The sequence below is a fragment of the Nicotiana tomentosiformis genome, chromosome 2 (genome assembly GCF_000390325.3).
Source record: "Nicotiana tomentosiformis chromosome 2, ASM39032v3, whole genome shotgun sequence".
In the NCBI taxonomy this organism is placed as follows: domain Eukaryota; kingdom Viridiplantae; phylum Streptophyta; class Magnoliopsida; order Solanales; family Solanaceae; genus Nicotiana; species Nicotiana tomentosiformis.
In genome coordinates, this window is record NC_090813.1 from 72137206 (window position 1) to 72279642 (window position 142437).

At 39.2% G+C, this 142437-nt stretch overlaps 3 protein-coding genes and 1 long non-coding RNA gene across 6 annotated transcripts; all 4 read right to left on the reverse strand.

The window, feature by feature from the left end:
* Positions 1 to 24702: 24702 nt before the first annotated feature.
* Positions 24703 to 83104, reverse strand: LOC108947660 (uncharacterized). Of its 2 annotated transcripts, XM_070195543.1 has the most exons (7): positions 82835 to 83104; positions 58121 to 58264; positions 57820 to 58042; positions 57713 to 57769; positions 57484 to 57571; positions 25608 to 25692; positions 25374 to 25497 (listed from the first exon to the last, which is right to left on the reverse strand). In XM_070195543.1, exons 1-6 carry the CDS (start codon positions 82841 to 82843, stop codon positions 25638 to 25640), a joined length of 576 nt encoding a protein of 191 aa, XP_070051644.1. In that variant the 5' UTR covers positions 82844 to 83104; the 3' UTR covers positions 25374 to 25497; positions 25608 to 25637. The 2 variants fall into 2 exon arrangements, 1 of the variants encoding a protein (XP_070051644.1); XR_011413963.1 differs by lacking the exons at positions 57484 to 57571; positions 57713 to 57769; positions 57820 to 58042; positions 58121 to 58264; positions 82835 to 83104 and adding exons at positions 24703 to 24876; positions 24965 to 25282 and having other exon boundaries at positions 25608 to 25788.
* On the reverse strand, positions 25876 to 26387 carry LOC108947659 (uncharacterized). Of its 2 annotated transcripts, XR_001972184.3 has the most exons (3): positions 26240 to 26387; positions 26087 to 26159; positions 25876 to 25992 (listed from the first exon to the last, which is right to left on the reverse strand). It is a non-coding gene; the product is annotated as an uncharacterized lncRNA (long non-coding RNA). The 2 variants fall into 2 exon arrangements; XR_011413478.1 differs by lacking the exon at positions 26240 to 26387 and having other exon boundaries at positions 26087 to 26233.
* Positions 83105 to 127087: 43983 nt separating the features above from the next.
* Positions 127088 to 127616, reverse strand: LOC138905031 (uncharacterized). The gene is made up of 2 exons (XM_070193535.1): positions 127603 to 127616; positions 127088 to 127541 (listed from the first exon to the last, which is right to left on the reverse strand). The coding sequence occupies exons 1-2, from the start codon at positions 127614 to 127616 to the stop codon at positions 127088 to 127090; spliced, it is 468 nt and encodes a 155-aa protein (XP_070049636.1).
* A 7699-nt stretch (positions 127617 to 135315) lies between these two features.
* Positions 135316 to 136948, reverse strand: LOC138905032 (uncharacterized). The gene is made up of 2 exons (XM_070193536.1): positions 136793 to 136948; positions 135316 to 135762 (listed from the first exon to the last, which is right to left on the reverse strand). Exons 1-2 carry the CDS (start codon positions 136946 to 136948, stop codon positions 135316 to 135318), a joined length of 603 nt encoding a protein of 200 aa, XP_070049637.1.
* Positions 136949 to 142437: the final 5489 nt, after the last annotated feature.

The window sequence follows — 142437 nt, forward strand, 5'->3', positions numbered from 1 at the left end:
AACACGCTGAAGAAGCTGATCATTGCCATCATCATGCTAATTCAACCCTTGTTAACCGAACCCGACTTCTTCTAATTTACTCTGGGTCTTTCTTAGAAATAACAACAGCTCCTTTATCAATATAGCAAACTCAATCCGCACTCGTCCCGAGTGACCCCATTTCACGAGACCACCTTATCCCCAAAACCCACGAACCATTTCAGACCCTCCTTGTGCGCATAATCGCGTCTTCAACTGATACACCCATTCTGATGATTCTTCTATAAATCCAAAGTTACATGCTCCCCTTCCTCTCATGATACCCCGTAGACCAAAGATTACACGAAACACTCCAAGCTCCTTTATTATAATCCGCTGCAGAAGCTCGATATTCAACCATATTATGGACTCGAAATCCTTAGACACTACACTTTAACTTTTGAATTTACTAGGACCGTTGTTGAGAGTCACCCACTCTGACTTGGTTCCGAATATAATCAACTCTAAGGCTCTGCTAGCACATGAGCACCCTCTCAAAGAAGCACCTAGCTGAATCATCTTCCTTCTCACTCGCCTCTACACGAAGCATAAATTGTAAGTCTTTCCAAAGCGTGAGCATGAATCAATAAGGCCAACTATAGCACACATTCCTTAAATTGCTTGCTCAAATTACCACTGATGTTCTCTTTCCTTAGTCGTAATAACCTATGAATATGCCGATAACCAAAAATCTTACAAATAGACGACCATGAAATCCAAGTGTAGGTGATGGGACTCTCCCACTTAGCTTGAAGCTACTATTGCATAAACTTGGAACCCGCCAAGATTCTTTCTTCATCGACATGATCTAGCAGAATCAATCCGCCAAATTCCTCAAAATCCTTCTATCAACCTTTAATAGACACTCCGAACCACTAGCCGCATTTACATATTCAATATCTTACTAGGTAGCCAGTAGAATTCTTCACAGAAGCGTCGTCAACACCACGCGATCGCTAACCTACTCACAGGAGATAACCCACCTGTGAAAATTACATGCTGGCATATTCCAATGTCGATGCACTGGGTATAATTACTACAAAACCAGCAGACCATCCTGAGTCCGAGCTCATTCACCAGCTGCACTAGTCCGTTCACTCCTCATGAACGTCAACTAAAGGTGCGATAATACATTCCAATCCAAAGTCATGTTGTATCCTTCTTCATATCAAGCAACTCCTTTCTGTTGTATCCAATCTCCCGCCGTATAATAGCCAATATTTAAAATTAAGTTTGTATCCTTCAACAAAGCGACAACAATAGCCCAACCAACTACGCAGGGAGAAATATCCCGCACCACATCTGTAGTACCATTACAATTCCTCAATTCCCGATTTATAACCAGCGCTTCACGTCGCATAAGATTGAATGGGAAAGAAATGAAGGCATAAGCCTCAAAGGAATCAAACTGCACGATGAGAAATCAAGAAGGGAAGTGCTCCTAACAGCCCTATAGCTTCTTGAAGATAAGTACAAACGTCTCCGTACCGATCCGCAAGACTCTACTAGACTCGCTCATGACTCGTGAGACCTAAGTGAACCTAGTGCTCTGATACCATGTTGTCACGGCCCAATATCCGTTAAAGGCCGTGATGGCGTAGGACACCACTGTCAGGCAAGCCAACACTAAATAGTTAATTAAATTCTCATTTTAATATTTTTTTGAAATCGTAAATTTACTTTAATTTATCTAGTAAAAGATGAATTTACAGAATAAATAACAATATTTTTCCAATTTCAATATTGAACATCCCAAAATCATCCCAGAACCCGGTGTCACACAAAATAGAATATAGGGGACTGTACTCAACATCACACTGTTGCGGCGTGCAACCCGATCTAAACAACATACCCGTGGCGGCATGCCACCCGATCCGTACAAAACAAAAAAAAACTATAAGGAAATACTTACCGAGCTAGAATTCTCGTTATTACAAAAATACCCGAATATCGGCCACAAGCACGCTAAGTGCATAATATCATCCCTGGAAAGACAGATAGCGCCATATGCTATAAAACTCAGGCACGACTACGGTGCGATATATGATCTGCATCTCGAGAGCCATCCTGGTCACATAACACCACCGTTGTGCGTGAACTCAACACATTGTACAAATAATCAAGCCGTCTCATAGTCCACATGGCACAATAAATATAACACACGAAATTAACATCCCATGCCCGAATGTTCTTCCATAAGGAATGTTATACCACACGAACACACCCAGGCCGGTGTAGAGTACACATCCACATTTGGACCCATCAATGGACCTCAAACTGATTTTGATCATACCACGCTTGGGTATATAATCCCTCAAGTATCCACAATTACCCATTTTCCTATGACACACAAGAACAACCATCGACTTCGAAACAAACTTTCAAAATTCTCAACCAAATGAATAGAGCGCCATTCAGGCATAATTTCTCAAATTAGCGGGAGTACCATAATTTTCATACTTGGTCTCAATATTTGATCAATTAAGTGACTACAAGTCATACTTATACAATTTTCCCGTGGAATACGCTCTCACGACCTTCCGCACCAGATAACAAGTCTGCACATCCATTCCACCGGCCATACTAATGCTATAAAGCGAATCAAGGACCCGCAAATCAATACACAAAGCCTCTTACACATGCCACTGATCTCAGGTGACGCTGATTACACTACCAGCTTGCTTTAAACCTCTAATCTTTTCTGCTCGTCTGAGCCGGTGACATTCTTGTCAACACCGAAACGCAACCTCGATCCTCAACTTCTAATTTCAATGCTATTTGACGCACTTAATCACGACAATGCGCAAGAGTACAAGAATTTCATCATAACTCCTGAACCACTAAATAGGGTAAACACTTAATCACATAGAAACCTTCTACTTAACTCATTTCAAGAGAACCATTGCAACACGTGACTGAATTCTCATATCCGCAGAAAATGCCCCCAAATAAAATCGATTACGGCGTCATCAAGCCTCGCACAAATCCCATGCACAACTCAACACGCTGAAGAAATAAAGGCATACGCCTCAAAGGAATCAAATCGTACGATGAGGAATCAAGAAGGGAAGTGCTCCTAGTAGTCCTGTAGCCTCTCGAAGATAAGTACAGACGTCTCCGTACCGATCCGCAAGACTCTACTACACTCGCTCATGACTCGTGAGACCTAAGTGAACCTAGTGCTCTGATACCATGTTGTCACGACCCAATATCCGTTAAAGGTCGTGATGGCGCCGGACATCACTGTCAGGCAAGCCAACATTAAATAGTTAATTAAATTCTCATTTTAATATTTTTTTTAAAATCGTAAATTTACTTCAATTTATCTAATAAAATATGAATTTACAGAATAAATAACAATATTTTTCCAATTTCAATACTGAACATCTTATAATCATCCCAGAACCCGATGTCACAAGTGCATGAGCCTTTTCTAGAAATTTAAAATAAAATATAATAACTGTCCGGAATACAATTTGGACAGGAAAGAAAATACAATACTTTGAAGGAGACTCTGTTCGCTACGGTGCGTCGTATAGAATGCATCTCACCTAAGTCCCCGCCATAATCGTACCTCTGCGCCCACAAGGCCATTAAACATATGTGTACCTGCACAAAAATATGCAGCAAGTGTAGTATGAGTACGTAAATCAACGCGCACCCATTAAGTATCCCGCCTAACCACAAAGAAGTAGTGATGAGGGGTCGACTCGTTCACTTACTATGGGCTATAATTATTATACCAATGATATGATTAAGCATGGATCACGTAGAATGGCTGTAAGCTCATTATTTTGAAGTAAGTAAGCAATTCTTTTAAAATTAAGGAATCTCCAAATTTATTTTCATCTTTTAATAATTTACATCTCCGGCCAGTGAGGCCATATCAATTGTCATAAATTTCAGGGCAAGCAATACAAGCATGCACAAATCATGCCGAGGTCGTACGGCCGATCCAACATAATATTTAAACTGTGCACTACCAGAGGGTCGAATGGCACGAATCATAGATACATCTATTTAATCTACCAAGGCGTTCAGCCCGTTCCACAAAAAATAACACATTCAAATAATCAATCAAGAATTCATCAAGGGGAAATTATCCAAGAAAAAGGCAATTTCTCTTTTAAAAGTCAAGAAAACGATGTCTAGCCTTTTAGTAATTTAATAACACAGTTCGATATGATTTAAGCATTTGAAATTGACAACAGATCTCAAATATTACAAGTAAAGCATGCTTTTGGGTCCTAGACTACCCGAACTTAGGCATAATAGTAGCTACGCATGGACTCTCATCACCCCGTGCGTACGTAGCCTCCACAAATAGGAGCACACAGTGATTTATTTCACCTATGGGGTAAATTTCCTCTTACAAGGTTAGAAAGGAGACTTACCTTGCTCCGAAATTCCATAACCGGCTCCAAGGCTGCTCCGACAATTTAAACTGATTCTTGTCATTCCAAAACTAGTCAAATATGATGCAACCGAATCAAAATATACTTTAATACTCATAATTAATCATTTTATAAAAATTTCCAACTCCGTTCGAAAAGTTGATAAAATCACCCTCGGGCCCACGTGCCCGGATTCCAAACATTTTCGAAGATAACCATTACCAATAGCCTCACAAACTCAAATATATAATTTATTCTCAATTTCATGCCCCAATTCGTGATCAAAATCCAAGAACACCAATTTCTAGATTTTCTTTGAAATCCCAAATTTCTACAAATTTTCATGTCTAAATCCATATATAAACCTTGTATTTAACTCACAACTAGAAGACATCATTTACCTCTTAATGATGATGGAACCCCCTCTCAAAAAGGCTCTCAAAAATCGACTAAGTCCAAGTGTGAAATGAGGGAAATGGGCTAAGCGTCGGAATAAAAGCCCTTGGCTCCAGTCGCAGAAGTCACATTTGCGACATCTGAATGCGAAGCCAAGATGCCCTTACCCAAGTCACAATTGCGACCAAGATCTTCGCAAATGCAAAGGGGACAAGTCCGTAAAAGCGACGAATTGTTCGCAAATGCGAACCCCTCAGAAAATTCCCGTCCTCCACAAATGCGAACCCCTTCTCGCAATTGCGATGTTCGCATTTGCGATCATTACATCGCAAATGCGATCACACCAGAACCAGCAATCCAACTTCTTAACAAAAAACTCTGAAGCCACTCCGAAACTCACCCGAGGCTGCGGGGACCCCGTCCAATCACACCAACCAGTCTAATAATATAACACGGACCTTCTCGAGGCCTCAAATCGCATCAAACAACATTAAAATCACGAATCACCCTCCAATTCGAACTTAATGAACTTTGAAATTCCAAACTTCTACAATCGATGCCGAGACCTATCAAATCACGTCTGAGTGACCTCAAATTTTGCACACAAGTCACATTTGACATTACGGACCTACTCCAACTTTCGGAATTAGATTCTAACCCCGATATCAAAAAGTCCACTTCCGGTCAAACTTCTCAAAAATATTGAAATTTCTAGCTTTAGCCAAATGACTCCAAAATGACCTACGAACCTCCGAATCCACTTCCTGACGTGCTCCCAATACCAGAATCACCATACAGAGCTATTTCCAGACTCGAAATCCCAAACGGACATTGATAACACTGAAATGCTGTAATGACCCAACTAACCATTTTTACTTTAAGAATCCCGTTCCCCTAAATAAAATTCCCTGTATGTTCTTTTATAAATTATGACTTGCGGGGATAGTTGGTTCGGGATTTGGAAGTATTCGGGTTAAAATCAGAACATTTGGTTCCTTAAGTTGGCCTTAAAATGCTAAGTTTGACTTCTCCCGAATAGAATTTTGATGATTCCAACAGCTCCGTATGGTGATTTTGGACTTAGGAGCATGTTCGGAATTTTATTTGGAAGTCCGTAGTTAAATTAGGCTTGAAATAGCTAAAATAGGAATTTAAGTCTGAAAGTTTGACCGGGGAGTTGACATTTTGAGATCGGGGTAGGAATCCAGTTCCGAAAATTTTTATAGCTCCGTTATGTCATTTATGCTTTAATGCAAAATTTGAGGTCAATCGAACTTGATTTGATAGGTTCGGGCGTCGTTTGTAGAAATTGAAAGTTTCAAAGTTCATTAGGCTTGAATTTATGTGTGATTCGTGCTTTTAGTGCTATTGGATGTGATTTGAAAACTCGACTAAGTTCGTATGATCTTTTAGGACTTGTTGGTATATTTGATTGAGGTCCTGAGGGGCTCAGGTGAGTTTCGGATGCCTAACGGATCATTTTTGGATTTGGCTTGATAGCTGAAGTTCTGGTTTCCTTCTACGCGATCGCGTAAGAAGGTATGCGATCACGCAGGGTTAATTGCACAGATAACATTTTGTGCTATGCAATCGTGTGGGCAAGTCCGCGATCGCGTAGGTTTAGCATACTGTGTTATGCGAACGCGTGGCTAAGACCGCGTTCGCGAAGAGGAAACGAAGCAGAACCTGTCCATGCGCTTAACCCTTCGCGATTGCGTGGATGAGTATGCGATACCGTAGGTCTAGGAAGGCTGTGTTTTGTGATCGTGTGGAGTTATCCGCGATCGCATAAGCTTAATTCTAGGCAACCTTATTTTGTTCTTCGCGATCGCCTGCCTTTAGCCGCGATCGCATAGAAGAAATCACTAGATAAACTGCTTAAGTTCTGAAAATGGGACTTCGTCCCATTTTCCAATTTTAACGAATTGGAGCTCGGATTGAGGCGATTTTTAGGAGATTTTCAGAGAAAACATTGGGTTAAGTTTTCTTAACTCAATCTTGGTTAGATTACCCAAATCTATCATTGTTTTTAACATTTAGTTGGTGATTTAAGTTGGAAAAAAATTGAAAACCCTCTTGGATAGAATTAAGGATTTGAGCGTCAAATTGATATTGGAATTTGGTCATTTTGGTATGGTTAGACTCGTGGTTGAATGGGCGTTCATATTTCGTACCTTTCGCTGGATTCCGAGACATGCATCCCACGGACGAATTTTGAGCTAATTTCGGATTTTATTAAAAAAATATAGTATTTTCTTATGGAATTGATTCTAATTTTTGTTGACTGTATCAAATTAATTATGACTAGATACGAGTTGATCGGAGTCGGAAAGGCGAGGAAAGGCATACTACGTGATTAAATTGGAGCAAGTCGAGGTAAGTGGCTTGTCTAACCTTGTGTGAGAGAAATTTCCCCTAGGGTTGGTATTGAAGTGATAAATTTTAATGTGTTGAAGGTCGTGTCTACGAGGTGACGAGTGTGTGCACGGGCTAAATGTGAAAGATTTTGTCTTTAAATTGTGTAGATCATTGTTGCATATTAATTAAATAATTCTACCTTGTTATATTCTTCATCATTTATTTAAATGTTTATAATTTAAATTGCTTGACCTTTTCCTGCTAATTGTTACATGTTTAGTTGGAACTTGATTTCTTTTATTTGTGCATTATTTGAAGGTTGGTTTTCTTTAAATTAAATATTATTAATATGAAGTATTTGACATTTTAAATTTGGTATTTAAGCAACATATTAAAGATTTTGAAATATTGTTTTGTTGAATTATTTATTCCTGAATATTTTTGTAAGATTTTCGTACTCATTGTGATGGAGCCGTGAGCTCTTATTTGTGGAAAAATATTATTGTTGATTTATTTGGCATGAGCCGTGAGCTCTTTATTATGGAAAATATAGTTGTTAAATTATTTTGGCAAGTTGAATTATTTGGGCACTTGAGGTGCAAATTGTGATATATTGAGATATTGATACGCATGCGGTGGTATAAGGTTTGGGTGTTGAAATGCATGCTGTGAGATAAGGGGGCTTCATACGCGTGGCTAGTAGGGGGAACTACTAGAAGTCATGCAGTGTGATAAGGATGGCTAAAACGCGGGATGCTATTTCGAAAAAAATATTTTCTTTAAAATAAATTGTGAAGGCTCCCGCGGTGAGATAAGAAAAATGAGATATTGTGAATTTATTTATGATTTGGGACTACGAGGCAGTACCTCGGGAGTGCCCTTGTTGATATTGATTTATGGCTGCAGTTGACTTTGATTATTGTTGTGATTTTCTTAAAGTTGAAAAGAATTCTATTTTGTTTTCACGAGGTATTAATTTCCATTATTTGGTATAATTAAATGATGACATACTACTTGACTCATTTTTATTGTCATTTTATCTTATTATATTGATAAAAATTTTACCATGTTATTATTTATTTTCCATTAGGGCCTGACCTGACCTCGTCACTACTCTACCGAGGTTAGGCTTGGCACTTACTGGGTACAGCTGTGGTGTACTCATACAATGCTTCTACTCATCTTTTTGTGCAGATCCAGGTACATCTTATCAGACCAGGCACTAGTAAACTAGTTGTATGAGGAGACTTAGAGGTATATCTACCAGCGCCCGCAGACTCCGGAGTCCCTTTCTATCTTACTATGTTGTCTTCCTTATTTACTTTAGACTCTGATACATAGAGAATAAATTCTTAGAAGCTTATGACTTATTTCTACCGGATTTTGGGAGTTGTAATTAAGTGAAATTTCGGATTTACTTATTTAATATTTGTATTATTATTCCGCATTGATAGGCTTACCTAATCTTAGAGATTAGGTGCCATCACAATATCCTGCGGGGGGAATTTGGTGTCGTGATAAGTTGGTATCAGAGCTCTAGGTTCATAGGTATTATGAGTTACAAGCAGGTTTAATAGAGTCTTGCGGATCGGTACGGAGATGTCTGTACTTATCTTCGGGAGGCTATGGAACTGTTAGGAAAATATTCACTTCTTTGATTCCTTATCGTGCACACTGTTGACTTCAAAGTTCTAAACCATTATCTTTCTATTCTCTCACATATGATGAGGACATGGACAACTAGATCTGATGATCAGACACTCGCGCCCCCTGTTGGAGCCGCAAGAGGCCGGGGTCAGGGCAGAGGCCGAAGAAGACCACGTGGTGCAGCCAGAGCACCTGCACAAGCTGTTGCACCAGAGCCACCAGTAGCTCTAGTTAGAGAGTAGGCACCTGAGATGCCTGTTACTACTCCTACACTTCAGGAGACTCTTGCCCAGATTTTGAGCATGTTTGGCACTCTAGCTCAGGCAGGGTTAATTCCACTTGCTCTTGCCACATATTTAGGCCGGGAGAGGAGCACAGACTCCCGCTGCCCATACTCCAGAGCCACTATCCCAAGTTGACCATGCCTTAGAGGTTATACTAGTGCAGCCAGTTGTCCCAGTTCGACCTAAGATTAGGACAGCAGTTTCAGAGGGGGATCAGCTCAGGCTCGAGAGGTACAAGAAGTACCACCCTCCCACTTTCAGCGGTTTTGTTTCAGAGGATGCTCAGGAGTTTCTGGAGGAATGTCACCATATCCTCTGTACTATGGGTATTGTGGATTCCAGTGGGATTTCTTTCATGGCATTTCAGCTTAGAGGAGCAGCCTACCAGTGGTGGCGGGCATATGAGTTGGATAGTCCGGCTGAGGCACCTTCACTTACTTGGACTTAATTTTCAAATATGTTCTTAAGGGAGTATGTTCCTCAGAGTCTTAGAGATGCATGGCGCGCAGAGTTGGAGCAGTTGCGCCAGGGTTCTATATGACGAGTGTCACCACACTCAAAATAAGCCCTCGGAGGACGTGGTTGCTGGGACTGGTTCGTGCCTGATTGACTAGACTGTCCGTTGAAAGCACCCTGTACAGGAGGTACAATAGACACTGGCGGTGCATAATATGGAACCTGAGGTCTGGGAGTAGCTGGAACACCACTGGAAGCTAGAAGTGATGAATGAATAGGACGGCTCACATAACCTCTACCATGATGGGCTGCAATTAGGGCACGAGAATTATTATATGTGCCAGAATCTCGGGGTCTCTTAGTTTCCCTCTCTTCCCTCTCCCGAATCTGCATACCTTCCAATCTCCTAGCAATTGACACCACCTGTTGGTATGTGATGTTCATCTCTATCTCTCGGGCCATACTGAATTTGATACTAGGGTGGAGACCCTCAATAAATCTATGAACCCGCTCTTGAACAGTAGCAACTAAGGCTGGTGCATGCCTAGCCAACTCACTAAATCGGACCGCATACTCTGACACGGTAGATGGATTTCCCTAGATTTAGGAGGGGTGCACCTCCACAGATTTCTCAGGCCTTACCCATTCCACAGGGCCCTCAGGTTTCTCAGGTCATGATTACTGCACCAGTTGCCACTCCACCTGCACAGCCAGCCAGAGGTGGACGTCGGGTAGGTACAGGTCGCCCTAGAGGGGGAGGCCAGGCCAGATATTATGCCCTTCCTGCTAGGACAGATTCTGTTGCATCCGATTCTGTTATCACAAGTATTAGTCTGGTCTGTCATAGAGATGCATCAGTCTTATTTGATCCATGCTCCACTTATTCTTATGTGTCATCTTATTTTGCCCCGTATTTGGGCGTATCACGTGATTCCTTGAGTTCTTCTATGTATGTATCTACACCCGTGGGTGAATCTATTATTGTGGACCGTGTGTATCGGTCTTGTTTAATTGTTATCAGTGGTTTTGAGACAAGAGTTGATTTATTATTGCTCAGTATGGTGGATTTCGAAATTATTTTGGGCATGGACTAGTTGTCGCCCTATCATGCTATTCTTGATTATTACGCCAAGATGGTGGCATTGGCTATGCCAGGTCTACCGCGGCTATAGTGGAGAGGTACCTCAAATCATGTTCCTAGTAGGGTTGTTTCATTTCTTAAAGCTTAGCGAATGGTTGAGAAGGGGTGTAATGCGTATCTGGCCTATATAAGAGATGTTAGTATTGATACTCCTACCATGGAGTCAGTTCCTATAGTAAGGAATTTTTGTGATGTATTTCCAGCGGATCTTTCGGGTATGCCACCCGACAGGGATATTGATTTTGGCATTGATTTGTTACCGAGCACTCTGCCCATTTCCATTCCACCATATCGTATGGCCCCAGTAGAGCAAAAGAATTAAAAGAACAGTTACAAGAGTTGTTTGATAAGGGCTTCATTCGGCCCAGTGTATCGCCTTGGGGTACTCCTGTTTTATTTGTAAAGAAGAAGGATGGTTCTATGCGGATGTGTATTGATTACCGCCAGCTGAACAAAGTCACAGTGAAGAAAAAGTATCCATTGCCTCGTATTGATGGCTTATTTGATCAATTACAGGGTGCAAGAGTGTTTTCCAAGATTGACTTACATTCAGTATATCATCAGTTAAAGATTCAGGAGCTAGATATCCCGAAGACTACTTTCAAGTCCAGATATGGTCATTATGAGTTTCTTGTTATGTCTTTCGGGCTGACCAATGCCCTAGCAGCTTTTATACACTTGATGCACAGTGTGTTCCGGCCTTATCTTGATTCTTTCGTCATTGTATTCATTTACGACATTCTAGTGTATTCTCGGAGTCGGGAAGATCATGAACAACACCTGAGAACTGTGCTTCAGACTTTGAGAAAAAAGAAGTTATATGCAAAATTTTCAAAGTGTGAATTTTGGCTTGATTCAGTAGGATTTTTGGGTCATATAGTTTCGTGTGAGGGGATCAATATAGATCCAAAGAAGATTGAGGCAGTGCAGGATATTATCGCCGATTTGTAGAGGGTTTTTCTTTTATTGCTTCACCTATGACCAGATTGACCCAGAAGGGTGGTCCATTCAAGTGGACCGAGGAATGTGAGGAGAGCTTCCAAAAGCTCAAGACAATTTTGACTACAACCCTAGTGTTGGTATTACCTATAGGTTCAGGGTCTTATACTGTGTATTGTGATGCGTCGCGTATTGGTCTCGACACAGTGTTGATGTACGACGGTAGGGTGATCGCCTACGTGTCCAGACAGTTAAAGGTACATTAGAAGAATTATCCGGTCCACGAACTTAAGTTAGTAGCTATTGTTCATGCCTTAAAGATTTGGCGGCATTACTAATACGGTGTCTATTGTGATCTCTACACCGATTATCGAAGCCTACAACATCTGTTTAAACAAAAGGATCTTAATTTGCGGCAGCGGAGATGGTTGGAGCTGCTTAAGGATTATGATATCACCATTCTCTATCATCCCGGGAAGGCCAATGTAATGGCTGATGCCTTGATTCGTAAGGCGGAGAGTTTGGGCAGCTTAGTATATTTACCGATAGCAGAGAGGCCTTTAGCCTTGGATGTTCATGCCTTGGCCAACCAGTTTGTCAGGTTGGATATTTCCGAGCCAAGACGAGTTTTGGCTTGTATGGTTTCTCAATCTTCTCTTTATGATCGTATTAGAGAGCGTCAGTACGATGACCCCCATCTGCTTGTCCTTAAGGATACAGTTCAGCATGGTGATACCAAGGAAGTCACTATTGGAGATGACAGTGTATTACAGATGTAGGGAAGGCTATATGTGCCTAATGTAGATGGTTTGCATGAGTTGATTCTCCAAGAGGCTCACAGTTCGCGGTACTCCATTCATCCGGGTGCTGCAAAGATGTATCAGGACTTGAGACAGCACTATTGGTGGAGGCGGATGAAGAAAGACATAGTGGAGTATGTAGCTCGGTGCCTAAATTGTCAACAGGTGAAATATAAGCATCAAAGACCGGGTGGATTGCTTCAGAAGTTAGAGATTCCAGAATGGAAATGGGAGCGGATCACCATGGATTTCGTTGTTGGGCTCCCACGGACTTAGAGGAAGTTCGATGCAGTTTGGGTGATTGTGGATAGGCTGACCAAGTCAACTCATTTCATTCCTGTGATGACTACCTATTCTTCCGAGTAGTTGGCTCAAGTCTATATTCACGAGATTGTCAGACTTCATGGCGTACCGGTATCTACCATCTCTGACCGGGGTACACTGTTTACATCACGGTTTTGGAGGGTTGTACAACGAGAGTTGGGTACTCGTGTGGAGTTGAGTACAGCATTTCACCCTCAGACAGATGGGCAGTCCGAACGCACTATTCAGATATTGGAGGATATGCTTCGTGCGTGTGTGATATATTTTGGGGGTGCTTGGGATCAGTTCTTACCACTTGCGGAGTTTTCTTACAACAACAGCTACCAGTCGAGCATTCAGATGGCTCCGTATGAGGCCTTGTATGGTAGGCGGTGTCGATCTCCAGTGGGTTGGTTCGAACCAGGCGAGGCTAGACTATTGGGTACAGACTTGGTTCAGGATGCCTTGAAAAAGGTTAAATTGATTCAGGATCGACTTCATACCGCCCAATCTAGACAGAAGAGTTATGCGGATCGGAAGGTTCGTGATGTTGCATTCATGGTTGGTAAGCGGGTCTTGCTCCGGGTTTCTCCTATGAAGGATATGATGAGGTTCGGGAAGAAGGGCAAGTTGAGCCCTAGGTATATTGGGCCTTTTGAGATTCTTGAAAGAGTTGGAGAGGTGGCTTACAAACTTGCACTACCACCTAGTCTCTCTGTAGTTCATCCGGTATTCCATGTTTCTATGCTCCGGAAGTATCACGGCGATCCGTCTCATGTGCTAGACTTCATTTCAGTTCATTTAGATAAGGATCTATCTTATATTGAGGAACCAGTGGCTATTTTAGATAGGCGGGTTTGAAAGTTGAGGTCAAAGAACATTGCTTCCGTGAAGATTCAGTGGAGGGGTCATCCGGTCGAGGAGGGGACTTGGGAAACCGAGCATGACATGCGCAGCTGTTATCCTCATTTTTTCACCACTCCAGTTATAATTCTAAACCCGTTCGAGGATTTAAGAGGTGAAGAATATAATGACCCAACCAGTCATTTTTACTTTTAGAACCCCGTTCCCCTAAATAAAACTCCTCATATGTGCTTTTATAAATTATGACTTGCGGGGATGGTTGGTTCTTGATTTGGAAGTGTTCGGGTTGAAATCGGAATACTTGGTTCCTTAAGTTGGCCTTAAAATGCTAAGTTTGACTTCGGTCAACATTTTGAGAAAACAACCCCGGAATAGAATTTTGATGATTCCAACATCTCCGTATGGTGATTTTGGACTTAGGAGCGAGTTAGGAATTTTATTTGGAAGTCTTTAGTTAAATTAGGCTTGAAATGGCTAAAATAGGAATTTAAGTTTGAAAATTTGACCAGGGAGTTGACTTTTTGATATCGGGGTCAGAATCCCGTTTCGAAAATTTTCTTAGCTCTGTTTTTTCATTTATGACTTGCGTGCAAAATTTGAGGTCAATCGGACTTGATTTGATAGGTTCCGTTGTCGTTTGTAGAAATTGAAAGTTTCAAAGTTCATTAGGCTTGAATCTATGTCTGATTCGTGTTTTTAGTGTTTTTGAATGTGATTTGAAAAGTCGACTAAGTTCGTATGATCTTTTAGGACTTATTGGTATATTTGGTTGAGGTCCCGAGGGGCTCAGGTAAGTTTCGGATGCCTAACAGATCATTTTTGGACTTGGCTTGATAGCTGTTTCTGCAGGTTCTGGTTTCCTCCTACGCGATCGCGTGAGAAGGTATGCGATCTCGTAGGGTTAATTGGGCAGATGAAATTTTGTGCTATGCGATCGCGTGGGCAAGTCCGCGATAGCGTAGGTTTGGCAGACTGTGTTATGCGAACGCGTGGCTAAGACGGCATTCGCGAAGAGGAAACGAAGCAGAACCTATCCACACGCTTAACCCTTCGCGATCGCGTGGATGAGTATTCGATCATGTAGGTATAGGAAGGCTATGTTTCGCGATCGCGTTGAGTTATCCGCGGTCGCATAAGCTTAATTCTGGGCAACCTTATTTTGTTCTTCACGATCGCCTGCCTTTGGCCGCGATCGCATAGAAGAAATCCCTGGACAGAATGCTTAAGTTCTGAAAATGGGACTTCGTCTCATTTTCCATTTTTAACGAATTGGAGCTCGGATTGAGGTGATTTTTGGGAGATCTTCAGAGAAAACATTGGGGTAAGTGTTCTTAACTCAATCTTGGTTAGATTACCCGAATCTATCACTGTTTTTAATATTTAATTGGTGATTTAAGTTGGAAATAAATTGAAAACCCTCTTGGATAGAATTAAGGATTTGAGGGTCGAATTATTATTGGAATTTGGTCATTTTGGTATGGTTAGACTCGTGGTTGAATGGGCGTTCATATTTCGTACCTTTCGCTGGAATCCGAGACGTGGCCCCACAGACGAATTTTGAGCTAATTTCGGATTTTATTGAAAAAATATAGTATTTTCTTATGGAATTGATTCTATAATTTTTGTTGACTGTATCGAATTAATTATGACTAGATGCGAGTCGATCGGAGTCGAAAAGTCGAGGAAAAGGCATACTACGTGATTAAATTGGAGCAAGTCGAGGTAAGTGACTTGTCTAACCTTGTGTGGGGGAAATTTCCCCTAGGATTGGTATTGAAGTGATAAATTTTAATGTGTTGAAGGTTGTGTCCACGAGGTGACGAGTGTGTACACGGGCTAAATGTGGAAAATTTTGTCTTTAAATTGTATAGATCATTGTTGCATATTAATTAAATAATTCTACCTTGTTATATTCTTCATCATTTATTTAAATGTTTATAATTTAAATTGCTTGACCTTTTCCTGCTAATTGTTACATGTTTAGTTGGAACTTGGTTTGTAATGACCCGACTTGTCGTTTTAAGAATTTAAGCCCCGTCTAGCGGCATAAGGCCCTGAGCAACTTTTTATTATGTGTATTGACTTGCGTGCGTGGTTGAATTCAGTTACCGTATGATTCGGAGTGATTTGGGACACTTGGTCCCCAAAACGGAAGCTTAAGTCTTAGGATTTTTACCATATTCGGAACTGTGTGAAGACGACTCCGGAATGAAATTTTGATGATGTCAATAGCTCTGTATGGTGATTATGGACTTAGGATCGTGTCTGGAAATTTATTTGGAGGTATGTAGAGGAATTTGGCTTGAAATGGCGAAAGATGAATTTTCGGGAAGTTTGATCGGGGGGTTACCTTTTTGATATCGGGGACGGAATCCGATTCTGGAAATTAGAATAGCTTCGTTATGTCAATTATGACTTGTGTGCAAAATTTGAAGTCATTCCAGATTGATTTGATGTGTTTAGGCACAAGATATAGAATTTGAAATTTTAAAGTTCATTAGGCTTGAATTGGGTTATGATTCGTGGCTCTGATGTTGTTTGATGTGATTTGAGGCCTCAAGTAGGTTCGTGTTATGTATTGTGACTGGTTGGTATGATTGGACGGGGTCCCGGGGCCTCGGGTTTGATTCGGGGTGGTTCCGGACCAAGTTTGGGTGTTTTGATGCTGTTGGTTGCTGGTTCTTGTGTTGTTCTTCGCGGTCGCGAGGAGCCTCTCGCGTTCCCGAAGAAGGATTTTGCTGTTGGAACTTTGTTCTTTGCGTTTGCGAAGACGTTCTTGTGTTCGCGAAGAAAGAACTTTTGCTGCGACCTCAGAGCAACCGTGACCTTAGAGGGGTTGTTATGAGTGTAGTGATGCTAGGCACATTATGAGAGATTGTCCTAGACTTGGGAGGGGTGGATTTCATCAGAGCACTCAAGCTACAAGCTTTATTCCAGTTAATACTCCACGTGCACAGTTAGCTAGAGGTGGAGGACAGGCGGGTAGTGGGCGCCTAAGAGGCGGAAGCCCGAACCGTTCATTTAATCACTATGATTTGGCTGAGGCCAATACATTAGATGGTGGCGTTATAGGTATGATCCTGATTTTTATTATAAAAGGATATTTTCCTTAATTTGATTCGGTTTTGAATATTGAGGTGAGTCCTCCTATTATACTCCACTTATGGGTGAGCTTCGTAAATTTGTGACCCACTTATATGTTTATCCCTGTTGGGAGATTTAAAGATGTGAAACCGTGTCTGTCATTTTATTTTTGTACACCATTGAGGGCTATAAGTGCAAAAGTAATTTTTATTATTCATGACAGTGGGTTTAATATGTTTCGGAATAATTGATTCCAATTTTTATGAATTATATGCCCTACCAGTATGAGGGTTCATTATGTGTTGTGAAAACTGTCTACGAAATTTATTGAAAAGAAGAAAGAAAGGAAATTGAAATTTCAGTTGGCACAATGTGCAAAATACTTGTGATTCGGAGCTGAGGACGAGATCCTCACATTTTTATATGATGTGAAATATTTAAACCGGGTTGCAAGCCGCAATGGAAGTTAGAGAAGGACGAGGTCCTTGTGGTGAAATATTTATGAGTTTAAAATTCTCCCTTTGTGAATTTTAATTTGTACAATAATATTAATAGGGAGTCATGCATGTTAGGCTTATTTGATAATTCTTGTATATTTTATGTGCATATTCAGCCATTTTCGTGCTGTAAACATTGAGTTTTAACCTATAAGATGAGTACCCAGGTGGCGTTAATGTGACTCATTAAATTGGTCAAATAGTTATGAGATCTTCATGTCTCACATTATGTTGTCAGTGTTATGAAAAATTTGAAATGAGGTACTGGTTAATATAAGATTAATTAGTGATGCTGGAATTAATTATGAACAGCTTTTAAGACCTGAGATGTGGTGATGAGCATACATATGATGTACTTCATGTCCTGATATCATAATGATAATGCAATGCTTGTAATGCTGAGAGCAGTGTTATTAATATATACCTTGTAGATGTGTTGTTAGGAGTCGTTTTGGTGTTACTCTGGCAGGTGGATAGGCCCATTTACAGGGGAGACTCTGCCGAAATTTTCTAAAACATTTGGGAGTTAGAAAAACTTGGGAGATTGATATGTGTGAAAGAAGAGATAAATAATGTTATATGTTTGAGGACGAATGATCCTAAGCGGTGAAGAATGTAACACCCTAGAAAAATTTTGAATTACTTCAACACTATCAAGAAAGTTGATGTGCGTAGGCATGAGTTGCTACATCCAGTTGAGACTAATACCGTGCGTTGATGAAAAATCGAACTTTCTGAAAATGTTTGGAGTGTAAGAAATTGGTATTAAGGTTCACAAATATGGATAAAAGAAATAATCTCAAATGAGATGGTGTTGCCGGACTTATCTCTAATGCAGTAATGTGGGACCAACCGTGAGTATATGTGTAAAAGTAAAAATTATCAATTCGGTAAACTTAGAATAATTATTAGCACGTTCGAGGATGAACGTTTGTTTAAGAGTTGGAGAATGTAACGACCCGACTTGTCGTTTGAAGAATTTAAGCCCCGTCTGGCGGCATAAGGCCCTGAGCAGCTTCTTATTATGTGTATTGACTTGCGTGCGTGGTTGAATTTAGTTACCGGATGATTCGGAGTGATTTGGGACACTTGGTCCCCAAAACAGAAGCTTAAGTCTTAGGATTTTTACCGTAGTCGGAATTGTGTGAAGACGACTCCGGAATGGAATTTTGATAATGTCAATAGCTCCGTATGGTGATTATGGACTTATGAGCGTGTCCGGAAAATTATTTGGAGGTCTGTAGAGGAATTTAGCTTGAAATGGCGAAAGATGAATTTTTGGGAAGTTTGACCGGGGGTTGACTTTTTGATATCGGAGCCAAAAATCCGATTCTGGAAATTGGAATAGCTTCGTTATGTCAATTATGACTTGTGTGCAAAATTTGAAGTCATTCCAGATTGATTTGATGTGTTTAGGCACAAGATATAGAATTTAAAATTTCAAAGTTCATTAGGCTTGAATTGGGGTATGATTCGCGATTTTGATGTTGTTTGATGTGATTTGAGGCCTCGAGCAAGTTCGTGTTATGTATTGGGACTGGTTGGTAAGATTGGACGAGGTCCCGGGGACCTCGGGTTTGATTCGGGGTGGTTCCGGACCAAGTTTGGGTGTTTTGATGTTGTTGGTTGCTGATTCTGGTGTTGTTCTTCGCGTTCGCGAGGAGCCTCTCGCGTTCACAAAGAAGGATTTTGCTGTTGGGACTTTGTTCTTCGCGTTTGCGAAGAGCTTCTCGCGTTCGCGAAGAAGGAAATGTTATTGTTCGTTATCTGACTTTAGAGGCTCATATCTCGGAATCTATAAGGAATTTAGAGATGATCCAAAAATGAGAGTTGTAGATCTTTGTATCTCGTTTTCAGAAAGGTAAACCATTTATCATTTGAAGTTGTGTACAAAACGTTATGGTGGATAAACTATAGACTGTCCGGGAAGAGTTTGGAAATCTCTGTTGCATAAGACTGACTTTGGAAGCTTATATCTTGTAATCTATAAGGAATTGGGAGATAAGCAACAAATGAAAGTTATATTCCTTGGAGTCTAGTTTCCATAAAGTCAAACCATTCAGCATTTGGAGCTTTGTACAAAAAGTTATAACCATTATACTAGAGGTTGTTTGAGAAGAGTTTGAAAATGACTTTTGAAGAATTTGTTCATCGCGAACGCGAGGGGGGTGTCGCGAACACGAAGAACAAACCCCTGGGCAGCAGAATAAAGTCCAAATTCGTGTCATTCTTCCATTTTTGGACCAAGGAAGCTCGGGTGAGGTGATTTTTCGAGAGGTTTTCAAGGAAAACATTGGGGGTAAGAATTCCTAACTTGATTTTGGTTAAATTACATGAATCTATTGTTGTTTTATCACTAAATTAGTGAATTGGGTTGAAAAATTTAGAAAACTCTTTTGGTTTAAATTTAAGATTTGGAGGTCGATTTGTTATTGAAATTCGATAAAATTGGTATGGTTGAACTCGTATCGGAATGGGTATTCGGATTTCATGAAAATTATGTCGGGTTCCGAGAGGCGGGTCCCGCGTTGACTTTTCTTGACTTTTTGGAATAAAATTTTAAGTCGACGTATTATTATCCGAAATTATTTTCGATGAATTTTAATGAAGTTGTACAATTAATTTGGATAGATTTGTGCTGTCCGGAGGTCAATTCAAGCAAGAAGGCTATTTTGGAATATTGGCCTAACTTCAAAAAGGTAAGTATCTTGCCTAACCTCGAATGGGGGAATTGCCCCTTAGGCATCGAGTCTTATGTGCCGTTTGTGAAATATGAAAATCCGTGTACGCGAGGTGATGAGTACGGACTCGGGCTTGTATGTGCAAAATATATTGGGTTTAAGTCTTAGGCATATTGTATAGTAAATTGAATAATTGTTGGCATTTATTTAATCATCTATTTGCCATGTCTAAATCCTTGTTGGTTGAACTTGTTTTTATATAACAATTTGATGTGATTGTTATTTGAATATTTATGTAATTCCGTGAGTTTGTTGGTTTGATAATTCTGGGAATTTAATTTCATTTTGAATTTTTCCTATGCAAATAATTATTTAAGCAAGTTTAAGAAGAAGCGTTAATATAATTATCTAAATTTTGATTAATGAAGGCTTTGATTTATGCTGAATAATTTCTATCTATGTTGATTGTTTTTGTGGTGTTATACATGTTGTGTGGAGCCTTCGGCTATTTGTTGTAAAATTTATTGATTTGATTGTTTCTTTGGAATTTGGTTGTGGCCATTGGGCAAATTGTGATATGAATTGATTTTGTTATGTTGTCGTGATAAATTCCCATATAAATTGTTGTACTGTGTGAGTTGTTATTTTGAGGATATAAGGATGGCATTTCACCGTTGTTATTTTGAGGATATAAGGGTGGCATTTCACTGTTGATATTATATGGGTATAAGGGTAGCATTTCACTGTCATTGTGTTTGTTGGAATATTGTCTGGGCGGAGCGATAAGGGTGGCTATAGGAGCGATAAGGGTGGAAATAAGAGCGATAAGGGTGGTTATTGATATTATCTGGGTGGAGCGATAAGGGTGGCTATAGGAGTGATAAGGGTGACAATAGGAGCGATAATGGTGGCTATTGTCAGGGACGATATGTGATGATGTGGGGTTGTGGTGTTGATAATTTTCATGTGATGTTGTGATTTTCTTGTGTTTATTTTTATACATTGTGCAGTTTGTCTTGTTGTTGGTAAATTGATAACAATCTGATTTATGTTGAAATTGAGAGCCTGTGGCCATTGCCAGGCGGATTATAAAAATGAAATGTGGGCACGAGGTGCTGTGAGTAAATAATGAGGATATTTGGCACGTAAATTTTTCGTGCAGTTGTGATATGAAATGAGGACACGAGGTGCCAGAAAAATATGTGATTTAATTATGGGCACGAGGTGCCGTGAAAATATGAAAGTGGGCTGAGACCCGTGTTTACGAAAAATATGAAAATGGGTTGAGACCCGTGTTTATGAAAAATATAAAAATGGGTTGAGACCCGTATTTTTATGATTATGAAATGAGGTGTCACATGGTGACTTTTTAATTGGAAGAATTATATTCAAAATATTTATTTGGGAGGATTTTTATTCAAAAAGAATTATATTTGAAAAATAATTATTTGAAAGAGAGTTATTTGGAAGAATTATATGTGAAGGACATTTATTTGAAAAACTTGAATTAATTGGGCATACATGTATTTATTAATTGTTGAGTGATATTTATGGTATTCTTGTTGTCTTGCTGCGCATACCACTGGTTGTTTTATCCTGCCCTTGTTGCTATTTGTTTCCTAGTATTTTGTATATTATATTGCACAGGTTATTAGACTAGTGAGTGTCTTGACTGTACATCGTCTCAACTCCATTGAGGTTAGTCTTGATACTTACTGGGTATCGACCGTGGTGTACTAATACTACACTTCTGTATATTTTTGTACAGAGCCAAGTATTGAAGATATCGGACTTGAGCAGAGTTAAAGCGGGATCGTAAGGATTCAAAGTAGAGATGCTTGGTCGTCGCAGTCCCTTGGAGTCTTTTCATTTCATTGTATTGTTAATTTGAAATCAAACAGTATTGTATATTCGGTCGTCGTGATCATTCCATGTATTCAGTTAGAGTTTGTGACTCAGTACTATCAGTCTTGGGAAGTTGCATATTCATATTTGTTCCGCTGTCAGTTTTGATTATTTATTTAATTAAAAAAAAATGGTTTCAAAATATAATTGAAATCGGCTTACCTAGTCGTAGAGATTAGATGCCATCATGACACCTGTGGTGGAATTTTGGGTCGTGACATGGTTTCTTTTATTTGTGTATTATTTGAAGGTTTATTTTTTTAAAATTAAATATTATTAATACGAAATATTTGACATTTAAATTTGGTATTTAAGCAACATATTAAAGATTTTAAAATATTATTTTGTTGAATTATTTATTCCTGAATATTTTTGTAAGATTTTCATACCCATTGTGATGGATCCGTGAGCTCTTATTGGTAGAAAAATATTATTGTTGATTTATTTGGCATGAGCCGTGAGCTCTTTATTTTGAAAAATATTGTTGTTGAATTATTTTGGCAAGTTGAATTATTTGGGCACTTGAGGGGAAAATTGTGATATATTGAGATATTAATACGCATGCGGTGGTATAAGGTTTGGGTGTTGAAACGCATGCGGTGAGATAAGGGGGCTTGATATGCGTGGCTAGTAGGAGAAACTACTAGAAGTCATGCAGTGTGATAAGGATGGCTAAAACGCGGAATGCTATTTCGAGAAAAATATTTTCTTTAAAATAAATTGTGAAGGCTCCCGCGGTGATATAAGAAAAATGAGATATTGTGAATTTATTTATGATTTGGGACTACGAGGCGGTACCTCGGGAGTGCCCTTGTTGATATTGATTTATGGCCGCAGTTGCCTTTGATTATTGTTGTGATTTTCTTAAAGTTGAAAAGAATTATATTTTGTTTCCACGGGGTATTAATTTCTATTATTTGATGTAATTAAATGGTGACATACTACTTGACTCATTTCCATTGTTATTTTATCTTATTATATTGATAAATATTTTACTATGCTATTATTTATTTTCCAGTAGGGCCTGACCTGACCTCGTCACTACTCTAACGAGGTTAGGCTTGATACTTATTGCGTACCGCTGTGGTGTACTCATACTACGCTTCTACTCATCTTTTTGTGCAGATCCAAGTACATCTTATCAGACCAGGCACCAGTAAACTAGCTGTACGAGAAGACTTAGAGGTATATCTGCCAGCGTCCGTAGACTCCGGAGTCCACTTCTATCTTACTATGTTGTCTTCCTTATTTGCTTTAGACTCTGATGTATAGAGACAGAGAATAAATTCTTAGAAGATTGTGATTTATTTCTACCGGATTTTGGGAGTTGTAATTAAGCGAAATTTCGGATTTATTTATTTTATATTTCTATTATTATTCCGCATTGATAGGTTTACCTAATCTTAGAGATTAGGTGCCATCACGACATCCTACGGAGGGAATTTGGGGTCGTGACGAATGCACTTCAATCCAAATTTATGAAATTCTTCCAAAATGCTAACTTCCACAATATGCGCTGAAACGCTCCCGGTCATCCAAAACCCGATCCGGACATACGCCCAAGTTCGAATTTATCATACGAACTTGTTGGAACCTTCAAATCCCGATTCCGAGATCGTTTACTCAAAAATCTAACCTTTGTCAATTCTTTCAACTTAAAGCTTCCGAAATGAGAATTTTCTTTTCAAATCAACTCTGAACTTCCGAATTTTAATTCCGACCACGTGTACAAGTCATAATACCTGAAGTAAAATTGCTCATGGCCTCAAACTGTTGAACGACACGCTAGAACTCAAAATGACCGGTCGGGTTGCTACATTCTATTTCTCTGCTGATTGATAAACAAAATTAAATGCAAGAATCTTTAAAAAGCCAACTAAAGCATAAATCAAATGTAAACTTTCCAAAAAATAGAAATGGTTCAATAGGAAAGCAAGAGAAGAAGAGTATAAGCACAAGAATTAAGAGGGATTTAGTTAGAAATCACTAAAGCACAAGAATTAAGAGGGATTTAGTTAGAAATCACTAAAGCTGAAACTTGTAACATCATTTTTACAAAAATTGCACCAATTACGGATAAAGCTCTTATTGGAGATATTTGGACAAATACACTAAGTAAACTAAAATTCTGAATGGTCATGAAAACAAAGAAAAATAGAAAAAATGCCGGAATCAAAAGGGAACGCAGTGGTATTAAGTGTCAATAGAGCTAAATATGCTCAGCTAGAACTTCCTTTTTGTTCAGCGGTTTATGGAGTCCAAATTTTCAACAAACTACGCTTCAATCCCAACATATTGAGGTTGTTGGAGTCTATACCTTAATAGTACGATTAAAATAACAGAGAACAAAATGCATATACTACTCAAACTTTTGTGTCAAACAAAACTTCTTCTTTTTCCTCTCAAGGAAATAAATTTAAGAAGCATCAGGACCATACCAAGATTTCCATATAATTAAACCAGTTAGTCATACATTAGTAGAAATAATTATATACGAAATAGATATCTATAATCAAAGTTTTTAGCTTCTTTTTTTTATTCCAGGTGCTACTTCTTTTGTGTTCTTCTTGCTCTTAGGAGTTCTCTCAGCAAAGAAACAACACAAGAGCAACATATGAATTGGCTATTTTTAGCAAGTATTCTTGTCAGAGATAGCGAGCGAACTAGTAATTAACGTCTCTCTAACAAATCATCTATCTGATGCGAACCAAAGCTTCTTTACTTAGAATCTAATAAGTGTTGTAAGTCTTAGTCTGGTTTTAAATTCATAGTTCGAGCACCTACTCCACTTCATAGCACGAAAAACACTCTAAAGAAGATTAAATTTCAAAATAATCATTTCCGAGCATAAATGGTTTTTTTCTTTTTTTCTCCCAAACTAATAGGAAAAAATTGCAGTAGCTTTATGCTGGTTGGTATCAAAGATTTTGAAACAATCTAGATTTGTAATCAAGTACACTAACCTTGTGTCGCCGCGACATATTTCGAGTAGAGGAGCATCCAGAAAGCAGTCGCAAAAGTGAGCTTAATCGCATTCAGAAACAACACCAAGATGTGGCTTCACTTGCATCCCAAAATAGTAGCAAACGATGTTTCACTTGCAAAAGTGCTAACAAATGATAGTTGTTCAACTTGCTTGTCTTTTCTACAAAGTTGAATCTTATATTAAATTTAGAAGGAACGAAAATTTCAAATACCTCTCAGCAGTTTTTCGGAGGGGAAATTTTCATTTCCGCCTTATATTTGTTGTAGGAACCATTGCCTTTGCTTGTTGTGTGTGGGTGCTCTTGTTTCTCTGTGGCAAGATGTTTAATTTTTCGTTTACTTACTTCCGCAATATCCTTGATGGTGGCTGGCATTTGTGAGACGACCAAATTAGTTTTGTCCATGAAAGACAAAATAACTAACTTTCCTGGCACTGCCTCATTGTTTCTTGTAAACAGTTTTTTTATTTGAATGTTGAAGGTCTTGCCAGTCAGTAGCTTTTGCGCGTTCACAAGAGGCGGCAATTCGTTCTGGAAAGATAAAAATTGGTTATTTATGTGTGAGAGGAGGCTCAACCTGCAGAAGATACTTGTTTGTAGTTTTTTGAAGTTAATAATGTACCTTGACATTACATATATCATAAATCTCTTCTGAAGTGAGAAGCAATATTTTTTCTACATGCTCGTCGGAAATAGTTGCTGTTGTAGAACCGCTCTGGTCTGTAAGCGTCACTTCAAATTGGCATCTAGTTGTAAGATAAAATGATTGCTTAGTTAAAAAGATGGTGAATATCTAATCATTAAAAATAAACAGTTATGTGGAAAATTATGTGGAAGAATGTTGTTGCATAAATACGTGGGAACTAACTGGGTAGATCGACGTCAATTAGTACATTAGAATTTTCTCCGTGAGATAGCTCGTGTGAAGTGTTGTTTGCAGTCTGAACAAGCTAGAATACAGAATCGTTGGCTCTCATTTTGTAGTGCGACTTCAGCCTGTATGTAGAATATTTGGCCTTAGAAAATGTAAGAATGCCGCATATTAATTTTTTGTTATTAGAGAATGAAGGTAAAAGTTCGTAACGGTATATAGATGAATATTTAGTATACATACTGGAGCTTCCTGTTGGATTTCTGCAATTGGTACTATCTCTTCTTCGAAAGGAACAAATAAAAAAGAGCCTGTTGGACTTGTGCTCTTTATTGTGTACGCTATAAGCATCTGTTCATTTTTTTGGGCCCTTCAAGTATGTTAAAATATCAAAATTAGTTCTTGTATATGTCCAAGCATTGCATGACCAAAAATTTATTTATAGAGAAGCAAATTTGTAATACCATGTTCTCAGCGCTTTTGCTTGCGGGTATGGAGGATTGATTTCGATTGTTGTACTGAATCTGTTAGTCAATCCTGCATGCAATTGAACATTTAGTTCTAATTTGATCGCCTGGTATATGAAAAAGTAAAATATAATTGCGTATATACATTACATGTACTGGATTTGTTATTACATCCTGCATGCATTTGAGTTGGTTTACCAACGACGACTTTGGTCTTCCAATTTTTCTAGCAAGGATGATTGGATATTCTTTAAGCTGTTTGAGTTGTTTGTTCCCATCACGATCAATAAAATCTTCCCAAATGTGAGCTTTGTTGGTTTTTTCTTGTATAAAATAGAAAGAAATTGTAAAATAATTATGTTAAATCGATACAGGAATCTCAATGCTTAAGTAGTACAAATGAGCACCAATTGGAACATTTAAGTGTTAGACATGATTAAAAAATGAACACATATTGGTATGTTAATGTGCAGAAATTTCAATAATGTAATTAGTTTCGAAGAAAACAGATATTCCTTAAGGTCTTCACTAGTGATTCCTAACAAAAGCTTCAAAAGCAAAATAGTTTGAAATATCAGATGTTTTCGAAAAGCCGATAAGTCTCAGATCTTAAATAGATGGTAGAATTGTTTCATCATACTCTAAAAATATTCATGCTTACTAAAAGATAAATAGATATAATTCACAACTTACTGTAGCAATGATCCAATTAGTTCCAACATAAAGATGTTTTGAATAAGTTCTGATATTGCATTGGTAATATCTGCACCTTTGAAATACAATAGTTTGTAAGCACATTTGTGATATACAAAGTTTTAGCATTCAGCGATCCATGGTCGGATGAATGCTTTGAATAGAATTTCTATAATCTACTTATTAGCTCTTCTTCAAAGCCATTCAAAGGTTTGTTTTCTACCAAACTTAAAGCATCTTGATTGAAGGTAAAGACATCAAAGGATATTATTTTTATAGCAAGAAAGTGAAAATACTTGTATATACAACTACACAAGGTTCTACCTCTATATAACACAAGATCATGTTTCCCTGCAATACTGTTTTACAGTACAATATACCTTATGTAACGACCCGGCCGGTCGTTTTGAGAATTTAAGTCCCGTCCGGTGGCATAAGGCCCTGAGCAGCTTCATATTATGTGTATTGACTTGCGTGCATGGTTGAATTTGGTTACCAGATGTTTCAGAGTGATTTGGGACACTTAGTCCCTAAAACGGAAGCTTAAATCTTAGAATTTCGACCATAGTCGGAACTATATGAAGACGACTCCGGAATGGAGTTCCGTCGGTTGCATTAGCTCCGTTGGGTGATTTTGGACTTAGAAGCGTGTCCGGACTGTAAATCCGAGGTTTGTAGCTGATTTAGGCTTGAAATGGCGAAAGTCGAATTTTTGGAGATTTGGACCGGAAGTGGACTTTTTGATATCGGGGTCGGAATGCGATTTCGAGAGTTGGAGCAGCTCCGTTATGTTATTTGAGACTTGCCTGCAAAATTTGACGTCATTCCGGGTTGATTTGATAGGTTTCGGCACGGGTTTTAGAAGTTGAAAGATTTGAAAATTTATAAGTTCGATTCATGGTGCAATTCGTAATTTCAACGTTGTTTGATGTGATTTGAGACCTCGATCGGGTCCGTGTTAGGGTATAGAACTTGTTGGTATATTTGGACGGGGGTCCCGAGGGCCTCGGGTGTTTTTCGGACGAGTTGCAGATGATTTCCATGGTTTTGGGGAGGTCTGAGTTCTGGTGTAATCGCACCTGCGGACCTTGGGCGCAGGTGCGATGGTCGCAGGTGTGAAGATGGAGGCGCAAGTGCGAGAAAAACTGAACTTGGCAGTCTTCGCAGGTGCACATGCGGAGATGGAAGCGTAGATGCGAGAATTGAGAGTTGGCATGGGGTCGCAGGTGCGAGAAAGTTCCGCATCTGCAATGCCCGCGGATGCGCAGAAGGCTCGCAGGTGCGGAGGCTGTGGGAGTTAGTGACTTCTGCAGGTGCGACTGGTTAGACCGCAGGTGCGAAAAATGATCGCATTTGCGAGGATCACTGGGTAGAAAGGGGTTGGAATCGAGGGTTAGTTCATTTTTCACTCCATTTTTGATTTTTAGCTCGGGAGAAGGCGATTCTTTGAGGAATTTTCAGTGAAATCTTATGGTTAACGATTTCTTACTCGAATTTGGTTTTATTGCATTAATCTATAGTTGTTTCTCCATTTAATTTCAGATTTTTGGGGTTGAAATGGGAAAAAAAAAATGGAAGAACCTCTTCTATAAAGATTTTGAGTTTTGAAGGGGGATTTGTGGTCGCATTTGAGTAATTCTTATATGGTTGGACTCGTGCGTGAATGGGTGTTCGTATTTTGTGATTGTTACCCGATTCTGAGATGTGGGCCCGGGTCGACTTTTTAGGGCAAATTTCAGAATTTTTGTTAAAATATTGATTTCATTGATTAGATGAGCCTATTATTGTTGTATTCATGTTATGCAATTGTGTTTGGCTAGATTTGGGCTATTCGGAGTTGGATATTCGTAGAAAAGGCATTGTGACCGATTGTTTGAGCTTGACTCGAGGTAAGTACCTTGCCTAACCTTGTGTGGGGGAACTACCCCTTAGGATTCGAGTCATCTATGTTGATTGTAGTCTGTGTACGCGAGGTGACGAGTGCGTGCTCGGGCTTATTTGTGGAAAGTTGGCCTTTTATGGTTCTTATGTCCTTATATTCACCGTGTATGATGTTGTTTTTGATACGTTTGATTTCATATTTGTTAGTTTCACCTCTACATGCTTTGATTAGAGATAATTATTTTAGGATTCACTCTTAATGTCTATTTGACTCTTATTCGCCTTAACCAAAGATTTTTCCTCTTCTATCGTCGTGCTATATTTTTCATAACTCCTTATCTTTAATTGAAATTATTATTTTCTCATCCTATAATTGTTTAGTCTTAATTGGAATTATGATTACCTTCCGCTGCTTATCCTTACTTGAATTGTTGAATATTCCTCGTAATTACTCAACCTCAAAAAGAGTTTAGATAACCTATATCTTAGTTGACTTGCCATTATTTGGAACTATTTGACTCGTGTTGACTTCTTATTGTTGACTTGAATATTGTGGAATCGTTACTACATTTTTGTTTCATTTTCCCTTGTTAAGTTGTTCTCCTTGTGCATAGCATTCTTTATTGTGGTTATTCCTTGTGAATGAGTTCTACCGTTCTTGTGATTTAAATTCTTGAGTTAATTTGCTCGCCGTACTTTGCATTTCTGTCATTGTTGCTTTTGTACTCGTTGTGGTGATCTACAAGATTTCTGTCGTGTTATAGTTGTTACCTCTGTTGTTTGCGCTGCATATTTAAATTGGGACTACGGACATATTCCAGGAGATCCCCCAACACTGCATATTTATTTTGGGACTACGGACGTATTCCGGGAGATCCCCCAGCACTGCATATTTAAATTGGGACTACGAACGTATTTCGGGAGATCCCCCTGTCTTACATATTTACTTTGGGACTACGGACGTATTCCGGGAGATCCCCCAGCACTGCATATTTATTTTGGGACTACGGACGTATTCCGTGAGATCCCCCTCCCCCTTCCCCGTACTGCGTAATTAATTCGGGACTACGGGACGGTATCCCAGTAGATTTCTTCTGTGGTTATATCCGTGTTCGGAGCTGCTAATCTTCCATGCTTAGGTGTCACAGGGTGACTTATACTCGAAGGATATTACTTGAAAAGTTTATATTTGAAAAGTATTTATCTTGAAGGAACTATGTTTGAAGATATTTATTTGAAAGGGTTATACTTGAAAAGTATTTATCTTGAAAGAACTATGTTTGAAGGCTAATTATTTGAAAAGTTTATATTTGAAAGGTTTTATCTTGAAAGAACTATGTTTGAAAGATATTTATTTGAAGGAAGTATATTTCAAAAATAATTTCTTATTGGAAAGGATTATATTCTAAAGACCTCAATTTAAAAAAAAAATTACGGGTGAAAGTTTACACTTGAAGGATTTGACTAATTTATTGGGATTGTTGGCTGAGACTTGATGTGAAAATTATTATAGCTGCTGAGTTACTACTTGCCTTTACTGTATTGTGATTTTTGGATTTGGGTTGTGTTTTCGTTCATTCTTCTGTGTCTTATTCTGGTGTTCCGCTGTTACTTGTTGTTTTTCCTTCCTTATTGGAGTTGCTATGTCGTTAGCCATATCGCGGGGTCCTTAGATAGATGTCATGTTCTGTCATCCCTATACTTATGCTTGTTCAGTTTATTAGACCAGTGGGTGTCTTAACTAGTGCTCGTCACTACTTCACTGAGGTTAGTCTTGATACTTACTGGGCACCGATGTGGTGTGCTCATGCTAATCTTCTGCACAATTTTATTTTTGTGTAGACCCAGATATTTGTTCATTAACTAGCTGTGTGGACTGTCGCTGCGGAGACTCAAGGTAAACTTGCCGCTGCATTCGCAGGTTTCAGAGTCACCTTCAAGTTTTTGTTTTGCACTGTTTATTCTTATTTCTGGACAATTGTATTTAGAAGTTTTCTAGCAAACACTCTGTAGAGCTTATGACTTGTACTACCGGTTTTGGAAATTGTAAGAAATTCTATTTAAATAATATTGTTGTTTTAATTATTGTTAGGCTTACCTAGTGCTTAAGCCTTGGTGCTATCACGATATCCAAACGGAAGGGAAATTGGGTCGTGAAACCTTATTGGTTAAATAACTTCATTTATCAAAAGCTAATACATATAAGATTCATCCATCTTATGCAATTTATGCAAGAACTAATATATCTCAAATTCCTAATAAGAGTGAGATTATGTCGGCTACAATTTGAGATAAGTTATTTATTCGTTCGGAAACATACAGGATTAGAGGAGACAAAGTCTCAGCTTTCTAATCACATGAATATTCTGGCCAATCTTAATCCAAAGTACTGAATGAAAACAACATATTTTTGAAATATAATTTGATTTAAAATCCAACAACTAAACATGACATCGAAAGGATCGAATTTCTTAGCAAACCTGGATGAGTCAATAGTAGGTAAAAAATATTAAGTATAATCATAATTATTGAGAAACTACCTTTATTAAAGAACAACTACAGATAAATCAGAAAGTCATTGTTAAAAAGAAAAATAAGCAACTACAAACTTAATTATGTTATATTTCTATATTTGAAGGCAATATGTTTTTCTCTGAATAACTCTTAGCAACAATCTAATTCTTTGGCGCATATAACTGTAAATAACGAAACATATTTTTAAGTTAGCTTTTAATAGTTTCTTCCTAATTTGTTGTCTTGCCATAACTAAAATTTGCTTTTCTGGATCATTGCTTCTAACTTTATTGAAGTACAACTAAAGATTTTTAAAATCTTAAGGGGCAGTGATATGCTTTTTAGACTCTTGGATTGGTGTGTACTTTTAGCAACCACACACCGTCACTCCATGCAGCTATCCCAAAAATTATGTTTATAAATAAAGAAATAAATTGAAAGTTTAAAGTCAGTCCTGAAAAAGCATAAATTAGTTGCAAAAAAACCGAGACAAATTAAAACTTACAAAATCAAAAGAACAATATGATATTAGCCTAATTTTACTTAGATTCTTATACTAAGGGAAACAATAAGAGAGGGACTTTTCATTGTTGAGAATATATTTAAAGATATGATCAAATATTATAGTGATGTATAAATATTGGTAGTAAAAAGTTAATCCATAATAATTCCAGTAATGTGTAGTGGACCTAAGTATGCTTTGAAAGATCATAATTGCAGCAAAACCAAAGGTGAATTGAAGCATGAAAAGTAGCCTTTTAAAGGGTACTATCTCGACCCAAAATCCGTAAAGATAGTGATGGAACCGGACTCCACTGTCAGGTAAGCCAACAATAAAAACTTAATTAGGTCATCATCTTTAATGTTTTTTTTTAAATCATATTTTCCTTCAAATTGAATAGTAAAGGATGAGATTTTTCAGAATAAATAATAATATTTTTATCAATTTCAATACTGAACGCCCATAATCAATCTCAAAACCCGGTGTCACAAGTGCATGAGCATTTACTAGGGGATAAAATAGAATACAATAACTGTCCGAAATACAAATTTGGACAGAAAAGAAAAACACAAATACTCTGAATGAGACTCTGCTGGCTGCGAATCGTCTCATAAAATGTAGCTCACCTAAGTCCCCGTATCAACCATGCCTGTAACGACCCGACTTGTCGTTTTAAGAATTAACGCCCCGTTAAGTGACTTAAGATCTCGAGCAGCTTCGTAATATGTATTATGACCCACGGGTGTGGTCGAGTTTGATTTTCGGAAGATTCGAAAATAAATTGAAAGAACAATTCTTATTTAGAAGCTTAAATGGAAAGAGTTTATCGGAGAGTTACTTTTGAGCAAACGACCCCGGAATAGAATTTTGATAATGTCAATAGCTTCGTATGGTGATTTCGGACTTAGGCGTATGTCCGGATTTGGATTTGAAAATCCGTAGGACAATTCGACTCATTTTGGCGAAAGTTGAAAAAATAGACGATTTTCGGAAAGTTCGATCGAAGGTTGAATTTTTGATAACGAGGTCGGAATCCGATTCTGAAAATTAGAATAGGTCTATTATATCATTTATGACTTGTGTGCAATTTGAGGTTAATCGGATGTGATACGATAGGATTCGGCATCGAATGTAGAAGTAGAAAATTTCATAATAGACTAAAGTTTCAAGTGAGTTCGCATAAGACCTAACTTCAAATGAGCATAACTCTCACTTCAAATGAGCATAACTCTCATGATATGAAGTGTTATATAGTGTATTACCTATCAAATGAAAATCTTTTAGTCTAGTTTCTAACACTTCAAACCGTTTGTCATTTGGACATACCTACAAGAAGTTATGACCAAATTACCAAAGGCTGGAAAAATGCGATTCTGCCGACCAATTCTGCGATCGCAAAATCGTTATGCGATCGCGAAACTACTTCTACGACCACAAAACTGGTTGCAGAATGGACCAGAATAGCCTAGTTCTGGGCACTGGTTTTGCGATCAATTGTGCGGCCTGCATACCTATTCTGCGGTCCATTATGTGACCGCAAACCTGCTTTCAGAGGGTTAATTTTTTTATTTTCATAACCCGACCCCATTTTGATAAATAGGCTTTGGGGCTTATTTTGGGATATTTTCTGAGGGTTTTAGAGAAAGGTAATGTCACGACCCAAACTAACCCCTGTTGTGATGACGCCTATCGTGGAACTAGGCAAGCCGACTCATTTCCAAAACAAACCGATATTTTCATTTCAAAGATAATTTCAGTGCTATTTAACATAAAAATTTTCATAAAGGAGTTTAAATCAAAACAAAAGTGCAGAAAAGAAAAGACCGACATCGAGGTGTCACTAGTCATGAGCATCTACTACCATTTGTCTGACAATATCAAGACTAACATAGTCTTGAAAAATTGCTAAATACAACTAAAGGAAGATAAGAGGGAGAAGATCAGGGGATGCGATCGCCAAGCAGCTACCTTGCTATCCCCGAGAAAATCTGCAACCAGAATAATCAACAACCGTTACCGTGCCCAGCTACACCTGGATCTGCACACAAGGTGCAGGGAGTAACATGAGTACGCCAACTCAGTCAGTAACAACAATAAATAAAGACTGAGCAGTAGTGACGAGTAATAAAGTATATCAAGTTCATATCACAAAAATTCAGTAAAGTACAACATGCTTTAAAAATTAGTGTTTGAATCAAATCATGTCGTTTAAACCCGGTTCCAGTAAAAATCATTTAAAGATACTTTCCAACAGTTTTTTTCAAACAAAGGCTCAATGCAAAAGTGAGCAAAAATGATGAAATCATAAACAGCTGTCACGACCCAAAATCTCACCCGTCGTGATGGCGCATATCTCAATACTAGGCAAGCCGAAAATCTTAATAAACCATAATTTCTCTCAAGATTGAAAATATAATATTTAAATACAATACAAACACTCCCCAAAATCTGGTGTCACTGAGTACATGAGCATCTAATATGAATACAAGTCTGGAAAATATAGTTTATAATAGTCTAAGACCAAATACGGTAAACAAAGAGATAGAGAGGGAGAGACAAGGTCTGCAGAATATGACAACTACCTCAAAATCTCCTGAAAATCAATCGTGCGAAAGGATCAACACCCGCTATGTCCGGGAACACCTGGATATGCACACGAAGTGCAGGGTGTAGTATGAGTACAACCAACTCAGCAAGTAACAATAATAAATAAGGAATTGAAGATAGTAACGAGCTACACAGTTATGGTTCATTTCGAGTAAATCCAGCCAAGAATAGACATGCTATCAAATCTGGCAGATTAATGTCAAATCAATTTTTATATAGTTCCTGTTCATGTAATCCGTATATCAACAATCTTTCGGAGATTTCCCAACAATGACAGATAGCAACTAAGTACAACAACAAATGGAAATCAGGTACAACCTCTTAGGTCAACAATCACTCACTGGGCTCCCAGCCCTCATCACTCCCTGGGCTCCCAGCCCTCATCACTCTCTCAATGGGTAATCGCGCTCACTGGGGGTGTACAGACTCCGGAGGGGCTTCTACAGCCCAAGCACTATAATCTGCACGGACGACTCACGTGCTGCGCGAACAACTCACATGCCATAATATAAATATCTGGATCTGTACGGCCAACTCACGTGCTATAGTATAATATAAGGATCCACACGGCCAACTCACATGCTGCACGGACAACTCACGTGCCATAGTATCAATATCTCACAATCAGGCCCTCGGCCTCACTCAGTCATAAATCTCTCCAGTCTCTCGGGCTCTAAATAATCATGAAATCAGCCCAAACAATAATGATATGATGTATCAATAATAATAACAGAGACTGAGATAAAATGTACAAGTAAAAACTGAGAGTAAGCAAATATAGCATTTCACAGGCAATTCAACAAGTACACGACCGTTGTTGGTCCCAACAGTACTATTACATAGCCTAAGCATGATTTCTAACATGACTTACAGTCAAATTTTATCAACACATAGAGAGCATATAGCTAACAATAAATTATTCAACTTTACGGTTTCCCTGGACGGACCAAGTCACAATCCCCTCGGCGCACGCCCACACGCCCGTCACCTAGCACGTGCGTCACCTTTAAAATAATCACATGATACCAAAATCCGGGGTTTAATACCCTCAGGATCAGATTTAAAACTGTTACTTACTTCAAACCGTGAAATTCTTATTCTGCAATGTCCTTTCCTCGTGAATTAGTCTCCAAACGCCTCGAATTTGGTCATAAATAATTCATTTCAGTCAATAAAATTTATTGAAATTAATTCCATAAGTAAATAATAATTTTCCATAAAAATCCGAAAATTAGCTCAAAAATCGCCATCTCGGAACCCGACAAAACTTACAAAATCCGAAAGCTCATTCCACCACGAGTCTAACCATACTAATTTTACCAAAATCTGACATCAACTCGACCTCCAAATCATCAAATCTTATTTCAAATCCCTAAGTTCAAAACCCCCGATTTACACTTCAAAAACATGTAATCTAGTCAGATTATTCGATGATAATTCAATATTATGAAGTAGAAATGATCACAAGGGACTTACCTCAAGTTTTCTCGTGAAAACCTTGCTCAAAATCGCACAACCCGAGCTTGAAATGCCCAAAAATAGCAAAAGCTCAGAACCCCTCTGTTTTTGTACTGCCCAGAGGTTTTCGCACCTGCGGCAACTTGGTCGCTTCTGCGCCAACCGCATGTGCGGAAAAAGTCTCTCATCTGCGCCTTTGCCCGCATCTGCCCGCCTATTTGCGCTCCTGTGCAAGCCGCTTCTGCACGTGTCCCTCCGCATCTGCACTCACGCAGGTGCGAAATTTCCCTCGCACCTGCGACCACTGCCCCACAGTCCATTTGCGCATCTGCGTTTGCCAGACTCGCTTCTGCGAGCTCACACCTGCGATGGAATTTCCGTAGGTGCGATTGCAGGAGAGGGCAGAAACTTCAGCTATTTCTTCTAAGCCCGAATTTGATCCGTTAACCATCCGAAACTCACCCGAGGCCCCCGGGACCTCAACCAAATGTACCAACAAGTCCTAAAACATCATACAAACTTACTTGAGCCTTCAAATCACATCCAACAACACTAAAACACGAATCACACATAGATTCAAGCCTAATGAACTTTGAAATTTCTAATTTCTACAAACAACTTCGGAACCTATCAAATCACGTCCGATTGACCTCAAATTTTGCACACAAGTCATAACTGACATAACGGAGGTATTCTATTTTTTAGAATTGGATTTCGACCCCGATATCAAAAAGTCAACCCCCCGGTCAAACTTCCCAAAAATTCAACTTTCGACATTTCAAGCCTAATTCCACTATGGACCTCCAAATAATATTCCAAACACGCTCCGAAGCCCAAATTCACCATACGGAGCTATTTGAATCATCAAAATTCAAATCCGAGGTCGTTTACACATAGGTCCATATCCGGTCCATTTTTCTAACTTAAATTTTCAATTATAAGACTAAGTGTCTTATTTCATTCCGAATTCCTTCCGGACCTGAACCAACTAACCCGATAAGTCATAAATCAATTGCAAGACATAATTTGAGCAGTAAATGGGGGAATGGGGTTATAATATTCAAAACGACCGGCCGAGTCGTTACATTCTCCCCCTCTTAAACAAACGTTCATCCTCGAACGAGTTTAGAATAATACCTGGAGTCTCAAATAAGTGTGGATATTTGTTTTGCATCTCCTGCTCAATCTCCCAAGTAGCTTCTTCGACCGGTTGGCCTCTCCACTGCACCTTCACTGATGCTATGTTCTTTGACCTCAGCTTTCGAACCTGCCGGTCTAAAATAGCCACCGGGTCCACATCATAAGTCAAATTACCGTCCAAATGTACTGTACTGAAATCCAGAATGTGAGATGGATCCCTGACATACTTTCGGAGCATGGATACATGGAACACTGGATGAACACCTGATAGACTAGGTGGCAAAGCAAGTTCATAAGCCACTTCCCAAATTTTCTTAAGTATCTCAAAAGGCCCAATATACCGAGGGCTCAACTTACCCTTTTTCCAGAACCTCAACACACCTTTCATGGGTGAAATCTTGAGCAGAACCTTCTCCCCAGCCATGTGAACAACATCACGAACCTTCCTATCGGCATAACTCTTTTGTCTAAACTGTGCCGTGCAAAGCCGTTCTTGAATCACTTTGACCTTCTCTAAAGCATCCTGAACCAAGTTAGTACCCAATAGCCTAACCTCACCCGGCTCAAACCAACCCACCGGAGACCAACACCGTCTCCCATATAAAGCTTCATATGGAGCCATCTGAATGCTTGACTGGTAGTTATTATTGTAAGCAAACTCTGCGAGTGGCAGAAATTGATCCCATGAACCCCCAAAGTCAATGACACAAGCGCGTAGCATATCCTCCAATATATGAATAGTGCGCTCGGACTGTCCGTCCGTCTGAGGGTGAAATGCTGTACTCAACTGAACCTGTGTGCCCAATTCTTGCTGCACTGCCCTCCAAAACTGTGAGGTAAACTACGTACCCCGATCTGAAATAATGGACATCGGAACACCGTGTAGGCGAACAATCTAGCGAATATAAATCCCAGCCAACCGCTCCGAAGAATAATTAGTACCGGCTGGAATAAAATGTGCGGACTTGGTCAACCGATCTAATATCACTCAAGCAACATCAAACTTTATCAAAGTCCGTGGGAGTCCAACTACGAAGTCCATGGTAATATGCTCCCACTTTCACTCCGGAATTTCAAGTCTCTGTAGCAATCCGCCCGGTCTCTGGTGCTCGTACTTTGCCTGTTGACAATTTAAACACCGAGATACAAACCCAATTATATCTTTCTTCATCCGCCTCCACCAATAGTGCTATCTCAAATCATTATACATCTTAGCGGCGCCTGGATGAATAGATTACCGTGAACTGTGAGCTTCCTGGAGAATCAGCTTACGCAACCATCTAAATTAGGTACACATAGCCTGCCCTGCATTCGTAATACACCATCATCTCCAATAATGACTTCCTTAGCATCACCATGTTGAACCGTATCCTTAAGGACAAGCAGATGTGGATCATCATACTGCGCTCTTTGATGCGATCATATAATGAAGATCGAGAAACCACACAGGCCAAAATTCGATTCGGCTCGGAAACATCCAATCTAACAAACTGATTAGCCAAGGACTAAACCTCCAAGGCTAAAGGCCTCTCTTCTACCGGTAAGTATGTTAAGCTACCCAAACTCTCTGCCTTATGACTCAAGGCATCGGCCACCACATTGGCCTTTCCGGGATGATAGAGAATGGTGATATCATAGTCCTTAAGCAACTCCAACCACCTTCGCTGCGACAAGTTAAGATCCTTCTGTTTAAACAAATATTGTAGACTCCGATGATCGGTATATACCTCACACTGGACACCGTACAAATAATACCGCCAAATTTTCAAGGCATGAACAATAGCTGCTAACTCAAGATCGTGGACTGGATAATTCTTCTCGTGTACCTTTAACTGTCTCGACGCATAGGCAATCACCCTACCGTCTTGCATAAGTACTGCGCCGAGACCAATCCGCGATGCGTCACAATACACAGTATAAGACTCTGAACCTGTAGGTAACACCAATACTGGAGCTGTAGTCAAAGCTATCTTAAGCTTCTGAAAGCTCTCTTCACATTCATCCGACCACCTGAACGGAGCACCTTTCTGGGTCAATTTAGTTATAGGTGATGCAATAGATGAGAAACCCTCCACAAAACGATGATAATAATCGGCCAAGCCGAGAAAACTCCGAATCTTAGTAAGTGACGATTGTCTGGGCCAATTCTGAACTGCCTCTATTTTCTTCGGATCCACCTTAATATCTTCACTGGACACTATATGTCCCAAGAATGCCGCCGAACTAAGCCAGAACTCACACTTAGAGAATTTGGCATAATGTTTCTCCTCTCTCAGCCCCTGTAATACAATACCCAAGTGTTGTGCATGATCCTCCTGGCTACGTGAGTACACCAGAATATCATGAATGAATACCACGATAAATAAATCAAGATATGGCTGAAATACACTATTCATCAAATTCATAAATGTTGTTGGGACATTAGTTAGCCCAAAAGACATTACAAGAAATTCATAGTGGCCATAACGAGTCCTGAATGCCGTCTTTAGAATATCCGAATCCCGAATTTTTAATTGGTGATACCCAGACCTCAAATCAATTTTGGAGAACACCCTCACTCCTTGAAACTGGTTAAGTAAATCATCAATACGCGACAATGGATATTTATTCTTGATTGTAACTTTGTTCAACTGCCTATAATCAATGCACATCTGCATAGTACCATCTTTCTTTTAACTCAGCTGGCGCCATACGATACGGAGAATAGAAATGGGCTGAGTGCCTTGCACCAAGTCAATACCTAAATCAATATCCCTGTCGGGTGGCATACTTGGCAGGTTTGCAGGAAATACATCCGGAAAGTCTCGCACGACCGGTACTGAATCAATAATAGGAGCATATGCATCAACATCTCTCACAAAGGCCAAATATGACAAGCATCCCTTTCCAACCATACGTTGGGCCTTCAAATAAGAAATTACTCTGCTAGGAACAAGATCTAGAGAACCCTTCCATTCAACCTTTGGCAACCCCGGCATCGTCAACGTCACGATTTTTGCGTGACAGTACAGAATAGCATGACATGGAGACAACCAATCCATACCCAGAATTACATCGAAATCAACCATACCGAGTAATAAGAGATTAACTCTAGTCTCCAGTTCCCCAATAGTTACCATACACGACCGATACACACAATCCACAGTAATAATATCGCCCACCGGTGTAGATACACAAACAGGTGAAACTAAGGACTCACAGGGTATATCCAAATAATGAGCAAAATATGATGATACATATGAATAAGTGGAACCAGGGTCAAATAATATAGAAGCCTCCCTGTGGCACACTGAAACATCACATGTGATCACTACGTCTGAGGCAACAGCATCTGGCCTAGCAGGAAAAGCATAGAATCTAGCCTGCCCGCCACCTGATCGGCCTCCCCCTCTTGGGCGAACCCTAGCTACCTGACCCCCACCCCGAGATGGCAGGACGGGTGGTACAACTGCTGGTGCTGGTTCATCGGTTGAGAACTCTGCTATGAAACCCCACTCAACAGCCTAGGACACTCTCTCTTGAAATATCCAAATTCTCCACACTCGAAACAACCCCTCCTCTGACGGAACTGCTGCTCCTGATAACCCGAGGAATGACCTGCATAAGCTTATGCGGACGAGGCATGATGAGAACTCTGCGCTCATAGTGCACTGAATGAAGACTAGCCTGAGTGAGCACTGTAAGAACCATGGCTAGCTGATGCACCACGATGAGCTGGACGACCCGTCTGAGCGTGTCTGTAAGAACGACCCCTACCTCGGTGAAACCGACCCCCTGAAGGAACACCGCTGTAATCACCCAGACCATGAGGCCTCTTAGCCTCTCTCTCCACATTCCTGGCTACGAACCATCTCTATCTACCGAGCAATGTCCACTACCTCATCGAAAGTAACACCAGATACTCTCTCCCTAGTCATAAGTAATCGCAGCTGATATGTGAGGCAATCAATGAACCTCCTAATCCTCTCCCTATCAGTGGGAACCAACCAGAATGCATGACGAGCCAACTCAGAAAATCTCATCTTGTACCGCGTCACGGACATATCACCCTGGCAAAGCTGCTCAAACTGTCTGCGCAGCTCTTCTCTGCGGGACTGAGGTACGAACTTCTCCAAAAAGACCACAGAGGATTGATGCCAATTAAGGGGTGTTGCGCCAACAGGTCTACGTCTCTCGTAAGTCTCCCACTATCTGAGTGCAGACCCAGAAAACTGAAAAGTAGTGAATGAGACCCCACTGGTCTCCAGAATACCCGCTGTCTGAAGTATCCGTTGACACCTATCCAGAAAATCGTGAGCATCCTATGACTTAGTACTGCTAAATGGTGGAGGTCGAAGTCTCTCAAATCTCTCAAGCCTCCTCTGCTCATCATCTTCCATAACAGGAACTATCAGGGCTTGAGCAGCTACAGCGGCTGGGCTGGTAGCGCTCCCGATATCTGAAGTCCTTGTACTACCTGGTCTGGAGTACGGGCAACAGGGGTGTAAGTACCTCCCCCAGCCTGAGAAGTGACAGGTGCGGCCTGAGCCGAAACCACCTGAGCAAGACCAGTGCAGGCTGCCAATATCTAGGCCAAAGTCTCCTGAATGCCTGCAATCTCAATGGGCACAGCTAGTGCCTGAGCTGATCTTGTCGGCTCAACTATATTTGGAATCTGCTCCTGAGCTGGAATAACTGGTGGTACAACAGGTGTTGTTCTAACTGTGGTACGAACTACACCTCGACCTCTACCTCAGCCCCGGCCTCTACCACGACCCCGACCTCTCGCAGCCCTAACTGGTGGCACTGGTGGCATTGGTGGCTGACCGTCGGATCCGGTAGTACGTGTCCTCACCATCTGTGAGAGAATAGAATAGCAAAAATTTAGTTTCCAAAATCAACAAATTCGCACGACAGAATACAAGAAAGTGAAATTTTCCTAAGGGTTCTGCAGCCTCTCGAAGATAAGTACAGACGTCTCTGTACCGATCCGCAAGACTCTACTAAACCTGCTCATGACTCGTGAGACCTATGTAACCTAGGCTCTGATACCAACTTGTCACGACCCAAAATCTCACCCGTGGTGATGGCGCCTATCTCAATACTAGACAAGCCGAAAATCTCAATAAACTACAATTTCTCTCAAGATTGAAAATATAATATTTAAATACAATACAAACACTCCCCAAAACCTGATGTCACTGAGTACATGAGCGTCTAATATGAATACAAGTCTGGAAAATATAGTCTATAATAGTCTGAGACCAAATACGGTAAACAAAGAGATTTTGGGTCGTGACAACAGCCCCTCGGGCAAAACATCACTCATATACAGCCCCTCGGGCATACCTCTCAATCACTCTTGCCACTCGGGCATACCTCACAATCACTCATGCCTCCCAGTTACTCAACACTCAGCACTCGGCACTCGCACTCAGTAGGTACCTTCGCTCACTGGGGGTGTGTACAGACTTCAGAGGGGCTCCTTCAGCCCAAGCGTTATATCAAGTCAAATCATGACATAAATCACTTAGGCCCTCGGCCTATATCAAACATGTTGTGGCGTGCATCCCGATCCGATAAATATCCTCACAAATCAGGCCCTCGACCTCACTCAGTCATAAACTTCTCAAGCCACTAGGGCATTTCAGTAAAAATAGGGCATTCGGCCCAAAACAACATTTATATGCATCAAAATAGAGTCTTAAAACTGAGTTATGCAGTAAACAAGTATAACCATGACTGAGTATAGATTTTCATTCGAAAATAGTGAGAGGATAGTAAGAAAAGGCCCCTAAGGGTCCAAACAGCACTGGCACAAGGCCCAAAACATGGCATTCAGCCCAATTTATAGAAACTCTTTCTAAAACATATAAGTATCATATAGTTTCAACAAAATATACAACTTCACAGTTGCTACGGGACGGACGAAGTCACAATCCCCAATAGTGCACGCCCACATGCCCATCATCTAGCATGTGCGTCACTTCAAAATAGTAAAATGATACGAAATTCGGGGTTTCATACCCTCAGGACTAGATTTACAATCGTTACTTACCTCAAACCGGTCAAATCTCTACCCCGTAATGCTATTGCCTCTTGACTCGGCCTCCAAATGCTCTGAATCTATTCACAATCAGTACAATACCATCAATATACGCTAATGGAATGAATTCCATAAGAAAACTATCAAATTAGCCCAAAACCCAAATTTGGCTTAACCCGGCCCCCGGGCCCATGTCTCAAAATCCAACAAAATTTGCAAAACTAGGAATCTCATCCACTCACGAGTCCATACATACGAAATTTAACAAAATACGACGCCGTTTGGCCCCTCAATTCCTTAAATTAAACTCTCCAAAATCCTAAGCCCTAACCCCTTCATTTTCACTAATTACATGATTAAACAACGGGAAATTACCATAGATACGAGTATTAGGGCTCAAGAAACTTACCTCACTGATAGCCCTTGAATCAGCCTTCAAAATCACTCCAAAAGCTCCAAAAACCGACTTGAAAATACTGGAAATGAACCAAATTCGCGAAGGGTTCTATTTATGGTTTGTGCCCAGGTTTTTCGCACCTGCGGACAAATTTCACGCTTCTGCGCCACCGCACCGGCTGAAAATCCATCGCAGGTGCGGAACTCACTTAGGAGCCCAGATTCTGCATCTATGGCCCAAATTCCCGCGCCTGCGAAGGTTTACCTGCGCGTTTCCTCCGCTTCTGTGAAGCCTGCCCAGCATTCCCCTTTTCCACATCTGCGCCCCAGGTTTCGCACCTGCGGGCTCGCAGATGGGACCTTCAACTCGCACCTGTGCATCCTGCCTAGCCCAGCATTGCCCGCTCCTACGGACTTCCCATGCGCACCAGCAGCCTCGCACCTGCGAGTCTTCCTCCCGCAGGTGCGGAAATAGCAGAAGCAGCAGCTTCGGCTGTATTTTCCAACTTTGACAAATCCGTTAACCACCCGGAACCACCTCGAGGCCCTCGGGACCTCAATAAAAAATGCCAACAAGTCATATATCAACATACAAACTTAGTCGAACCTTCGAATCAGTCAAAACAACATCCAAATATCAAATTACCCTCGGATTCAAGCATAAGAACTTCTAAATTTTTAAATTCGGCAACCGATGCCAAAACTAACCAAACCATGTCTGAATGACCTCAAATTTTGCACACACATCACAAATGACACTACGAACCTATTCCAACTTCCGAAATTCCATTCTGACCCCGATATAAAATTTTTCACTGCCGACCAAAAATCGCCAAATTTCCAATTTCGCCAATTCAAGCCTAATTCTACCACGGACCTCCAAATCATATTCCGAATGCACTCCTAAGTCCAAAATCACCTAATAGAGCTAACAGAATCATCAGAATTCAAATATGAGATCGTTTACGTATAGGTTAACATCTAGTTGACCTTTTCTAACTTAAGCTTCTACTTTAGAGACTAAGTGTCTCATTCCACTCCGAAACCACTCCGGACCCGAACCAACTAACCCGGTATATCATAATATAGCTTAAGAGAATAAAGGAAATGGAAATGGGAAAACATGGCTATAACTCCCGAAACGACTGGCCGGGTCGTTACAGGTAAGGGCACTTTAGAGAGATAAGGAGGCAACCTAACATTCTAATCATCCAATCTTCAAGAATCAAGGAAGCTAATCACAAGATCTTCATTTAAGAGGTAAGATTCAACCTCTAGTCTTCAATTTCGAGTTTGGGGTAAAATATTGGTGATTGGGAGTATGATTCTTGGGTGTAAGAGTATTATGTATACATTCTTGTACCAAAAAGGTTTGTATGAAGATTGTTGAGATCAAATAAGTAAAGATTGGATTGTGCAATGAAGGAAATCTTGTAGAAGAACCTTGTAACCAAATTTGCACACCTAGTGTTTGATAAAATGCTCAAATGAGCTGAAACCATGAAAATCTTCCTAATTATGGTTCAGTTTTGTTATGTTTCTAAATAGATTGAAGTTTCTAGAATTTTTGGAACCTCGTAGTAATGTAAGTAAGGCTCAAGAAAGATTGGAGCCGTCCGGAGGTCAATTCACGTGAGAAACCTATTTTGGAATATTGGCCTAACTTCAAAAAGGTAAGTGTCTTGCCTAACCTCGAGTGGGGGAATGTTTCCTTAGGCATTGAGTCTTATGTGCAATTTGTATAATTGAAAACCATGTACGCGAGGTCACGAGTACGTACTTGGTTTATATGTGCAAATTGCATTGATTAAAAATCCTTAAATGCCCTTATGTATTAAATTAAAAATAATTGGCACTTATTAAATCCTCTATTTGTCATGCCTAGATCCTTGTTTGTTGAAATTGTTTTTACATGATGATTTGGTGTGATTGCCACCTTTATTTTTATGTGAAATATTATTTTGTTGAGTTGTTTACTTTCAGATATTTTGTTAAGATTTTTGTGCACATTATGGTCGAGCCATGGTCTCCTTATTGTGAAAAATAAGGTATTATTGATATTTGTGGCAAGTTGTTATATTTGAGCACTTGATGTACAATCTATTATAAGTTGTAATATTTGAGCACTTGACGTGCAATCTGTGATAATTTATAATATTTGAGTACTTGATGTGCAATTTGTGATAAGTTATAATATTTGAGCACTTGATGTGAAATCTGTGATATATTGTAATAATTGAGCATTTGATGTGCAATCTATGCTATGTTGTAATATTTGAGCACTTGAGGTGAAGTTTATGAGATGTGATATTGGCACATTATATTATGGGTGTTATGTTCGGGTGTTTGCACGAGGTTTCTACCGTGCTATTATTACTATTGATCTATGCACATGCGGCATGACAAGGCGGGATATTTATACATATTTGTGGGTTTGCGCATGTGGCGAGACAAGGTGGGAATATTGTTATGCGTGTGCGGCGAGACAAGGTGGGTAATACTTATTTATTGTGCACGTAGCGAGACAAGGTGGGCTATGTCGGGGATTGATTTGTGATGACTTGTGATGGCCTGGGGGCATTGTTGTTGTTGAAATTTATTTATGATTTGGGCTACGAGGCGGTACCTCGGGAGTACCCTTTGTTGATACTTTTCTATGGTTGCACTTGCCATTGGTTATGTTCCGTGATATGTAAATTCTTGTGTTCTTCCGTGATGCATTATTTGATTTTATTATGTGTTTTGTATTTCTTGTTGTATTGTGTTGGCTTTGGCTCTTTGTACAAGACTCTGCGGATTTGTGTTTATGGTTTTTACTGATTTTCGGGATTTGAGTTGTTTCGAATAAAAGAAATTTCTATTATGTTTTAATTTAATAAATTTTACATCCAAATTAGTAGTCATCGGATGCTTCATTTTAATTGAAATGTCATTTTCTTCATCCAAACGAGTTCAAAAAAAATAAACTCATTTCTTTGATGATTTCTTACTTGGTTTAAAAATTGTAAACTTACTTTATTGAAAATAAATTGATCCTGCGGATCTTATATACATTGATATATTGGTACGTGAATTGTCCGTGCAGTTGTGATATGAAATGTGGGCACGAGGTGTCGTGGTTAAATGATGATGACATTTGGCACGTGAGTTGTCCGTGCAGTTGTGATAGAGAAATTGGCACGAGGTGCCGTGAAAATATGAAAGTGATCTGAGACCTGCATTTTTTATTTTTGAAATGCTGTGTCACAGGGTGACTTTTATTCGAAAGAGATTTATTTGAAAGGATTATATCCTGAAGATTTCTACTTGAAAAGCATATAGGCGAAAGATTTATATTGGAAGGACTTGATTAATTGGTTGTACTTGTATTCATTATTTATTGCGCAATATTTATGGTGTTCTTGTCACCCTGCTGTGTATATCACTGGTTGATTATTATTGTAATCATTGTTACTTGTTTTCTATTATTTTATATATCATATTGCACAGGTTATTAGACTAGTGAGTGTCTTGACTGTACCTCGTCTCTACTCCATTGAGGTTAGTCTTAATACTTACTGGGTACCGACCTTGGTATACTCATACTGTACTTCTACATATTTTTGTGCATAGCCAGGTATTGGAGATATCGAACTTGGGCAGAGTTTATGCTGGATCGTAAGAATTCATGGTATAGCTACTTGGTCGTCGCAGTCCCTTGGAGTCTTTTCATTTCATTGTACTGTTAATTTTTAATCAAATAGTATTGTATATTCGGTCCTCGTGATCAACCCATATATTCAGTTAGAGTTCGTGACTCAGTACTACCAATCTTGGGAGGTTGTTATATTCATATTTGTTCCGCTGTTGGTTTTGATTATCTATTAAATTCAGTTTCTATAAAAAAAATGGCTTCAAAATGTAATAAAAATCGGCTTACCTAGTCTTAGAGACTAGGTGCCATCACGACGCCTGTGGTGGGATTTTGGGTCGTGACAACGCTGCTGCGCCCAAAAGGCCAATAATATATATATGCCTGCACACCAAAATGTGCAGCAAGTGTAGTATGAGTACGTAAATCAACGTGTACCTAGTAAGGTCCAATAATATCTGGTATAGTAAAGAAGTGAATGAATATGAGACAGAGAAAATATAGGAAACAAACAAGTATAAAATACATAGTACAATTTTCCTCTTACAATTTACTCAAGCTCTCAACTAGCAAGTTCCCTCCGTAACCGGAGCATATAAATAGATATAGTGGATTTCATCAAAGAGGTTGTCATAATACAAATCAGGGAAAAAATCTCAGATACACTGGCTTCTTGCCAAACGTTACGCACGCTTCCATGAGGATAACATATATATAGGAAATGCCGAGGCGCACGACCCGATCCAACATAAAAGTAAATTGTGCACTGCCGAGGGTCGAACGGCGTGAACCACAAATGCATCTATTAACCTGCCGAGGCGAACGGCCCGCTCCCATGAGAGTGTGGTACATAAATCCTGCCGAGGCAAACGGCCCGATCCCATAAGAGTGATAGAAGGAAATACCCCGCTCGCGAATCATACGTGCAACGCGGTCAAATAAAAATTTAAGGAATCTCCCCGCTCGCGGATCATACTTGCAACGCGGTCAAATATAAATTTAACATTAAAATCATATCTCTTTCTTGATTCTTTTCAAAATAAGGGAAATTCACCTTGTAGCTTTTTAAGAAAATTACCCCGCTCGCGAAACATACATGCGACACGGTTACACATAGATTTCTTAAGCTATTATAGCATTACTCAATCCTTTTCGCAATTATGAAGTTCAAATGAAACCTTTTAAATCTTAAGTTCTTTAATTTCAATTTCTTTCAAAACATTTAATAAGCAGACTCAATCTCGCTCCCTCTCAAGGCAAACAATATATATAAGTCAGTAACAATATCAACAAGGCATGATGTGAGCCTAAAACTACCCGGACGTAGGCATATCTAGTAGCTACGTTTGAACTCTCGTCACCTCGTACGTACGTAACCCTCCACAAATATAAGCACACAATAATTTAGTTCACCAATGGGGTTAATTCCCCCTTACAAGGTTAAAAAGAAGACTTATATCACTCTGAAGTTCCATCACTGGTTTCCGAGCCCTTCAACAACTCGACTCGATGCACAAAGCCCCAAAACTAGCCAATAATTATGCAAACCTATTAATATATACTCAATATATTCCAATTTATAACAATTTCTAACCCCGATCGAAAAGTCGATAAAAATCACCCTCGAGCCCACGTGCCCGGATCCCAAAAATATTCAAAAATAAACTTTACCCATAATTCGTGGTCGAAATTCAAAAATATAAATTTCTAGGTTTTCTTCCAAATCCCAAAATTTCCTACAAATTTTCAAGTCTAAATCCATATATAGACCATGTATTTAACTCACAATGAGAAGAAATCACTTACCCCATAGTAGATGAAAATAACACTCCAAAATTGCTCCAAAATCGTCTCCTATGGAAGAAATGAAGTGAAAAGGAGCCAAATCCCCGGTTTTAAAAGAACACTGGCCAGCTCTTCCACTTCGCGATCGCGGAAATCACCTTGCGGTCGCAAAGGCCAACAACCAGCTGCCCAAAAGCTTCTTCTTCGTGAACGCGAACTTACCCACGCGATATACAACAATCAAGAACAACGCGATCGCAGACCAAACATCGCGAATGCATAGACGTGATTTCCCGGCTCAGAACTCCCTCTAACGCGATCGCGAGTCCACTTCCGCGATCGCATAGAACATCTGACCCTCCAGTCCAATTTGCTCTTCGCGATCACGTCCTCTATTCCGCGATCGCGATGCATAGCCGATACACCAGAAACCAGCAATCATAAAACTAAGGAAAATGGTTTGAGACCATCCCGAAACACACCCGAGGCCCCCAGGACCCTGTCTAATCACACCAACCTATCCCATAACATAACACGGACCTGATCGAGGCCTCAAATCACATCAAACAACATCGAATTCATGAATCGCACCCCATTCCAAGCTTAATGAACTTTAAAATTTCAAACTTCTACATTTGATGTCGAAACCTATCAAATCACATCCGATTGACCTCAAATATTGCACACAAGTCACATTTGACATTACGGACCTACTCCAACTTCCAGAATCAGATTCCGACCCCGATATCAAAAAGTCCACTTTCGATCAAACTTCTCAAAAACCTTCAAATTTCTAGCTTTAGCCAAATGACTCCAAAATGACCTATGGACCTCTGAATCCACCTCCGGATGTGACCCAATTCCAAAATCATCATACGGAGCTATTCCTAGACTCGGAATCCCAAACGGACATCGATAACATTGAAATACACCTCAACCCAAATTTATGAAAATTCTTCCAAAATGCCAATTTGCACAATAGGCATTGAAACGCTTTCGGGTCATCCAAAACCCGATCCGAACATACGCCCTAGTCCGAAATCATCATACGAACCTGTTGGAACCTTCAAATCCCTATTCCGAGATCGTTTACTCAAAAATCTAACCTTAGTCAATTCTTCCAACTTAAAGCTTCCGAAATGAGGATTTTCTTTCCAAATCAACTCTGAACTCCCTGAATCTCAATTCCGACTATGCATACTAGTCATAATACTTGAAGTGAAATTGCTCATGGCCTCAAACTGCCGAACAATGCGCTAGGGCTCAAAACGATCGGTTGGGTCGTTAAATTCTCTCCCACTTAAACACACGTTCATCCTCGAACGTGCTAAGAACTGCGTTGGAGTTGTCCAAAATGACTGTTTAGCACCTCGTCACCTACCCGTGCTACCACAACTCAGTTGAGCACACTGGCTCGAGTGAATCTGAAGAATTCCCCTTTTGTTTAGTCAAATTAGCCTTAGAGCCTAGTTCCAACATCCGGAATTCTCTGTCAGGCCTGCTTCTAACATACGAACACCGTATCAATCACCACACGATGTACCAGAACATGACTGCACCTTTGCTGAATTCGCACCATGCACCGCAACATTCGCATAACCATAATAATATTCTCTGATCATAATAGCCGACATTCCCCGAATCTGATGTTCACCATGTACCTCATGACATATATAAGTCTGGTTCCAACTCTTGCAATACCGCCATGACAGAGAAGACGTGTAGAACTCATAGCCACCTGCCAAATTACAATTTATGGAGTCTCTCCTCCCGACAAGAACCATTACTTCACTCTGGACTGGATAACAATATTTACTATTTAATGTGCTTCCTATAAATCTGATCGCACTGATCCCAGATCCAATAATCCAGTCGTACAAGCTGCTCAGTCAATAAGCCACCTCAGACACTGCCAAAAGTTTCATATGATGCCACAACGTGCCAACAAGCTACAAACTCAAATGTGATACATAAGGAATCGAACTTTGGAAGGAACCACTCAACCCACGTAACTAATTTAAACAGCCATAAGGATGTTATGAATCTTCCTCAGAAAATAAGAAGCAAAACAAACAATAATAGATAGGGGAAACTGTACTCAGTAACACACTGTTATGACGTGCAACCCGATCCAAACAACATACCCATGGTGGCGTCCCACCCGATCCACACATAAAATCTGTATAAGGAGATACTTATTGAGCTAGAATGCTCATTATTACAAAATACCCGAATATCGGCCACAAGCATGCTAAGTGCATAATACCTTCCCTAGGGAGACAGACAGCGCCATACGCTACCAAACTCGAGCACAATTAAGGTGCGATATATGATCCAACTCGCGAGAGCCATCCTGCTCACATAACACCATCGTTACGCGGAACCTCAACACATATGAAATCACCAAGCTGTTTCACAACTCACACGGCACAATATAGTATTACATGAAATAGTCGGCGGTGAAATAACATTCAACGTCCGAATACTCCTCCATAAGGAGCGCTATGCTGAAATGTACACATCCGGCCTGACATAGAGCCCATATTCACACTTAAATCCATCCACAGACCTCAAACCGATTCTGATCGCACCGTACTAGGCTAATAACCTTTCAAGGATCCATAATAACCCTTTTTACCATAACACATGAGAACATCCATCATAACCGGAACAAACTTCCACAGTCCACAACCAAATGAACCGAGCGTCCACCAGCATAAATTCCCAATCAATGATATTACCACAATCTTCATACTTGGTTTCCGTTCTTAAATCAATCAAGTGACTACGTGTCACACTTATACAATCTTCCCGTGGAATATGCTCCCAAGACCTTCCGCATCAGGTAACAAGTCTGTACATTCATACTACCGGCAACACCAACGCTGTAAAGCAATTCAAGAATCCGCATTCAGTATGCAAAGCCTCTTTACACCAGGCACCGATCTCAGGTGACGCCAAAGACAATACTAGCTTACTCTAACCATCTGAATCCTTTCCTACTCATCCGAGCTCTTGACATTCTTGTCGACACCAAACTGCAACTTTTATCCTCAACTTTCGAATCCCATGCCGATCACTGCACTTAGTTATGCCAATTCACAAGAAAATAAGAATTTCATCTTAACTTCCGAACTACTAATAGGGTAAACACTTCACCACATAAAAACCTTTTACTTAACTCGTTCCAAGAGAACAATCTCAACACGCGACTGAATCCTCATATCTGCAGAAAATACCAACCTCGAGTAGTGGTCTAAACCACCATAACCCTTCCGGGATCCATCTGCACATAACAAGCCATAATACTCAAAAACTTCCAAATAAGATCAATTACGGCGACCGTCAAACCTCGCACGTACCGTCACAAATCACATGAATAACCCAACATACCGGAGGAACCGATCATTGCCACCATCATGACAATTCAACCATTGCTAACCGATCCGACTTCTTCTAATTTACGTCCGGACCTGCCTTAGGAATAGTAATGACTCCATTCAAAACATAATGAATCCCAATTCCGCACTTGCCGTAAGTGACCTCATTCCACGAGACCGCGTTGTCTCAAACGAATCATCTCAAACCCCTCCTTGCGCGCACTTTTACATCTTCAAGTGGTACACCCATTCTGATACTTCTTTTATGAATCCAAAGTTATTTTCTTCCATTTCTCCAATGCTACACCACAACCCGAAGGTAACGCAAAATACTCCAAGCCCCCTTTCCATAGACTGCTGCAAAAGCTCGATACTCAACCATACTACGGACTCAAAATCCTTAGGCACCGCACTTTAAATTTTGAATCCACTAAGACCGTTAACGAGAGTCACTTACTCTAACTTGGTCCCGAATATAATCAACTCCAAGGCTCTGCTAGCACATGAGCATCCTCTCAAAGAAGCATCTGGCCGAATTATCTTCCTTATATCTCGCCTCTACACGAAGCATAAATCCTGAGTCTTCCCAAAGTCTGAGCATGAATCAATAAGGCCAACTATAGCGCACATTCCTCAGATTCTTTGCCCAAATCACCACTGATGGCCCTCTTCCTTAGTCCTAATATCCCACCAATACGCCGATAATCAAAAAAATCACAATTAACCGACCATGCAATCCAACCGTAGGCAATGGTACTCTCCCACTTAGCTTGAAGCTACCATTGCATAAATCTAGAACCCGCCAAGATTTTTTCTTCATCGTTGAACTGATCTTGCACAACCAACTCGCCAAATTCCTCAAAATCCTTCCATTTGACCTTTCATGAACACTTTGAATCACTAACCACATCCATATATTCGACCTCTTGCTGGATAACCAGTAGAATTCTTTTGTGACAGCCCCATCAAAACCACACAACCGCTAACCTGCTCACAGGAGATAACCCACCTGTGGAAATTTCATGCCGACATCATCCAATGACGCTACACCAGGTACAATAACTACGAACACATCCTGAGCCCGTGCTCATTCATCAGTTGTACAGGTCTGTTCACTCCTCATGGACATCAGCTAAAGGTATGACAATACATTCCAATCCAAAGTTATGTTGTATCCTTCTTCATATGAAGAAACTCCCTCCTGTCACACCCAATCTTCCTCAATATAGCAGCTAATATTCCAAATTAAGTCCGTAGACCTAGTCACGATCCACCATGAATCCAAAATCACTCTAAACTTTCTCAAGGCGTGTAGTCATCCTACCACAGAACCCATATGCTACCCTGCCCTAAAGGCGAATCGAAGAAAATCCTAACACCGACGAACTTAACACATTCAATCAAGGATGATGACACCACACCTCGGATGAAGATTCTATCATACTAGATAATACCAAGCCTCGTTACTCCATCAACCCAAATCTGGACATTCATAGGCCAATTGCTTTTCCTCAGCCGAAATAAGATACTGAATCTCGTAACCATGCACTAAGTAAACCTCTTTCTAAGTTATTCACTGCCCCGACACATAGGCAAGCATCCTACCATCATATCAATATTGTGCGACAACAACTCCTGAGCATCATAGCAACCTGTGCATAGCCTCGAAGCTCTCAGAAGTACAATTACTGAGCTGAAATGACAGAATATCCTTCCGCAAGGCGACGACAATAGCCCAAACAACTACGCAGGGAGAAACATTCCGCACCACATATGTAGTTCCATTAAAATTCCTCAATTCCCGATTTGTAACCAGCATTTCACGTCGCACAAGATTGAATAGGAAGGAAAGGAAGGCATAAGCCTCAAAGGAATCAAATTGCACGATGAGGAATCAAGAAGGGAAGTGCTCCTAACAGCCCTGTAGCCCCTCGAAGATAAGTACAAATGTCTCCATACCGATCCGCAAGACTCTACTAGACTTGCTCATGACTCGTGAGACCTTAGTGAACCTCGTCCTCTAATACCATGTTATCACGACCCAAAATCTATAAAGGTCGTGATAGCGCCGGAATCCACTGTCAGGCAAGCCAACAATAAATACTTAATTAGGTCATCATCTTTAATGTTTTTTTTTTTGAAATCATATTTTCCTTCAAATTGAATAGTAAAGGATGAGATTTTTCAGAATAAATAATAATAGTTTTATCAATCTCAATACTGAACTCCCATAATCAATCCCAAAACCCGGTGTCACAAATGCATGAGTATTTACTAGGGGATAAAATAAAATACAATAACTATCCGAAATACAAATTTGGACAGAAAAGAAAAATACAAATACTCTGAAGGAGACTCTGCTGGCTACGAATCGTCTCACAAAATGCAGCTCACCTAAGTTCCTATATCAACCATGCTGCTGCGCCCACAAGGCAAATAATATATATGTGCCTGCACAACAAAATGTGCAGTAAGTGTAGTATGAGTACGTAAATCAACGTGTACCCAGTAAATATCCCGCCTAACCCCGAAGAAGTAGTGATGAGGGGTCGACTTTGACACTTACTAGTGGTCCAATAATATCAGGTACAGTAAAGAAATAAATGAATATGAGACAGAGAAAATATAGGAAACAAACAAGTATAAAATACGTAGTACAATTTTCCTCTTTACAATTTACTCAAGCTCTCAACTAGCAAGTTCCCTCCGTAACCGGAGCATATATATAGATATAGTGGATTTCATCAAAGAGGTTGTCATAATCCAAATCAGGGAAAAACCCTCAGATACACTGGCTTCTTGCCAAACGTTACGCACGATTCCATAAGAGTAACATATATATAGGAAATGCTGAGGTGTACGGCCCGATCCAACATAAAAGTAAATTGTACACTACCGAGGGTCGAACGGCACGAACCATAGATGCATCTATTAACCTATCGAGGCGAACGACCGCTCTCATGAGAGTGTGGTACATATATTCTGCCGAGGCGTACGGCCCGATCCCATAAGAGTGGTAGAAGAAAATAGCCCGCTCGCGAATCATACGTGCGACGCGGTCAAATGTAAATTTAAGGAATCTCCCCGCTCGCGGATCATACTTGCAACGCGGTCAAATATAAATTCAACATTAAAATCATATCTCTTTCTTGATTCTTTTCAAAATAAGGGAAATTTAGCTTGTAGCTTTTTAAGGAAATTACCCCGCTTGTGAAACATGCATGCGACACGGTAACATATAGATTTCTTAAGCTATTATAGCATTACTCAATCCTTTTCGCAATTAGGAAGTTCAAATGAAACCTTTTAAATCATAAGTTCTTTAATTTAAACTTCTTTCAAAACATTTAATAAGCAGACTCAATCTCGCTCCCTCTCAAGGCAAACAATAAACATAAGTCAGTAACAATATCAACAAGGCATGATGTGAGCCTAAAACTACCCGGACGTATGCATAGCTAGTAGCTACGTACGGACTCTCATCACCTCGTGTGTACGTAGCCCCTCACAAATAGAAGCACATAATAATTTAGTTCACCTATGGGGTTAATTCCTCCTTACAAGGTTGGAAAGGAGACTTACATCGCTTTGAAATTCCATAACCGGCTTCCGAGCCTTTCAACAACTCGACTCGATGCATAAAGCCCCAAAACTAGCCAATATTTATGCAAACCCATTAATATATACTCAACATATTCCAATTTATAACAATTTCTAACCCCGATCAAAAAGTCGATAAAAATTACCCTCGGGCCCACGTGCCCGGATCCCAAAAGTTTTCGAAGATAAAATTTACCCATAACATCACGAACTCAAATATATAATTTATTCTTAATTCCATGCCCAAATTCGTGGTCGAAATCCAAAAACATAAATATCTAGGTTTTCTTCCAAATCCCAAATTTTCTTACAAATGTTCATATCTAAATCCATATATAGACCAAGTATTTAACTCACAGTGAGAAAATATCACTTATCCCATAGTAGATGATGAAAATGACACTCCAAAATCGCCTCCTATGGAAGAAATGAAGTGAAAAGGAGCCAAATCCCCGATTTTAAAAGAACACTGCCCAGGCCGTTCCACTTCGCGATCGCGGAAATCACCTCGCGATCGTGAAGGCCAACAACCAGCTGCTCAAAAGCTTCTTCTTCGCGAACGCGAACTTTCCCATGCGTTTGCGATATACAACAATCCAAAACAACGCGATCGTAGACCAAGCTTCGTGAACGCGAAGACGTGATTTCCCAGCTCAGAACTGCCTCTTACACGATCGTGAGTCCACTTCCGCGATCGCATAGAACATATGACCCCTCCAGTCCAATTTGCTCTTTGCAATCGCGTCCTCCATTTCGCGATCGCGATGCATACCCGATACACCAAAAACTTGCAATCATAAAACTAAGGAAAATGGTCCGAGACCATCCCGAAATACACCCGAGGCCCCCAGGACCCTGTCTAATCACACCAACCTATCCCATAACATAATACGGACCTGATCGAGGCCTCAAATCACATCAAACAACGTCGAATTTATGAATCGCACCTCATTCCAAGCTTAATAAACTTTAAAATTTCAAACTTCTACATTCGATGTCGAAACCTATCAAATCACGTCCGATAGCTCTCATATTTTGCACACAAGTAATATTTGACATTACAGACCTACTCCAACTTTCGAAATCGAACTTCAACCCCGATATCAAAAAGTCCACTTACAGTCAAACTTCTCAAAAAACTTCAAATTTCTAGCTTTAGCCAAATGACTCCAAAATGACCTACGGACCTTCGAATCCATTTACGGATGCTCTCCCAATTCCAAAATTATCATACTGAGCTATTACCAGACTCGGAATCCCAAACGGACATCGATAACATTGAAATACACCTCAACCCAACTTTATGAAATTCTTCCAAAATGCCAATTTTCACAATAGGCGCCGAAACGCTCCCGGGTCATCCAAAACATGATCTGGACATGCGCCCATGTCCGAAATCATCATACAAACCTGTTAGAAGCTTCAAATCCCTATTTCGAGATCGTTTACTCAAAAATTCAACCTTAGTAAATTCTTTTAACTTAAAGCTTCCGAAATGAGGATTTTCTTTCCAAATCAACTCTGAACTCCCTGAATCTCAATTCCGACTATGAGTACTAGTCATAATACCTGAAGTGAAGTTGCTCATGGCCTCAAATCGCCGAACGACACTCTAGGGCTCAAAACGACCGATCGGGTCGTTACAGGTACAACCTCAACTTGAATCTCAGTTTCATTTATTGTGTGCTATTGCTAGACAACATACGAAAAGTGAGACACTATATCATACTTGAATCATCAGTTGCTATTTGGACCCAATAAAACAGGTTCATGTATACTTACTGATCATCCATGATGATAAAATATTGAATTCTCCTCCCATTTGAGGCATATGTTGAGGGGTTAGCGTTGAGCACAATGGCGAGCACATCTTGCGTTTAAAAAGAATGATGAATAAGTTAATAGATAATGAAAATTATTATAGACAATAATAGTAATAATAACAATAATAATACTAATAAATGTGAATTTTAGGTGAACAAACAACATAGATAGTTAAATATTCAATTACCGAATTCAGATCCCTCGGGTTGATATTCAAAGTTGGCAAATGGTGTAAGATTTAGACGTGTTGGCGGCGGTAGTGGATCTTCTGGAGGATTAACAGTTTCTGTTGAGCCGTTGGCGGCGGTAGTGGATCTTCTGGAGGATTAACAGTTTCTATTGGCTCAACAATGGTACACCTATCAATTGTCCATGTAAATTTTTTAAGTGGATTTCCATACATATAGTTTGATTCTTTGACTTGTGCAACTGACACCAAGTAAGTATGGGAAGGGCGAAACAGATCTTCAAAATGCATTATCTCAGCATTGAATATAATGCATTCGACTTGATTTTCCTGTAACAAAATAAGACACAATTAGGATAATATTAATTTAATTACTATTGTCAGAGCTATGAATCCTCTAAAGATCACCTCTTCATCTTGCAAAATCATCCGTTGATATTTTTTCATTTTCTCTTTGTTGTCTCTAGGTCTGCCTTTATCAAAAACTTGAACCTTGCAGGTCCATTCTTCTGTTTCTAGAGTAATTGCATTGATGTTGAACCTTTTTGCCATCTAGATGTAATCTGCAAGTATAACACGTCATAATATCATAATGAGCATATGTTACATTGCTAGAATGACAATAATACAAAATGGAAGAATACAAACAATGAACAAGGTGTACGTCAAACTTACTGTTAAGAATGATGGTATAAGTTAAAGAAAGAGCTTTCTCGATAACTTCATCATAAACTACATTATATGTGGAGTGATCATCATTATCGTCAGTTATAGCTGGTCTAATTAATACCTTGACACAGTTAGAGCCTTTAGTGTAACGACCCGACTTATCGTTTTAAGAATTAACGCCTCATTCAGTGACTTAAGGTCTCGAGCAGCCTCGCAATATATATTATGACCCGCTGGTGTGGTCGCGTTTGATTTACGGATGATTCGGAGTGATTTGGGACAATTAATCCCTAAAACGGAAGCTTAAGTCTTAGAATTTTAACTGTAGTCGGAACTGTGTGAAGATGACTCCGGAATGGAGTTCTGTCGGTTCCGTTAGCTCCGTTGGGTGATTTTAGACTTATGAGCATGTTCAGACTGTGAATCTAAGGTCTGTAGCTGATTTAGGCTTGAAATGGCGAAAGTCAAATTTTTGGAGTTTTGGACCGGAAGTTGAATTTTTGATATCAGGGTCGGAATGCAATTCCGAGAGTTGGAACAGCTCAGTTATGTTATTTGGGACTCACCAACAAAATTTGACGTCATTCCGGGTTGGTTTGATAAGTTTCGGCACGAGTTTTAGAAGTTGAAAGTTTTGGAAGTTCATAAGTTCGATTCGTGGTGTGATTCATATTTCCGGCATTATTTGATGTGATTTGAGACCTCGAGCGAGTCCGTGTTAGGTTATGAAACTTGTTGGTATGTTTAGACAGGGTTCCAGGGGCTTCGGGTGTGTTTCAAATGGGCCACGGACCATTTTCTTCTATTTTTGAACTGTTGGTTCTGGTGTCTGATGTCCTTCTTCGCAACCGCGAAGATCCTTTCGCATTCGCGAAGTGTCTCTGCTGATCGCCTCAATTTCCTTCTTCGCGTTCGCGTAATATGCCTCGCGATCGCGTAGCTCTGCACATTCGTTCACCGTATTCGCGTCCCCCAGTTCGCGTTTGCGTAGTGTTATTTTGGAAGGAGGATTATTTGTCCTTCGCGTTCGTGAGCTTACTTCCGCGATTGCATACTTCTGCCTTTCCTTTCTTCACGTTCGCAGCTCTCTCTTCGCGTTCGCGTAGAAGAAATTAGGAGCTGGGGGCTGTTGGCTATTTCTTCTTCGCGTTCGCATCAATTGCCCCGCGTTCGCGTAAGCTCCTGCCCATTGTTCATCGTGTTAACGTCCCTTCACTCGCGATCGCGAAGGGTCTTTCTTGGCAGCCTCAATTCTCTTCTCCGCGATCGCGACCCAATCTCCGCGATCGCGATGTATAGTCATCTGGGCAGAGTTAAAAGTCTCCAAAATGGGGGTTTGAGTTCATAACACAAAATCAAATTGGGAGCTCGGTAGAAGGCGATTTTTGGAGAGATTCTTGCGTGGATTTTTGGGATTAATTTTCATGATTATGCATTTGAATCCATTATTTAATTCGGATTTAAATGGAGGAAAATCAAGATTTTTGTAAAATCTTCCAAAAACGAAAATTTAAGATTTTGAGGTCGAGCTGTTATTAGAATTCAATAAAATTGGTATTGTTGAACTTGTATCAGAATGGGTATTCGAATTTCATTAAAATTATATTGGGTTTCGAGGGCGGGTTCCGCGTTGACTTTTCTTGACTTTTTGGAATAAATTTTTAAGTCAACGTATTATTATCCGGAATTATTTCTGATGAATTTTAATGAAGTTATACAATTAATTTGGATAGATTTGAGCTGTCTAGAGGTCAATTCAAGCAAGAAGGCAATTATGAAATGAAAATATGAGAAATGGGCTGAGACCCGTATTTATGAAAAATATGAAAATGGGCTAAGACCCGTAGTTGATTGATTATGAAATGAAGTGTCACATGGTGACTTTTTAATTGAAAGAATTATATTCAAAATGTGTAATTGGAAGGATTTTTATGCAAAAAAGATTTGTTCGAAAGGATTACATTCGAAAGATATTTATTTAAAGAATTTATATTTGAGAGAAATTTATTTAAAGGAAGTATATTTGAAAAATATTTATTTGAAGAAATTATATTTGAAAGAGAATTATTTGGAAGAATTATATGTGAAAGACATTTATTTGAAGGATTTGATTCAATTGGGTGTAATTATATTTATTAATTGTTGAGCGTTATTAAGGGTGTTCTTGTTGTCTGCTGTGCAGATCACTGGTTGTTTTATGTTGCCCTTATTGTTATTTTTCTCCTATTATTTTGTATATTATATTGCACAGGCTATTAGACTAGTGAGTGTCTTGACTCTACCTCATCTCTACTCCACTGAGGTTAGTCTTGATACTTACCGGGTACCGACTGTGGTGTACTCATACTACACTTCTGCACATTTTTGTGCAGAACCAGGTATTGGAGATATCAGACTTGAGCAGAGTTAAAGCGGGATCGTAAGGATTCAAGGTATAGTTGCCTGGTCGTCGTAGTCCCTTGGAGTCTTTTCATTTTATTGTACTGTTAATTTTTAATCAAACAGTATTGTATATTCGGTCCTCGTGATCATTCCATATATTCAGTTAGAGTTCGTGACTCAGTACTACCAGTCTTGGGAGGTTGTATATTATTATTTGTTCCGCTGTTAGTTTTGATTATTTATTTATTTAAAAAAAATGGCTTCAAAATTGTAATTGAAATCGGCTTACCTAGTCTTAGAGACTAGGTGTCATCATGACGCCTGTGGTGGGATTTTTGGTTGTGACAAGTTGGTATCAGAGTTCTAGGTTCATAGGTTCTATGAGTCACGAACAAGTCTAGTAGAGTCTTGCGGATCGCTACGGAGACGTCTGTACTTATCTTTGATAGGCTATAGAACTGTTAGGAAATTTCCGTTTCTTTCATTCCTGTCATGCGGATTTGTTGTTTTTGGAATTTGAGCCTTTGTATCTCTATTCTCTCATAGATGGTGAGGACACATGCTACCGGGTTAGCTGAGCAGGCATCCGCACATACTGCTAGGGATGCAAGAGGTCGGGGCCGAGGTAGAGGCCGAGAAAGAGGTCGAGGAAGGGCACGTGCTACGACTAGAGCACCTGTCAGAACAGCAGTTGAGGAGCCACCAGTAGCTCCAGTTGGGGGACAGGTACCAGAAACACCTGTTGTTACTCCCGGACTTCAAGAGACCTTAGCAAAGTTCTTGAGTATGTTTGGTACATTAACTCAGGCAGGATTGATCTCTATTGCACCAAATATTTCGCAGATTGGGGGAGTAGCTCAGACTCCTACCACAACTCTAGAGTAGCAGGTTCATGTTGGTCAGGTTTGGGTACAATACCGGTACAACCTGTTATTCCGGTTCGGCCTGAGGTCATGCCAGAGGCATCAGAAGAAGAACAAAAGAGGCTTGAAAGGTTTAAGAGGTATAGTCCACCTACTTTCAGTGGCACAACTATAGAGGATGCCCAAGGATTTCTAGAAAATTGTCACTGTATTCTCCGCACCATGGGTATTGTGGAAGTGAGTGGAGTTGCCTTTACTATATTTCAACTGGCAAGCGCAGCGTATCGGTGGTGGCAAATATATGAAGAAGGTAGACCATCCCATGCAACACCACCAACTTGGGCTTAATATTCAAAAATGTTCTTGAAAGAGTTTGTTCCCCAGACTCTCCGAGATGCGTGGTGCACAGAGTTTGAATGGTTGCGTCAGGGCACTATAACGGTGTCAGAATATGCTATCAGGTTCAGTGAGTTAGCCCGTCATGCACCTATCTTGGTTCCTACAGTCAGAGAACGGGTCTGCAAATTCATTGAGGGTCTCGATTATGATATTAAAATATGCATGGCTCGAGAGTTTCAAACTGATACTCCATTTCAGCAAGTAGTGGAGATTACAAGGAAGATTGAGGGTGTTTTAGGCGAGGAGAGGGAGTTTAAGGAGGCTAAAAGGTCTCAAAGATCTGGAGGGTTCAGTGGAATTTACTCTTCATCTAGGACCCATTATAGCAGAGGCTCGAGCAGTCAGCCAACTCAGTCCGCACATCAGATTACTCAGAGTGCTCCAGTAAGTTCTTACGATGTACCACCAGCACGGGATTCCTATAATGGTTATTAAAGTTATCCGGCATAGACTCAGTACGAGCAATTGCGACCTCAAAGGGGTTGTTATGAATATAGTGATACTAGGCACATCATGAGAGATTGTCCCAGACTTGGGAGGGGTGGATTTTTTCATTAGAGCACTCAAGCTACAAGATTTATTCAAGTTAATACTCCAAGTACACAGTCAACTATACGTGGAGGACAGGCGGGTAGAGGGCGCCTAAGAGGTGGAGGCCTGACCCGTTGATATGATTGCTATGATTTGGCTGAGGCCGATACACCAGATGGTGTCATTACATGTACAATCCTGATTCTGTGATAAAAGGATATTTTCCTTTAATTTGATTCGGTTCTGAATATTGAGGTGAGTCCTCCTATTATGTTCCGCTTATGGGTGAGCTTCGTAATTTTTGTAACCCACTTATATGTTTATCCCTGTTGGGAGACTTGAAGATGTGAGCCCGTGTCTATCATTTTATTTTTGTACACCATTGAGGGCTATAAGTCCAAAACTAATTTTTATTATTCATTACAGTGGGTTTAATGTGCTTCGGAATAATTGATTCCAATTTTTATGAATTATATGACCTACCGGTATCGGGGTTCATTATGTGTTGTGAAAACTGTTTATGAAATATATTGAAAGGAAGAAAGAAAGGAAATTGAAAATTTCAGTTGGCACAATATGCAAGATACTTGTGATACGGAGTTGAGGATGAGATCTTCGCATTTTTTTTAATGATGTGAAATATTTAAACCGGGCTACAAGCCACGGTGGAAGTTATATAAGGACCAGGTCCTTGTGGTGAAATATTTATGAGTTTAAAATTCTCCCTTTGTGAAATTTAATTTGTTCAATAATATTAATCGGGAGTCATGCCTGATAAGCTTATTTGATAATTCTTTTATATTTTCTATGCATATTCAGCCATTTTCGTGCTGTAAATATTGAGTTTTAGCCTACGAGGTGAGTGCCCAGGTGGTGTTAAATGTGACTCATTAATCCGAGTAAGTAATCATGAGGTCTCCATGCCTTACATTCTGTTGTCAGTGTTTTAAAAATTCGAAATGAGGTGGTGGTTAATATGAGATTAATTGATGATGCTGGAATTAATTATGAACGGCTTTTAAGACCCGAGATGTGCTGATGGGCCTACATATGATGTGCTTCATGTCCTGATATCATTATGATAATGCAGTGCTTGTAATGCTGAGATTAGTGTTATTGATAAATACATTGTGGTGTTTTGTTGGATTGTGGATGTGTTGTTAGGAGTTGTTTTGGTGTTACTCTGGCAGGTGGTTAGACCCAATTACAGGGGAGACTCTACTGAAATTTGTGAAAAATTTGGTAGTTAGAAAAATTTGGGAGATTGATATGTGCGAAAGAAGAGATAAATTATGTTATGTGTTGGAGGGCGAGTGATCCTAAGTGGGGAAAAACGTAACACCCCAAAACAATTTTGAAGTGCTTCAACACTATCAAGAAAGTTGATGTGTGCGTAGGCACGAGTTGCTATAGCCAGTTGGGACTAATACCGTGCGTTGTTGTGAAAATCAAGCCTTTTGAAAAGGTTTAGAGTGTAAGAAATTAGTCTTAAAGTTTACAAATATGGATAAAAGAAATAATCTCAAATGAGATGATGTTGTCGGGCTTATCTCAAATGCGGTAACGTGGGATCAACCGCGAGTATATGTGTAAAAGTAAAAATCATCAATTTGTTAACCTCAAAATAATTCTTAGCACGTTCGAGGACGAACGTTTGTTTAAGAAGTGGAGAATGTAATGACCCGACTTGCCGTTTTAAGAATTAATGCCTCGTTGAGTGACTTAAGTTCTCGAGCAGCCTCGCTATATGTATTATGACCTGCGGGTGTGGTCGAGCTTGATTTACAGATGATTCGGAGTGATTTGGGACACTTAGTCCCTAAAACGGAAGCTTAAGTCTTAGAAATTTAACCGTAGTTGGAACTATGTGAAGACGACTCCGGAATTTAGTTTCGTCGGTTCCTTTAGCTCCGTTGGGTTATTTTGGACTTAGGAGCGTGTTCGGACTGTGAATCTGAGGTATGTAGTTGATTTAGGCTTGAAATGGCGAAAGTCAAATTTTTGGAGTTTTGGACCGGAAGTTGAACTTTTGATATCGGGGATGAAATGCGATTCCGAGAGTTGAAACAGCTCCGTTATGTTATTTTGGACTCGCCTGCAAAATTTGACTTCATTCCGGGTTGGTTTGATAAATTTCGACATGAGTTTTAGAAGTTTGAAGTTTTGGAAGTTCATAAGTTCGATTCGTGGTGCGATTTGTATTTTTGTCATTATTTGATATGATTTGAGACCTCGAGTGAGTCCGTGTTAGGTTATGGAACTTGTTGGTATGTTTGGATGAGGTCCTGGGGGCCTCGGGTGTGTTTCAGATGGGCTACATACCATTTCCTTCTATTTTTGAACTGCTAGTTCTGGTGTCTGATGTCCTTCTTCGCAATCGCGAAGATCCTTTTGCGTTCGCGAAGTGTCTCTGCTGATCGCCTCAATTTCCTTCTTTGCATTCGCGTTTACGTTTCAATATTGCATACCTCTGCATATTCCTTCATCGCGCTCGTGTCCCACATTTCACGTAGTGTTATTTTGGAAGGGGAATTATTTGTCCTTCGCGTTCGCGAGTTTATTTCTGCGATCGCGTACTTCTGCCTTTCCCTTCTTCGCGTTCGCAGCTCTCTCTTCGTGTTCGCGTAGAAGAAATTAGGAGCTGGGGCTGTTGTCTATTTCTTCTTCGCCTTCGCATCAATTGCCCCGCGTTCGCGTAAGCTCCTGCCCATTGTTCATCGCGTTCGCGTCTTGTCACTCGCGATCGCGAAGGGTCTTTCTTGGCAACCTCAATTCTCTTCTCAGCGATCGCGACCCAATCTCCGCAATCGCGATGCATAGTCATCTGGGCAGAATTAAAAGTCTCAAAAAATGGGGGTTTGAGTTCATAACACAAAATCAAATTGGGAGCTCGGTAGAAGGCGATTTTTGGAGAGATTCTTGCGTGGGTGTTTGGGGTAAATGATTCTTATCCAGTTTTGATTAATTTCCATGATTATGTCTTTGAATCCATCATAAAATTTGGATTTAAATGGAGAAAAATTAAGATTTTTGTAAAATCTTCCAAAAATAAAAATTTAAGATTTTGAGGTCGAGTTGTTATTGGAATTCGATAAAATTGGTATGGTTGAACTTGTATCATAATGGGTGTTCGAATTTCATGAATATTATGTCGGGTTTCGAGGGGCGAGCCCCGCGTTGACTTTTGTTGACTTTTTGCGATAAATTTTAAGTCGGCGTATTATTATCCAAAATTGTTTTTGATGAATTTTAATGAAGTTATACAATTAATTTGGATAGATTTGAGCTGTCCAGATGTCAATTCAAGCAAGAAGGCGATTTTTGGAATATCGGCATAACTTCAAAAAGGTAAGTGTCTTGCTTAACCTCGAGTGGGGGAAATACCCCTTAGGCATCGAGTCTTATGTGCCATTTGTGAAATGTGAATGGCCGTGTATGCGAGGTGACGAGTACGTACTCGGGCTTATATGTGCAAAATTTATTGAAATAAAGTCTTAGGCTTATTGTGTAGTAAATAGGATAATTGTTGCCATATATTTAATCATCTATTTGTCATGCCTAAATCCTTGTTGTTGAATCGGTTGTTATATGACAATTTGATGTGATTGTTACTTGATTATTTATATAACTCTGTGAATTTGTTGGTTGATAAATCTTGGAATTTAACTTTTTTTATTATGAATTTTACTTATACAAATAATTAATTAAGCAAGCTTAAAAGATGTGCTAACATAATCACCTAAATTTGGATTATTGAAGGCTTTGTTTTATGCTGAATAATTTCTATCTCTGTAGATTATTTTTGTCACGACCCAATTTCACCTATAGGTCGTGATGGCGCCCAACACTGCAGCTAGGCAAGCCAACTAATAAGTCAAACATACATTGGTTAAACTTTTATTCCAAGAAGATAATAAAATACCAATTTCTACCAATGTGTGTGTGCCAAGACCCGGTGTCACAAGTGCATGAGCATCTAGTAGATTATACAAAACTCCAAATACTGTCTGAAATGAAATAGACAGAATATAAATATCAAAAGAGACACTGGTAGCTGCAGAACGACGCAGAAAGGCAGCTCACCACTATGCCTCGGGATGATGTGGGTATGTGATGATAGGTCCTCCACCAGTACCTGTGTCAGATCCTGCACAAAAAGTGCAGCAAGTGTAGTATGAGTACGTAAACAATGTGTACCCAGTAAGTATCAAGCCTAATCTCGAAGTGGTAGAGACGAGATGGCCGACCTTGACACTCACTATAGGTCAATAATAATTAAAATAAAACTAGGATATTTAAATCAGCATGATTTACAATAATTTATTTAATCAACGGAAATAATCAAATTCGTTCAAATGTATTAATTCTCAATATATTAATTAAATTCCTTCAATTCAAATAAATTCCAATTTATCAATAAACTCTCATTTACAGGAGTAACAATTAATTCCTTAACAAGAAAGAATAATAATTCATTAACTTCCAAAGATTTTCCAATTTACTAATTAGCTTCACAAGCTGAAATAAATTATTAAAGCATCGTGTAATTATTATTATTATTAAGCACGATTTCTGCCGAGGACGTATGGCCCGATCCAGAGTGTCGTGTACATTGCCGAGGGACGTGCGGCGCGATCCATAGATGCATCTATCCTGCCGAGGCGTTCGGTCCGCTCCACAAGAAAGGAGGACATTTTCTTATGTGCCTCCGGAAGGAGAGTATATTCATTACAAGATGAATTTGGGAGGAGAACAATTTCTTTTAACAATTAATTGATTTAAACAGACAATCAAGCCTATGAGATTTTCATCCTTTAATATCTTTATCTAACAATTCACAATATATTCATATAGATATCAATTAATATAAATAAATCAAAGAATATAATTTACACAAGTATGGCATGCTTTGAGTCCTAAACTACCCGGACTTTAGCATTAATAGTAGCTACGCACGAACTCTCGTCACCACGTGCATGCGTAGCCCCCCACAATTAGCAACAATTATTTAATTTTAATCACCTATGAGGTAATTTTTCCCTCACAAGATTAGACAAGAGACTTACCTCGTCTTGCTCCAATTTAATCCACAATTTTGCCTTTTCCACGATTATCCAACTCTGTCTGGCTCGAATCTAGCCAAAATAATTCGATACAATCACTAAAAATTATAGGAAATAAATTCTATAAGGAAATACTACATTTTTAATAAAAATCCCGAAATTAATTAAAAATTCGCCCGCGGGGACCACATCTCGGAATCTGGCGAAAGTTATGAAATCCGACAACCCATTCAATTACGAGTCCAACCATACCAGTTTCACTCAATTCCGACTCTGAATCGATACCGAAATCTCAAATTTTCGTTTCTATGAGATTTCTAAACTTTTCCAAATCTCAAATCTCAAAACACTAATTAAATTGTGAAAAACAATGATACACTTGTATATGTAGACCAAATCCGAGTTAGAATCACTTACCCCAATATTTTTCCCTTGAAAATCTGCCAAAAGTCGTATCTGCTCAAGCTCAAGTTCGTCAAAAATGGCAAATGGGACGAATGCCCTCTTTTTATAAAACTGCCCACCAGCCTTCGGAACTGGTCCTCGAACTGGGCCTCGATCGCGACATCGAACATGTGCCCCCGATCAGGGCATCGAGGTTGTACCTTCGATCAGGGCATCGAGCTTGGGTCTCGATCCTAGCCCTCGAGCCATACCTCCGATCATGCCCTCGAGCCTTGCCTTCGATCGCGGCTTCGATCACAGGCTCGAGCCTGGACCTCGGTCATGGCCTCGATCAGGGTATCAAGGTTGGGCCTTCGATCATAGCCTCAATCATGGCATCGAGCTTGAGCCTTCGATTGTGTCCCTCGATCTTGGGTCTCGATCCTGGCCCTCGAGCCTTGCCTTCGATCATGGCCCTCGAGCTGTACCTTCGATCATGGCCCTCGAGTTGGACCTTCGATCATGGCTTCGATACACTAGCTCGAGCCTGTACCTCATCAACCCTGGGCTCGATACCTGGGCTCGATATCTGGGCTCGATCACAGCCCAGAATGTCCAACAGAAGAGGAAAAATTGCAGCAGCTTTTTAACTCAAATATTTGATCCGTTAACCATCCGAAACTCACCCGAGGCCCTCGGGACCTCAACCAAATATACCAACAAGTCCTAAAACATCATACGGACTTAGTGGAACCTCTAAATCACATCAAACAACGCTAAAACCATGAATCATACCCCAATTCAAGCTTAATGAAACTAAGAGTTTTCAACTTCTACATTCAATGCCGGAACCTATCAAATCAACTCCGATTGACCTCAAATTTTACACACAAGTCATAAATTACATAACGGAGCTATGAAAATTTTCGGAACTGGATTCCGACTGCGTTATCAAAAAGTCAACTCATCGGTCAAACTTCCAAACTTAAGTTCTTATTTTTAGCCATTTCATGCCTAATTTAACTACGGACTTCCAAATAAAATTTCGAACACGCTCCTAAGTCCAAAATCATCATACGGAGCTGTTGGAATCATCAAAATTCTATTTCGGGGTCGTTTTCATAAAAAGTTGACCGAAGTCAAACTAAGCACTTTAAGGCCAACTTAAGGAACCAAGTGTTCCGGTTTCACCTCAAACACTTCCAAATCCCGAACCAACCATCTCCGCAAGTCATAAATCATTACAAGCACCTACGGGAAGTTTTATTTTAGGGAACAGGGTTCTAAAAGTCAAAAATGACCGGTTGGGTCATTACATTCTCCACCTCTTAAACAAACGTTCGTCCTCGAACGGGTTTAGAATTGTACCTAGAGTGTTGAATAAGTGTGGATATCTGCTCTGCATGTCTTCCTCGGCCTCCCAAGTCGCTTCCCCGATAGGTTGGCCGCTCCACTGGACTTTTACTGCAGAAATCCTCTTGGATCTCAACTGGCGAACCTGTTTATCAACAATGGCAATTGGCTCCTCTTCATAACCCAAGGTATTATCTAGTTGAACTGTGCTGAAGTCTAACACATGTGATAGGTCGGCATGATACTTCCGGAGCATAGATACGTGAAAAATCGGATGAACTCCCGATAGGCTGGGAGGCAATGCAAGCTCATAAGCAACCTCCCCAACTCGTTTCAACACCTCAAATGGGCCTATAAACCTTGGGCTCAACTTGCCCTTCTTCCCGAATCTCAAAATTTCCTTCATCGGCGAAACCTTCAAGAGAACTTTTTCACCTACCATAAATGATATATCACGCGCTTTTTGATCCGCGTAACTCTTTTGTTTGGACTGTGCTGTACGAAGTCGCTCCTGAATCAACTTTACCTTTTCCAAGGCATCCCTTACCAAATCAGTACCATATAACTTAGCCTCACCTAGCTCAAACCATCCGATAGGTGAACGACATCGCCGACCATATAAAGCCTCAAATGGAGCCATCTCGATGCTGGATTGGTAACTGTTATTATAAGCAATCTCGGCCAAAGGCAGGAAACGATCCCACTGACCTCCAAAGTCACTCACACATGCCTTGAGCATATCCTCCAAAATCAGAATTGTCCTCTCTGACTGTCCATCGGTCTGCGGATGAAAGGCTGTGCTGAGCTCTACACGGGTCCCCAACTCACTCTGTACTGCTCTCCAAAAATGTGAGGTAAACTGAGGACCTCTATCTGATATGATGGAAATTGGCACACCGTGCAACTGAAGTATCTCCTGAATATAAATCTGGGCCAACCTCTCTGAAGTATACGTAGTCACAATAGAAATAAAATGTGCCGACTTAGTCAACCTGTCAACAATCACCCAAACTTCATCAAACTTCCTCAAGTCTGCGGCAACCCAACTACAAAATCCATAGTAATTCGTTCCCATTTCCACTCTGGTATGGTCATCTGCTGGAGTAGGCCACCTGGCCTCTGGTGCTCATATTTAACTTGCTGGCAATTTAGACACTGAGCTACATACTCAACTATGTCCTTTTTCATTTGTCGCCACCAATAATGCTTCCTCAAGTCACGATACATCTTCGTAGCACCTAGATGAATAGAATATCGAGAACTGTGTGCCTCTTCCAGGATCTTTTTCCTCAGTCCATCCACATTAGGAACACATAGATGATCCCGGAGTCGCAGAACACCATCCGCTCTAATAGTAACTTCCTTGGCATCACCTCGTAGTACCGTTTCACGAAGAACCACCAGTGTGGGTCATTATACTGGCGAGCCTTGATCTGCTCAAATAGTGAAGATTGGGCCACAACACATGCAAGAACTCGGCTAGGCTCTGAAATATCCAGCCTCACAAGTCTGTTAGCCAAGGATTGAATATCTGAGGCTAATGGCTTTTTCTCTGCTAAAATGAAAGCCAAACTACCCATACTCTCCGCTTTTCTGCTCAAGGCATCTGCAACCACATTTGCTTTGCCCGGATGATACAAGATAGTAATATCATAATCTTTTAGTAACTCCAGCCATCTGCGCTGCCTCAAATTTAGATCCCTCTACTTGAACAAATGCTGCAAATTGCGATGATCAGTGTAAACTTCACAAGACACCCCATAAAGATAATGCCTCCAAATCTTAAGAGCGTGAACAATCGCAGCTAACTCTAAATCATGTACCGGATAATTCTCTTCATGGGGCTTCAGCTGACGTGAAGCATATGTAATAACTTGCCCTTCCTGCATCAATACACAACCCAAGCCTACGCGCGAAGTGTCGCAATACACTGTATACATCCCCGAACCATAAGGCAACACTAACACTGGTGCTGTAGTCAATAATGTCTTGAGCTTCTGAAAGCTCACCTCACAATCATCGGACCATCGGAATGGAGCACCCTTCTGGGTTAATTTGGTCAAAGGTGCTGCAATAGATGAAAAACCTTCCACGAACCGACGATAATAACCTGCCAAACCCAGAAAACTCCTGATCTCCGTCGCCGAAGTGGGACGATGCCAATTCTAAACTGCCTCAATCTTTTTGGGATCAACTTTAATACCTTCGCCTGATACGATATGTCCCAATAATGCTACAGACTCTAGCCAAAACTCACATTTAAAGAACTTAGCATATAGCTTTTGTTCCCACAATGTCTGAAGCACTACTCTCATATGCTGCTCATGCTCCTCCTTACTACGTGAGTAGATCAAAATGTCATCAATGAAGACAATGACAAATGAGTCAATATATGGCCTGAATACCCTGTTCATCAGATCCATAAATGCTGCCAGGGCATTAGTTAAACCAAAAGACATTACCAGAAACTCATAATGACCATATCTAGTACGGAAAGCAATCTTCGAAACATCCGAATCCCGAATCTTCATCTGATGGTACCCCGACCTCAAATCAATCTTAGAGAATACCCTAGCACCCTGCAACTGGTCAAATAGATCATCAATACACAGCAACGGGTACTTGTTCTTAATAGTGACTTTGTTCAATTGGCGATAATCAATACACATCCGCATTGTTCCATCCTTCTTTTTCACAAATAATACTGGTGCACCCCAAGGCAATACACTCGGTCTGACAAAACCTTTGGCTAGTAACTCTTCAAGCTGTTCTTTCAATTTTTTCAATTCTTTCGGAGCCATGCGATACGGTGGGATAGATATAGGCTGGGTTTCTGAAGCCAAGTCAATACAGAAATCAATATCATGATCAGGTGACATACCTGGAAGATCTGACGGAAATACATCGGGGAACTCCCGAACTACAGGCACTGAATCAATAGCAAGAGTCTCTGCAGTAGTATCCCGAACATAGGCTAGATAAGCCAAACAACCCTTCTCAATCATGTGTTGAGTCTTTATAAGAGAAATAACTCTATTAAATGAACTAACAGGCGAACCCTTCCACTCCAGCTTAGGAAATGCTGGAATAGCCAAGGTAATAGTCTTGGCATGACAATCTAGGATTGCATGATATGGAGATAACCAGTCCATACCCAGAATAATTTCAAAATCGGTCATCTCAAGCAATAGGATATCTGCTCTAGTTTCATAACCACATATTGTAATAATACAGGACCGGTAAATCCGGTTCACAACAATAGAATCTCCCACAGGAGTGGACACATAAACAGGAGTACTCAAGGACTCACGAGAAACACCCAGGAATAGAGCAAATAGAGATGACACATATGAATATATGGATCCTGGATCAAATAATACTGAGGCATCTTTGCCACAAACAGAAATAATACCTGTAATCACGGCATCTAAGGCCTCTGCATCTGGTCTAGCCAGAAAAGCATAGAACCGAGCTGGAGCGCCAACTGGCTAGCCTCCGCCTGGCTGATCTCCACCCCTAGGACGGCCCCTACCCACCTGTCCTCCACCTCTGGGTGGTCGGACTACTGGTGGAGCAACTGGTCTGGTAAGCATAGGCTGTTGACCCTGCTGTACTGGTCTACCCCGAAGTCTGGGGAAAAACCTCTGTATGTGACTAGGATCCCCGTACTCGTAATAACTCTTCGGTGCGATGGGCTGCTGACTAAGTGTCTGGCCCTGGGGACCTGAATACCCACTGAAAAAAACCTGAATAGCTGGTGGGCGATAAGAACTCTCTGGCATAGCACTGAAATAAGGTCGTACTGGAGCACCTCGAGGAGGTGGTAGTGCTGGATATGGGGGTCTGCTGGACTGTCCCCTCACGAACTGACCTCTGCCCCCGGACGGAGCACCTCTGAACTCTCCAGAGTACCTGAACCGCTTATCTCTCATAATCTGCTCTTGGCTCCGCTGACATACACCCTCAATCCTCCGGCTATCTCCACAACTCGCTCATAAGAAGTACCCATCTCAACCTCTCGAGCCATAGTAGCCTGAATACCAGTATGTAAACCGGCTACAAACCTTCGCACTCTCTCCACCTCAGTAGGGAGTATCATTAGTGTATGGTGAGATAATTCAGAAAACTTCGCCTCATAATCAGTCACTGACATCTGACCCTGCTGGAGCTGCTCAAACTGAAACCGCAACTCTTCCCTCTGGGAGGGTGGAATATACTAGTCCAAGAAGATACAGGTGAACCTGTCCCAAGTCATGGGAGGAGAATCTGCTGGTCTGCCAAGAGCATAAGACTGCCGCCATCTACGGGCTCTACCCTCTAGCTGAAAAGTAGCGAAATCAACCCCATGAGATTCCAATATCCTCATGTTGTACAGTCTATCCTTGCAACGATCAATGAAATCTTGTGGATCCTCATGTCGCTCACCCCCGAAGACAGGAGGATGTAGTCTAGTCCATCTGTCCAATAGTTTCTGAGGATCGGCGGCTACAGCTGGCTTGGGCTTAGGTGTAGCTGCTGCCATTGGCTGAACTCCACCCACGGGTAGTGCACCCTGGGTCTGATATACAGTAGCTGCCTGTCTATGAGCCTGCTCAGTAGGTGTATGTGCTCCCCCGCCCGCCTGAGATGTGGCTGGGTCTGCCGGAAATAAACCGGCCTGAGTCATATTGTCCATGAATCGCAGCATACGACCCATGACATCCTGAAATCCCGGTGCAGATGTGAAGTCCACCGGAGCTGGCTCTACCACAGGCACCTCACCCTCCTCCTCAATAATGGGATTTTCTGCTGGATTCACTAGCGGCATAATCGGAATAGTCCTAGGACGTCCTCGCCCTCTACCACGGGCTGGAGCCCTCCCTCGGCCTCTGCCTCGGCCTCTAGCAACTGGGGAGAGTAGCTCTTCCCTGGTCTGGAATCTCATTAGAGCGTGTTCTCACCATATGTGAGAGAATAAGAGAATGATATTTTGTACTACATCAATTGCACGATGGAATATGAAGAAAGGTAGTTTCCTAACACCATATAGCCTCTCGAAGATAAGTACAGACGTCTCCGTACCGATCCGCAAGACTCTATTAGGTCTGCTCATAACTTGTAAGACCTACGTGAACCTAGTGCTCTGATAACATGTTATCACGACCCAATTTCACATATAGGTCATGATGGCGCCCAACACTACAGCTAGGCAAGCCAACTAATAAGTCAAACATACATTGGTTAAACTTTTATTCCAAGAAGATAATAAAATACTAATTTCTACCAATGTGTGTGTGTCAAGACCCGGTGTCACAAGTGCATGAGCATCTAGTAGATTATACAAAACTCCAAATACTGTCTGAAATGAAATAGACAGAATATAAATATCAGAAGCGACACTGGTAGCTGCAGAACGGTGTAGAAAGGCAGCTCACCACTATGCCTCGGGATGACGTGGGTATGTAATGATAGGTCCTCCACCAGTACCTGTCTCAGATCCTACACAAAAAGTGCAGCAAGTGTAGTATGAGTACGTAAACAACGTATACCCAGTAAGTATCAAGCCTAATCTCGAAGTGGTAGAGACGAGATGGCCGACCTTGACACTCACTATAGATCAATAATAATTAAAATAAAACTAGGATATTTAAATCAGCATGATTTACAGAATTTACAATAATTTATTTAATCAGCGGAAATAATCAAATTCCTTCAAATGTATCAATTCTCAATATATTAATTAAATTCTCTCAATTCAAATAAATTCTAATTTATCAATTAAATCTCATTTACAGGAGTAACAATTAATTCCTTAATAAGCAAGAATAATAATTCATTAAATTCCAAAGATTTTCCAATTTACTAATTAGCTTCACAAGCTGAAATAAATTATTAAAGCATCGTATAATAATTATTATTATTAAGCATGATTTCTGCCGAGGACGTACGGCCCGATCCAGAGTGTCGTGTACACTGCCGAGGGACGTGCGGCGCGATCCATAGATGCATCTATCCTGCCGAGGCGTTCGGCCTGCTCCACAAGAAAGGAGTACATTTTCTTATGTGCCTCCGGAAGGAGAGTATATTCATTATAAGATGAATTTGGGAGGAGAAAAACTTTTTTAACAATTAATTGATTTAAACAGACAATCAAGCCTATGAGATTTCCATCCTTTAATATCTTTATCTAACAATTCACAATATATTCATATATATATCAATTAATATAAATAAATCAAAGAATACAATTTATACAAGTAAGGCATGCTTTGAGTCCTAAACTACCCGCACTTTAGCATTATTAGTAGCTACGCACGGACTCTCGTCACCACGTGGTTACGTAGCCCCCCACAATTAGCAACAATTATTTAATTTTAATCACCTATGAGGTAATTTTCCTCTCACAAGATTAGACAAGAGACTTACCTCGTCTTGCTCCAATTTAATCCACAATTTTGCCTTTTCCACGATTATCCAACTCTGTCTGGCTCGAATCTAGCCAAAATAATTCGATACAATCACTAAAAATTATAGGAAATAAATTCTATAAGGAAATACTACATTTTAAATAAAAATCTCGAATTAATTAAAAATTTGCCTGCAGGGTCCACATCTCAGAATCCAGCGAAAGTTATAAAATCCGATAACCCATTCAATTACGAGTCCAACCATACCAGTTTCACTCAATTCCGACTCCGAATTGATACCGAAATCTCAAAATTTTGTTTCTATGAGATTTCTAAACTTTTCCAAATCTCAAATCTCAAAACACTAATTAAATTGTGAAAAACAATGATACACTTGTACCTTCGATCATGGCCCTCGAGCTGGACCTTCGATCATGGCCCTCGAGTTGGACCTTCGATCATGGCTTTGATACACTAGCTCGAGCCTGTACCTCGTCAACCCTAGGCTCAATACCTGGGCTCGATATCTGGGCTCGATCACAGCCCAGAATGTCCAACAGAAAAGGAAAAATTGCAGCAGCTTTTTAACTCAAATTTTTGATCCGTTAACCATCCGAAACTCACCCGAGGCCCTCGGGACCTCAACCAAATATACCAACAAATCCTAAAACATCATACGAACTTTGTCGAACTTCTAAATCACATCAAACAACGCTAAAACCATGAATCATACCCCAATTCAAGCTTAATGAAACTAAGAGTTTTCAACTTCTACATTCAATGCCGGAACCTATCAAATCAACTCCGATTGACCTCAAATTTTACACACAAGTCATAAATTACATAACGGAGCTATGAAAATTTTGGGAACTGGATTCCGACTGCGATATCAAAAAGTCAACTCATCGGTTAAACTTCCAAACTTAAGTTCTTCTTTTTAGCCGTTTCATGCCTAATTTAACTACGGACTTCCAAATAAAATTCCGAACACGCTCCTAAGTCCAAAATCACCATACGGAGCTGTTGGAATCATCAAAATTCTATTCCGGATTCGTTTTCACAAAAAGTTGACCGAAGTCAAACTTAGCACTTTAAGGCCAACTTAAGGAACCAAGTGTTCCGGTTTCACATCAAACACCTCCAAATCCCAAACCAACCATCCCCGCAAGTCATAAATCATTACAAGAACCTACGGGAAGTTTTATTTTAGGGAACGGGGTTCTAAAACTTAAAAATGACCAGTTAGGTCATTATAATTTTTGTGGTATTATACACATTGTGTGGAGCCTTCGGCTATTTGTTGTGAAAGTAATTGATTTGATTGTATCTTTATAATTTTGGTTGTTGCCATTGGGCAAATTGTGATATGAATTAATTTTGTTATATTGTCGTGATAATTTTCCGTATAAATTGTTGTGTTGTGTGAGTTATTATTTTGAGGAGATAAGGGTGGCATTTCACCGTTGATATTATGTGGGTATAAGGGTGACATTTCACTGTTATTGTATTTGTTAGTATTGTCTGGGCGGCGCGATAAGGGCGGCTATAGGAGCGATAAGGGTGGCTATAGGAGCGATAAGGGTGGCTATTGGTATTGTCAAGGCGGAGGGATAAGGGTAGCTATAGGAGAGATAAGGGTGGCTATTGTCAGGGGTGGTATGTGATGATGAGGAATGGTTGCATTGGTGATTTTATGTGATGTTTTGATTTTCCTTATGTTTATTTTTATAATTTGTGCAATTTGTCTTGTTGTTGGTAAATTGATAATAATCTGATTTATGCTGAAATTGGGAGCCTGTGGCTATTGCTAGGCAGATTATAAAATAAAATGTGGGCACGAGGTGCCGTGAGCAGATAATGAGGATATTGGCACGTGAATTATCCGTGCAGTTGTGATATGAAATGAGGGCACGAGGTGCAGAAAAAATATAATAATTTAATTAAGGGCACAAAGTACCGTAGAAATATGAGAAATGGGTTGAGACCCGTATTTATGAAAAATATGAAAATGGGCTGAGACTCGTGGTTGATTGATTATGAAATGAAGTGTCACATGGTGACTTTTTAATTGAAAGAATTATATTCAAAATATGTAATTGGAAGGATTTTTATGCAAAAAAGATTTGTTGGAAAGGATTACATTCGAAAGATATTTATTTAAAGAATTTATATTTGAGAGAAATTTATTTAAAGGAAGTATATTTGAAAAATATTTATTTGAAGAAATTATATTTGAAAGAGAATTATTTGGAAGAATTATATGTGAAAGACATTTATTTGAAGGATTTGATTTAATTGGGGTGTAATTGTATTTATTAATTGTTGAGCGTTATTAAGGGTGTTCTTGTTGTCTGCTGTACAGATCACTGGTTGTTTTATGTTGTCTTTATTGTTATTTGTCTCCTATTATTTTGTATATTATATTGCACAGGCTATTAGATTAGTGAGTGTCTTGACTGTACCTTGTCTCTACTCCACTGAGGTTAGTCTTGATACTTACTGAGTACTGACCGTGGTATACGCATACTACACTTCTGCACATTTTTGTGTAGAGTCGGGTATTGAAGATATCGGACTTGAGCAGAGTTAAAGTGGGATCGTAAGGATTCAAGGTAGTGCTATTTGGTCGTCGCAGTCCCTTGGAGTCTTTTCATTTCATTGTACTGTTAATTTTTAATCAAACAGTTAGAGTTCGTGAATCAGTACTACCAGTCTTGGGAGGTTGTATATTATTATATGTTCCGCTGTTAGTTTTGATTACTTATTTAATTCAAAAAAAATAGCTTCAAAAATATAATTGAAATCGTCTTACCTAGTCTTAGAGACTAGGTGTCATCACGACGCCTGTGGTGGAATTTTGGGTTGTGACATTTAGCTCTTGATAAAGCAATGTATAGTTGACCATGAGAAAATACAGGTTCTCGCAAATAAATGCCAACAAAATCTAATGTTTGGTCCTGAGCTTTATTTATAGTCATAGCGAAACATAACCGTATTGAAAATTGTGTTCTTTTAAATAGAAGGGGTAGTTTTTCGTCTTTCTAATGTTAATAGTGGTACTCGGGGAATGAATACATGTGTATTTTTAAAATTATCACCGGATATTGTAGCACTAATAACATGAGCTTTGAAATTATTACATATTAATCGTGTCCTATTGCATAAACCTTCGCTGAGATTCAAATTTCTTTATAATATAATTGGACAATTTTTTTTTAAACACAATTTATAAGGAGGTAAAGTAGGAGGATTTAAAGTGTGCAAAGAATCTTCATATTTACTTTGATCTTTTGGATTAATTGTTTCATCAGTAGCTAAATAGACTTTTTCATCGGTTGGGAATTGAGCAATTAGCATGTCATTTATTTCATCAACGAAGTCATTCTTTGTAGTTAGAATTGCACGAGAAGTAATAAAGAAAATATTTGAATGAGTTAAATATAAATCAGGATAAGTAACTTTAAATAGATGATTCAAGGAATCTTTTTCAGTGGTGAAAGGTATGATCAGAGGACGGGGAATTTTTATTTTGCTCTTATCATTTTTTCTTTCTTTTCCATTACCAATTCTCATTAAATATTCACAAAAAGCTGGGTCTGTTTTTGCACGCATATTTTCGGACAATTGTAATTTTTTAAGTTGATGCCAAATTTCAAAACGTAGTAAGCTTTCACGAACAAAATTTTTCCTTTGTCCACCACGAACAACGGGAAGAGTTTATCTAAAATCGCCACTGAATACAACAACCTTTCCACCGAACAGCATAGTTCTTTCCATTAAATCTCTAAGGAGCAAATCTAGTACTTCAATCATTTCCTTTTTTGCCATTGAAATTTTGTCCCATACTATTAGTTTTGCATCTCGAATCAATGATGCCAGTGAACTTTGTTTACTAATATTGCAACTAAAATTTCCATCAACATCAATAGGTATTTTAAATCGGGAATAAGTAGTTCGGCCTCAGGAAGAAGTGAAGCAGCAACACCTGAACTCGCAGTCGCTAATGCTATAAATCCTCTATGTCTCATTGTACCTAATAAGGGACGATATAAAAAGCTTTTTCCAGTTCCGCTCGGACCATCAATGAAGAATTCTCCTGGTTTATTTGAGAATATTCTATCAAGGATTATATTGTAAGCTCTTCTTTGTTCAATGTTTAGTTTATATGGTAACAGTAGATCTTGTTCATTAACGATAATATTTCTTTCAAAATGTACATATTTAGCTTCTTTGGCTATTGCAAATGGTTAAATTTTGCCCTGAGTTAGTTCAAATTCATTGATATCACGACCCATTGAATGAAGAATATCATTAATATAGTTTAGCACTTTGTAACGAATTTCTCTTGTATGCATGTCTTCTGACATCGGAATTTCAAATTTTTCCCACAACTCTCTTGGATTAGCGGGATTACAATAAACTAATAGTACAACAAATAAGTGTCTTAAACAGTGTGGCCTTTTGGTAACTTACTGCTTTTGACATGCATTCTATTAAATTATTATCGCAAAGTAATAATCCTCTTTAATCTGCAGCTTCTCTAAATGTGTCACAAGTTATTCCGTTTACAGTTCGCAAATCTTTATACGATTTTGGTCCTCTTACGTTCATGAAGAGTAATCTAAGATAGTATCTTTCTCCTTCGGTTGGATGTCATGTTACAACTCTACCAATAGCATATCCTTGTTGGCGACGTGACCACATTTTGTATGTTGCGGACCATACAAAAATATTCTGGAAATTTTCGGTATAATAAATTCAAATTCATAGCATTTTCCTTTTCGCTATTCATTGTAAAAAATTCAGTTAACACTATTTTTTTATCATAGGATTATTTACAATTCTACTAATATTGTCTGTATTTTTGAAGAAAATAATTTGTTGTCCCTCGAGATGGAGTTAAAGATGGTATACATTTGGAATCATTTCACTGATAGGAAAAGCAAATATGCGCCACGCAGCCTCAGTGGTGTCACCCACCTAGCAGATTGATATTCCTTTATTTTATTTTCTTCTATATTCATATCATTATAATGTATATGAAATGCAATTTTATCATGTCCTTTATAAATATATTTGTAAATGTACTTAACAACTTTAATATCCGAGCAAATCTTCACATTTATGTGGCAATTAACTTTTCTAAGTAAGAATGGATTGTAGGAAACAACCTATGAATAATCAAAAAGTTGTCCTCTAATTTCCACACATTTTCCTGTATTTCGTCTTCTATAAATACTTTAGTTGTCTATTCAGCAAACGTTTTTGGAAACTTGAATTTACAATGACTGTTTGTTTCTTCATACATGGACTTGTTGGATTTAACTGACCGCAAGGACCATGTAGCATGTGTTGTGTAACAAGCTTAAATAAATCATAGTTTCTTTTAGGATCCGGTAATTCAACACAAACAAATTTATCATATGCCTCAGGAGACAGTAGTTTTTATTTTTCATCGAGTATAATAAGAAAATGAGCATGCGGAAGTACCTGTTTTTGGAATTCTACCGTGTATATAAATTCTACAACTTTACTAAATATTTGTCTTTTTAGTATATCCTTTTTAAGATCTTCTAGTTTTGCTCGAAATATTCGGCTAACTAAATCGGATCTATTTTGGGCATCATCTGTCGACAACAAGTTTTCTTGAATTTCAGGCCAAGAAGGGTTGCATGTCATAGTTAGAAATATATCGGGTATTCTAAAACATTGCACTAATGCAATAGCATCCATATATCGGCGGCGCATATCTCTTGGTCCTCCTGTGAAGCTAAGTGAAAGTATTCTGTTTTTACCTACCTGTGAGCCTTCTCTCTCACCACGGCATAAAAGATCTAAAAGTCCCGCTAACACGTCCATCCTGAATAAATCTTGATTGAAAAAAGTGAAATCCAATCTTTGAGTTTCAACTTTTATCCATTCGTCTACAACATATTGTTGTAATAATCTTCCTGAATGTAAGATTATATTTTTATCATCTCTACTTTGGAGTTGATAACAATAGTATTCACGACAAGAAACAGTTTCTCATTTTCTTTTGCCCTTTTGCATTACTTCAGCTTCCACGTCAAGGAATCCATCAATTGAAGTCATATTGGTTTAACATGGCAATTGTTCGTACTGACAATATGGATGTATTCTAGAAGGGGTAGCTGAAAGCTTAAGTTTTTGAATACCACAATGCCAACTATTTTGACCGTAAGGAAACAGTAATGGATATTGCAAGGGATCATAACATTCGTAATAATAGTTTACCAGCTAGCTTTTATCACTTTTTGTATATATTCGGATATGTGGTGTAGGGATACAATTATCGGTATCTTGTTCTACCCATATCCCTTCCACTTCTGACGTAGTTGATAGATTGTATATTCGTTGATCTAGACCAGCATCACACTTAAGTGCAATGTAGAAATCTGATAATTGTGGGATATTTATTAAGGATTTCAAAAACGTAGAGTAAGGATTGGTTTTTAATATTTCCATTAAATTTTTCACAGTGCACTCATTCAATTTATTGGAACATGCCATTCGATTGCTCACTTCATTTTTATTATCATAGAAATATAATTGTAGATTTTTTCCTTTTTCATTACTTGGTATCAAGTCATTTATGAAATGATACATTTGTCCCTGAACTCAAAACGTATAAATACCTTTATTCCTTTTTGCCAGTTCTTTGTCATAGCTTACTCTTAGGGATGTGAATGCAAATATATTATTGTATGTTCCTATGTAGGTTCGAAAATGCTTTGATTCTTCAGTATTTCCTAGATACAGATTTCTTAACTCTTGTGGTACTTGATGTGAAATTAGCTTAACAGTGCATTTGCGACAACAGAATGCGGATGGTTCGTATTCAATTTTTTTGGCTTCACAAAATTTGCATTTGGGAACAGTCTTTAACATAACATAATCAGTTGATATTTGGATTGTTATTGACTCTTCAGTATATTGTTCATGATTTGTGTTAGATGTAGATCCTAGGATACAACAATAACAAATGTAAGTATATAATTTTTATAGTTATAAATGCATATATGTATTTATAATTGCGTTTACCATCAAGAAATGACAGTCTAGCTCTCTAACATGTTTCATATATTGAATGTCCCACAAAAAGAAGATATTGCTCGCTTGAAATATTAGCACTCATAGAGGATGATGCGTTAGCGGAGCTCTTAATTAGCGAGCAGGCAGGACGTTGCCGGCCACTTGTTTCAGGTTTATTTGCTCATGCTCGTGCTAGGAGAGCCTCCTTTTTATCGTCCTGCATCATTTTGTATAATTCGCGTTGCCTAGTCTTCTTGTCAGCATGTATTCTTTCGTAGTTTTCAATTTTATGATTTTTATTCAACATTTCACTCGTTTACTTCCTGAATGGTAAATGTCAACCCACGTAAAAACGTACAATACCTATAAATAAATGATGAGAGATTAGAAAATTTATCTTCTGGTTCAAGTGCTACTGCATAACAGAAGTAGAAAACAATCACAACGGATCACAAGAGCTGCGATGACAAAGAGAGTAAATTGTGTCATGCATAACAGAGGCAAAAAAGCAAAGAACAAATAAAGGCCTCATATTAAACTTTGACTTTAGCCCCTGCATATGCTTGAAATTGAATTGCATCTGCCATAGACTTATCAAAAAAATTTGAAACAAAAAACTATTTATTTTTCTACAAGAAACATGCATTAAATTCATCAATAAGAAAGGGACCAATTTCTTCATACTCATTCCTAAGCACTTCTCCAAAAAAACGTTTAAGATAATATTTTTATAAATATTTCCTATTCTGATTATTATGCATGTGATGATTGTTGGTTAGTGTGTGGTTCCTTCATGTGAAAATAGAAAAAGTAAAGGGAGAAGGAACAACTGCACAGCAGCTTGACTTAAAAAGGGGGGAGGGATCTGAGAGCTTAAAAAAAGAGCCAAAAAAGGCAATCGGCCTTCTTCTTCCCTAGGAGTCAATCCCAATATAGTCTCATGGTAGCCATAGAAACCACCACATAAAGGTCATTTTGCTTTTCTTCTCTTAACATTTATATACAGTAGCTAAAGACAAAGGAATAATACTAATTACTTCATCAAAAAATCCAGCAAATTGAGCCATTTTCCCCATTAAAACAGCCCTTCAATCACCCAAAATCATCCAAAAAGTCACCCATCAACAACCAAGAATCAGAAATAAATCACTGCCAAACTTGCCCCAAAAACAACCCAAAAAGTGCCCAAAAAAACCCAAAATCACTCCAAAAACGGCTGAAAAAAAATACCTGAAAATCCAATCTAAAACCAACCTGCTTCACCCTTAAATAGACCACCAACCCAGCTTTAAAATAGTCCAAAAAAAGGCAATAAAAATGCAGCTGCCTCACGCGACCAAAAACGCAACAGTTGTTGTTGTCTTCTTCCTCTAAAAAACGATCTCAAATCACATGTAAACTAACTGAAAATACAAACCCAACAGCTGGCTTCTATCTCCATATGAGTTCGTCGATTCTGGTTCAAGGTTCTGATCGGTAAGCTCATTTGAGAGAATTTCCTCCCAATCCCTAAATATTCAATCCAAGGCAATAAAGAATATAATTTCATAGCTTTCAACACCCAAATTAAATGAAGGCCGATAATTTTAAATTCTAAATAAATGGCATTCCAATGACAAAAACGTATAAAAACTTAACCACACACTGAAACATAATCGAAAAATCTATACCAGTCGTAACAATCACATAAATATTAGACCAAAAACTACCTGGAGTCGCCTTGGGTAAAAGAAGAGCAAAAAGAAGGGATGGGGTAAAAACTCTAATTTTGGATGATGAGGCTATTTTAGGGGTTCAGAGAAATTTACCAAATATTAAATTCTTCAAATTCTTTTGGTAAGAAAATGGCTAAGTCTATCTGTAACGACCCGGCCGGTCGTTTCGAGAGTTATAACCCTATTTTCCTATTCCTTCTTCTTTATGTGTTGTTCAGCGGTGTTGAGTTGTATCGAGTTGGTAGGTTTGGGTCCAGAGTAGTTTTAGAGTGAAATGAATATTTAGTCTCTTAGTTAGAAAGTTAAGTTAGAAAGGTCTACCGGATGTTGACCTATGTGTAAACAAATTCAGATTTGGATTTTTATGATTCGGTTAGCTTCGTTGGGTGATTTTAGACTTAGGAGTGTGTCCAAAATATAATTTGGAGGTCCGTGGTAGAATTAGGCTTGAATTGGCGAAATTGAAAATTTGGCGATTTCAGTTGGCAGTGGAAAAATTTAATATCGGGGTCGGAATGGAATACTGGAAGCTGGAGTAGGTTCGTAGTGTCACTTGTGATGTGTGTGAAAGTTTTGAGGTCATTCGGACGTGGTTTGGTTAGTTTCGGCATCAGTTGCCGAATTTGGGAATTTAGAAGTTCTTAGGCTTGAATCTGAGGGTAATTTGATGATTTGATATTGTTTTGAGTGATTCGAAGGTTTGACTAAGTTGGTATGTTGATATATGATTTGTTGGTATTTTTTATTGAGGTCCCGAGGGCCTCTGGGTGATTCCGGGTGGTTAACGGATTTGTCGAAGTTGAGAAATGCAGCTGGAAGCTTGTGTAAGGCTACTGGTGTGGCCGCACCTGCGGATGGTGAGACGTAGGTGTGATGATCGCAGGTGCAGATGGCATGTTGCAAATGCGAGAAATGGAGGCCTGGCATTAAGCGCAGGTGCGGAAGAGAGGATCGCACCTGCGAGGCCGTAGGTGCGAAGGGGCAGCCGTAGGTGCTAAGCTTGGCGTCTAAGTGACTTTCGCATGTGCGCACCTGGGACCGCAGATGTGAGTTAGCAGGGGCGAGAAAGGTGTCCGTAGGTACGAAAGCTGGGGAATTAAGTAAGTTGCACAGGTGCGGCTTCTTGGACCGCAGGTGCGGTCGCACGGGTGCGAGAAAATGGCCGCAGGTGCAAGAAGCCTGGGCAGAGGGTACATATTGCACACTTCGCGAATTTTGGTGCATTCTTCACCATTTCTATTCGGTTTTGGAGCTTTTGGGAGAGATTTGAAGAGGGAATCAAGGGGGTTTCATAGAGGTAAGTTACTTGAGCCCTAATACTTGTATATATGGTGATTCTCCGTTGTTTAATCATTGTAATTAGTGGAAATAAGGGGTTAGGGCTTGAAATTTTTAAGAGTTTAATTTAAGGATTTGAGGGACCAAACGGAGTCCGATTTTGACGAATTTTATATGGTTAGACTCGGGTGAGGACGAGGTTTCTTATTCTGCTATTTTTGACTAGTTTCGAGATGTGGGCCTGGGGGCCGGGTTTTGGCCGATTTTGGATTTTTGGCATATTTTGTAGTTTTTATTGTGGAATTCGATTCGTTAGCCTATGTTGATGGTATTAATCTGATTATGGTTAGATTTGGAGCTTTTGGAGACCGAGTCCAGAGACAAGGGCATCCCGGAGTTGGATTTTTACGTTGCTAAGGTAATTAACAGTTTTAACTCTAGATTTGAGGTATAAACCCGGAGATTTGACATCACGTGATTGTTTGGAAATGATACCCACACTAGGTGACGAGCGTGTGGGTGTGCACCATGAGGGATTGAAACTTGGTTTGTCCCGTGAGACTGTAAGGCCTAATGGCTATTATCTGTGATTATGTGTTTATTTGTTGTTGAACTTGTTTGCCTTCATGATAGAGATCATGCTTAGGCTTTATTCATGCTCACATTATTTGTACTCAGTCATAAAAATTATTGTACATGTTTACCTCAGTCTCTATTATTTGCTAATATGCGGTGATATTTGATGTGGGTTATGTTTCCGTATTTGTTGATGATGGTGAGGCTAGTGAGGTACATGATTGAGTGAGGCCGAGGGCCTGGTTGTGAGGATATTAATACCATAGCGCGTGAGTTGTCTGCATAACATGTGAGTTGACCATGCGGGTCCAGGTATTGATACCATAGTGTGTGAGTTGTCCGCGTAGCACGTGAGTTGACTGTGCGGATCCACGTATTGATATGATGGTACGTGAGTTGTCCGTGCTTAGAGCTTGGGCTTTGGGAGCCCGTCCGGAGTTTGTACACACCCCAAGTGAGCGCAAAGTGTTGAGTGTTTTGAGTATTGAGTGCGAGTGATGAGTGATGGAGTGACACTGCTGTGAGGTTGTATTTATTTGTGTTGTTGCTGCATTTATCTATTAAACTTCTTTGTGGCATTTGCTGAGTTATGGAATTTACCTGTTTATTTCTGTTTATATTTTAAATTGTGAAAATAAATAATTGGACTATTTTACTTAGCTCGTCACTATTGCTCAGTTCCTTAGTTATTTCTGTCACTTGCTGAAGTAGTTGTACTCATGTTATACCCTGCACCTTATGTGAGTTACAGCGTGGCGATTGTTGACTTCAGGCCGGCTATCTGTGGAGATAGCAAGGTAGGTGCTAGCGTCCGCAGGACCTTGTCACTCTTTTTATCATTTCTTCTTTTGGATTGTATTGACAATTAGACAGTTTCATTTCTTAGTTTATAGATTTAGACGCTCATGACTTAGTGACACTCCGATGTTTGGGGCTCGTTTCCGTATTTCTAAAATTATATTTAGAGTTGATTTAGTTTATGTGAAATTCAAATATTGAAATGTTTTATTAAATTCTTATAATCGGTTTAGTAGTAATATTTTGGGAAGTAGGCTTGCCTTGTAACACGATAGGCGCCATCACGACCATGGTCAGATTTTGGGTCGTGACAAGTTGGTATTAGAGTCTAGGTTACATCAGTCTCACGAGTCATGAGCGGGTTTAGTAGAGTCTTGCGGATCGGTACGGAGATGTCTATACTTATCTTCGAGAGGCTGCAGAACCTTTAGGAAAATTTCACATTCTTGGATTATTATCGTGCGTTCTGTGTATTGTAGTAACTAAACATCTGTATTTCATTCTCTCACAGATGGTGAGGACTCGTGCTATCGGTCAAGAGGGTCCGCCACCAGTTCAGGCCGCGAGAGGTCGAGGCCGCGGTAGAGGCCATGGTAGGGGTAGAGGTGCAGCCCGTACATCAGCTGGGGCAGTACTTGCAGATCCACCGATTGTCCCAGATTGGGACCATGTTCCAGTTCTTGATGCACCAGCTCAGGCACCACCTGTGCCTATTGTGATTCTAGGCCTTCAGGAGGCCCTAGCTCAGATTCTGATAGCGTGTATCGGTCTTGCTCAGGCCGTCTCTATTTCGACAGCCACAGCCACTTCTCAGGCTAGGGGAGGCACTCAAACTCCCGTCGCTCGCACACCCGAGCAGGTTATTCAGGGACTTCAGACACCAGAGGCACCACTAGCCCAGCCGGTTGCAGCTGCACAGGATTATGTGGTTCCTGCTATGCCTGAGGATGATCAACGTAGGTTAGAGAGGTTTGGGAGACTCCAACTGCCACCTTTCAGTGGGATAGAGAGAGAGGACGCTCGGGACTTCTTGGATAGGTGTCGGAGGATACTCCGTATTGCTGGTATTTTGGAGACTTGTGGGGTCTCATTCACTACCTTTCAGTTTTCTGGGGCTACAGTCAGATGGTGGGAGACTTACGAAAGGCGTAGGCTTGTTGGCGCAGCACCCCTTACTTGGCAGCAGTTCTCCATTCTCTTTCTGGAGAAGTTTGTACCTGAGTCTCGCAGAGAGGAGCTGCGCGGGCAGTTTGAGCAGCTTCGCCAGAGTGAGATGTCTGTTACACAGTATGAGATGCGGTTCTCCGAGTTAGCTCGTCATGCAGTTTGGTTGGTTCCCACAGACCGAGAGAGGATCAGGAGGTTTAGAGATGGCCTCGATTTTTCAGCTTCGATTGCTTATGACCAGGGAGAGAGTATCCGGGGTTACCTTTGATGAGGTTGTCGACATTGCTCGACAGATTGAGATGGTTCGAGGTCAGGAGAGGACTGAGAGGGAGGCTAAGAGGCCTCGTGGTCAGGATGGTTTCAGTAGTGCTCCTTAGGGAGGTCAGTTTCAGCAGGACCAGTTTCAGCAGAGTCAGTCATCATTCAGTGCATTGCTAGCGCAGGGTTCTCATTATGCCCTGCCCGCTTAGGTATCATCGGGTAATTCTTTTGGGCATCAGGAGCAGCAGTTTTGTCAGAGGAGGGGTTGTTTCAAGTGCAGGGATTTTGGTCAAATTGCGAGATATTTCCCTAGGCTGTTGGGTGGGACTCCACAGCGGAGTACTCGGCCAACGGCACCAGCACCAGTTCCTCCACCACCCGCCCAGCCAGCTAGGGGTGGAGTTCAACCAGCTAGGGGCGGAGCCCAATCAGCTATGGGTCGCCCGAGAGGGGAAGGCATATCGGGGGTGGTCAGGCCCGTTTCTATGCCCTCCCAGCCAGGCTAGACGCTATTTCTTCAAAAGAAGTGATTTCAGGTATGTTCTCCTGTTAGACTCGTTTGAGGACGAACGTATGTCTAAGAGGGGCAGGATGTAACGACCCGGCCAGTCGTTTCGAGAGTTATACCCCTATTTTCCCGTTCCTGCTTATTTATGTGTTGTTCAGCAGTGTTGAGTTGTATCGAGTTGGTAGGTTTGGGTCGGGAGTAGTTTTGGAGTGAAATGAACATTTAGTCTCTTAGTTAGAAAGTTAAATTAGAAAAGTCAACCGAATATTAACCTATGTGTAAACGAATTCGAATTTGAATTTTTATGATTCGGTTAGCTTCTTTGGGTGATTTTAGACTTAGAAGTGTGTCCGAAATGTGATTTGGAGGTCCGTGGTAGAATTAGGCTTGAATTGACGAAATTGGAAATTTGGCGATTTCGGTCGGCAATGGAAAAATTTGATATCGGGGTCGGAATGGAATTTCGGAAGCTGGAGTAGGTTTGTAGTGTCATTTGTGATGTGTGTGCAAAATTTGAGGTCATTTGGACGTGGTTTTGTAGGTTTCGGCATCGGTTTGCCTAATTTGGGAATTTAGAAGTTCTTAGGCTTGAATCCGAGGGTAATATGATGATTTGATGTTGTTTTGAGTGATTCAAAGGTTCGACTAAGTTGGTATGCTGTTATATGATTTGTTGCTATTTTTGGTTGAGGTCCCGAGGGCCTCGGGGTAATTCCGGGTGGTTAACGGATTTGTCGAAGTTGAGAAATGCAGCTGGAAGCTGCTGATGTAAGGCTACTGGTGTGGCCGCTCCTGTGGATGCTGAGCCGCAGGTGTGATAATCGCAGGTGCGGATGGCATGTCGCAGATGCGAGAAATGGAAACCTGGCATTGAGCGGAGGTACGGAAGAGAGGATCGCACCTGCGAGCCCACAGGTGCGAAGGGGCAGCCGCAGGTGCGAAGCTTGGCATCTAAGTGACTTTCGCAGGTGCGCACCTGGGACCGTAGATGCGAGTCCGCAGGTGCGAGAAAGGTGTCTGTAGGTGTGGAAGCTAGAGAACTAAGTGAGTTGCGCAGGTGCGGCTCCTTGGACCGCAGGTGCGATCGCGCGGGTGCGAAAAAATGCCTGCAGGTGTGAGAAGCCTGGGCAGAGGGTACATATTGCACACTTCGTGAATTTTGGTGCATTCTTCACCATTTTTATTCGGTTTTGGAGCTTTGGGGAGAGATTTGAAGAGGGAATCAAGGGGGTTTCGTAGAGGTAAGTTACTTGAGCCCTAATACTTGTATATATGGTAATTCTCCGTTGTTTAATCATTGTAATTAGTGAAAATGAGGGGTTAGGGCTTGAAATTTTTAAGAGTTTAATTTAAGGATTTGAGGGACCAAACGGAGTCCGATTTTGACGAATTTTATATGGTTAGACTCGAGTGATGACGAGGTTTCTTATTCTGCTATTTTTGACTGGTTTTGAGATGTGGGCCTGGAGGCCGGGTTTTGGCCGATTTCGGGTTTTTGGCATATTTTATAGTTTTTATTGTGGAATTCGATTCGTTAGCCTATGTTGATGGTATTAATCTGATTATGGTTAGATTTGGAGCTTTTGGAAACTGAGTCCAGAGACGAGGGCATCCCGGAGTAGGATTTTTACGCTGCTAAGGTAAGTAACAGTTTTAACTCTGGCTTTGAGGGTATAAACCCGGAGATTTGACATCACGTAATTGTTTGGAAGTGATAACCACAGTAGGCGACGAGCGTGTGGGTGTGCACCGCAAGGGATTGAGATTTGGTCCGTCCCGTGAGACTGTAAGGCCTAATGGCTATTATCTGTGGTTATGTGTTTATTTGTTGTTGAACTTGTTTGCCTTCATGATAGAGATCATGCTTAGGCTTTATTCATGCCCACATTATTTGTACTCAGTCATAGAAATTATTGTACATATTTACCTCAGTCTCTATTATTTGCTAATATGCGGTGATACTTGATGTGGGCTGTGTTCCTTTATTTGTTGATGATGGTGAGGCTAGTGAGGTACATGATTGAGTGAGGCTGAGGGCCTGGTTGTGAGGATATTAATACCATAGCGCGTGAGTTGTCCGCGTAGCACGTGAGTTGACTGTGCGGGTCCGGGTATTGATACCATAGCGTGTGAGTTGTCCGCGTAGCACGTGAGTTGACCGTGCGGATCCAGGTATTGATATGATGGCACGTGAGTTGTCCGTGTTTAGAGCTTGGGCTTTGGGAGCCCCTCCGGAGTCCGTACACACCCACAGTGAGCGCAGAGTGTTGAGTGTTTTGAGTATTGAGTGTTGAGTGTTTTGAGTATTGAGTGCTGAGTGCGAGTGATGAGTGATAGAGTGACACTACTGTGAGGTTGTATTTATTTGTGTTGTTGCTGCATTTATCTATTAACTTCTTTGTGGCATTTGCTGAGTTATGGAATTTACCTGTTTATTTCTGTTTATATTTTAAATTGTGAAAATAAATAATTGGACTATTTTACTTAGCTCGTCATTATTGCTCAGTTTCATAGTTATTTATGTTACTTGCTGAGTTGGTTGTACTCATGCTACACCCTGCACTTTATGTGCAGATCCAGGTGAGTTACAGCGCGGCGATTGTTGAGTTCAGGCCGGCTATCTGTGGAGATTGCAAGGTAGTTGCTAGCGTCCGCAAGACCTTGTCACTCCTTTTATCGTTTCTTCTTTTGGATTGTATTGACAGTTAGACAGTTTCATTTCTTAGTTCATAGATTTAGACGCTCATGACTTAGTGACACCCCGATGTTTGGGGCTCGTTTCCGTATTTCTAAAATTATATTTAGAGTTGATTTAGTTTATGAGAAATTCAAATGTTGAAATATTTTATTAAATTTTTATAATCGGTTTAGTAGTAATATTTTGGGAAGTAGGCTTGCCTTGTAACACGATAGGTGTCATCACGACCATGGTCAGATTTTGGGTCGTGACACTGTCTCCAACCTAAAACTAAATATTACACCAAATCCTATGTTGGTTTAATATTTGGTGTTTTGGTGCTCCAATCCAACACCATTTTTCTCTTTTAATTACTACACCATTCACTTTTTCTCTCCTTTGATTCCATCACCATGGCCACAATTTCTTTTCTTTTTTTGCAACTTTTTTGGAGGACAATCTAATCTTAAACTTGATGACTGAGTTGTCACAAAGCCGAGTTTAGGTTACTTTGTCCACACATCTCAGGTATCTCATTTTTCAATTTGCTAGTGTTGTGTTCCATTTTTTGGTGCAATGTTTTGCTTTCTAATGTTGTTGTTGCTATAATCTTTGTTATTTTTTTAGTTGACTTTGTTTCTGATGTCAAAGAAAGTACAACAAAAGAAAAGCAACCCAAAAGAACGCAATTACAAACAAATAAAGTACATCAACGGACTGCAGAAAAAGCTCACAAACACAAACAGCTCAGATAAACACAAGAAGAAGAAGCTGGTGAAATTTGAGACTCACAAAAGGAAAATTGTAGAAATGAAATTGAGAAAGAGAAGAGATTCCAGAAAAGCATTAAACACTGCTCTTCAGTGCCACCATGCCGACAGAAATTGAACCAAGCAAAAAAAATGGATTTATTTTCTTGATTTCAATTCATCTCCGCAATAACAAAAAAAAATAAAAAATTCCCCAATTTCAGCCATCAAAACCCTAACTCGAAAATCCGTAATTAATTCAATCTATTTTCATGGATTTGAAACAAAAAAGAAGGAGAAACAAATAGAAAGCAATAAAACTGATTTTAAAGAATAAGAAACGCACATGTAAGTTGAAGAGGTGAGCAAGACGGAAGATAATCTGAGAAGCTCTGTAAATTATGATGTAAAAAATTAGATAAAAACCCACATCTGGAATAACCTAAAAGCTACACGTAGTAGTTGTGTAGGTACAGAAAAGCTACGTATAGAGATAAGCTCAAAAACACATCGTTCCATTTTTGACATTAGATTAGATTTTGTTGGGAGCTTGGAGCAACAGCTGAAGCTCCAAGATCTGTCGTAATTGCACCTGCGCTTGGTCAGCCGCAGGTACGGGCTCGCAGGTGCGAGCCACGAGCCGCAGAAGCGAGAAATGGAGGGCAGCCCAGAATCCGCAGATGCAGAAGATTGGACGCACCTGCGTGAGTGCAGGTGCGAGAGGCATGGTCGCAGGTGCGTCTTGGCTAGCAGAAGCGACCCTTCTTGTCCGCAAATGCGGAGCCTGACCAGATGAGAGATAATTGCACCTACGAGGCATTTTCCCAGGTGCAGGACCGCAGGTGCGGCCCAATGCACCGCAGGTGCGAAAGTCGTTGGGCAGTGAGGGCTCATTTAATACGGACTTAGGCCATTTTTATCATATTTTCTCTAACTCTTGGGCAATTTGAGAGCTTTGAAGGAGGGGATTTCGACCTAGCTTTATAAGGTAAGTAATTTCTACCTAATATGAGTTTAATACATAGTTTATGGGTAGATTATAATATATAAATTAGTGAAAATCATGGGTTTAGAGGAAAACCTAGGTTTTTGACAAAAATGAGATTTAACCACGAAATTCGTTATGGAATTTAGTAAAAATCATATACTTATGTTCCTAAGGTTATGGGTCACAACTTTCTTTAAAACTTCCCAAAATCCGGGCATGTGGGCCCGGGGGACGAATTTTAAAAATCTTGTATTTAGAGTTGAGAAGTTACTTAAATAGCAGGGATGTGAACTTTTAAGCTTATATTGATTAGTTTCTACACTATTTGGATAGTTTTGAATTGTTCGGCACCAAATTGAGGGTTGGGCATAAGCTTGGACCGGAAAGTAGGTCTTAAAGCGAGGTAAGTCTCTTTTCTAACCTTGTAAGAGAGAAATTTTTTCATAGGTGAATGTAATTAATATATGATTATTTGTGGGGGACTACGTACGCACGAAGTGACGAGAGTCCATGCGTATCTACTATTCTGGTTATGTCCGGGCAGTTCTAGTCTTACACCATGCCTTGTGGGTACCGTTATCTGAACATAATTATTTATTTGCATTGAATGAAACTAAGTTGAGGATTTCAAGATTTCAAAAGTTTCAAGCAAATTAATATTTTGAAAAGAATTGAGAAAAATTTCGTTATATTTATATTTAACCACGTCGCAAGAATATTCCGCGAGCGAGGTGACTATTTCTACTACTCTCATGAGAGCGGGACATTCGCCTCGGCAGGTTAATAAATGCATTTATGGTTCGCGCCGTTCGACCCTCGGTAGTGCACAGTTTATATTTTTATGTTGGATTGGGCCGAACGTCCTCAGTAGAATTGTGTGTGATAATAGAAGTGAAAGCCCTCTTTTTATAATTGTTATAAATTTATTGTTTTAGAGATCATTTGTTTAAAATGAAGGAAGTATTTTGGTTTCTTAGATATGATGGAAGAACTGTACAGTTATTTTCTTGTTCTGCGTTTATTGCTAGTTCTGTATATCATGCTTATTTAGAATCACATATTATTATATTGTTAGACCTAGTGAGTGTCGAAGTCGAACCCTCGTCACTACTTCTTCGAGGTTAGATTAGATACTTACTGGGTATATATTTATATGTACTCACGCTACACTTCTGTACTTGACTGTACAGGATTTGAGGTAGGTGCATCTGGCCACCAGTACGGCGCATAGACTGATTTCCCAGCTCGAGACTTTCCAGTGAGCTGCCCTCTTGAGCCGTTCTGCAGCAGCTGGAGTCTCCCTTATGTTCTTTTATTTTTTGTCTATTTCTTTTTAGACAGTAGGCTAGCATTGTTTTATATATTCTACTAGATTGCCCACATACTTATGACACCAGGTCTTGGCACACACACTAGTGGACTTATGATTTTGGTTTGCTCATATGATTACGATTAGTACTAATTGCTTCTATTTATTTATATTAAAAATTACAAACTCCTAAATCTATTTTTCTTTTTTTAAAAAAAATAAGGAAAAGCTATCGTTTTCAAATTTATCTAAGCAGGAAGTCACTAGTCGATCAGTGTTGGCTTGCCTAACAACGGTGTTGGGCGCCATCACAACCTATAATAGAATTGGGTCGTGACATCTAATATGCCCTCAAACAAAACTTAAAAGACACATAAGCAACCATGTAGAAACTCATGCTCTTCTAATACATAGAAAAAGAAAAAGATATTGTCATAGAAAATTAAGGTAGAAAATTAATGTTTATTATTATTATTATTATTATTATTATTATTATTATTATTATTATTATTGTTGTTGTTGTTGTTGTTGTTGTTGTTATTATTATTATTATTAAAAGTCTTTTAGAATTCATGTAAATTTAATATGCATTCATATAATCATTACAACGGCATTAAAATTAATTATCTTATCTACAATATATATTTTAAGATATTCTTTTAGTTATAAAGCATAATTCAAATTAGATAATTAAAAGTTATCCGTTAATAGAATTTTAGTGATACAGTACTTGAGTTTACTGATTAGATGTTATTCACTTAATTAACGAACAATATTATTGATATAAGTTTTCTTTTATCATTTGGATGATTTTGTCGTAAGACAAATCTTAATATTGATATATGTCACGAATTTTATAGTTCCATTATACTTAAAAGAAATAATTCAATAAGATAAAATTTTAATGAATTTAAAGTTTTAAATATTGGGATTTCATACATAGTTCAAGTAAAAAACTTATAATAATTTTTTTATTTATTTAAAAGTCTTGAAAATTACGAAAACAAGCAAATGACCCCATTTTATCTGATCTTTTATCACGTTGGACTATTCGGCTTTATCTAGCTAGCCTCTGATTAGTATGGAAATAATACTCGTGATACCAATGGTCCAACAAGTCATTATATTCGGAAAATATAATTTAGACATTTATACATACTATTCATATATATCATTAAAAACTTGTAGTCTTTATGTAATAATTATATTATTACAACATATTCATATATGTTCTTTATGACAAATAAAATACTTGGCATGTAGACGATAATCTAATTTTGTTTTATTCAAGTGTTTGAGTTTTCTAATCTCATTATCTTATACAAATAAATTTTAAATTAGATAAAAATATTTATGTAATTATTTTTTTATTATTATATTTACGTGTTTTTACTAAAATTCTGATTATTAAATCTTTCATTCTTTAAATTATGTAGCAATGCCTAATATTTAGGAATTTAATAGTATTATCTACACCCGAAATAAAACTAACATCTAGTAATTTAATATTATTTAAACCCTAAATAAAAAATATTACATTACTTATCATTAGGATATGACGTTAGCTTTGTGACACAACATAATTATTATGATTTTTAAATTAAATTTCAAAATACATAAAATATGAAAATAAGTAAGAACAAATTAATCTTGTCCGATATTTCTGTTCTTCCATTTTTCATGATTAATTAAATAAGTCTCTGAAATCATGCTATGAGATTTAACATACAAGTTTCAAATAACATTTGCTTGGCTATCGAAAACAAACAGATATTTAGTGTAAATTAGATAAAGTTTTGGGAATCTTGCCGATTAAGGTTGAGAATGTTCTAGAGAAGGATTTGTGGATATTCCATAGTTAGATTACATAGTTCAAATAGGAAAGAATTTTTAAAAGGTAAAAACTTAATTGACTTTAATGTCTTAAATATTAGAAACCTTCAAATAAGGAATAATATAATTATAAAAAATTTAGTTATTTCAAATTCTTAAATAGAAAAATAATTAAATGACTATTTTATCTAATGTGAACTCTATTTTAAAAGGGTAAAAAAGATGAACGATATTTCGCTAAGGGCCTTCGTGCTTTTAATATAATATAGATATCATCATATATATATATATATATATATATATATATATATATATATATATATATATATATATATATATATATACTATATTATAAGTATGAAGAGTTTTAGGTTAAGTTGTTTTACTAAAATGTCCTTCAAAAATTGAATGACCAAATTACCCTCTACTTAATGATTTATTTATTATTATATATGCAATATTATTATGAAGAACTCAACGGTCACTTTCTTTTCTTCTTTGTGATGCCTAATATATCAACAGTTACTTCTTTAATACTATCTCTTAATTAGCCCACTCTTCCTCCTCCTTAATTTTCTTAATTAGCTTCCATAACCCATCAAATTCATGCTTTGAGTTATTATCCACTGTACTCTAACATTTGCAAGTGGCAACAAATGTGTATGTAAGGAACAAAGGTAAAATTACGAAAGTGTGAAAAATTGAACTATCAACAATATTATTCTTGTAACGACCCGACCGGTCATTTTGAGCATTTACGCTCCTTTCAACTATTTGAAGGCTTGAATAACTTCCTACGAGGTATTATGACTTGTGTGAATTGTCGGTTTTGGTTTTAACGTATTTTGGAGTTAGCTTAGAAGAATGAATTTTCATGTTGGAAGCTTAAGTTGAAATAGTTGATCGGATATTGACTTATGTGTAAACGACCTCGAAATTTAATTTTGATGATTTCAATAGTTCTGTATGGTGATTTTGGACTTAGGAGTGTGTCCGAAAAATTATTTGGAGGTCCGTAGTAGAATTAGGCTTAAAATGCCGAAAGTTAAATTTTTGGGAAGTTTGACCGGGGGTTGACTTTTTGATATCGGGGTCGAAATCTGATTCTGAAAATTTTAATATACCCGTTATGTCATTTATGACTTGTGTGCAAAATTTGAGGTCAATCGGACGTGATTTGATAGGTTTCGGCATTATTTGTAGAAATGGAAAGTTTCAAAGTTCCTTAAGCTTGAATTGGGGTATGATTCGTGGTTTTAGCATTGTTTTGTATGATTTGAGGTTTCAACTAATTTCGTATGATATTTTAGGACTTGTTGGTATGATTTTACGGGTCCCGAGGGGCTTTGTTGTATTTTTGGATCATTGGTTGAGAGACTAGTAAGGTTAAAAAATTTGGGAGTTTGACCATGGTCAGTATCGGGTCAAGACGATCTCTTTTCAATATTTTAAGTGTGCGAGCAGGTCCGTAGCATGTTTTATGATTGAAATTCATATATGGTTTGTGTCCGGGAGGTTCTGGATATATTTCAGGGTGGTTTCGGATCATTTCGGAGAAGTTTGAGTTTGCTGGTTTCTGGTGTGGTACTGTTCATTCACAATTGCGAACCATTTATGGCAATTACGAAAATATTGTTCATTCGCAATTGCGAACCATTTATGGCAATTGCGAAAATACTATTCATTCACAATTACAAATTATTTATGGAAATTGCGAAAACACTATTCATTCGCAATTGCAAACCAGTTATGGAAATTGCGAAAACACTGTTCATGGGAGCTACTGTTCATTCGCAAATGCGATATTTTTGTCCACAAATACGAACCTGGACAGAATGTTTAAGCTCTGAAAGTGGGACTTCGTCCCATTTTTTATTTTTACGATTTGGAGCTAGGATTGAGGCAATTTTTGGGAGATTTTCAGAGAAAACATCGGGGTAAGTGTTCTTAACTCAATTTTGGTTAGATTACCCGAGTCCATCACAGTTTTTATTATTTAATTGGTGAATTAAGTTGGAAAAGTTTGAAAACCCTCTTGGATAAATTTGAGGATTTGAAGGCCAAATTGTTATCGGAATTTAGTAATTTTGATATGATCAGACTCGTGGTTGAATGGGCGTTCATATTTCGTAACTTTCGCCGGATTCCGAGATGTGGGCCCCATGGGCAATTGTTTAGCTAAATTTCGGATTTTTTAATAAAAAATTAACAATTTCTTATAGAATTAATTCCAATAAATTTTATTGACTGAATCGAATTATTTGTGGCTAGATTCGAGGCGTTTGGAGGCCAATTCACAAGGCAAAGGCTTAGCGGAATAAGAATTTCACGGTTTGAGGTAAGTAACAGTTATAAATATGGTCCTGAGGGTATGAAACCCCGGATATTGTATCATGTGATTATTTTGGAGGTGATACACATGCTAGGTGACTGGCTTGTGGGCGTGCACCGAGAGGATTGTGACTTGGTCCATCCCGTGATACTATAAAGTTGAATAACTTGTTGTTAGATATATGCTCTCTATGTGTTATAGAAATTTAACTGTAAGTCATGTTAGAAACCATGTTTAGGCTATATGTTGGTACTGTTGGGACCCACAGAGGTCGTGTACATGTTAAACTATCTGCTTAATTGTTATTTTATACTCAGTCACAGTTTACTTGATTATTTTATCCCAATCTCTATTGTTCATTATTGATGCATCATATCATTGTTATTTAGGCTGATTTCATGATTGTTGAGAGCCCGAGAGACTGGAGAGATTTATGACTGAGTGAGGCCGATGGCCTGATTGTGCGATATTATACTATAGCACGTGAGTTGTCCGTGCAGCACGTAAGTTGTCCGTGCGGATCCAGATATTGATACTATAGCATGTGAGTTATCCGTGCGGATCCAGATATTGATACTATAGCATATGAGTTATCCGTGCAGCACGTGAGTTGGCCGTGCGGATCCAAATATTGATACTATAGTACGTGAGTTGTCCGTGCAGCACGTGAGTTGTCCGTGCGGATTCAGATATTTATATTATGGCACGTGAGTTGTCCGTACAGCATGTGAGTTGTCCGTGCAGATTATAACGCTTGGGCTGTAGGAGCCCCTCCGGATTCTGTACACCCCTAGTAAGCGCGGGTACCTATTTAGTGTGAGTGCTGAGAGGTGGGAGCCCAGTGAGTGATTGTTGTCCTGTGAGACTGTACTTACTTTTCATTTGTTGATGCACTTAGTTTCTATCTATTATTTTTGTGAAATTCCTGAAAGATTCTGTATCCGGATTACATGAACTTGAAAGTATAAAATTGATTTGACTTAAACTGTCGGATTTGAAAGCATATCTATTCTTTGTTGGAATTACTGAAAATGAACTATAATTGTGTAGCTCGTCACTATCTTCAGTTCTTTATTTATTATTGTTATTTACTTAGTTGGTTGTACTCATACTACACCCTGCACTTCGTATGCAGATCTAGGTATTTTCGGTCATAGCGGGTGTTGATTCTCTCGCATAGTTGACTTTTCGGAGATTCAGAGGTAGTTTTCGTGTTTCGCAGACCTTGCCTCTCCTTCCCTATCTCCTTATTTACTGCATTTGGCCTCAGACTATTATGAACCGTATTTTCAGACTTGTATTCCTATTAGATGCACATGTACTCAGTGACACCGAATTTTGGGAATTATTGTATCGGTATTTGTAAGATTTGTGGATTTTATTTAAATATTATATTTTCAAACTTAAAAGAAATTGCGGTTTATTGAGATTTTCGGCTTGCCTAGTTTCGAGATAGGAGCCATCACGACAGGTTAGAATTTTGGGTCGTGACAAGTTGGTATCAGAGCCTAGGTTGCATAGGTCTCACGAGTCATGAGCAGGTTTAGTAGAGTCTTGCGGATCGGTACGGAGACGTCTGTACTTATCTTTGAGAGGCTAATGAACCCTTATAAAAATTTTACTTTCTTGTATTCTATCGTGCGGAATTGATTCAGCTTAAAACATAACTCTTTGAATTCCTTCCACGCATTTCCTATGCGCATATGAGCGTTCGGTATCAGTTGTGCGTCGCCGGCTTGTAATTCTATGAACGAGGTTCAAGATGTGTATTTTGTATTTTGGTGATGGGCCAGTCTGGAGGACTTGAGGCCAGGTTTAGACCGCAGCTTAGGCTCAGTAGCTTCAGTTGTAACCTGTACATTTGGACTCATATGTCCAGTAATGTCTCTACGCGTGGAATTTGTGTCTCGATGAGCGGTGGAATGGCTTTGTGATGAGTATGATGTAACTACGGGATGTGTTAAGACGATTCGAATGTGACGAGAAGTGTTTCCTTGAAATGTAAAGGAAGGCCATTGGGTGCTTGATTTTCATTTTGATGTGACGTACGGTCTCGAGTGTGAATATTTTGAAGGATCTTTCACGTTGTTAAATTTTGGGACAAATTAAATTCGCATGTCTTGTCAATGAGTTTGGACTCAAGAAGAGTAAGTGATTGTATAGTAATTGTAGTTGCAAATGGGTATTTATGATGTTGATGGCTCCAGAAAGATGATCTTCGAAGAGAATTAGAGTCGGTAACATTTTATTGGTTCAAGTGCGATAGAGATACATTTCGATTTGATGCAACAGTTGGGCAGCAAAGTATGAGGGAAGACATGACGGGAAGTGTTTCGCGGTGGTTGAAGTACTAACAGGTCAAGTAGGAGAAGTAGAAGTTGAGAAGCTTCCTAAAGGAGATGATTTAACCGAAGTAAGAGTGGCAGATTAGCATATGAATTCAATGATAGGGTAGTCGCGCGCCTTGAGGAAATGTAGAGCTGTTTGGAATCGTGATAGAATGTGATTTGGCTTGCAGACTTTACTTGGAGTGATGGTTATTGTATGAAGAAAGATTAAATATAGCAGAAAGGAGTTTGTTTGAAATGAAGAGGGATGTAAAAATTTAATTATCATTTCAGGCGCAATATGACTTGAGTTCGGAAGGTATTGTTGAACTTTCAGTTGATGTCAATAGGGAAAGTGCAGACTTATACAAATGGTGGAGAGCATGAGCTCAAGAGAATTTACTGATTACGTAGTCGTTGGATCCAGTGCAGCGTCATTGGAAGATGTCGGTAAGGAATTCCACGGATGGGTTATCTCTTGTGAGCAGTTAGCAGTGACGTGATGTTGATGAAGCTTCTGCGAGGAATATTACTTGCTACCCGGTAAGAGGTCGAGGGTGTGACTGTGGCTGGTGACTCAGAATGTTCATGAAAGGCTTAACAAAAGACTTCGAGAAGTCTGGCGGGTTAACGGTGTGAGATCTTGGTAATTGAGAAAGAGAAATCCTTGCGAGTTCTAATTTTATATAATTGCAGCTTAAAGCTAAGTGGGGGAGCCTGCTATTGACAATTTGATTTCATGGTTATATGTTAAATTTTAATTTTGGTACGAGGCATACTTGTAGATTAGTTATGATTTACAGAGGTGGAGATCGAGGATGACTCGGGTAAGTAAATTCCTAGATACGGGTTACATTGAACTTTATGGAAATACAAAAATTATGGAATGATTAAGTTGTTATTCCGAAGGATGTAGTGAGCACAAAGTATGAATTCGATTGGTCGTGTTAAGGCAATGTTACTTCTTTGAGTGTTGATCGTACTAAAGGAGCACATGTCTTTCAGCCCGTTTGGGGAAGAGTAAATTAGATTTGAGCAGGGCGGATGACTCTCGAGAGGATTCTAATAGATTCAAAATGTATATGTGAAAATTAAAAAAATTTTGAATTTGTATATCACTAGAATCGGTTACTTACATTGGATGGTATCGGGACGTGCGGTAATTCTGTTTGACTATGGATTCTACATTTCAGTATAAGAAAGGAAAGAGGAACAATTTTAAATTCACATAAGGTATTTTCAGAGTGAGTGTTACAGTTGTAGTATTTATGGAGGTGCTTAAGAAGAATACAGTGGCTTATGGGCCTTAGGGCGGTGTAGTTTTATGTTAGGATGTCTTGTAGTGAGCTTTGGATAAAGTAGTGGTGTTCTGACAAGGAGAAATGGCAACTTGAGGATAATCCAGAAGAAACTCGAAGAAAATAGGACAAATGGGTAACATGTTGGATCAATATGGTAATGGTATGCTCGGTTCTTTTAGTTCTTATGATGAGGTGAGGCTTTACGGGTGTTTTGTGGCAATACTCTCGGATTTGGCAACCTGTGTGGCTTAGAGTTAGAGGAATTCAGTTCTGATAGCTTGGTTATGTGCAAATGGATTTCAAAGTGTTCACGATGGTTTCTATTATGATTTGAACTGGATATTTTCTACCGGTATGGGAAACATGTTGTGTATTGTGATTTTCTCCTGGAAAGAAGCAAGAGAGAGGTTTCTAACTAATAGGGTATGTAATTTGCTGGTGACTCAGAGTTTATAATGAGATTCTCGTACCTTTCATATGATAGATGTGATGTGTTGTGCCTGATTTAGATTTACATGTACAAGGTGGCAGTTCATTCTTGAAAGGAAGATCACGAATTTTGAACAGAATGGTCAGTTTTAGATATTTAGATGAATGTTATAACTGCTCGATAATCCCTGAGAAGGGTGCACATTTCAAAAGGCGCATTGTGTTTTGACTTACGGATGTTCATTGGTATTGCAGTACTCACCTAGTTGATAGACTGTTGATACTCAAATTATTGCTATGTGGCACGGAAGAATTATGAAAGTATTCCTCATGGGAAGATCGTGAATGGAAGATGTGTTAGTCATTCTAGTGCTGGAGTTGGGATCAGTTACAATGATTCATGTGTTTGATGAATTTGGGGACTGAGAGTTCTCAGAAGTATATTGTTTCGGGTTGCGGCCTATTTGAGATGAGTATTGTCTTTAAACTCAGTGGAGGCACTAGTTGCGTTAATTATTTGTGATAGCTACGCGCTACAATTATGCATATGCGCCTACGGTTATCCTCTTCACGAAATTTAAGGAGTTAGTTGTAACATTGCGGTTGTAGTGGTGCTTGTTGAACTTGAAATACGATTCTCTTCCTTGAGACATCTCCCATATTTGGGTACACAGATTGCGCAGTTGTGGCTTGAGTTATATTAATGTGGCGTGTCTATAGGATAGTTGTGTTTAATAATATAAGGTCATTGGACCTAGAATGGGGACTAACATGTTTGATTACAGTATATTCGAGAGGATAATATTGAAAGTCGGCTTAGAAAGTGAGTATGGTTCTGGTTGGGGCGAGAGAGCTCCATGACTTGTTGCTCTGATAAGGGGTCATGAGATTTCTGCATGTTTCTTTTATTATCAATATTGTACGAAGGTTTTTGGAACGAGGTTTGGCTTGATATGAGGTTTTATACTAGTACTTGGTTGGTTTTGAGTAGTTACTGTGATCAGAAATGGTGTTACGAGTATGCGAGTTGTGTAGTATGTTATGCGATTATATCTGGGATTATGGTTATGGCTGGATACAACCTGCTCAGGCTTACACATTGTGTAGATGTGAGATTCAGATCTTGAAAAGAATTCTGGATGTTAGAAATTTGGCTCCAAGGTTTTTGGGCTAAGGTTAAATTAATGATTTTTGGTTAGGTTGTGTGGTCAGGCTTATATAGAATGGGGTGACGTGAGATCACCCCGGGTATGTGCGTGGTAAGGTGGAATAGAGATTTGAAGGTTAAGAATAACTCTTGGCACGTTCGAGGACAAACATATGTTTAAGTGGGGGAGATTTAACGACCCGACCGGTCGTTTTGAGCATTTACGCTCCTTTCAACTATTTGAAGTGTTGAATAATTTTCTACGAGGTATTATGACTTGTGTGAATTGTCGGTTTTTATTTTAAGGTATTTCGGAGTTAGCTTGGAAGAATGAATTTTCATGTTGGAAGCTTAAGTTGAAATAGTTGACCGGATATTAACTTATGTGTAAACGACCTCGGAATTTAATTCTGATAATTCCAATAGCTCCGTATGGTGATTTTGGACTTAGGAGCATGTCCGAAAAATTATTTGGAGGTCCGTAGTGGAATTAGGCTTGAAATGCCGAAAGTTGAATTTTTGGGAAGTTTGACTGGGAGGTTTACTTTTTGATATCGGGGTCAAAATCTGATTCTGAAAATTTTAATAGGTCTGTTATGTCATTTATGACTTGTGTGTAAAATTTGAGGTCAATCGGACGTGATTTGGTAGGTTTCGGCGTTGTTTGTAGAAATGAAAAATTTTAAAGTTCCTTAAGCTTGAATTGGGGTATGATTCGTGGTTTTAGCATTATTTTATGTGATTTGAGGTTTCAACTAAGTTCGTATGATATTTTAGGACTTGTTGGTATGATTTGACGGGTCCCAGGGGGGCTTTGTTGTATTTTTGGATCATTGGTTGAGAGAAGCATAGATATTCGGGAGAAGGTGGGCGTGGCTCCCATGGACGACAAGATGAGGGAAGCGAGGCTTAGATGGTTCGGGCACGTGCGGAGGAGAAGTATAGATGCTCCGGTTAGGAGGTGTGAGACGTTAGCATTGGCAGGTACGAGGAGAGGTAGAGGACGACCTAAGAAGTATTGGGGTGAGGTGATCAGGCAAGACATGGCACGACTTCAGATCTCCGAGGACATGGCTCTAGATAGGTTGGGGTGGAGGTCGAGCATTAGGGTTCTTCCGGGGCGGAGCTGGCCTGTTGTTGTTTCGCTGTGAGTTGTTAGTGGTTTATGTAGTTTCCTCACTATTTTCTATGGTAGTATTATTGTTTATAGTTATTGCTTTTACATTTATTTTTCTATTTCTTACGATGCAGTCAATAGTTTTTATCTTCTATTGTTGTCACTGATCTATTGTCTATTGTTTATTTTTCTTCTTCTCGAGCTGAGAGTTTTTCGAAAACAGCCTCTCTACCCCCTGGGGGTAGGGGTAAGGTTTGCGTACACTCTACCCTCCCCAGACCTCACTTGTAGGTTTATACTGGGTTGTTGTTGTTGTTGGTTGAGAGACTAGTAAGGCTAAGAAATTTAGGAGTTTGATCATGGTCAATATCGGGTCAAGACGATCTCTTTTCAGTGTTTTGAGTGCGCGAGCAGGTCCGTAGCATATTTTATGATTGAAATTCATATATGGTTTGTGTCCGGGAGGTTCCGGATGAATTTCAGGGTGGTTTCGGATCATTTCGGAGAAGTTTGAGTTTGCTGGTTTCTGGTGTGGTACTGTTCATTCGCAATTGCGAACCATTTATGGCAATTGCGAAAATACTATTCATTCGCAATTGCGAACCATTTATGGCAATTGCAAAAACACTGTTCATGGGAGCTACTGTTCATTCGCAAATGCGAACCTCGACAGAATGTTTAAGATCTGAAAGTGAAATTTCGTCCCATTTTCCATTTTTATGATTTTGAGCTCTAATTGAGGCGATTTTGGAGAGATTTTCAAAGAAAATATCGGGGTAAGTGTTCTTCACTCAATTTTGGTTAGATTACCCGAGTCCATCACAGTTTTTATCATTTAATTGGTGAATTAAGTTGGAAATGTTTGAAAACCCTCTTGGATAAATTTGAGGATTTGAAGGCCGAATTTTTATCGGAATTTAGTAATTTTGGTATGGTTAGACTCGTGGTTGAATGGGCGTTCATATTTCGTAAACTTTCATCGAATTCTGAGATATGGGCCCCACGGGCAATATTTTAGCTAAATTTCGGATTTTTATGAAAAATTAGCAATTTCTTATGGAATTAATTCCAATAAATTTTATTGACTGAATCAAATTATTTGTGGCTAGATTCGAGGCATTTGGAGGCCAATTCACAAGGCAAAGGCTTAGCGGAATAAGAATTTCACGGTTTGAGGTAAGTAATAGTTATAAATCTGGTCCTGAGGGTATGAAACCCCGAATTTTGTGTCATGTGATTATTTTGGAGGTGATGCACATGCTAGGTGACGGGCATGTGGGCGTGCACCGAGAGGATTGTGACTTGGTCCGTCCCATGAAACTGTAAAGTTGAATAACTTGTTGTTAGCTATATGCTCTCTATGTGTTGTAAAAATTTGACTGTAAGTCATGTTAGAAACCATGTTTAGGCTATATGTTGGTACTGTTAGGACCCACAGAGGTCGTGTATATGTTGAATTATCTGCTTAATTATTATTTTGTACTCAGTCACAGTTTACTTGATTGTTCCCGGGCATAGCGGATGTTGATTCTCTCGCACAGTTGACTTTTCGGAGATTCAGAGGTAGCTGCCGTATTTCGCAGACCTTGCCTCTCCTTCCCCATCTCCTTATTTACTGCATTTAGTCTCAGACTATTATGAACCGTATTTCCAGACTTGTATTCATATTAGATGCTCATGTACTCAGTGACACCAGATTTTGGGAATGGTTGTATCGGTATTTGTAAGATTTGTGGATTTTATTTAGATATTATATTTTCAAACTTAAAAGAAATTGTGGTTTATTGAGATTTTTGGCTTGCCTAGTTTCGAGATAGGCGTCATCACGACAGGTTAAAATTTTGGGTCGTGATAATTCTCTATGAAATACAAAGTGTTTTTAGTGCATCTAAAATCCAAAACACAAAAATGAAATCTTCAAACGTTTGTATTGTTTGTTGGTTTGTTGTACTTCTTTTGCTCTATTTTTAGTATTTTATATTTTCTCTGAACATTTAGGGGGAATATTGAGATGCACGAAATTTTAGTCATATCATGAATATCCACTCTTTCTGGTGATGATGTTGGACTAAACGCAATGTTTAGTCTTGGTATGTTTATCTTGGCTAACATTTACAAAATCGTACTAATAACTGACTTTGTATTTATTGTAAAATATTAGTTGTTGAACTCATTTTGCTCACAAATTGCAGGTCTATTCATGCCATCATTCCTTGTGTGGAAGACAATTATGTAAAATTTCACAATATAAATATCACGGGAGGGAAAAACGTAAATTCTAATTGTTCCATCTTATTTCTCGTATTGATTGATATGGGATAAAGGTGCAACGCACGTGTTTTAAAACTAGATATATATATATATATATATATATATATATATATATATATATATATATATATAGATGGCTGAGTGGTATAACGAGAATATTAGGCTTGAGTGGAGAATAGAGATATTTCCAAAGTTACCTCAGTTGAATTCCTCATGCCTGTGCCTCCCTGCCTCCCTCTTTGCAACTACACATTTATCTGTTGTCGCCGTCCATTGTTGTTCGTTTTGCTTTTTCTTATTATCCTCCTCCTACTATCTTGTTTAATTTTGCACTACTGTTAGTTATTACATATATTCTACATATGCTAGCGGCATGATGATATCGTAAATGATAGAGTAGATCATAAAAAATAACCTAAATAACTATTTCTTCAAATGTTGATTAATTTCCTTTTTTTTCCTTTATCTGCAGTGCAAGTTATATTTCTGCTAAGAAGATTGATGGAAATATGAGGAAGAAAATGTGAACATGTTGTTCATTAACTTACCATAGTTATGGATGGACCGTTAACAACATACAAAATGAGATATCATGATGTATGCTATTTTGACGATATGTGCTAATTGAAGATCGCAATTAGGATGTCAACCGAACACTTGAAGATGGAAAGCACTCTAGAAAGAAATGATTTTAGGATTAGTAGAAGTAAGACCGAACGTACCACAGTTGAAATGAGATTAGATGAGATTGCGGTACCTAAATACAAGATAATTCAGATATCGATACTAGATGTTTCAAAAGAATCTATATATATATATATAAAAAGCTGGAAATTGGCAAGGTGATGTGGCACCTTCCAATGCCCAGCAACTCTATTTATCTTTTTTGTCAATTTTTTGGGTTTTTACCTCATTTGTTGTTCAATAATATAATATAATAATCAAACATTAACAGAGCCGTTACAACACTTCGTATTCTGTATTTTTGAACGTTACGAGACGTTTCCTTCTCCGCAACATTTATGGAGGATAAAGAATCCCTATATTATCTTCCAATCACTAGACTCCTATAAATATACTACAAATTACATATATATAACAATGCAAAACGTAAAAGAAACTGGTCTTAGTAGAGGTTCAAACAGACAAATACCATATCCCGTCGGAAAATACAGGCTCTCTCGGCAATTGTTTTTCCTGCCAGAATTCTTTCCTTATTCTATAGCCATTCATATTGCTTCTTCACTTCTCCTTTTCAGTGTCTTCATTAAGAAGATGTAGAGTTTAAGCTTTTGGTCGGTGCTTGTTTACAACGGAACCTTTGCTCCCTTTTTTGTGTGAATTACTGAATGTTTACTACTCACATATATATTTGTCTTTTCCTAAAACAGAAGTATCCTTCTTTGTTGTTCTACCTATATTGATTACTACTCTCCACCCGTCAGTTTTCTCCCATTTCACTTGACATTGTTTTAACTTAAAAAATTAGCGCTCAATTGTTTCTCCTGATTTTTCTTAATTAATACCGGAGTTAATTGATCTCACTTTTCTATTGCTAATGACTTTGGCAAAGAGGATAACAATATTTCTTCTTAGGCTTTTAGTTTTTGATGGCTACTGTTACCCCCGCCATTGTCATAATAACTACACATGGATTTTACATATACATATATGTGTCAGTGTATATTTCTGACTTTAATTTTATCATGTTTTCTTGTAGGGAATGGTAAAAGCATGTCATTTTGTTCTTCTAGCCATAATTCTGCTATCGAACACTTGGAATTTCTTTTTATCGAATGCCCCCGAAGGGACACATCCACAAATTTAATTAATTCATACAAATTTTCTCTTATTCCAGAAAAAACTGACAACGGATCATGTCACTAAAGGGGATAGATTTATATTTAGCAGCAGTTAAGGGAGTTGAGGTGGGGGAAGGTTCGTAGGGAAAACAAGGATAGAAATTCCATCAATTACTTATGGCAAATCAATGTGCATGTCAATTTATAAATTTGTAATTGATGTCCATTGAAAATCAGTCAATGTGCAGGTCACTAAATAACATCTAATGACTTATTAGGCAATTAATTTTTCAGTATTCTCCATTCATCTTGAACTTTCTTAATCTAGGTCTTAGGTGGTTGTAGTTGTATATATATTTTTGACTTGTATATTTCAGCAGTTTCTTAATTTTCTATCTTTTCTTTTTTAAATTCAGTTATATGAACTTAAGTTTTATACTTTTATATTTAAACTGAAATAGTTTTACAAATGCGTCAAATAGTTTTATGTAGCATGTTAAAAGAGTCGTGAAGATACTTGTGGTTTTCAATCAAATGGGACTAAAATCTGTGTTGACTATTTTTACATTTGATATTTTTGAAAAGAAAATTAACTATTTGAGTTTAGATCTCTGTATATTGACTAATTGAAAGCACAAGAAGTAGTTATAAAATTGAGGTTTTGAGGATGACATTAGAAACAAATCAATGTTTCTACTACATGTGTTGCTAGATATATGTAGTTGATAAAATGACTTCAAATAAGAGAAACTTTGCGTTGATGCACCTATCTTATTAAGATTTCGTGCTTGATATTACACGTTAAGATCCAAAAATGTGGTTTAAATATATTTTTTGAAAAGGACAACCAAACTTTAGAAAATATTTATTTACGGCGTAACGCTTTATCAATTGGAGGTTGTGAAGATATGTGACTAAATATTCATTGTTATACATATATTTGTATTTTACTGGGGTTTATTTTTAGCAATTTAGATTGTCGAAGCAATTCACATGTGATAAAGTATGAATTTACACCGCGCGAAGCGCGGGAAGTTTCACTAGTAGTATGATAAATGAAGATGGTACACATAATCTATATCTAAGCATGAAGGCTCTTAGCGAAATGTCGTTCGGCTTTTTTACCTTTTAAAAATTAATTTCACACTAGATACAATAGTCATTATTTTTCTAAAATTTTGGACTTTAAAATCAACTAAAATTTGGTTATTAAAATCTTTCCTTATTAGAATAATGTAGGAATTCCTAATATTTAGACTTTAAAATAAATTAAGATTTACAAAAATCCTTTCCAACTATGTAACAGTAACTATACTAGACGAAAGAAATAAAAAAAAATAGAAGATCTAAATAATAAGGAATATAGAAACTTTTAACCATTCTAATCAGAAAAATAAATTAAAAAAAGCATAAAGCACGTACATAGTACATTTCATTCTACAATATCACTATGATAACTTTATCTTCTTTTTTGAACTAAAACATTCCTCATCATATCTAATTAGAATTCTTTTTGCCTAAGACCCCTCAATTAATATGTATATAGAATTTTCACACAAAGGTGCAACATTATTATGTAGTTTAAAGAGAAACCATGTTGATTATCAATTTATATTGGTTATAAGAACTTATCATCGTATTGCATATCTTCACAAGAGTTATGAACAAAATAACATAATTATAGTTCTGTCCATGTTATTTTAAAACTATACAATATGAACTATACATAATACATTTTCATATTACGTTATACATAGTATTCAAGATGTTAAGTTATTTATTGTAGAATATTGAATCAATTTATTATTTTTAGACATTGTATTATCAGTTATTCATTTTTTGTCTAGGAGCTATCGAGCCAAACCCTTTTATTCCCAAAAAATTTAGACTACCAAAAGATTCAATCTTTATTTATGCTATTTGGCTAATATTTAAAGAATTGTGATAAAGTATACACACACACACACACACACACACACACACACACATATATATATATATATATATATATATATATATATATATATAAGTATTACTTCATCTTGATCATATCTTCTGCATGTTTATTGTGTGAATGTTTAAATAATTTTCTTAAAAAAATATCCTTATTAATATAAGGTACACATACAATATGCGTCTTAAATTCAATTTACTAAATTATTTTCTTTAAAAGTAAGAATTTTCTCATGACAAAATCATCTAAATGATAAAGGAGAACATATATCAAGAACATCATTAGTGAATTAAGTGAATAATATTTAATAAGTTGAACTCAAATAATGTGTCACTAAAATAATACCAACAAATAACTTTTACATGATTAACTCTATTCTATTTTATAACACGAAAAAAATATCTTAAAATGTGTATGCAAATAAAAATAAGTATTTTAAAACTATTATAATTATTCATAAGAATACACATTTAATAGCTATAATAATTAATCCATATTTTGTTTTTGGGTAATAACTTGTGATATTACCATTAACAACAAACTTTATACATCTCAGGAGCATCTAGTGTCAGAGCCACCTTCTAGGAAGGGTTCTATGACCATCCGGACCTCAAATTATCAAGAAAACCTCAAACTAATTACATAGCTTTTGAATCAAACTATAACATCTACTAGCTTTTTAGGGGGCTACTTTCATTAATAGCAGACTATTAAAAATATAATACAAAAGATTAGCATTAATTGATGATTAACAAATATGGCAATAAAATATTTATACATATAGCAGATTTCATTCAATTCAAATCAGCATGAATCAAGTTGCTTAAAAAGGCAATCCTAGTATTTAATATCTTTCCCTATTTTCTCTTCATTCTATAACATATTTTATGTTTTCTTTGAAAACCAATCCATTCTATAACAGATTTTTTTCCTTTCCATATATGAACCTTTTTATACAATGTAATGTAGCAAAATTATACATTTTCTATTCTAATAAAATAAAATACATATATTTCATGAAAAAAATATAATGTATGTTTGTGGTATATATACATTATAAAACATGTATTTTTTAGGAAAATTCATGTATATATGCATATGTTGTTTATATACGTCTTTATATTTAAATATATATCATCGATCCATTCCATAATAGACTTTTTTCTTTTCATACATGAACCTTTTTATTCAACTTAATCCTAGCAAAATTATATATCTGTATATTCTAATAAAATAAAAAATATATATTTCGTGAAAAAAAATATAATGTATGTTTGTGGTATATATTATAAGTGTGTTTTTGAGAAAAAATCATTTATATATGAATATTTTATTTATACACTTATTTATATTTAAATAGATATTATTAATATACCATTTATATTTTGCACTAATATAACGCGCATATTACTATAAATTATCCGTATATAAACAGTACATGTGACATATTTTTTTCTATACACATATTAGTGGCATGTTAATATTTTAGATTAAATTTTATGTAAGGTATTTGCTAGCAATATACTTTGAATAATATCAATATAATAATCTATTATGACGTGTGTGTGTGTGTGTATATATATATATATATATATATATATATATATATATATGTGGTATAAAATACATATAAAAAATATATATGAAATATTGATGAAATATTTATATTATAAATTATCACAATATAATATACTTGAAGTATATTAAAGGTATATTTTGAGTAAAAATAAAATTGTATGGAAAAAAGTTTAAAACTAAAAAACAAACTAAAATTCTCATTATGCAGAGAGATATATTTTTGAGATATTCTTCTTTCAGAATCTTTGATATATTTGGGTAAGTGTTATTTATGAAAGAGTAAGGGAAAAGGAAGAGGGTATTAATGTAGATGGATTCCTTTAAGTTAATAGAGTTATCAATCGTGAAGGTGCTAAAAAAAGTAAAAAAATGTACCGTTTTTGGAATAAACAAAGCCTACTATCATGAGAATAATTTTTAGAAAGGGAGCAACCATGTAAAAATCTCCTTTTTTTTTGAGTGTTGCACTAATCCTATCCTTTCTCTTATCTCCTTCTGAATCTGTGCTATAACAAAACTTGTGTTTACATTTGTATTACTAAAAATCTTCCAGTTTCGCGCTTGCCAAGTATGGTAAATCATCGCACCCCATATTTGTGCCAGCACCTCTTTCTTGAATTGCCTTCAATGTCTTCTTTTTATCCATTGCATACATTGCATCACTCCTTTCTTCTGTATTGGTATTCCTACCCAAGTCTACAGTGCATTCCTTACTTCTGTGATCCATCTACATTCAACAAATAAATGGTGTTGAGTTTCCACGAGTCCTTCCTCGTATAAGCAGCAGCTATCACTTGCTACTTGTGTATTGAGCATGTGTAGTCTTTCCTTTGAAAGTAGCTTCTCCTGGACTGCAATCCATACAATCACTCTTTGTCTTGGCAACATTAGTGAGCTCCAAATAAGGTCAGCTTCTTTAACTCTTACTAGACTCCCCTTTAAAGCATTATAACATCTTGATACTAAGTACACTCCATTATCAGTCAATTGGTACACTCCTCTATGATACCAGCTTATTATTTGTGTTTTCAAAGCATTCAACTTCTTCCAATACCAGCTACAGTCTTTAGGTGGCATGTGCTCCTATGTGACAATCATTTTATTTCTTTCTATAAAAAAATTTGGTTTGATTTAATTTTTTATCCAATTAAATTCTTCGTATGATAACTAAACCAAATAATATTGAGTCTTTTTCTGTTTTTCAAATTTTTTCATTTGAGTTCCCATAGGAATGACAAAATTCACATTAGATAGAGCACTTGATAAAATAGAACTCATTTTTGTAAGGCCTTGGAGATAATATTGTCGCATGATATATGAATACAATTCAACATATTATTCTACTATGTATCAACTATAAAAATAAATGCACAACTCATATAGCAAAATTATGATAAGGTATTAGTATACTTTGTTGTGACATTTTTTTGTTTTTAATTTTAAACTGGCTTAGTTAGCAGGATCAATACTCATTATTTTCAAGAGCTTATGCTTTTTAATATTTTGTAATTCATTTACATAGTCTAATAATAATTTCTTGATTTTTAAAATTTTATATTCATTGTATAGAATACACGGGCAACGTGTTTCATTGCGGCACCAATCTGTGCTTCAGATCTGCGACATAATATGAGCTCTAAATGCCTGTTGGAGCCCAGTCGCACAGACGGCCCATTTAGATTTTAAGCTTGTCATTGTGGCAGCAGTTAACTTGAAGACGAGGATTAATTAAGTTGAAGTTAGGTTGTAACTCCATTCTGTATCGTTTAAGTAAATGCTTGAAAATCCCTTAAATCTTAATAGTTTCTTCTTCTCTTCCTTTCTTTTTTCCATGTTAACTGTTTCATTTTATCTGAAAATTTTAAGGAAATTATAAAAGAGAACACAACATTTTTTGAGAACATGTCACCATTCTATGACTTCTTTTTTAAAAATATTTCAAGTTTAACGACTGGACATACTTGAACGGGTCAGTGTTTGATAAACAAGGCCTATGCATGGGAACAAGGAAATTTAAAAACTTTCCCTTTTCGTTACTCTAGTCTCTAACAGATGAATTTTGTGTCACTTGTATGTTATATACAATTTTTCGTAGTGGTAATCTTACAAAATTCTTACTCTGACTTTTAATATTGAACTTTCCTCGTGAGCTCTCAATTGAATAAACTCACTTTATAATCTACTTTGGTGTTCGTATTAAATCCAACTTCAATTCTCGAGTCGATTTAAGCTCCATTTATCAAACGTGACCGTACTTTAGTTGTTTCTTTTAGCTTGACACAAATTCCACCCTTAGCCCTAGTTTTCACGAAATACTAATGTCAAAGCATATGTTAAAATTCCTAGTTATCCCAACCATGTTGTGATTAATTTGTATACAATGCTAGTATAAAGTGTAGCTGTTTATAACAAGCACAATCTAATAACTTAAAAATAGAGTAAATAACATACAATAAATGGTTAACTCATGTAGATACAACAACTATGTACGAAGAAAATCGATAAACCGTATCAAATCGATAATCCAAATCAAACTAAAAAAAAATAATGATTGTGGTTTCGATTGACTTGGGTTTGGTATTGAAAAAAAATCCGACCATAATTGGTTTGGTTTGGTTTTAACTAAATAAATTAAAACCGAAACTAAACCACCCGATAGTACAGTTATATAATTTTTAAAAATATTTTATATAAATATTTATTGTAATGTACAACAACAACCCAGTATAATCTCACTAGTGGGGTTTGGGGAGGGTAGTGTATACGCAGACCTTACCCCTACCCTAGGGTAGAGAGAATGTTTTTGATAGACCCTCGGCTTCCTCCCTCCAAGAGCTCTCCACCTTGCTCTTGGGGTGACTCGAACTCACAATCTCTTGGTTGGAAGTGGAGAGTGCTCACCACTAGAGCAACCCACTCTTGTCATTTATTGTAATGTAATTATAAATATTTTTTAAATTTTTTAATAGTTATATCTTTAACATATTATTTCAAATTTGGACTTAACATTCTTGAATGGTAAATTTTTTTTATAGCCCATAATGTAGTAGCTCAAACAAAGTTCAAAGCAATACTAATGCTAATAAAATAAATTCAATTCAACTCTAGAAAATGACGATAGTGTTGGATATCTCTTTTTTAGTTTTACACTAGTTTTATAGCTTATATATCTTTTTCTTTAGTGCTTAGTCATGTAATTAATAATACTTATTAGCTATACGTATTTTAGCATAACCTATATATAGTATTTTTAGATTAGGTTAATTTTTATTATAGCTTATTAATAAGCAATATTTGATTTATTATCTTTGTTATTGAATATTTTAGTATAATGCTATGACTTATCTCATGTTAGTGTTATTTTCTTGAAAAATACATTATATAGTTGTATCTTACTAGGACTAAAAAATATTTGGAGCACAAGTTATGTATTTTGTGCTATAAAGATTTTACCCAAAAAAATCCGAAGAACCCGAGAAAACAAGAGATTGAAAAACTCGACTTTGTTAATTTGGTTTGGTTTATAAATTTAAAAACCCGACACCATTGGTTCGGTTTGGTATTTGATAAATCCGAGTCAACCCGACTTATGTTCATCCCTAACAACAACAATAACAGACCTAGTGTAATACCACAAGTAGGATCTAAGGAGAATAATATGTACGCAGACCTTACCCTTATATTCAAGAAGGCACGGAGGCATAAAGGTTAAATCATGTAGATAGTGAAAATTATTTTACACAGTCATTTTATATAACTTAAACCCATAATAATATTTATCAAATAAAATTTTAAAGTAGAGAATTGTAAATTGTTCAATCAAACAAGATTCGGAGGACCACAAATCCAAGTTAGGGACTTGATGTCACAGCATGGTCCCACAATGTGTAAACATGTGGCAGGATTATAGGATTTAGTACCATCATTAGTTCTCTTTTAAATGTATAAATTATTATGGAAGTTGACTGTCATGACCTGTGATTGTGATTCTTGTGGTGTAAAATTATAAACTGTGGTCCAACTTCCACTCTATGTTAAGATTATTTAACTAAAATTTCACCTAATACCTAGATTTTCACGCTAATCTAATTATGGCCCCTCCAATAATTCTTCACTTACCAATTACATTGAGTTGCTTGTTCCCTCCTAAATACCGTCAAGTTTCCACTCTTTTGTTTCAAGTGAAGAATTTGAAATTATACTGTTAGTTAGTATAATTAAATAAACCAAATATTTTTTCCTAATTATTGTTCAGTGAATGTTCTTTCCACTAATTTATCGATTTAAATAGTATTTGTTTTCTTGGACTTGTGTCTCGTCTTCACAAAGATAAAGTACCTTACTTCATGCTTAAGGCCTGTTAATTTTGACGAGAAGGAAAGGATAGATAAGAATTAAGAATTTTGTGAAAGGAAAAAAATCACTTAATCCAAGTAAATTGTTTTGAAAATGATATATTTGGCGACAACCAATTCAATGAAGTCAACAAGAGCGGTTGACAGCTTATTTGAAAGATACCACATTCTCACTAGCACTATTAATTAATTCTATTGTATCATATAGTAATATATTATTCTAAGATTATTAAATTGATTTAGAATGTTATTAATAGTGAAAAGTGGGAGAATCTTATTTCTGTCCTTGTCACGTCTTAATGAACTTCCTTTTCATCATTGAAAATAGTTAATTATGTAAATTAACGTGTTTTGTTTATGAAGACGAATAGCTCGACGCCAAACAGGAGACAAACTACTCTATATTATAAATATATATATATATATATATATATATATATATATATATATATATATATATATATATATTGTTCGAGCTTCTGATTTGCGTCCTTGTTTTTCATCCTTTTTCTAATTTTCTTTAAATACAAACTCTTTACCTTCTTCTTTTCCAATGGCTTATCCTTCTAAACGTGCTGGTTCTACAATGAATAAGAACAAAACTGAGGATTCCATTCCTCCAACGGTGGGTTTCATCATCCCAAGAAGGCTTAGTACTTCGAAAGATGTCGAAGAGAAATTTCCTACTTTTAACCCTCGTACATGGGCTGTTAGTAGGTACCCTTCCTCCATTCGCCCTTTCAGTATTTATGCTGTGAAGGAGGACTGCCGCTGCAATGAGTTGGAAATTATTGCTCCTGATCTATCGGAGCGGGTGACCCTTCCCAAGGAAGGTTTTACATACTTTTTCACGTATCTCTTTACTTTAGGTGCCATTTTCTTTGAGTAGAGAGCTTGATTCCGTGGTTGCGAAGTTTTACCTTTGCTACTAGGTGTGTTTGGCACAGGTAAGTACTTCAGTATGCAGGACGATCGCCTGCCTCCGACGCTTGTGCCAAGAAACTAGAGAGGAGCTAACGTTAGCTCAAGTGATGAATCTCTATTCCCCCAAAATCTTTCGCGAGGGAATGATAAACCTTTGCAAGCATGGCCATCATGCTTTGTTGTCTAGCATATATGATGACAACTACCATGGGTGAATGGAGCGGTTCATTGGAGTTGCCACCAACGACATTATTCTGACAGCGGCTTCATCCTTTCCGGTTGCTTGGAACTGTACTCGTATGTTCTTTGTATAATATTCCTCTTACTATATATTCTTCTATGGCCGTATCATCTCTTTACCTTTTTCATGTTTCAGCAACTCGATGGCTCCCACCGGTGGTGGAAGGTTGGAATCGGTGGGTTCAGAAGATCTTGAACGTCACAACGCCCGAAACTCGTTCGTGGAAATAACTAGCCCTTAAATACGGGTGGAAGGCCAAAAAGCATGGTAACGTAATTTACCTTGCTTCCAATTTCATATATGAATAACTTGGTTAAACCCTTCTAACTTTGTTCATGGAATTAGGTCTACATGTGGGCTCTGTTGTTGTCCCCGAGGAGGACGTTCTGGCTGATCTTGCTAATGCAAGGAGGCTGCTTCAGGAAGCACTTACTCGAACGGGTATCTCCAGGCCTGTTTCGGGTGTAAATACTTCTTTACGGAGTCCCCATCCAGAGGATAAACAAACAAAGAGAAGACGCTCCTCCATGACCTGGGAAAAGAATAAAAGGGCAAAGATTGATGCCCCCGAATCGTCTCCGGTGGCGATGATGACTGGTCCTCCTTCTGGGCCGATCGTAGACACTGTGATAATCGATGATGATAAAAAAGCTAGTGATGAGGGAGCTTCTTTACATAGAAGGTGACGATCATCATCATCTCAATATGATGCTCAATCTGTTGAGATATTTGCACCAACTGAAGATGAAGTCTCAGCACTTTTGGGAGAATCTGATTTAGCAGAATATGCAAACTACCGCTTTCGGGCCGCAATTGTTGTAACCGGTGCTGCGAGGCTTAGTATCGGGTCCTTGCCGTCTTTGGTTGGCGAGCATCAAACAACCGGCACTGCATTTGATACAGCTGCCTCTCATTCTTTAACTTTATCAGTTTCATCTCCACCTTCACCAACACAGCAACTGCCACATCACTTCTATCTTCGTCCACTCTTCCATCGGCAGTTGCTACATAACCTCTATCGGTCGTACCTGATCATAAAGAAGGTGTTCCTCTTCCATAGTCCCCAGTTCATGGGAATTTGGGGCAGAATTATGCTGCCCCTTCTGAAGATCCGCAAAGGAGGAGGAACGTTACTCTTTCGGTCACTACCGGATGCCACTTGCTATCTCGGCCGTTGGAGCTAGCTAACTATATGAAGCCTTTAGCTGCAGAAAAAGACTGTGAAAACATTCAGGCACTCTCGGGAGAGTGCTTGTTGAACAATGTTATGCACAACGCCGCATCGGTACGTTATTTTCTCCCTTCATTATTTCTTCTACTTTTGTATGGATGTATTCTAAGTTTTACTTCTTCTTGGCTTGTAGGCCAACTTTCTTGCTTTTAAGGGCCTTCAAAGGTTGATTCATGAAAAGGAAGAACTTACTTCTGAACAGAATCATATTTTGGTGGAAGGAGAACAAACTATTTTCCGACTCTCAAAACTGGAAACCAAAGCTACTGAGGCCGTTGTTTTGGAGGCTCGTTTGTAGAAAAGCGAGCAAGAAGTGGTAACCCTTTGCCGGAAGTTGGGCCGCTGAGGGTTAGATTTGATGAATCCAAGGCCAAATGGACTAAAGTCTAGGACGTCGTCCTTGCTACAACCGAGCGCGAGGTTGACTCTGTTGAAAAGTGATTAACTTGGAGGCAGCCTTGAACTCCAAAAGTGAAGAGCTTGCTGTTGTGGAGCTAAAACATGCACAACTAGAAGAGAAGTACAGGAAAACTATTGAGCATAATAGGCTCTTTAGTTCAATTGTCCGCGAGCTTGATGTCAGCCTCAAATCTGCTAGATCCGCCTGGGAAAACCTTTCTGCCGAGGTTACTCAACTCAAAAAAGAACTTAAGCGCCGAGCGGCTTCCCTCATTGTTGAAAAAACTTATTCCATGTATAGTATGAGGAGAAAATCCTTGGAAGAGGCCATATATGGTATTATTGTTGTTGATACCGAAATTCCTATGGCCCGAGAGCTTGAGTTGGCTGCAAAAAATGGACTCCCGATGCAGTCTGATGCTTCACGTTCTTCTAATTCTGGTTTCGTGTTTTCGGAGACTGAAGAAGGATCAGAAGGTGATGAGGCCAAAGACCAAACTGGGGAAAGCATTGAGCCATCGGTAGAGCCACATACTCTTCCTGGTAATGCAGATACTTCTCCTCCCCTGGTTCCGAAGGCGCTACAGTTTAGCTTTTTATTTTTTTTTCTCATTTTGTACTTTTAACGTTTTGGCCCGTTATTGTGAATAAAGACATACTTTTTGTTCAAATATTGTTTGAGTCTTACTTTCATTTGAATATCCATGTAAGCCTTTGACTTTTGCATTTGCTCGAGCATTCTGCGTGTTGTTCAATTCGCACTTTACTATGTGTAGTATCGAATGCCTTTTCATCGAAGCATTTTGGTTCCGAGTATTATCCCTTTTGTGAGGGTATTTATGAATTTTTGTGCAAGTTTCCCTTTCACGTGAGAGTTTCTATGAATATTTGCGCAAGTATCCCTTTTACGTGAGGGTTTCTATGAATATTTACACAAGTTTGCTTTTTGCGTCCTTTTCATATACGACTTCGGGTGTATTTTTCCCCGATGATATTTTGGATTCTGGGCATTGGTTCTTCTGGAACCAACCCTTTAACTTGAGGATTTATATAAGAGAGGGCCCTCTTATGTTTACGGTGCTCTTGAAGAGGACGTCTCATGTTCATTACGGCTCTAACATTTGAAGTACTTGTTTAACTTTCAAATGACAAAGTTAGCTCATCGTTTGGACAAGAAACAAGATAAAAGCAAAAGGATTTCATTTTATTCCTTTTATTTCAAAAAATACATAAGCATCTTGCTATGCAGAAAAGAAATTGACATTACTTGTGGCCATCTTGTACAACTTATTTCTACGGGGCTGGCTACGCAATTCCCGATCCCGATGATGCATTTTGTTTCCAGATTTATGTTCCCGATTGACGTGGCAGTCATTGTTGGCTTTTCCTCATATCATTCCCTCCACAGTGTTTGAATGCGAAGAATGCGAATTGGAACACTGAAAGTCTTGTATCTTTGAAGGTCCCACCAATAAATTGCTAGGTAATCTTTCACACGGCAACATATCTTGTTTTCTCTTAGGAATCCATGCTATTGAGCGAAAGAATACCTAACAGTCCTCTAGCAGTTTGCATCCATGAACGGTCGGGTAACCTCTGTTCGGTAGCAAACTTAACTTCTCGGCGGGAAATTACTATCGAACCAAAGATTACCTAATCGTCCCCGAGTGAAAGCTTGTTCGTTTTCCTTGATATCAAAGGTCTTACTACTGCTGTCTTCGTAGTATGCTTTCTGTCATTGCCTCATTAAAAACCGTGCCAGAAAACCCAATTGGGACAAAAACTGAACGAAGGGAAAAAGAGTGCAGCACATACTTTCCGTTTGAGCGTTGTTCATCAGCAATAATATCTTTTGAGGTGTGCCACGTTATAGTTGTCTGGCAACTTGTCTCTATTCTGGTTCTCCAATTCGTATGAACCTTTTCCGGTGACAGCCGAAATCCGATGGAACCTTCTCACGTTAGACCTAGCTTTCCCGCGTTGAGCTCCCGGGCATTTTGTGTTATTTTCCTTAGGACCAAGTCTCCTACTTTGAAATAATGGAAGTTGGCTCTTCTATTGTAATATCACTCCATCCTTTTCTTTTAAGCTTCCATTTTTACATGCGCCAAGTCCCTGCATCCCTACGTCCCACGATGGGCGCCAAACTATTTACCCGTAAAATAGTACAGTTGAATTTATACATGGTTTCTAGACAAGTGAACTAATTTGATCCTGAAACAATATAATAATCGAAGAAATACACAATACTTAGCCTTAGAATGTAGATGAAATAGCAAAGATGGTGATTAAGTGAACGCGGTTTCCGAACACAGCAATGATGAGATAAAAAAAGCAAGAAAGTGATTGTATATAACTTTGTATAGAGTAGAGTGTAAGTTTCGCAGTTATGGAAACTGAGCTCAGTATTTACAGTTATGCCTAGGGAAAGAGGTCCTAGGATCATGCCCTCTTTTAATGCCAATTATGAGGGTCATTGATGAAGAAGTAACGGCGAAGATAAATGCCAAATTCTCTGTAATGGACCGTAGCTCTTAATGCTCTTGAATATTTCTTAGTAAATGCTATCGAGCGTAGAGCATTTAATACACCTTTAAGAACGTTATCCTTTCTAGTGACAAGCGGAGTGGCTATGTTTGGTCCTTAGCCATCTCATCTTGGATTCTACATTTCCTTCTTTTGGTTAGCCACGTGTCATATCATATTTTACCCTATACAGATAGTCCCCCTGCTTTCCGGTGACATAACTTTGTATTACCGGAAAGTTGGTAGAAATACCTTTTGGCGGGAATTACTATAATTCCCTCTGAAGGTCTCCAATAGTTAATTAGACGCACGTCTCTCCGCATTTAAAGCCCCGAACACGCATCATCTCATGATTTAGCACAGCTTTTGCCGATTATCGAGATAATCAGGGCCATGAATTTAGCTGCCAAAATTTTACTTATACGCAACTTTCTTTTCCTTTGCGTTTCACAATTGTTCGTGCTTCTGATTTGCATCCTTGTTTTCCATCTTTTTTCTAATTTTCTTTAAACACAAACTCTTTACCTTCTTCTTTTTCAATGGCTTCTCCCTCTAAACGAGTTGGTTCTACAAAGAATAAGAACAAAATTGATGATTCTGTTCCTCCAACGGTGGGTTCCATCATCCCAAGAAGGCTTAATACTTCGAAGGATTTCGAAGAGAAATTTCCTACTGCTAACCCACGTGCATGGGCTGTTAGTAGGTACCCTTCCTCCATTCACCCTTCTAGTATTTCTGCTGTAAAGGAAGACTGCCGCTGTAATGAGTTAGAAATTATTGCTCCTGATCTATCGGAGCGGGTGACCCTTCCCAAGGAAGTTTTTGCATACTTTTTCACGTATCCATTTACTTTGGGTGCGTTTTCTTTGAGCGGAGAGCTTGATTCCATGGTTGCGGAGTTTTGCCTTTGCTACCATGTATGTTTGGCACAGGTAAGTCCTTCAGTGTGGAGGACTATCGCCTGCCTCCGACGCTTGTGCCAAGAAACTAGAGAGGAACTAACCTTAGCTCATGTGATGAATCTCTAGTCCCACAAAATCTTCCACGGCGGAACGATAAACCTTTGAAAGCATGGCCATCATGCTTTGTTGTCTAGCGTATATGATGACAACGACCGTGGGTAGATGGAGCGGTTCGTTGCAATTGCCACCAACGACATCATTCGAACAACGGCTTCATCCTTTCCGGTTGCTTGGAACCGCACTCGTAAGTTCTTTGTATAATATTCCTCTTACTAGATATTTTTCTATGGCCGTATCATCTCTTCACTTTTTGCATATTTCAGCAACTCGATGGCCTACACCGGTGGGTTCAAAAGATCTTGGACGTCACAACGCTCGAAACTCATTTATGGAAAGAACTAGCCCTTAAATGCGGGTGGAAGGCCAAAAATCATGGTAACTTTAATTTACCTTGCTTCCATTTTTGTATATGAATAAATTGGTAGAACCCTTCTCACTTTAATTATGAAATTAGGTCCACCTGCGGGCTCTGTTGTTGTCCCCGAGTAGGACGTTCTGGCTGATCCTACCGATACAGCGATGCTACTTAAGGAAGCACTTACTCGAACGAGTATCTCCGGGCCTATTTTGGGTGTAAATACTTCTTTACGGAGTCCCCGGCCGGAGGATAAACAAACAAAGACAAGACGCTCCTCCGTTACCGGGGAAAAGAATAAAAGGGCAAAAATTAATGCCCCCGAATCGTCTCCGGTGGCAATGATGACTGGTCTTTCTTCTGGGCTGGTCATAGACACTGTGATGATCGATGATGATGAAGAAGCTAGTGATGAGGGAGCTTCTTTACATAGAAAGCGACGATCATCATCATCTCAACATGATGCTCAACCTGTTGAGATAGTTTCACCAACTAAAGATGACGTCTTATCACTGTGGGGAGAATATGATTTAGCGAAATATGCAACTCCTGCTTCCGGGGCCCAAATGATGTAACCAGTGCTGTGAGGCTGAGTACCGGGTCCTTGCCATCTTTGGTTGGCGAGTATCAAACAACCGACACTGCATTTGATGCATCTGCCTCTCATTCTTCAACTCCATTAGCTTCATCTCCACCTTCACCAATACCAGCAACTGCTACATCACTTTCATCTTCGTCCGCTCTTCCACCGGTAGTTGCTACATTACCTCCATCGGCCGCACCTGACCATGAAGAAGGTGTTCCTCTTCCACAGTCCCCAGTTTATGGGAATTTTGGGCAGAATTTTGCTGCCCCTTCTGAATATCTAAAAAGGAGGAGGAACGTTACTCTTTCGGTCATTACCGGATGCCATTTGCTATCCCGACCGGTGGAGCTTGGTAACTATCTCAAGAATTTGGCTTCAAAAAAAGACTGGAAAAAGATTCAGGCATTCTCGAGAGGGTGCTTGTTAAACAATGCTATGCACAATGCCGCAACGGTACATTCTTTTCTTCCTTCATTCTTCTTCTACTTTTGTATGGATATATTCTAAGTTTTACTTCTTTTTGTCTTGTAGGCCAACTTTCTTGCTTCTAAGGGCCTTCAAAGGTTGATTCGTGAAAAGCAAGAACTTACTTCTGAACGGAATCATCTTTTGGTGGAACGAGAATAAATTGTTCTCCGACTCTCAGAACTGGAAAACAAAGCTACTGAGGCCGTTGTTTTGGAGGCTCGTTTCTGGAAAAGCGAGCAAGAAGTGGTAACCCTTACCCGATGTTACTCAACTCAAAGAAGAACTTAAGCACCGAGCGGCTTCCCTCATTGTTGAAAAAAATTATTCCATGTATAGCACGAGAAGAAAAACCTTGGAAGAGGCCATATATGGTATTATTGTTGTTGATGCCGAAATTGCTAAGGCCCGAGAGCTTGAATTAGCTGCAAAAAATGGACTCCTGGCACAGTCTGATGCTCTAGGTTCTTCTGATTCTAGTTCCGAGTTTTTGGAGACTAAAGATGGATCAGAAGGTGATGAGGCCGGAGACCAAACTGGGGAAAGCGTTGAGCCATTAGTGGAATCACCTCTTCTTACCAGTAATGCGGATACTTCTCTTCTTCCTGGTTCTAGAGGCGCAACAGTTTAGCTTTTTTTTCTTTTCTCATTTTGTACTGCTAACGTTTTGGCCCGTTCTTGTGAATAAAGACATATTTTATGTTCAAATATTGTTTGACTCATACTTTCGTTTGAATATCCATGCAAGCCTTTGACTTTTGCATTTGCTCAAGCATTCTGCGTATGTTATTCAATTTGTGCTTTACTATGTGTAGTCTCAGATGCCTTTTCTTCGAAGCATTTTGGTTCCGTGTATTGTCCCTTTTTCAAGAGGGTTTTTATGAATTTTTGCACGAGTTTCCCTTTCACGTGAGGGTTTGTATGAATATTTGTGCAAGTTTCCTATTTACGTGAGGGTTTATATGAATATTTGCGCAAGTTTTCTTTTTGCATCCTTTTCATATGCGACTTCGGTTGTATTGTTCCCCGATGGTATTTTGGATACCGGGCATTGGTTCTTCCGGAACCAACCCTTTAACGTGAGGGTTTTTATAATAGAGGTCTCTTTTATGTTTACAATACTCTTGAAGAGGACGTCTTCTGTTTATTATGGCACTAACATTTGAAGTACTTGTTTAACTTTCAAATGACAAAATTAGCTCAACATTTGGACAAGAAACAAGATAAAAGCAAAAGGATTTCATTTTATTCCTTCTATTTCAAAAAATACATAAGCATCTTGCTATGTAGAAATGATATTGCCATTACTTGTGGCTATCTTGTACAACTTATTTCCGGATTTTTGTTCCTGGTTGACATGGTAGTCATTGTTGTCGTATCCTCATATCATCCCCCCCCCCCCCCCTTAAGTGTTTGATTGCGAAGAATGCGAATTGGAACACTGTAAGTCTTGTATCTTCGAAGGTCCCACCAATGAATTGCTAGGGAATCCTTCACACGGCAGCATATGTTGTTTCTACTTAGGAATCCATGCTACAGGGCGACAGAATACCTAACAGACCTCTGGCGGTTTGCGCCTGTGAATGGTCGGGTAACCTCTGTTCAGTAGCAAACTTAACTTCCCGGTGGGAATTTGCTATCGAACTAAAGATTACCTAATCGTCCTTGAGTGAAAGCTTGTTCATTTGCCTTGATATCAAAAGTCTTACTACTTCTGTCTTCGTAGTATGCTTTCTATCTTTGCCTCGTTAAAAATCTTGCCAGAAAAAACCCAATTGGGACAAAAACTGAATGAAGGGAAAAAGAGTGCAGCACATACTTTCCGTTTGAGCGTTGTTCCTCAGCAATAATATCTTTTGAGGTGGGCCACATTCCAGTTGCTGGGTAACTTGTCTCCATTATGGTTCTCCAATTTGTATGAACCTTTTCTGGTGACAGCCGAAATCAGGTAGGGACCTTCCTACGTTGGACCTAGCTTTCCCGCGTTGAGCTCCCGGGTATTTTGTGTTTCTTTCCTTAGAAACAAGTTTCCTACTTTGAAAAAACGGAAGTTGGCTCTTCGATTGTAATATCACTCCATCCTCTGCTTTTGAGCTGCCATTCTTACATTTGCCAAGTCCCTGCATCCCTTGAGCAGTTCCAAATTGATTAGTATTGCTTCATTGTTCGATTCTTTATTTTTCTGAGAATATCTCAAAGTGGGTTTGCCCACTTCAACTGGGATTAGAGCTTTGGCAACATACATGAGGGAAAAAGGAGTTTCTCCTGTACTTGATTTGGCCGTTGTTCGGTAGGTCCATAGAACTCCGGGTAACTCTTCGGGCCATTTGCCTTTTGCTGCTTCCAACCTTTTCTTGAGGTTTTGAATGTTCACTTTGTTTGTCGACTCCGCTTGATCGTTTGTGCTAGGATGATAAGGCGAAGATGTGATTCTCTTTATCTTCAAGTCTTCAAGGAACTTTGTAACTTTCGCACCGATAAACTGTGGCCCGTTGTCGCATGCTATCTCTTTTGGTATTCTGAACCTGCAGATTATATTTTTTCACCAGAAATCGACCACTTCGCATTCTCCGATCTTTTGATAACCTGTTTCCACCCATTTAGAAAAATAATCAGTCAAAATTAAAAGAAACCTTACCTTTTCGGGAGCCAGTGGCAGCGGTCCGATGATATCCATCCCCCATTTCATGAATGACTATGGGGACAAATCTGAATGTAAGGGTTCTGCCGGTTGATGTAATAGTGATGCGTAGCGTTGACATCTATCAAATTTTCATACGAAATCTTTGGAATCTTATTCCATGCGAGGCCAATAATATCCTGCTTGTACTAATTTCAGCACCAAAGACTTTGCGCATGAGTGATTGCCGCATATCCCTTCGTGGATTTCTCTCATGACATAGCCAACTTTTGATGCTTCTAAACACTAGGCCAGCGGGCATTGGAAAGATCTTCTATACAATTGGACTTTCCTGAAGTTATAATGTGCAACTTTGGTGCATAACGCCCGTGATGCTTTGGAATCGCCGGGCAACTTTCCGTGTTCGAGGTAGTTGATTATTTCGTTTCTCTAGTCCCAGACCAGACTAGCCGAATTCACCTCATAGTAACCATCCGTATAAAGGACTGAGCTCATCCGTTGCACCACCGTTCAACTCTGATCCCTTTATTTTCGTTGATGAACCTAAGTTTGCTATTGCATCCGCTTCTGTATTATCCTTTCTCGGGATATAAGTTATTGACCACTCACGGAATCGTTCCAAAAGAGCTGGACCTTTACCACGTATTGTTGCATACGTTCTTCTTTGGTATCAGAGATCTCGTAAACCTGATTTACCACCAGATATGAGTCACATTGATTTACGTTCTTCCGAGCGGCGACTACGAGAGCTAAGGCCAGTTTTTTCCAAATGTGGGTAGCGAGTTTCTTCTCCAGATAAAATTTTGCTAACGTAATAAATAGGAAACAACGTACCTTCGTCCTCCCGGACTAAAACCGCACTTACAACAACTTTTGAAATCGCGAGGTAGACTAGCAATTTTTTGCCTTCTTTTGGTTTTGAGAGCAATGGATGGCTTGATAAGTACTTCTTCAGGTCCCTCGAAGCCTGCTGGCACTCCGGTGTCCATTAGAAATTGTTCTTCTTTTTGAGCAATGTAAAGAAGTGATGACATTTTTCCGACGACCGAGAAATGAACCTACTCAAAGCTGCTAATCTTCCTGTAAGTCTTTGGAATTCCTTCACGTTTGATAATTGATCCGAGATATCGTCTATGGCCTTGATTTTTGATCTCGGCCAAACCCACACCACAATTAAATAGTGAGGCGGTCGATGCAATAATAAACCCAACAAAGGTCGGGATCTAATCCACAGAGAGTTAGAATATGGGATTAGGTGTATATCTAAGTTAATTGCAAGTTTTGGCTCCAATTACACTTCCAAAACTTGATTGGTGTTCTATTTCTACTTTACTCTATTGTTTGCAAGTATAAAACTAAGGACAATCTTTTTGGTTTTGAGTTTTTCAAATGATTAAAAGGGACTAGGGTCATGACTTCTACCTAGGTGATTATTTAATGGGTTGTAAAATCCAGGAAAAATTTGATTAGTTGTGGTCGTGATGTAGCAATCACATCCGGGTACTCACTCTATACCTCTCGGTAGTTTGAGTGATTTTACCCAATTTGATTTTCTCAAGTCCAATTGGGTATTTGCACAATACAAGTAATATTAGCTCAAGTCGGGTATTACTATCTCTAGATTTAACCCTTTAATTGGGGCTATCAATTTGTTGAGTTCACCTAAATTTCTTGTTAGCCAAGTTTTTCTAGACTTAGTCTCTCTTTCTCAACTAGAGGCTAAGTCGAATAGGCATGAATCAATGCTTGCAACCATTGATTCTAGGGTTCAATCATGAACAAGGATAAATATCACTAACCCAATCAAAAATAAGCCCTAAATTAAACACCCATAAAATACCCACACTAGGGTTGGGTCACAACCCTAGCTAAAGATTTAGCTACTCATGAAAAGTACAGAATTCAAAAAAGAAATTAAGATAGAATGCATATTAATTGATTAGGGAAAGAAAATCTAATGTATAGATGTTAATCTAATACAAAATATCCTCAAAATAGCAAAGAAAATGGCTCAGGTGCTCTTCTCCAACGTCACTTGCCCTAAAAATGACAAAACGTTCTATTTATACTAAGCTGAAAATATCTGACAAAAATATCCCTGCGGAGGTTGTGCGGCTGCATAATTCTGGTGCGGTCCGCATATTAAGCTTCTGCGGACGCATAATTATTATGCGGCCCGCATTCTTGGAATTTTGGGCTTGGAACTTCGGGGCTTCTGCGGTCCGCATAAAAATGAGTGCGGTCGCATAAAAATGATACGGTCGGTATTGCTTGATTTTGAACTTGAATCCAACTCTCTGATTCTTCACTCCTATGGACCGCATAATAGTGAGTGCGGCCGCACAATTTTGGTGCGGTCTGCACTCCTTCAGCTTGCCCAAATACCATTCTCTGAATCTCCTCTCTGCGGACCGTATCTTGTTCACTTTTGACTCCTTTATGAGTTGATTTTGACTTCTTTGGCTCATATACCAATATTTCTGCAAGTAAGCACATTTTGTTAATTTTCGGGAATGCCTTTTAGCATTTTGAGCTAAATCGCAAGTAAAAGAGAGCAAATAATTGGGCAAAATCCCTACTTATCAACTCCCCCAAGCTTAAGTTTTTGCTTGTCCTCAAGCAAATAAGGCAATTCCCACATCCACTAGAAAAAGAGATATTTCAGCTGGCTTAAGGTGAATCAATCACACATCAATTGGGACCAACAATTACCCACAACACATATGAATTATCAACAATGCAATGGTTTATTTTTTGAGTACAATAGTTCTAATGTGACACTAGAGCATCAAGAGTTAACTCTATTCATCAAGGAAGTTCTCTCTTTCGCGTAGGTCATTGTGGATTCCAAACTCCTCCTCCTCTACTCTCTATTAGCACATCTCACTTTAGAATGCAACACTCGATACAAGGATTGTGAAAAGTTCGCTCATCTCTCTCAAAAGAATTCCACAAGTCCGGCTCTAAGTACTATAAGCTTTCCCCTCATGTAAATCACCACTAATGTAAGCTCACTCAACTTGAAATCATATGGAGATTTTGCGGGATGTAATGAAGGCTTTTGGACCAAGGTAGGACTTGTTGGAATAGAATGGTTTCATCTTTCCTTAAGCACTTCATTTTTTCTTTTCGGCTCATACTTTCTCGACTCTTTGATTCATTTTCTTCTTCCTCAGGGGAACTATAGAGACGTAACGTCACTCTTTCTTGATCATGGAATTCATTTTTCTCCTATTCTATTTACTTTAGCCTTTTATCCCTACTTGTTTTTGAATTCCCTTCAACTCTTCATTTTATTCACTTTCTTTTTGGCATTCTTTTTTCTTTGCCTTCCCTTTTCTTCATTTCTTTCTCTTCTTTGTACTTTTTATCACTTCAAACTCTTCGTATCTCCCCCAAACTTATGTTTTAGCCCAGTGTTTCTCAAGAATGCTAAAGAAAGATCGGGTTCCAGAGAGGGTCACTACAGAACGGATAAAGGCTTGTAACATGGTTATTGAAAGAAAAAGGCTTCGGCTCAAAGGGGTTGACTAGGGTTATCACATTGGTAGGCTCTGGAATATTTCAATTTCAAATTGGATCAAGGAGAGCCTACAATTATTTCTCAAGCCAAGCTACACTTAGAATTTCACCTAGAAAAATACTCGGGGCAAGTTCTAGACTATTGGCACGGGAACTTGGACTTGTAATTCAATACCTCACCTCTCACACTGCTGGATTGCTAAAGAGAATAGAGTCAAGGGCCCACAACAACCCTAGCTAAGATTTAGAATCGACTGAACCACTCGATGATTGTTTGAGTCAACACAAGAGTTTAAAGGTCATAACTAGAGTTATTTTATGCCAACAACTTTGTTTTTAACCATAAGGTCAGAGTTAAATGTGTTGGTATCAAGTGAATCATGCTCGAGATACTTTTATACATTACTACTATATTTTTGTCAAAACGTAAAAGAAAATGCACTCAATCCCTTAAGAAAGTTGTCACGCCATCCATCATTGGAAAGAGCCACCCGGTTCACACAAAATACACTTTTGGAAAGAACCGTAGCATTAAGAAAACCAAAGGCTTATTGTTCACTCAAAATGTAAAAAGAAGCTACTAAAGTAAATAAAAAGTTATACTACTAAGAAAAAGCAAACTAAAGAATCTATGAAGTAAACTACGGGAAGCGAGATAAATGAATATACAAACCGAAGTCAAATGAATATATACATAAGGGAAATGAATATCTACATCAAATGGGGAGAATATATACATACCAAAGGGAAAATAAGAATGAAAGAAAAATAGTATCAGAGTTATTACATACCAAATGTCAAATGTCAGTTAATGAAAATAGACTACCCCTCAAATGAAAAATAAGCATTGTCCCCAATGCTTAACAAAAATAGGAACATGGAAGGGGTAGAGAGTCAAGAGAACTCCCTATGTGGTCTCAGTATGCATCAGATCAGCACCCTCTGTCTCCTCTCATTGTATGTCATCATCTTCTCGCTGAGCTACAATTGGGTTGCTGAGCATCTGTATCATCTCCTCAGCAGTGTGTGTAGTCGTAACCGGCTCCTCAGACTGGCCGGCTGCTGCCTATGATGCTGGGACTATCTGCTTCATAAGCAAGTCTAATGGAAGATCTTCGGCATATGCAATCGTTGCAACCTCTTTGCTCAGCTTCTCTACCGGCTTCTTTGATGCCTGGGATCTACGCACCTTCTTGACCTATTTGCCCAAATCCTTAATGACCTTCCCACGCGTCGCCATAGTATCAATAATGTTCTTCTGGTTTTCCAGAATCTTCTTCAATATTTCCTCCATTGACGGAGGTACATGTGGCTCTGCTGGGGCTGAGGACTGTGCTGCAACAGCACTGGATATATCAGTCAGCTTTGTAGTAGCTGCCTGCATCCAGTTGTTGAGACTCGACAATGTCTGGGAGACTCGTAGTGCAGTCTGAGGATATGTAGATGAAGCCGACACTGATAATGGCTCTGATAGTCTAGCAGAAGCAGGTGGTTCGGAAGATGAAGGTGGCATAGCTGTTGTCCCGGTAGAAGTACCGGCTGCAGTGGATGGCTCGGCAGCTGAATCACTAACCACTACCGCTGGCTCCTCAGACTGTCCAGTTGAGGTAGTAGCTTAACCCTTGAATTTCGGGTTGTCAGCTCCTTGAAGTTGGTACTAAGAGAAAGGCTTCTTGGCCTTCACCTCGATGTCATAATGCCTTGGCTCCACCCCTTGGTCCTTGAAGTACTCTGTGAGGAAGTTCGGGTATGGGTAGGACCTTTCATCTTTTTGGACAGCCAGAGTGATGTTTGTGGATATGATAGCACCCATATTAATTGGGTACCCAACCATAATAGAGGCTACCAAGACTGCACGGGGAAGGGGAAGATTGTTCTCATTGAGGCATGGATCAATGCGGCTATATACAAATGTTTGCCACCCTTTTGCTTCAAAGTTTAGGGTGGCTTGGACTATTGGAACTCCTGCTATGAGCCACGGAGGTGTTGACCCTCGAATTGCCAGAATATCAGCTAGCCATGGGCGAGCTGCGTCACCCATAGCCAGCTTCTCCAGGTATTGGACTGCCTCCACTTCCTCAAACCCCACATACGTGTTCAAGGTGCATGCATCAAACTTGATTTTCAAATTTTGAACTTATGTCACCTTGGCACCTTTTTTTTATATGAGCTACATTGGTGTAGAATTCCTTGACCAAATACTCATTGGCATCCATAATGCGGTGGGTGAACCGTTTCCAACATTTTCTCTCCCGGAATTATCGGAGGACATTGGTGTTGTGCTTGTCGAGATCTTTCATCAAGAACTGCCGCTCAAAAGTGAGAGACCGCTGTGGACACCATTCCCTAAATTTAGCAAAGGTAGCAACACTGACGAATCTATCCTCCCATATCTCTGGTCTCTTTGATCTCTCCAAACCTCTTACTGTAGTATCCCCCCTCTCCCATCGTACGGGACATCATCATTGTCCACATTAATTGGATCAGCTGGAGTATGTGAGGAAGAGGGCTCAGAGGCTTGACTACCCTCTTCCGAACCATCAGAGGAACTGGCAGAAGAATACGACTCATCTACTAGATGGAATCTAGCAGGAAACTATTGTGGGGCTTCCGGTTGTGATTGCACGGAGTTACCCTCAGAAGCTTCCCCAGATGGGACATACTCACTGGTTTCCGAGGGTTCGGGTGGTCTCTTGGCTGTAGCTTTCTTACTTATAACCCATTGAAGTGCTAGAGGTAGGTTGTTTTTACCTCGACCTCGGCCTCGGGAGGGTTCTGCCCTCCCTTGCGATGTATCTCCTCTACCACGTGAGTGAACCATTGTCTGCAATGCATAAGGATAAGAGTCAGTTAGATTTGTAAATCACAGGTATATGCATAACAACTGCAGTAAAGCAGTATCAGAAGGGGCAGCGTGGACCGCACAAAAGTGAGTGCGGCCATAAACTGGCCAGTGCAGACCGCACAAAAGTGAGTGCGGCCGCATAACAAAACGTGCGGACCGCACAATTTCGATTGTGGCCGCACAGCCCCAGGTTCAGACTACTGGGGTATCTGATGTTTCATCTGTGCGGACCGTACAAAAATGAGTGCGGCCGCACAAGTCCACTGCGGACCGCATAATTTTGAGTGCGGCCGCACAACTCTAGGTTCACACTACTGGGGTCTCTGATGTTTCATCAGTACGGCCGCACAAGTCCACTAGTTCAGAGAACTGCGGATAACACAAAATGTGTGCAGCCGTAGAAGGTCATGGTGAGGACCGCACAATTTGAGTGCGGTCGCACAATTTGAATTCAGGCGGCACTCACTTAGGGTTCATGGAATTGTATTCACAAATTACTCAAGTTTTTAGCAATTAAACATCATTAGTCACGTACCCAGACCCCAATTAACATTTAAAAAGGCTACCCACATGATTCTAAGCACAAACAACTAACCATTGACATATTTAGGCACGGAATTAACCCTAGGAAAAAGAATAAAGTTAAGGAAAAATCTAAAGAATAAATTAGCATACCAGTAATGAAGATGCAGGTGAAATTCAACACTGATGAAATGAGGAGAGATTGAAAACAATGAGGGAATGCATTGTGCTAGCTTAGCTTCAGGTTTCGAAAGAGCGTAAAGTGTAAAAAGCTAAGGGAGGCCCTATTTATACCTTTACCCGTCGGGCCCACAATTTTACCTAGAATGCGGCCGCACAATTTTGAGTGTGGTCCGCACTCATTACCTACCCTTGTGAAGACTTTCTGCGGACCGCACAAAAATAAGTGTGGCCGCCGAATTAGTGCAGACAGCACAAAACATGGGTGCGGCCGGATTTTGTTAAGGATATTTGTCAGGCCAAACTTCACAGACCATATATTTTTCATCTCCCAGTTGTGCGACCGCACACAAAATTGTGCGGCCGCAGAGTGGAAGTGCGGTCCGCACTTTTGTGACACTTAGCCAAACTTTTTATGCTCAGTTCCTGCAATGCACACCCATTCCTGCATACACTTCAAAACTAGTTAGTACAAAACAAAGCCTATCTAATCTAAAGAAGAAGAAAAAAAGACAAAGAAAAAGACACATGGGGTGCCTCCCAAGAAGCGCCTGATTTAACGTCGCGGTACGACGCATGTTACCATCAATCACTTAAAATGGAGCAATGCCACAACGTGGCTATCATCAACCTTGCCAAGATAATGTTTAACCCAGTTCCCGTTGACTCTAAACACCTCATCATTCTTATTTTTCAAATCTAGAGCACCAAAGGGTGTCACATGTACAACTTCAAATGGGCCACTCCACTTTGATTTTAACTTTCCCGGAAACATCCGCAACCGAGAGTTGAACAAAAGCACAAGATCACCTGCTTTGAATTCTTTGTTCCAGATATACTTGTCATGGAGGTAATTCATCTTGTACTTATACAAGGAAAAACTAGAGTATGCATAGAATTGAAACTCATCAAGTTCATTCAGTTCCTCCACCCTAATATTTGTAGCTACATACCACACAATGTTAAGCTTCTTCAATGCCCACATAGCCGTACGCTCAAGTTCCACCGGAAGGTGACAAGCTTTCCCGAACACTAACTGATACAGATACATACCAATTGGTGTTTTGTAAGTTTTTCTATAAGCCCAAAGAGTATCGTCAAGTTTCTTCGACCAATTTGTCCGGTTGGCATTCACAGTCTTTGACAGAATACTCTTGATCTCCCGGTTGAAGACTTCAACCTGTCCACTTGCTTGAGGATGATAGGGGGTCGACACTTTGTGAGTGACACCATACTTGGAGAGTAAAGTATCAAAAGCTTTGTTGCAAAAGTGTGATCCCCCATCACTAATGATGTCCCTTGGAGTACCAAACCTTGTGAATATGTTCTTCTTCAATAAAGCTACCACACTCCGAGCTTCATTGTTGGGCAAAGCCACAGCTTCAACCCATTTGGACACGTAATCCACAGCTACCAATATATAGGTGTTCCCACGTGAGCTCACAAACGGACCCATAAAATCAATGCGCAAACATAAAAAATATCAATCTCTAGGATGGTGGTGAGAGGCATCTCATTTTTTTTGGAGATCCTACCGGCCCTTTGTGAGACTAAAATCCCTACTTATCAATTTTGTCGGGGTTTACATCAATTCCCCTTTGTGAGACTAGAAACCCTAGGAGCTTACCGGAGCTGACCCCGAACGCGCATTTTTCGGGGTTAAGTTTCATGTTATGCTCCATCAGGATATCGAATGTTTCTTGTAAGTGCTTAAGGTAATTACCTGCATTAAAAGACTTAACGAGCATATTATCTATATAAACTTCCATGGTTTATCATATTTGCTTTTCAAACATCTTCTAAGAATATGTACCAAAATTTGTTATAAATGAAGTCTTTTCCTGATCTTTCGGGTTCATCTTAATTTGGTTGTACCCGGAATAAGCATCAAGGAAACTCATCAACTGGTGCCCGGCCGTAGCATCAATCATTTGATCGATATTTGGCAATGGAAACGAATCTTTCGGGCACGCCTTATTAAGATCTTTATAGTCTACACACATACAAAATTTATTGTTCTTCTTAGGAACTACTACTACATTGGATAGCCAGTCTGGATATCTTACCTCTCTCACCGAACTGATTTTAAGCAAGCGGGTTACCTCTTCTTTGACGAATTTATTCATGGCCTCGGCAATAGGGCGCTTCTTCTGTCCTACCGGTAGTACATTGTGATCCAAACTCAGCTTGTGCACGGCTATTTCCGTCGGGATACCTGTCATATCCGCGTGTGACCATGCAAAACAATCAGCGTTAATTTTAAGGCATTCAATAAAACCAGACCTGAGCTCGGGGTGTAGTCCTATTCCCAAGTGAAATTTTCTTTCTAAGAATTCTTTGAACAATGCCACTTGCTCTAGTTCCTTTGCCGTGGGTTTCATTGCGTCCGTCTCTTCCGAAATTTGGAAATATCTCGTGACCTGATATTGTTCTGACGACTCTGCTTTTGGAATAACCTCTTCTTACTCTAGAGTAGGCGCCGGTTCCTATAATTTCTATGCCGTGCGCTCCTTCCCTTTGTTACTGTAAACTAAGATTGCATCCATCTCCCTTGTTGACGGTTGGTCACCCCTTATTTGCTTGATTCCTTCGGGCATTGGCAACTTCAGCAATTGGTGATACGTCGAAGGTACAACGTTCATCTCGTGTATCCATGGACTTCCTAAGATGATGTTGTATCTCATATCACCATCCACTACTTCGAAGAGAGTTATTTTTATTACTCCTTCAACGTTCGTGAGCAGCAAGATCTCTCCCCGTGTCGTCACGCTCGCAAGGTTGAATCCAGCGAGGAGTTTTGTTGCCGGAATAATACTTTCGGTTAGTTTAGATTGTTCCAATACTCTCCATTGTATGATATTAGCCGAACTTCCTTGATCCACTAGAACACGCTTATTTTTAAAATCTAACACATTTAAAGATATTACCACTGCGTCGTTGTACGTCTTCCTCCGTGAAAGTGATGTCGTTCTCCCGGAGTCTTTTGTTGTGAGTTATCGTTACTTTAGTCTTTTTGTCGCCAAAAGGGTGACCCCGTTAATCTCGTTCCCCCCAACGATCACGTTGATCGTCTGGCGTAGGGTTTCTTCTCCTGCTTTCGAAGATACTGCGTTGTCTTTGTTGCGACCGTAATTGTTATTGGCTCGATCACTCAAGAATTCTCGGAGATGACCTTTCTTCAATAACGTTGCCACCTCCTCCTGAAGATGTCGGCAATCCCCTGTACGGTGACCGTTCGTCTCGTGGTATTTGCACCATAAATTGGGATCGCTCTAGATGAAATCGTACCTCATAGGTCTTGGAAATCGTGCCTCTTTAATGTTCCTCATGGCTGACACCAGTTCCACTACACTGTCGTTGAAGTTATATTCTGACAACCTGGGGTAAGAAAGATCTCGAGGCCTCGACGTTTGTTTATCTTGAAGTGATCTATTGTTTCAACCACGATCAATCCTTCCTTCAACGGTGAACTTGTTTGCTGCTCGAAAATTTCTGCCACGACCTTCGGTACGTCCGTAGGGCAAAAATCGACCCCTCGAAGTCCGCATATCCCCGTCGTAATCATCCTTTGATTTTTCTCTGTTCTTCTCTTGTCCTTTAGCCGATGATGTAGAATCGACCTGGTCATCTTCGATCCTTATCTTTAACTCGTACCAGTTGTGAATATCTACTAGAGTTGTTGCTTGAAACTCAAGCAGGCTCTCCTTCAGCTTCCGGGAAGCGTCTGAACTTCTCGGATTCAATCCTTTGGTGAATGCTTCAGCTGCCCATTCATCCGGGACGGCCAGGAGCAACACTCTTTCTTTCTAGAATCGAGTAACAAACTCTCGTAATAATTCAGACTCTCCTTGTGCGATTCTGAATATGTCGGCCTTCTGGGCTTGTACCTTTCTGGCTCCGACATGAGCTTTAATGAAAGAATCCGCGAACATCTCAAAGGAATCTATGGAATGCTCGGACAGTAATGAATACCACGTTAGGGTACCCTCGTGAGTGTTTCGCCGAATTTCTTGGACTTGTGTCTCGTCTTCACAAAGATAAAGTACCTTACTTCATGCTTAAGGCGTGTTAATTTTGACGAGAAGGAAACGATAGACAAAAATAAAGACTTTTGTGAAAGGAAAAAAATCACTTAATGCAAGTAAATTGTTGTGAAAATGATATATTTGTCGACAACCAATTCAATGAAGTCAACAAGAGCGGTTGACAGCTTATTTGAAAGATACCACATTCTCACTAGCACTATCAATTAATTCTATTGTATCATATAGTATATATATTATTCTAAGATTATTAAATTGATTTAGAATGTTATTACTAGTTACTAGTGAAAAGTGGGAGAATCTTATTTCTGTCCTTGTCACGTCTTAATGAACTTCCTTTTCATCATTGAAATAGCTAATTATGTAAATTAACGTGTTTTGTTCATGAAAACGAAAAGCTCGACGCCAAACCATAGGACGGAGACAAACTGCTACAATTGAATTTATACGTGATTTCTAAACAAATGAATTAATTTGATTCTGAAACAATATAATAATTGAAGAAATTCACAATACTTAGCTTTGGATTGTAGATGAAATAGCAAAGATGGCGATTCCGTGAACACAGTTTTCGAACATAGCAATGATGAGATCAAAAAAACAAGAAAATGAAATGGTATAAAACTTTGTATAGAGTAGAGTGTAAGTTTAGCTAGAGAATTTGTGTGTCTTTTACAATGGCAACTGAACTCGGTATTTATAGTTATGCCTAGAGAAAGAGGTCCTAGGATCATGCACTCCTTTAATGTCAATTATAAGGGTCATTGATGAAGATGTAATGGCGAACATAAATGTCAAATTCTCTGTAACGGATTGTCGCTCTTAATGTTGCATAATAATCCTTAGTAAATGCTACGAGACGCAGAATATTTAATACACCTTTATGAACGTTATTCTTTCCGGTGACAAGCGAAGTGACTGAGTTCGGTGCTTATCCATCTCATCTTGGATTCCACGTGTTCTTTTGGTCAACCACATGTCATATCATATTTTACCCTATACAATATATATATATATATATATATATATATATATATATATATATATATATATATAAATAAGTCGTATATTTGTATATGCTATTTAATTTAGTCGTTCGATTTTCCTCAAACATGTGAATTTGAATATCATATAGATACAAAAGATTGTAGTTACACATTCAACAGTCCAAAAACGAAAACTAATGGGTAAAATACCTTTTTCCCCTTTTTTTCTTTTTGCAGCTAATGGATAATGAACCGGTAAAGGGGAAAATCGAAGTTTAAACGTTACCTACGTAAAAAGTGAACTGAATACTAGTTTTAAGCAAACCACATTTATAGAAACCCCAACGAGGTCATGGTACCTTAATGGCAAAAATCATTTGCACGAACATTTTTAATTTTTTGGGAAGTAAGATAGTCGTCATAGTGCTATGCTTCAACTAATTTTATTTCGGTTTGTCTTTCTTTTCTAATGAAAAGGCACCAACCGAATAAATTCAACGACAGTTTCGCAGTTGACATTCTTTTCCTTTGGAATAATCTTCAAATGATCTGTACATTTCCAAGTGTTGAAGTTGCGTAAATAACCAAGCAACATTGCCCTTAAAGAAACTCAAACGTGAGAACTATTAAAGAGTTTAATAGACTATGAATATAGCGGGGAAAAAATTATACGCACTCGGTTTTAAATGATTGTATTTGATGAAACTTGAGTGAATCACCAGGAGTTCTTGGTGAAATGGCAGGGATGTGATGCAGAGGAGAATACTTGGGAGAGGGGAACAAACCTCAAAGCCTACAAGAGCCTGATTGATGATTACCTTGCAAGGAAGGCGCCGAGGACGTCGCCAACTCAGGTGGGGGAGAATGTCATGGGCGGCTTTCCAGCCATGCCCCATGATCCCTTGGACGCGCCCCGTGGCGTCCTGGCCAGCCTCCCAACGCCCGTCGCCACGGTCGGCCCCGTGGTCTCGGCAGCTCCAAGTGACAAGCGCGCATGTGCCTCTGTCGCCCCACCGATAGCCATCGCCAGCGCCCAGCCACAGGCAAAAGCCAACAGCGCCGCGCGCGCAGACAATGCCGCGCGCGCAGACCCTGATGCTAAAGACAAAGTTGCTGCCAACGGACTTGCTGCTGCTTTGTAGAAGACTAAGTCCTTTTCATTGTAAATATAGAGTAGTTTTGCTGCATTTTCTTTAAGTGTGATTTTCCAGCTTTCATAGGTCTAGTCATGTAACTTTGGTTTATTTTTTTAAGCATTATTAAGGGGGACCAAGCAATCAAAACTTTCAAGCAAGCAAACAATTCTCTGTACTGGTGTCTCTCCCCCCCGACACCGTCTTGTTTTCTGTAATAGATTTCATTCAATGCAATCAAGCTTTCTTTCATTCTCAATTCTCTTTTCTGCTCTCTTTCAATTGCTCATGACATTGGTTTTTCCGTACGGCACTGACAATCTAGTCTAGCGTACGGAGGGGACCTCAGTTGGCGGACAGCAACCGTACTGACATCGGTTGCCTAGCCTTACGTCGCCCTTCCAAGGAACTTCAGGAAGGCGCCGCGTAACAGTTGGTATCAGAGCCTAGGCTCGACATCGGACGAGGGATCACATTGCAATTACCACCATTTCTGACCATGGTGAATTATGGGGATCGCATCGCGACCCTTGAGGGAACGGTTGACGCATTACGGCCCATCGTGGAAATGGTGCCCGATCTAAAAACCAGCCTAGTGCAAAGGTTGGACGACCTGGACCGCAGACTCATCCAGGCCGAAGTTGACATAGAAAACATCAGCCGCGACTCTGAAGGAGACCGGCAAACAGCAGCCACAGAGGCAGCTGAAATTTTTGGTAAATTTGAGGTCCTCCAGCAGGAGCGTGCCGAGGATTTAGCCAACAGGGAACAAGAGGCAGACAGGGTGACTGCCATGCAACAAACCATTGACAACTTGACAGGCCAGCTCAATGTTGTCAATGCTGCTTTACAAGGCCTACTTCGAGGAGGCGGAAACCAATTTGGGGGTGGTGTGAACCTCGCCCCCATGGCACAAAAGCTGAAAATTCCTGAGCCAAAGCCATACAGTGGAGCTCGGAATGCCAAAGAAGTGGAAAATTTCATTTTCGACATCGAGCAATACTTCGATGCCGTGGGAAGCCTGGAAGAAGCTAAGAAGGTAGCAACTGCTGCCATGTATCTTCAGGGTGATGCCAAACTCTGGTGGCGGGTGAAGTACGAAGCCATCAAGGCAGGTGAAGATGCCCTCGACACATGGGCGGAACTGAAGGCAGCCATACGCCTACAGTTCTTCCCCGAAAATGTTGAGTACAATGCCAGGAGAAAGTTGCGGGAGCTCCGCCAGACCAAATCAGTGCGAGATTACGTGCGGGAATTCTCCGCGCTCATGCTGAACATCCGTGACATGGGGGACAAAGACAAACTCTTCACCTTCCTGGAAGGGTTGAAACCTTATGCCCGGATGGAGTTGCAGAGACAAAGGGTAGACACGTTGCCTAAGGCAATCCAAGCAGCAGAGTGCCTTGGGGATTACCAAGTGGAAGCCCGGAAGGATAGGCCTCAACAGCCTGTCCGAGGAGGATACAAAGGGGGCCAACCAAACACTAGTGGCCCTAGCAGAAGTGGAGGAGACCGGAGTGCACCCAAATCCAAGACTCCCTCTTCCGGC

Coding starts and splice junctions, on each gene's coding strand:
- LOC108947660 (XM_070195543.1), bottom strand. Junction 57,572..57,712: donor ACCCGAGGGATCTGAATTCG/GTAATTGAATAT, acceptor TTTAAACGCAAG/ATGTGCTCGCCATTGTGCTC. Junction 25,693..57,483: donor TTTATCATCATGGATGATCA/GTAAGTATACAT, acceptor TAGCTTGTTCAG/ACTGCAAACAACACTTCACA.
- LOC138905032 (XM_070193536.1), bottom strand. CDS start 136,948: ATGACAGGTATCCCGACGGAAATAGCCGTGCACAAGCTGAGTTTGGAT. Junction 135,763..136,792: donor AAATCAGTTCGGTGAGAGAG/GTAAGATATCCA, acceptor TATCTGTATCAG/TTAGTGTTCGGGAAAGCTTG.